Consider the following 144,179-nt stretch of genomic DNA (forward strand, 5'->3'; position numbering starts at 1 on the left):
GTGGTTCTATTTTTGTATAAAAATCAATCTCGTTACCTCGTAGTTAGGAACTCCCAGGAGGAGGAAGGGGCCACAGGCAGTATGGTCCCAGCCCCTAGTCTGTGGCCAACCACACGGAGGACCAGTTTAGTGCCCGTTTAGTAGTAGGCCAGCCATAGATGCTAGTGCCTGGATTTAAATCTCAAGTCTGTCCCACCCCTCGCTGGGACGTAGGGCCGATCATTTAGCCTCTCTGCCTCAGTGTCCTCAGCTTTAGAATGATAATGATAACCATTATGACTTCCTTGTAACCACTGCAGAAGGTAGTTGTGAAAATTAAATCAGTTAGGACATTGTAAGGCTTTGAGAACAGTGCCGGGCCTGCAGTCAGGCTCAGAAAGTGAATGAATGATTTCCAGTGACATGGTGAGTTCTTCAGGAGCAGGGGCCAGGCATGCTCTTTTGGTTCTCACAGTTCCTAGCATGAAGCTATCAACATGGTACTTGCTCAATAAAAACTTATTCCAGAATAAAACAGAGCCCCCTTCGCTTCAACAGCCACCAGTCCCTTGCCCACTCCCTTCCTCTTGGGTGTTTTCACGATGATAATGTCTCCCCTTCTGCCTTGGTTCCCAGTGGTATTCAGGGCTCTGCTCTTTGGCAGATGCACAGCAGTGGGGTCTGGGAAGCAGGGTGAGTCAGGAATGGGGTGAGGGCAGGGAACAGAGGGCCCTCTATTTTAAGCACTTGCCTCAGCTATTCCATGGGGACCATCCTATCACAATTTAAAACAGAGCCCTCCTGGAGGCCAGAGCAGACTAGCAAGACCCATTGGGGCCCCAACTGACCCAACGTGGCAGTGGGGCTGAACCCTGCAGCCTGCTGGCCTGGCTGGCTGCTACAGAGAAGAGTGGCTTTGTTTTGGGGTCAAGTGGTAGCTACCTGACTCGGTGGGAGCTGCCAAGGGCGGTGCTGAAAAGGAGGCTGTGGTTCCCAGAGGGTTGCAAGGCCTCAGGGGCCTCTCCATCACCCGGGAGGGCCTCCGGATCCCTAACCAGCTGGCTTCTTGCTAGCTTGGTTCTATTTTTAGATACCTGTGTGGTAGGTTGGATTACCTCCACTCCTGAACATGCTCCCAAGCCATCAGCAGCATTTTCAGTGACTCAGGCTATGCCTATCCCTTCCCCAGAACTGACCAGAAAGCAGAAAACATAAAGAACACAGTGAAGGGTGGAAGGTCAAATGTCCAGCTGCCTCTCAGAGGGGTTAAGTCTTGAGCTGAGGTGACACCTGCTCACCTTGATCTGGTCCAAACAGTTCCAGGCCCAGCTGGACCTAAACAGAGAGGTGCTCAGTCGCTAAGCCTCCATCCCTTACAGGCCTGTCTCGAGGCCCTGCCATAGACCTGGGGGGCCTGAGAGCAGCTGCATCCCTTCCCTTCCCCAGACTGCCTCACTTCCCACTCCTCCTTCAGCAGGTCTCAAAACACAGGTGGCTTGTTAAAAATCACCTGGATGGCTTATTAAAAATACAGATGCCTGGGCCCCACTTTAAACCCATTAACTCAGAGTCTATGTGGTGGAGCCGGGCGTCTGGATTTTGGAAACAAGGTTCCAGGTGATTCTGATTCACTCCAAGCTCAGAGTCAATGCTCTCATCTGTCAGGTTCTCTTTGATCCTCACTTCCTTGTTTGGTTGAAACGAGAAGCCCCTGAGGCTCCGAGGGGTGCCTTACATAATTTCTGCCTCTCTAAAGAGTAAAGTGTCTGTTGAAATTATGCAGATACCAGATCTCTAAAATGAAAACTTCCTATTTGCCTAGGATTGGTGTTTCTGGCCTATTAGACTCTGCTTTTTAAATATAAAATGTGAGGATTATAAGCAAAAGTAACAAGGTCAGGAGAGGTGGCCTAGTATAGTTCACTTCGGCAAGAAGTATTTCTTGAGCAGTTAGTCTAAACCAGACACGATTTGAGGTACTAGAGATACTCGACAGACCAGAGTGGGTCCCAACCCTTACGAAGCTGACATTTTGGTGAGAGAGATAGTCAATAAATGAGCAAATAAGTAAATAAGTTCATTTCAGACAGTAATTGAATCAGGATGTTCTCCAACACAAGTAACAGAAGATCTCAAATGCACTGGCCTAAATGATAAGGTATTTCTTACTCCACTCTTGTGGAATGAATTGTCCTTTCCACCCAAATTTATATGTTGAAGTCCTAACCCCCGGAACCTCAGAATATGACTGTATTTGAGATAGTGCTTTAAAGAGATGATTAGGTTGAAATGAGATCATTAAGGTGACTCAATATGACTGGTGTCCTTATCAGAAGAGGAGATTAGGATACAGACAGGTATAGAGGGAAGACCATGTGAAGACAAAGGGAGGAGATGCCATCTGTGAGCTAAGGAGAGAGGCTTCAGAAGAAACCAACCCTGCTGAGACATTGACCTTGGACTTCCAGCCTCCAGAACTGCGAGAAAATAAATTTCTCTTATTTAAGCCACCCCGTCTGATACTGTGTTCTCAGACCTAGCAAACAAATGCAGCGATGGACCATGGAACCTAAGTGGGTAAGAGGCACATAAGGACATTAAGATTGTGACACTGTAGTGTTGCTCTGATGAGGTTGAAGAATCAATGGAGTGGCAGGTCCCCAAGTAAGTGAACTGGGGAAATAGGAAGTGGTGGTCAGAGTGAAGGATTCTCAGATCCTCAATGTGTCAGCCCGTCCCTCGGCTGGCTTCTTAGATGACCTCTGTGATGGTTGACCCAGTTCCAGAGTCACAGGCAGACTCAGCAACATCTAACAAAACTGGAGGCACTGTTTCTTCCAGTGCATTTTTAAAGCAAAGAACTGTTTCCCGCAGGCCTGCAGTTGTCTTTCCTTCATGTCTCAGAGGTCAGAAATTGCATCACCTTTTCATTCTTAAACAAATCGTTAGCATGGGAAAAAGATGATGATAGCTTAGTTAAGCTCAGATCTGTGTGAATGAAGATGGATTTCCCAAACAACATTGGAGGTGTTCTTGCTAAAAGGAAAGGGAGACTCTGCTCAGTACTTTCTATTACCAAGGAGTGGCAGCTGTCAGAGACTGATGGCTTATGCTTTGAGATTGGGTGTTCTGAGGAAGGTGGGAGGAGAAGTGGTTCTGGAGAGATCCTGAAGTTATCTGACCTACCTCCGGACTCTGTGGGATATGTGTCGAACTTCTTTTCTCCTTCCTCCCTCCCTGCACTCCAGTCACATGGCCTCACCAAGCGTTCATCTAACATGTTGTGCTGTGCTCTGTCTAAGCACACCATTGTTTCCCCTTCTGCCCTTTAATTGTGATTTTTCTTCTCTAAATAACTCTTCTCCCGACCCCAGGTCCTGCGCTACCTAGCCTGGCTCACTTAGATGTTCTTAGATCTCAGCTATAGGGTCACCTCCTCCAGGGAGTCTTCCCTGAATTCCTCACTTTGGTGTAGGTGAGCATCCCACACGCGTAGCACCTACGAACAGTTCAACAACAATTAGGACGCTAAATGTGTTAATGTTTAAAAGATGCTCTTGGCATTAATTAGAATCACCTCGAGCCCACCCACTCAGATTGGAGAGAAGTCTGATAGCAATTGTTCCAGAGATGGGGTACATGGGATTAGCACTGGAGTGTAGAAGGGGGTCCCCCATACTTCCAGTTCTCCAGCAGAAAGAGGCCCTGGTTGGCTCTGTGAGCCAGAATTGCTGCTACAGGCCCTGTTCCCAACCCCCTCTGCCATTGCTGTCCCATGGGATTCTGCAGCCTCCTGGCCCAGCTTCCTGCTCAGAACGTGAGCCTCTCCACCCCTCCCCTAAGCCCCAAGGCCTCTACCAGCCTCTTCCTCCCCATCCTTGGGCTATCCTGGGGTCTGGCTGTCGTCCTTTTCCAACCCTCTGAACCACCTTTCTTAGACAATAAAATCTAATCTCACTGATAGGAGATTACACTAATGACCCTCACCATCTCCTATTATCACCTCCTGGAGGTAAAGACTTCCCAGAAATAGGAATAGAGGCCTGTTTACATCTTTCATTCCCTCCTCAGGCATCCAGGCTCACAAAAACAAACACAAGTTGGGGCCTGCCCGGTGGCTCAGGTGGTTGGAATGCACTGCTCTTAACGCTGAGGTCACCGGTTCGATTCCCACACGGGCCAGTGAGCTGTGCCTTCTACAGCTAAGATTGTGAACAACAGCTCTCCCTGGAGCTGGGCTGCCTGCCGTGAGCAGCTGGAGGTTGGTGTGAGCTGCCGTGGGCTGCCATGAGCGGCCAGTGAACACCGACTGACGACTGGTGACATGGGGGGGGGGGGGGAGTGCAAGGCTCATAATACCAGCATGGGCCAGGGAGCTGTGACCTACACAACTAGACTGAGAAACAGCGGCTTGAACCGGAGTGGGGGCAGGGGACGCGGAAGAAAGGGAAAAAACAAAACAAAACAAAAACATAATTTGATTCTCAAAAAAACCCACAAGTTGATTCTCAATAGTAATCTATACGTATCATGCTACATATATCCTGCATATTTATATATAATCCTAACCAAAAAAAGAACAAGTTCACCTGTACTGTAATTGTGCATGTCATGGTCTCTTTGATAGCCTTAGAAATATCTTGAGGACAGATCTCCTATATTACAAATCTTGTATTACCAAGATAAGTGCATAATAAATGTTGGATGAATGAAGAAATTGCCTGTGGAATTCAGAACTCTCAGTACAATATTGTACTTACTGGCCATGTTACAAGGCTTAAATACCAAGGCCTCTGTTTGGCATTCTCTTTTACCAACAGAGAGCTCCTGATTTTCAGAGTGTGATAGGAGCTTGTCATCCCAGACTGGGGACAAGTTTCTGTAAGGCGGAATGTTTGTACTAGAATTTTCTATCACATTTGGCCAAATCTTAGCCAGCTTATAAAGACCAGTTCCCTAGTCAATCAATAGACTTGACCTTCCTGATTCCAGCAGTTAATAATCAAAGTGTTAATAATTTAACAAATACAGACTTATTGGAGAAAATTTTCACCCAAGAAAAATATTGGAAGACCATTTGTGTGGATGGGCAGGGTGTGTGTTTGTTTGCTTACGTGGGGGGGGGGTAGTGTTTTGTTTTGTTATGTTTTGTGTTTACACATCAAAACCTTGGCTTCAAGGTGTTCATAAAACTGACCAAATAATAAACAGCTGAGTCAACACTGCCCAGAAACTGAGGTACCAGGGGATAAAATGTTTCCACCTATGCTGAAAATGAACATTAGCACAACTGACCACTGCAAGTAGGGTTATTTCACTCCGGAAGGCAGGTGGCAAAAGGCGGGCTCCTTGGGACCATCTTCTTAGCACTACTTTTTTTTTTTTTTTTTTTTAGAGGAGCAAAGATTTTTATTAAAGCCAAAGTACAACTCTCTTACGAGAGGGGGTACCCGAAACTGGGATGCCCCTTCTTAGCACTTCTGCCTCAGGACCTCCTTCCCCTCTTCTAGAAACAGATAAAGGGCTTGGAAATACACTCAGTTATCTCAGTAGCAAATTCATTGTTAGCCGTCAGTGAGAGAAATTTAATTCCAGTGATCTGTGCGCGGGGGCTCAAGGGACACCAATCAAAACTCAGCAGGGTTTGAGGGGAAAATATCTAATAACCAACAAACACTTAATTTTCCAAAACAAGTTGTACCAAACACATTTATAGTTTTCCTTTTCTGGTCCCTGACTTAATTACTGATCTATAGTAGATACCTGGAATGGAGTGAGAGGCAAACCTCAGACTGTAATTAGAAATATTCTCTCCTGGATGTTAACACAGCCACCTTACCCATGAGGGTTCCCTAGCTGGGTGACTGGGGGCAAGATGACACCAGCAGGGGCTGGGAGCAGAGGCCTCCTCACAGAAGGGGGGCATTCATGGTGGGAACATTGTGTATCTGACGGGTGAGGGAACAGGGCAGGAAAGGGACATGGAAGGCAGATGGGAACTAATATAGGTGGATAGATGCCTCTGCACCACAGGAATTCTCAGGGGCCTCCTTAGATGGCAAGGAAGGTCGGGAGAAAATTCTCCACAGAAACCTGGCCGTGGCCACCTGAGATAGAATTCTCGAAAGGTACCTAGTGAAATGAAAAAGGAGGTGAGGGATTCCATCTGAGCGTTGATGAACAAATCATTGTTGAGTACTTGATTATATTTACCAGTAGCTCTGCTGGGCACCAGGAATATATAGTAAGAGAGATCTTTTGCCTGCATGGAGCTTCTGGTACTCGGAGGAAGATGGCCAGCGATCAATTCATTCCACAAAAACAATCATGACCTTGACATTCCACAATATTCTAGTCTTCTGCTACTGGCAAAGGCCTTGCCTGGGTCACACTGTGTGTGGTCCAGCTACACAAAGACAGATTCAGCACAAGTGACACAGAAGACGTCTCCTTTTCTTCCTCAACATCGCAAAAAGGCAAACTGTTGTGAATGAAGGAGGTTAAGTGCATTGGGGGGGAGGAGGAGGGAAGAGGGTGTAGATGATTTATTTAACTATTACTGTTGGAGGCTGTGCGAACTTTCTGAAAATCAAGAATCTTACGACTCCTGCAAGGGATGGTGGGCTGCGCCTCCTGCAACTAGCAACGGGCAACTGGACCTGGAGGTGAACTGTGCCCTCAACAACTAAGATTGAAAGGACAACAATTTGACTTGGAAAAGTCCTGGAAGTACACACTGTTCCCCAATAAAGTCCTGTTCCCCTTCCCCAATAAAAATCTTAAAAAAAAAAAAAAAGAATCTTACAATGGGGGGCTGGCCCGGTGGCTCAAGCAGTTAGAGCTCCATGTTCCTAACTCCGAAGGCTGCCGGTTCGATTCCCACATGGGCCAGTGGGCTGTCAACCACAAGGTTGCCGATTCAACTCCTCGAGTCCCACAAGGCATGGTGGGCTCGGCCCCCTGCAACTAAGATTGAACACGGCACCTTGAGCTGAGCTGCCTCCCGGATGGCTCAGTTGGTTGGAGCACGTCCTCTCAACCACAAGGTTGCAGGTTCGACTCCCGCAAGGGATGATGGGCTGCGCTCCCTGCAACTAGCAACAGCAACTGGACCTGGAGCTGAGCTGCGCCCTCCACAACTAAGACTGAAAGGACAACAACTTGAAGCTGAATGGCACCCTCCACAACTAAGATTGAAAGGACAACAACTTGACTTGGAAAAAAGGACTGGAAGTACACACTGTTCCCCAATACAGTCCTGTTCCCCTTCCCCAATAAAATCTTAAAGAAAAAAAAAATCTTAGAATGTTCACGCCCTTGGCCAATGAGTCCCACTTTATTTGGAATATATCATAAGAATGTTTTAAAAAGTAGAGGGTTACAGACAAGCGTGTAGTGTTAATTATAACAAAAAAAAGTATGCAACAAGCGTCCATGAATCCCATCAACAGTTAAACACATCCTGGTACATCTACATAATGGAATAGTTCACAGCAGCTAAAAACAATGTTAGGAGTAGGTGCTTATGATTTAGTAAGCAAAAAAAGTTGATACAAATTCCACATACAATATACTTCAACTATGTAAAAAATATGTGAACAGAAGAATGAAGACCTGCCAAATGTTAAGGAATTTTTCTGTGGGACATGGGATTATGGATGACTGTTACTTTCTTTACATGTTCTAAATTTTCCCCACTGAAAAGATAGTACTTTTAAAATCAGTAAGGGGTAATTACCAATGAAAAATAATACTTTCAGGCCGATAAGCCACTGTGGTTGAGTTTTGAATTCTAAATTTTTCTTTGTTTTCCTGTCTGTCTCTCTCTTCTCTTTGTTTCCATGTGAGGAACTAAGGGCACGCAAGATAGGAGTGAGCATTTGGTTCAATAAGCTTTGAGGGGCCTCCTGGCACCCCTAGAAAATATCCACTCACCCCCAACCTTGCAACCTTGGTAGCCATCTGAAGGAGTGGCAGACACACAGACAATTTCAGAGAGCGGCGGGGAGAGAGAGAGAGAGAGAGAGAGAGAGAGAGAGAGAGAGAGAGAGAGAGAGAGAGAGCAGAGGCCGGGCAGAAGGTGTTAGTTTGAGGCCTCAGGAGGAAGAAATAGTTCTGAGAGTAGTGGGGAGTGCGGAGGGCAGCTGAGATAGGAAAATGAGGTATCTGCTGGGAAAGCAGCAAACTAGAGCGTCTGGGGACTTGGCCTGGCACCCTCTCTGTGCTGAAGACAAGCATCCCAAAGAGCTATTGCACCCCCTTTCCTCCTTCTCAAGGTTGGGGAGGAATATTTGAGAATTTGGGGTAACCTAGAAGAGCTTAACAAGGGAAATCTCAGGAATGAGAGACGAGCTCTGGCCTGGTTCTGGGCTGGGCTGACTATGGTACCCACCAGATAATCATCGGTAACTGGTAAGCAGCCTTATGGGGAGGAAGAGGCCAGGCCTGTGGTTCTGAGACCCTTGATGTGTTTCAGAAGTCCCTGCGTAAAGGATGTGGGAGGTTTAGCCCCTGTTTATACACTGGTCAAAAATCCTGGGCAAGGAAGTCATTTCGACGATGGAGCACATGCTTGCATGGAATGTTTCCTGGTTTTAGTCTGTGCCAGTGAATACCACAAGGTGTTTGCTTCTCAAGACTTCCAAACGCTAGCCGCTCAGAGGTGAGCAGAGCTGCAAACAAAGGCACTGTTACCTGCGTGCCTGGCACAGCCCACAGCTGAGGCGGGGGAGGACTGAGGGCCTCCAGGGGAACCGAGGATAATCTGGTTAGAGGTGAGAGGAGAAGGGAACTGGCCTCAGGGGACAAGAAAGTCTACCATTAACTTCCAGTGGGGGAGAGCCAGAGCCTACGTGTTACAAGAGACAACAAATGAAGCAAAGAAGGAAAGACCTCTTAGACGCTGGAGGGGAAAGACCTGAGGGGACGACTTGGGACACTCTGTTGGCCCTCCTCAAGTATGTTCTTTCATTCTTCCTGGTTGCCCTGTTCCAAATGGTCTGGCAGCTAAATAGGGTTTATTGCCCACCTATTTCCCATAAGGGGCCACAGGGGGACACAGGTTGTTTCCATTTTGTTTCATATCATTCAACAAATATTCCTCTGACCTTTTTACATCAATAATTCTCAAACATTTTCAATTAGCAGGCCCACTTCGGGGGAGGCAAAATATCCCTTATGAAAAGCATGATTTATCTCAGTGCTTCCCAGATGTTTTTGCATCATGGCCCACGTCAGGGTAAACCGTACTATATATGCGACACAAAGGATAAACTGACTATGTAAAGCGGTAAGCAATCACCAGGTGCCAGCTGCTCCAGGGCCGTGTTGTTCATCACTCCTTCACACACCTGTAACCCACATTTTGGCACACCTTTGGGAATTCCCAATCTGACCCTTGGAGCCTGGCCACTGGGGAAAAAAAAAAAAAATCCCTATAATTTTTTAGCCATTGGGCAGGGTGGGGGTGGGGGCGAATCCCTAGATGACAATTTTATTAAATGTCATCTTTCAATAAAAAAATTAACACATTCTTTAATGAAAGAAGGCATGTCTGTCATTGATACAATGAGGACCTAAACTATATGTCTTAAATATTGTGAACACATTTTAAATTTATGTCCAAAACAAAATGAGGACATGTTTTGATGGACATAATATGCTGTCATGCCTGTTACCAGTGTTGTTCCTATGAAGTCGCTGCCTGCCTGCTCTGCCTGGACTACACTGAGAGAGCCATTGGCTGGCAAGATGCAGCCTGCTCTGGGCCAAAGAAGATTCGATGGTCTCTAGATATTTATTCTAGCCTGTGGGGACCATGAGGGCTCATTATCATTATTCTAATATTCATAAAATCCTCCCCAACTACCACAGATTCTGAACTGAATGAAAACAGGGCTTAGGAATCAGATAAATTGAGATGACAATATAGCTTCATTACTTATAAAGCTGGAACGGAAAAAAATGTGCCTGTTACCTGCATCCAAACAGGCTTCCTATTTTTTTCCTCCCAGATTTAAACTTTGACACGGTCTTTGGCAAAGCTGCTGAATAACTGCAGGGCAAACACCCCCATCCTTCCTGCCAAGAACTGGGGGCTCCCCCCATGGAGTGCAGAAGGTCAGGAGAAGGATTAAAACTATTTTTCCAGTACCATTCCCTCCCAGAGAAGTGAGCAGAAGTTTCTATTTAATGGGGCAAGGTAGGAATGCAGGGTGATGAAAATAGCCCCAAGAGCCTTTGAGGGTTTATAAACCCTTTATCCTCAAGTAAATGCATAGTTTGTCTGTCTGGGCTTCCTAGAAAACACAGCTTGAAGCAAAGCTTAAGGGTTAATGTTTCACAGGGGTAGTTGCAAGCCCAGGGCAGTAAGGGTGATGGAAAGAGTGAGACAGGGAAGGAAGGAAAGCAAATACAAGCTAGCAAAGGCCTCACAAGGAAATTCACGTGGTTGTAGCTCAATCACTTGGGATGTCTCCAAGGACTGGAAGAGTTAGTTGGGGAGAGAGAAGTCCGGTGATCAATTGGCAGCTCCTCCCAGGCCCCTCTGCCTTTTTGGTCAACGTTTACCCCGTGGGTGTTTCCTCCTTTGTCTGCGTTGTGTGGACCCTTCTTCGCAACTGCTGGGAAGCCAGAGGCTCCTGGAATTCAGTTGGTGCTGGAGCTTCTGGGCCCTCGCTCCCCAGGGGAGGTAGAGACAACACCTGAGCAAGTTAGAGCAACAGCCTCTGTGACTGCAGGGCCACAGAAGGAAGCTAGGGCTGCAGGGCAAGATGTAGCAAGATCAAGAGCGCTTGGGGAGGGGTGGGGCATGGCTAATCCAGGAAGGTATACAAACTGGGTCCAGAACACTAAGAAAAAAACTGTCTAGATTCTGAACTTGCTCAGGACCCTGATGATTTGGGCAGTCAGATGTTTGTGACTATAACTTTGGTAAGCACTGGTTAACAAATAGGATGTGAATTGAGAGATTGCATGTGTTCTCGCCTCATGATGCAATGATGTAACTGCAAGGGCCCAGAGGCCCTACAAGTTTGCGCTGGGCCTGCAGCTGTGCAGAGGCCTGGCTCATTGGCCCAACCACTGACAAGGTAGCCACAAATATGACATTGGAAGAGCGTCATCATTTTTATTTATTGTTAATTTTTTTCAAGCTGGATTTGGTATCATTATTATTTATGGAGTTATAATTCACATACCCTAAAATTCAACCTTTACAAGTATACAATTCAGTGGTTTTAGTATATTTGCAAGGTTGTACAACCAGCAGCACAATTAATTTTAGAACACTTTACCCCCAAAAGAAATCCCATACGCCTTAGCAGTCATTTCCCATTTCCTACTTCCCTAACCCAGGAAACCACTAATCTACTTTCTGTCTCCATGAATTTGCCTACTCTGGACGTTTCATGTAAGTGGAATCATACAATATGTGCCTGTCGTGACTTGCTTCTTTCACTTGGCTTGTTTTCAAGGTTCATCTGTGCAGCATGTATCAGAACTTCATTCCTTTGCATGGCTGATTAATATTCCATTGTATGGATATATCACATCTGTTTTTCCATTCATCAATTAATGAACATTTGGGTTGTTTCAACTTTTTGGCTGTTATGAATAACGCGTCTATGAATGTGTATAAGTTTTGTGTTTTCATTTCTCTTCAGTCCGTACTACCTAGGAATGGAATTGCTGGATCATGGGTTAACTCTATGTCTAACTTTTTGAAGAGCTGCCAGACTGTTTTCCAAAGTGGCTACACCATTTGATGTTCCCACGAGCAATCTATGAGCATTCTAATTTCTATACATCTTCACCAATATTTATTGTCTGTTTATTATTATTATTATTATTATTATTATTATTGGGGAAGGGGAATAGGACTTTGTTGGGGAACAGTGTGTACTTCCAGGCCTTTTTTCCAAGTCAAGTTGTTGTCCTTTCAATCTTAGTTGTGGAGGGTGCCATTCAGCTTCAAGTTGTTGTCCTTTCAATCTTAGTTGTGGAGGGCGCAGCTCAGCTCCAGGTCCAGTTGCCGTTTCTAGTTGCAGAGGACACAGCCCACCATCCCTTGCGGGACTCGAGGAATTGAACTGGCAACCTTGTGGTTGAGAGCCCACTGGCCCATGTGGGAATCGAACTGGCAGCCTTCGGAGTTAGGAGCACGGAGCTCTAACCGCCTGAGCCACCGGGCCGGCCCCTATTGTCTGTCTTTTTTATTATAGCCATCTTAGTGGGTGAGAAGTGGTACCTCATTGTGATTTTGCTTCGCATTTCCATAAAGACAAATAATGCTGAACATCTTTTCATGTGCCTGTTGGCCCTGGAGAAATGTCTAATCAAATCCTTTACCCATTTTTTAATTGAGGTTTTTGTCCTTTAAATGTTGAATTGTGAGTATTCTTTATGTATTCTGCACAGGAGAACCTTGTCAGATATATGTTTGCAAATAGTTTTTCCACTCTGTGGGTTGTCTTTTCACTTTCTTCATGTATCTTTTGAAGTACAAAACTTTTTAATTTTTAAAAATATGTTAATGCATGTCTTTTTTTTAAATAAATTTTTGTTGATTTTAATCTTTTTTTTTTAATTGGGGAATATTGGGGAACAGTGTGTTTCTCCAGGGCCCATCAGCTCCAAGTCGTTGTCCTTCAATCTAGTTGTGGAGGGTGCAGCTCAGCTCCAAGTCCAGTTGCTGTTTTCAATCTTTAGTTGCAGAGGGTGCAGCCCACCATCCCATGCGGGAATTGAACCGGCAACCTTATTGTTGAGAGCTCGCGCTGTAACCAACTGAGCCATCCGGCCACCCCAAAACTTTTTAATTTTTAAAAACATGTTGATGCATGTGTTTTTATTGCTTTATGTATGCATATATCAGTGCATTTTTTATTGAGATATAATTAACATATAACATTATACGTTTCAGATGTATGACATAGTGATATGATATATGTCATAGTGATTTGCAAAATGATCATTTTTAACCAAGAAGAAGATGATTGGATCAAACCAATCACCACAGAGTTTAATAACAATCCTCTTCCTCCCTCTGCCTGCCACCACAAGCCAGTCAGCTGAGGGCACATTTCCTGCCTTTGCCATGTGACCCCTAGAGTAAGGCCGAGGCAGCCAGTGTGTCCTGGGCACAACCAAACTGTGTCTGGAGACTTTGGGAGAAAGTCAGAGGAGAAACACTTAGGAAGGAAAAGGAACCAGGAGTCCGGTTTTCTCACTTTAGCTTTTTTTCCCTTTGGTCAACTAAGTAAGTTCATACATTTTTACTTTCCCCTAATGCAACTTCATCGCTCCTCCAGCAAAATTAGCAGAAGAGAACTGGCTGGCATTGAGAGGAATCAGAAAAATTTGGTTAAGTCTTTTCAGACTTAATAGAAAATGTTTAAAGTTCCTGATTCAATGTAAACTATTATAAGTGTAACCATCCTGGTATTGGCCGGTTCCCCGCTCCCCCCGCCACAGACAATCTATCAGAGGAGAGCAGATGAAGTCCCCAGGTACCCTGTGACAGCTGGGATTGGAATTCATTCAGGACCCCAGATTTTGAAGTCGCAGGGCCAGAACCTTCCTCTTCCTTCCCAGAGAACCAGATTGGAGTGCTGGGTGGGAAAGCCCTGAGTCCACACATTCTGCCTTTTAAGTGCAAATGTCTGTTTTAGATACAGAAAATACAAAGATGAATAAGACAATTCCTACTCAGTGTAGTAGGGAAGCTGGATTAGAAACAAGTAGCCACTCTAACCACGCAACACCCACAAAATACAAGTGGTGTGTACACGTGGAACCTGGCAAGTCTGCCCTGGACTCTAGTAGATGGTCTGAGGTGGACATCTGTGTTTGCCCTTGTGGGGGACCTTGACCTGCAACAGCCCCACAGGCTGGGGGAAAGGGCTAAGCTCACATTTGGTGGGACCAAAGGGGACTCTGCCCCAGAGAGGGCAAAGTAGTATGTTTAGTGGAAAGAAAAGTTGTGGTTTTTCTCAGTCAGCAGACTGGAAGATAAAGGGCCTTTCCACTAAAGCAGGTAAAGCTTCCTTCTCTCCACGCCTCAGCACCTCTGCTGTGTTCAAAGGGGAGGAGAGGACAGAGATGGGGAGAAGATGGGAGAGGAGGGAGGACGATATTTGGTCAACATTTGTTCCTGCTGTGATCTGGAGCAAGAAGGAAGAGCAGGACTTTTTTCCCCCCCTAATAATACCTTTATTGAGCTATAATTCACATACCACACAATTCACTCAAAGTGTACAATTCAGTGATTTTTAGTATATTCACAGAGTTGTGCCACTACCACCACAATCAATTTTAGAACATTTTCATCACCTTTAAAAGAAACCCTACATCCCTTAGTGGTCACCCCCCCATTTTTCCCATTCCTCTCAGCTAGAGGACACTACCGATCTACCTTCTGTCTCTATAAATAGGCCTGTTCTGGAGATAAAACGATCACACAACATGTGTTTGATATAGAGGAAACATACAATATGTATTTATTTTGTGACTGTCTTATTTCTCTTTGCATAATTATTTTCAAGGCTCACCCTTGGTGCAGCATGTATGAGTACTTCATTTCTTTGTATTGCTGAATAATATTCCATTATTTGGATACACTACTTCTTATTTATCCATCCATCAGTTGATGGACATTTGGGTTCTTTCCACTTCTTGGTATTACGAATAATGCTTCTTATAAAAATCTGTGAACAAGTTTTTGTGTGGAGGAGGAGGACTTTTCAGTTAATCATTACCAATCATTTATTAAATAATTATTTGTTGTGTACATAGCACAGAGAAGGGAGCGAGGGTGGGGGGGATGTGGGAGGGCAGAGACCCAAAAGAGCTAGGAATGCAAAATGTAATTTCCCAATTGTCTTCTGACTACAGAGATATAAAATCAAAATACATTAGGGGGGAGGGGTTGGTAGATGAAGGTAAACGGGATCAAAAAAATGGTGATGAAAGGAGAACTGACTCTGGATGGTGAACACACAATGTGATGTATAGAGGATGTATTACAGAATTGTACACTTGAAACCTATATAACTTTACTATCCATTGTCACCCCAATAAACTTTAATTTAAAAAAATCAAAATGCATTATGTGAATCCTCAATGGATTTTGGGGAAAAAAAAAGCCATGGAGGGGGCAGTTAAGAACATCTAATTATGGACTTTAAATTAGATGATATTAGGGAATCATTGCTCTTTTTCTAATGTATGCTAATGATATGCATATAAAGGAAAATATCCTTATTTGTAGGATATGCATGCTGAAGATTGTTGGGCTGAAGTGTCATGGTGTCTGAAGGTTATTTTCAAAAGGTTTAGGGGAAAAAAAGTACACACACCCACACACACACACACACACGCCTACATGCAGGTAAAACAAAAATGGTAAAATGTTAACAGTTATTAAATCTGCATGGTGGTCATTGTACTCTATGCCCTCACATTTTCATCATATTTAAACATTTCCAATAGTAAAATTAAAACCAAAGGTAAAATAAAAATCTAAAAAAAATTACCAAAAACTACAGCAAGGTAAGGAAATGAAAGTAAGGGTCTACCTTTTAAAACAGGGTGGTCAGGGAAGGCCTCTTTGAAGACAGAACATTTGAATAAAGGTCGGAGTATAGAAAGCAGGGAGTTGACTGTGAGAACTTAGGGGAAGGGCGTTCCAGGAAGAGGGAACAGCCAGCTCAGAGGCCCTGACGTGGAAACGAGCTTGGGGTGTCCAGGGACATGAGCACCGAGAATGGCTGAGGGGATGTGAGGGAGGCAGGAAGTGAGGTTGAAAGAGTAGCCTAAGCCCAAATCATACAGCATCGCAGAGGCCACAGAATTGAGATCTCATTCTGAGTTTAAGGATGACCCACTGAAGACTGTCAAGTGGGGAGTGACTTGGGCTGGATTATATTGTAAGACGTCTCTTTGGCTCCTGGGTGGAGAATAGACTGTGAGGTGAGGGTGAGGGTGTGATGGCAGACAAGAGTGGAAGCAGAGAGGCCAATAGAAGGACTTACTGCAGAAAGGATGGTGTCTCAGATTCCGTGATAGACACAGGGAGAAGAGCTCAGGTTTGTCAAATAAGTTGAAGGGAGTTCTCATGGAGTTTGCTGACGGACTGGGTGTGAAGGTGAGGGAGAAAACCATAGTCAAGCGAGGCTGCAAGGATAGGCTGAGCAACTGGCCAAATGGGGCTGCCGTTCGCTGAGATGGGGAACACTGGAGAGGAGGCACAGACTTTTCCCTTTCATAGCAACGTGAGTTTGGTTTAGAATAGCCTGGAAGTCTTCATGGTCATAAAGAAGGTGGAATTTAGGTTGGGCCTTCAAAATAATGAGTTCATCAATGTCAACAAATTAAGCTTTTCATGTGAGTTAACAAACAGAGTGTCACAGCAGAGTGTAAGTCGCATGGGCTTTGAAGTTGGGGACCTGGATTTGAATTCTATGCTACCATTTACTGGTTATATGACCTTGGGCAAATTACGTAACTTCTTTGAACTTGAGGTTCTTCATCCATAAAGTAGGCAAAATAACATCTATCCTGCCAAGTTGTTTGGTTGTAAGCAACCTACGTTGGCACAGTACCTGGCACAGAGTAGGTGCTCAATATACAAGGATTCCTTTCCTGCCACTCCAAAGAGGCCGTTAGGAAGAACTAACTTTGTGAGTTTCCAAGGGACTGCTTTAAGCTGTTCATCTTTTGTTGCCTTTTTAGCTAGATTCTTCCTTTCTTCCTTGTATTCATTCAATATTTGAGCCCTTGCTGTGCCCCAGGTAGTGTTTTAGGCATTGGCTATATAGCAGTAAATGAAACAGACAAAATTCCTATTTTCCTGGAGCTTACATCCTGGTGGAGAGAAAAGGCAAACCGACAGCTAAGCAAAATACAGTATATAATATGTAAAATGGTGGTAACTCCTAGGGAGAAAAGCTAAACAGGGAAGGGAAGGGAAGGTGCTGGGGTGAAGTTGGGACTGCAGTTTGAGATAGGGTGCTCAGGGAAGTCTCTGTGGAGGTGACATTTCTGCAGACCTAAAGAAGATGAGGGAGTAAGTGGTGCTTTTATCTAATTGAAGAATGTGTCAGACTGAGGACAGCAAACGCGAAGCCCTAGGGCCGGAGCCGACGTGGTATATTTGAAGAGCAGTGAGGCCAGTGTGTCTAGAAAGCGGGGAGGGAAGTGGGTAGAGGCAGCTCCTCTAGGGGCTGGGAAGCCTGTGATGGCTTTGGCTCTGACACAAGAGTGAAATGGGAAGACTTTGGAAGGCTTTGAACAGTGCGGAGACAAGATCTGATTTATGGTTTAAAAGGCTCACTGGCATCTAGCTGAGTGAATTCAAGAATTGAAGGGAGGAGGCTGGTTGGGAAGTAATTGTAGTAATGACGGTAGCTTGGTAGAGGGGAAGGGAGAAGGATTCTAGATATGTTTGATAGTAGAGCCAACAGGATGGCATGCAGGGTGCTGGAGAAAGAAAGTGGTCATGGGCCATCGTCCCAGGCCTTTGGCCTGAGCAGCTAGAAAGATGTACTGGGTTGAACCAAATGAAGTTGCTGTATTGGACTGTTTTTACTTTTTGATAATGGCAATTTCATATATTTCAACTTAATAGTTGTCATTTACTGAGATGGGTAAAATTATGTGAGGAAGAGGTGGGGAGGGTGTCAGAACTTTATTTTGGGATATGAAGGGATATGAAATAAGCAGCTGTATGTATATGTCTGGAGCAGCGCAGCGGGCAAGGCCCCCATCAGAAGGGTAGATTAGGGAGTCAGAGTATAGATGGCAGTTGAGGCTCAGAGACTGGATGAGCTCACCTAGGAATTAAACGTAGATGAAAAACAGAGGCCTGAAAACGGAGCCTGGGGCTTCCAGCATTTCCAGAACAGGGAGACGAGGAAGCTGCAAAAGAAACACAGGTGGCCTCAACTGGCAAAACAAAGGCTCCAAACAGGGGAGTTGGCCCAGGTGAGGGTTCCTGGATGTAGGTGTAAATAATTTCCAACCTTGTTCCCGCCTTGAGCCTTGGCATTAGTAAGTGTGTGTGTGTGTGTGTGTGTGTGTGTGTGTGTGTGTAGAGGGGATGTGATCCTATCTTATATAAGACTGGCACTTTGGAGGTTGCAACATTTCCTCTATTTGATCTAGGTAAGTGTAGTGCAGCTGCTATTATCCTATCTTACAGATGAGTAAACCGAGGCACAAAGGTTAGATTATTTGCCCAAATTCCAGGCATACCTCATTTTATTGCACTGTGCTTTATTGTGCTTCACAGTATGTTGTGTTTTTTACAAATTAAAGGCAAGATCCTCCACCAGCAAAAAGAGTACAACTTGCTTTATTGCAATAGTCATTTTATTGCAGTGATCTGGACCGAAACCCATGATATCTCTGAGGTATGCCTATGCATCAATAACAGGTAACAGACCTGGGTTACCTGTTATTACAACAGAAAGGGTTGTCTGTCTCTAAGTTCTATGCTCTACTGAATCATGCTGCTTTTGGGGGGGGTTGGTGTTTGCCCAAAGAGCCTGTTACAGAGATACTGTGGAAATGACAACAATGTAGGAGGTGAAATCTTTCCGTCCTTGCTACTGTGTGGCCTGCATTTTCCTGCGCTCACACTGACTGCTTCTGTGGGGACAAATTGTAACAAGGTTATGTGGAAATGACTTGAAATGAATTTTAAGCTTTTTATTTCTATAGCAGCAAGGAGAATGCTAATATTATTGCCCTTAGAGAGGCTGGGACCCAAGATCTCAGGTGCCAAGAATGCCAGCTCACATGAACCTATTTCCTGCTAGAAATGGTCAAACGGAATCAGAAGGCCTTTTGGGGAGGACTTTCACATTGGGTGGGGTCAGTGATAAATGCACTTGGTTTCAATGCCATTGGGTCAACAGGTACCTTCAGACATAGAGCAACTTCTGGGCTCTTCCACTCCCTCCACCAAATGATAGGTTTCATCTTACTCCCTCTTGGTGCCTTGCTCAAAGCATTACATTCTCTCCAAACTTACATTCTCGCCTTGGAGAAGCTGCTCCTGAGATCAGAGGTTCCCCTGGTCAAGCTTGGCCCTGCCCTGGGGTGAGATAAACAGGCCCAAATACATTTCCCAGATTGCAACACTGGTGAGTCAGGCAGGGTCGGACAGCTGTTCCCTCACAGCGTCCCTGGTCGTTCCTGATAAGGAAGAACATGGCTCATGCCAGCGTGCGGCCGTGTGTGTGCACATATAAACAGAAACTCCCAGGCCCCAGTGTTGTCTTAGAGTAAATTATTGACCTTCTGAACGGCTGAACATTGGGGAAAAGAGGTGAGCGCAAACTTACTCTGCGCCAGAGGAGCTCTAGGTTTCACAAGCCAAAAATAAGTAAAACCAGGGCTGTCATTTGACACCACTTGGGAGCCACCTTTTGAACCTACCTAGTCAAGGGCAGGTTCAGGAGTCCTCTGAAGCTTTGGGAAGAGGAGGGGGAGGGTTGCAATCGAGGGCGGGGGAGGAAGCGGGGAGCAAGGAGATGGATTTATGAAGGAGCAAATGGCAGAATGCCCAGAGAGAAAAGGCGTGTTGTAGAAATGCGAACATACCTTCACCACAAAGAGAAGGAATTGACGCTATGACATCTTTTAAAAAACACCAAGAAGAGCGAATTCTCTTTTCCTTAAGTGACATACAGTGTATAAGGAGTGGGGCCAATGGGGGGGGTTGATATTAATAATACAATAATACTGCCACCAATATCATATTACACCTTGTAATGAACACTTCATGTTACCTTTATGAAAAGCAATTTATAGTTTACAAGGGGTTTTCCCATTCATCTTTTTCATTGACTCCATCAGCCTACTGAAGTTATGAGCCCATTTTACAGATGAGAAAATTGAGGCTCCAGGAGGATATATGCAATTAACTGAGGCATAATTAAGAGCTGGAGAGGGGCAGGTTTGTCCTAAGTAACCCAGAGCTAAGGTACTTACTAGACACACTAGGAAGGGTAATTCCTTTCCTATTTCCCCCCCCTTTCTTTCGCCTCCCCTCCCACTCCAGGTTCAAGCTGTTGTTTCTCAGTCTAGTTTTGTAGGACACAGCTCCCTGGCCCATGCTGGTATTAGGAGCCTTGCGTTCCCTCAGGCTGAGGCAGTTGGTCGCCAGTCATCAGTCGGTGGCCACCAGCCACTCATGGCAGTACATGGTAGCCCAGGAGAGTCCACAGCAGCACACGGCAGCACACAGTAGCCCAGCTCCAAGGAGAGTCGTTGTTCACAATATTAGCTATAGAGGGTGCAACTTAGTGGCCCATATGGGAATCGAACCAGCGACCTCGGCCTTAGGATCATGGCGCTCCAATTATCTGAGCCACTGGGTCGGCCCCAATAACTTCTTTTCAATGACTGCTCAGAGGGCTAAATCTCCCTTGCATTTCTAGGTAGAACATCCCTACCTCCTCCAGTGTTGTCCAGAACAAGTTTCTCCAATTAAACACTCCTCTAATTAGTTTTGCTTAGTACCTAGATCACAGTAGCATAGCATCTGTAAGGATTAAAGCATCAGGAAAATTTCTAGATCCACCTCATGCCCTTCTTTCTTCTGTGTCCCATCCTTGACTCTAACTGTTCTGGAAGCAACACCTTTGGATCCTGTAAGCTTGCCACCTTGCTGTCAGGTGGGCAGGAAACATCCTTATTTGCACAGGACACTATGGAAGCACAGGACCCAATTTGAGGGGTCAGGATGGTGTTTTGAAAGTGCCCATACCTACTGGAATCATCAAACAGTGGTTGTCAAACTTTGGCCTGCATCAGAATCATCAGGGGAGCTTGTTAAAGACATGGACGCCCAAGTCCCACCCAGACCTTCTGAATCAGAATCCCCATGGGTGGGGCCTGGAAACTTGTGAAATAAACAAGCTCCCCTGGTGATTCTGAAGTATACCAAAGCTTGCGAAGCACTGTCTGAGCATGGAAGCGGGAGTTACTCAGATGAAGGAGAGGGGGAAGCCACACTGGGTGACGAGGTAGCAGCAACAGAAGCCCAAAGAGCCTAGAGGAGACTCAGGAACAATTTTCTGCTCCATTCTTATTTTCCTTTAGCAAAGTGGTCACATAAAGGGAGTTAGAAATTCCTTCATTCAAGCATGTCCTCTTCTGACAGAATTGCTATGTGCAGTCGGATAAAACCATGCACCACCTTCAGAAGCAGTTAAAATAGCCTATCTTTTTCAGAAAGTAGAATAAAGGTTACCAGGGGCTGGGGTGAGTGAGGAAGGAACGAGGAGTTACTGTTTAATGGGTACAGAGTTTCTGTTTGGGGATGATGAAAAGTTCTGGAAATGGACAGTAGTGATGGTTGCACAACATTGTGAATGTATTTAATACCAGTGAACTGTACACTTCACAGTGGTTAAAATGGCAAATTTTATGTTACGTACATTTAGCTCACACACAAACTAGCCGGTCATTTTGAGGGATGGAATGATGGTAGCAAACACCATTCAACTTTAGCTGATTGCTGTGTGTGTGTGTGTGTGTGTGTGTGTGTGTGTGTGTGTGTGTGTGGTTACATAAGGAGACTGACAAAGTACTAGTGGATGCATACATAAGGTTTTTGAAAATGGATGGCAATGAAAATGTGATATAAATATAGAGATGCCTAAAACACTCTTGGCTGCCCCTTTTGCCTGGCTGGCTCCTGGGTTCCACATCCCTTTTTTTGGAGCGCCTTGTAGAGCAGGGTCTCTCAAACTTTACTGCTCATAGACGTCACCTGGGTACTTCGTTAAACTGCAAATTCTAATTCAGCAAGTCTGAGGTGAAGCCCAAGCCTGCATTTCTAACAGGTTCCCAGGTGATGCTGACACTCTAAATCCACAGACCACATGGGAGGGCGGTGCCAATTTAGAGTCATTCTTAATTCACCATGAGATCTGTATGTCCAGCAGAGTGGTCAGTACACAGCAGGTGTTCAATAAATATTTACTGAATGAATGAGTGAGTACATAGGGTTGGTATAGGAATTTGGAGGACAATCTTTGTCCTCAACTACAGCATATGTAAGGTTGTTTCTGCTTCTATCAGTCATTCATTTTGTGAAATTACCTCATACTCTGTAGAGTAAGGATGTGAGCACTAAATTATGTCTGGCCTTGCCACCTTGCTGCCTCAACGCCAATCCTTGAAATAGTGGTCCTATCTCTATACATGGAGAATAATGATTCCTGGTTTGCAAGCTCTGAGGAAGCCTTGCTATAGTCTAAAATTGCTGCAAACAAATTCTCTCCATCTAAGGAGGTTAGATTGTAGGGAACCTGCTGGAGCCGGAAATTTCCAGATTTTGGTGCCTGACTAATAGCCTCTTTGGCCTCCTCAAATCAAATAAACAGCCTTTTTAACTGTGTGAGAAGGAGGTTCATTACACTAAAACACATGAAAGCAATAATATTGCCATTATTTACTATTATCGTTTATGATTGTCGTGCGGGGAGGCCTGCGGGGTCTCTGGTCCCACTCCCCACACAAGAACGCAGGACATGGTGAGGCTAAAGAGGAACACCCATAGAGCCATAGGTAGGGGAGTCATACCACTATAGTCTCGGGGGCGGCATCCTCCTCTCTGCAATCCGCTCCTGCCAGCTCAGCCACCATCTTCTGCTAGCGTAGCCACGGCAGTTATATTAGTGGCCAATGGCTCACTGGTTACAGCTGATGGCCATCCAATCACAGTTGATGGCCATTTACTACCTGAGCCAGCACCTTTCTATGTGAGGCCAAGAGCCTGCAAACTGCACTCCTGGCTCTGTCCCCACACTCCACGCCCACAGGCTCTCGCCTCACAATCCATGAGACAAGCGTCCTCCGCGAGGGGCCCTGTGCGAGGAGCCCGGAGGTGAATGCAATATCCTGGACACAGCCAGGCTCTCTGGGCACAACCAGGGTTTCTCAGGGCATCACCAGTCCTTCTGGGCACAGCTAGACTTCCTGGGCTTCTTAGGGTACCACCTGTCTTCCCGGACACAGCCAGGGTTTCTCAGGGCACCACCAGTACTTCTGGGAACAGCCAGACTTCCTGGGCTTCTTAGGGTACCACCTGTCTTCCCGGACACAGCCAGGGTTTCTCAGGGCACCACCAGTACTTCTGGGCACGGCCAGACTTCCTGGGCTTCTTAGGGTACCACCAGTCTTCCCGGACACAGCCAGAATTCCTCAGGGCACCACCAGTCTCTCTGGACACGGCCAGACTTCCTGGGCTCAGCCAGGGCTCTCAGGGCACTGCCACTCTCTCTGGGCACAGCCAGACTTCCTGGACTCAGCCAGGGCTCTCAGGGCACTGCCACTCTCTCTGGGCACAGCCAGACTTCCTGGACTCAGCCAGGGCTCTCAGCACTGCCACTCTCTCTGGGTCTCTCAGGGTACCGTGCTGGAACAACAGCGGCTCACAGTCAAGGTGCTTACATATTCTCGATGGCGGCTGGTCAAGACACAAAAGCAAACATCCACCAGTTCCACTACATGGTGGTACGTTCCCAAACAGTCAAGCGGTCCATTAAATTAGGGATAGAAGGCAATTCCCCATAGTCCATAGTTATTCGCCAGGGCTGTCCTGGGGTGAGGGACGACCTTGACCTCACCCTCATCTCCCATGGAGGACTCAGCAAGTGTATCCTCCTGGGACTACAAGTCCTGCATCCGGGCTGCCTCAGCAAGAACTTCCCAGCTCAAGGGCCGCAATGACCTTCGCTTTCTCTGGCCTATGATGGTTGGGGAACCCGTCCACATCTTCCCACCCCTCCATGGGGGTCCAGCTCTCCGGCAGCTCTCCTCCTGATCTTCCAGGGACTGAATCATACACACAAACTGCTTCACCACCCTTCGGCACCGTACCCTGCTCTCTGCGCCATTTGTCGTGCGGGGAGGCCTGCGGGGTCTCTGGTCCCGCTCCCCACACAAGATCGCAGGACATGGTGAAGCCAAACAGGAACACCCATGGAGCCATAGACAGGGGAGTCATACCACTATAGTCTCACTGGCGGCATCCGCCTCTCTGCAATCCGCTCCTGCCAGCTCAGCCACCCATCTTCTTGCTAGCCCCCATCTTCTGCAGCAAAGCCATGGCAGTTATATTAGTGGCCAATGGCTCACTGGTTACAGTTGACGGCCAACTAGCCACAACTGATGGCCATCCAATCACAGTTGATGGCCATTTACTACCTGAGCCAGCACCTTTCTACGTGAGGCCGAGAGCCTGCAAATTGCACTCCTGGCTCTGTCCCCACAATGATGATGATAAGGACACTGGCAGTTGAGTGATTGAGTGGGAGAGTATGGGGAGGTAGCAGAGGCTGTGAAAAAGGAACTACATCTCCCAGAATCCCCGACGAAAGTCCACGCCGCGGCGCCCCACCCCTTTCGCCCACTGGACCCGCCCTGCCGATGACGTCACAGAGGTGACGTCACGGCGCCCAGAGCGAGGCTAGGGTAGAGAGGCCGACTGAGCTGGAGTCGTCCGCTGGTCGTGGAGGCTGCTAGGGAGCCAAGAGAGGGTGATCGGGCGAGCAGACGAGAGAGCTAGAGCAGGCAGGAGGGAGCGTCGCGCGGCGCAGAGTAGCGCCGGGGCTGGGCCGCAGCGGAACCCACAGCCGGAGAGGGGCAGCCCGAGCCGGGCGCCGCGGGGTCCCCACCCCCACTCGGCCGGACAGTGCCGGGTGTTCCCCGTGCGGGGGGCGGCGGCTGACTGGACCGAACAGGACCTAGAGGGTGTTGCCACCTCTACCGAGGAGCCGGCGCGTCCGCGGGCTCCGAGGAGCCGGGGCCCGGGGCCCGTGACAGACCAGCGGAGGAAGGGAGAAAGGCAGCGGCGGCGGCGCAGGCGACGGGGAAGCAGCGGCGACACCATGTCATCCCCCAGTCCGGGCAAGAGGCGGATGGACACAGACGTGGTCAAGCTGTATCCTTCGTGGAGGGGGGATTCAGGCTGTACGTGGGGGGCGGTGTGGGGATGCCCAGGGCACCCCCTGAAACCCAAGCGAGGGCCCTGGGGCACTACAGGGCACTGTCCGAGGCTCCCTCCCTCCTTCCAGTGCCTACGGCGGCTCCTTGGCACCTCCCATGACCGAGAGCCTTTTCAGCTCCCCTTTATCTGCAGCACCCCGAAACGTGCGTTTTTCCTCGCTCTTCCTGCACCCCCAGTGCTCATGACTTTCCACCACGACGTTTGGACTCCCTAAACAGCCCCCCCTTTTTCCTTTTTTCCAGTACCAGCCACCTCTCTTCACCTACGAGCCCACCTTCAGGGTCTCTCTTTCCTGTTTGCTCTTTTGACTTTAGGGACTCGAGATAGAAATTCCGGAGAGTGAAGCCTTTTCTCCTTTTCTTGAGATGCCTCCCTTCCCTCCACTCACAGTGCTTCTTGAACTGGGGTAACTCAAGTGACCTCCTTTATCCCTAATTCCTTTCTATATTAGGAAGAGAGTAGTTTGCTCAGTGCCCCCTCTTGTAAGTGATAAAGAGCTCTGAATGTTTTAAATCAGAGACCCCTGTTAAGCTTTCTGGTCCCTAGTAGAACCTCACTGTTTTTCTTTCCACCGACAAAGCCTGTCCCACCCATAGTTATATGTGGTGAGGACCCCCAGGCCCTCTCGCAAGACACCTCCATATTGTGCATATGACAGCTGGGGGAGGGAGGGAAAGGATTTCCTTAACAAAATAGCCCCTGTACTAGCCACTTACGCAAACACCCTTTATGAGGATAAGGTTCTTGGGGAATAATTGCCATGATCTTGCCAAATGACACCCTTTATTTTCCTACCCCCCTCCCCCAACTTTATGTACTCTGGAGGTAGCAGTGGGAAAGCTGTAACTGATAAGAGTCCTTCAGGCAGTGGTTTTGGTTGGAGTCCAGACTGATTATTTCATTACCAGCTAGAGAAATTCGCGAAGGTTCCTGTGACAAATCGAGAAATTTTTTAAGGAGTAATTTAGAGGGTGGGGGGGAGGAAATGAGCCCAGTGTTCTGGACAACTAGTCACTGGGGAGAGGGGTAAACGTGTAGGGAGTGGTAGTGTGTGAAAAGCAGTTAAAAAGTCCTGTCTCTTGCTTCTCTCTCCCTCACCCCCATCCCCCCACCATTTCCCCCTGTTGCAGGGTTTTGTTTATATAACTCAAGTTGTTTGGCTAGATTCTTCAGGTGAATTCCTTCTTTCTTCCTTTTATTTGTTACTGTTTTGATTGGACATTTTACCTCTGTGTAGAGATCGATGATTGTTGTTAAAGACTCAGTAATGGAATTTGCTAAAGTTTTAAACAAGTAGTTTTTGCATTTGGTTTGCAAGTGGGGGATGGGAGGGAAGTTGACTGGGCAAGAGATTTTCTTTTTATAATCTTTTCAGGAATAAGAAGGTGTTTTTCTCCTCACTCAGGAAACTTGGCTGGAAATTAGGAACAGTAGATAAACTTCTAAGTTTAGGGCTTGAAGTTTAGAATTTGGGGGAGGTAGAAGTGAGGATTAGAGAGAGGAGCAAGTAATAAAGTATATATTACGTACCAAACATATATCCAGGCACAAGTGAAATGGACTCTTTATGAACTGTTTGTGGCTCTGATTGAGTTTTGTAAACGTGTGAATGATACCAGTAATGTTGGCTTTTCATAAGGTTGCAGGAAAACTTGTAACTATGGCTGTGTGTACATTTCACACAAAGCAGTTTCGGGTTTTATTTTTGTTTAGAAACTAGGAAATGACATGGTGGCAGAATCTGAGTTATTTTTATCTTGAATTGAGAGTTACTGTCACACCTAATGCAAATTTCTACCTAATGTTTAATTAGGATGGGGGTGGGCAAGAGAATGCCAGCTGTTTTTGATCAATGTCAGATTCTCAAATTATATACATACATATTTTTAGAAGATTGAGGATAAAGGGTGAGGCCTAACTTGACCTGATGCCTTTTCCATACAGTGCCTTTTGTTCATTTAGTAGTTGTGGCATCTAGAATGATTACCGCATTTAGGAGTCGGGTGTGGGGGGTGGAGAGGGAGAGGAAAACAGACAAAGAACAGCAGGGTGTCTTTCTTTTTTTCTTCCCCTAAGTGGCTTATTTCATAGCTTATTTTTAGTAGAAGATGAAGAAAGGCAAAGATGCTTTGGCCTTCTGTTCTTTCCCCACCTTCCTCCTTTCTGACAAAAGAAAGCAGAGGCTTTTTAAAAATCATAGATCTCTGAGATATGAGATAGGAGGACACCAGTCTCACGATTTAACAGGCACAGGTTATCTTTGTTTCGTGTTTGTTATTTTCTGGGCTAACGTAGTTTGGAAGTTAACATTTTCGTATTTCCTTTTGTGTGTGCATGTGTGTTGTGTGGGTAAGAGATTTTTGTGGCCTCCTTTCTCTGTTGAATTCACACTGGTAGGCCCAAATGGAGCCAACAATTTTTAAGCAAGGTATATTTAGCAAAACATTTAAGTAAAAATTTCTCAACCCACCACTAAAATGAGTACAATTGTGTGAGAGGGCTGGGGGTTGAAAATGAAAGATGGTGGAGAGGAAGTAGAAAAGGTCTGAAGGAATGTACTTGCTTTTTGCCCCTCGGTGCCCCTTGATGATTTGTTTGGTGTGGAGGCCGATAGCTAGTTTCATTGCAATCTCCTGTTTCAGCCCATTTTTGGATGTCTCCTGAGCATAATTATGCCACCACGATTTACAGCCTGGTAGGGAACCTATATAGCAGGAAAGTAGCGGTGTGGGGGTAGGGAGAGAAGAGGATGAGTAACTAATGGGCCACTGCCTTCTACCACCTTGATAGGTTCCCTGGGTGTTGTTTGGAGTCAGTGATATTTCTTTTGTGGCAGGTTGGTAGGAGGAGAGCTGACTCCCAAGTTATGCAGGGAATGAGTGTTTTGCACCAATGCACTTAATAATCTGCTGGGCGATTATGTTCTGAAACTCTGACTCATTCATTGTTTCTCTTCTGATCCTTTTGCTGAGGGTTGTGCAAACCTCTCCAGGAGCCCAGAAACTGATGTACATGACTTTTGGGCCCTGTAGGAATGTGTCCCAATCAGGAAGCTTGCAGTTAGCCCAAATCCCATGGAATGGTCGTGAATAGTGTGGCCGTTTGTCTGTCGAGTCAGGTCGCTGGCTGACACTGTGCTGTTTCCAGCCTGGCAGCCTTTGAGGTTTCCATCTCAAACCGGGCTTATTATTTAGATTGTCTGAGAACTGGGACTCTGCTGACCTTAAAGCGTGATTTGCCCTAAAGGAATATCGGTTTAAGTCCTCCCTGGTGGAGGAACAAACAGCTCAGATTACACGGGTTTCCTTGTTGGTGGGGGTTACTCGTCTCACCCTGTTGCACAGCCTGGTGATCCTTTTATCTGTGAACCAGTGGCCCCTGCTGAAGGCTGGAGCTGCTTGTTTTGGAAAAGCGTATGCAGGCAAAAGGCCTCAGGCACAGCTCCTCACAACTCATTGGCTGCTCTGTTACTACCCGGAAAAGGAGGAGGGGCGGAGCTACCGAACAGCTGATGGAGTGTGTGGCCAGAGCGTGTTTATATACAAAAGAAGTAGGGGCTGGGGAGGCTTTGTGAGTGGTGTTATAGGATCAAGTGTGTTTTCACGGGGTAAAAGGAGGACAGGAAAACCTGACCAGTTAGAGTGCAAGAAATGTTAGGTTAAATCATAAAAGTGGATCTGATAAGTAATGGGGACTTTGCATACTCTCTGTGTCAGTGGTGTGAGATTTTGAAACTTACTTTATCGTACTAAGAGTTTTCAAAGATTCCCTTTTTCAGAGGCCGTGTCATAACTTAAAACAGGATATGTTGCGACTTTAAGTGTACTTAACTGACTCAGGCAGGGATTCAGAAGTATGGTAGCAATGTAAGCTTCCTCCACAAAAGCTTTAAGAGTGGTAGGAAAGGCCAGTGACTTACACCTTTTCATTAACAGCCTTAGTGAATCTTACAGAATCCTGGGTATCTGCCTGAGGGTTTCAGAAGCTTTCAATAACAGTTCATCCCCTCAAACGTTTGATTTTGTGCCAGGCTTGGTGTTAGGTGCTGGGGGTTTTGTAGTGAAAACTGTAGTGAGTGTAGTCATGATGCTTATATAACTAGTCAAACAGTTTTTCTTAAAAATCAAACTACGGGCTGTTGATAGCAGGTCAGCACTGTATCACCTTTTGTAATAACTTTTTAATCATTTTTTGTAATAACTTTGTAATTGTATTTTTGGAATTGACTTTTCAAGGAATAGGGAGGTTAAAATGTGAATTTTATGTGATGGTATGTGTGGGTATCTGTGTTCCTGTTATTTAAAAGATGTTAAAAAATGGAAATAAAAATTAAAATGTGTAGCCATTTGTCTTTGACACCAACTTTAGTATTTTGCTATTAATCAGTAGTCATTCTATCCCTAAGTTATTAATCTTTGTTACTCTGATTTGTGCTCGAAGTGTAGACAATTATGTAATGTTTTAACCAGCTCCGGTGTCAGTTGGGAACCTGTATTTTGCCTTTTATTTCCTGTGGCCTCTGTTTTAGGAGCTGATGAGGTGGAAGGTGGAACAGTTTAATGGTCTTCAAGCTAAAAGTTACAGCTTTGGCAACTCCCAGTGTTCTGAATTTATCTTCTCTGCCTAGATTTTGGTGACAAATATAACATACTAGTACTTATTTTGGTTAAGCAGGAACCTACATGAGTAAGCATTCACAGCTTCAGGACATCTGATTCCTGCAGTGCAGTTCTAGTAAATTATACGCAAGCCTAAAAATTCAGCTTAGCACAATTTCCCCGGCACCTTGATCTGCATTTATGTATAGTGTATATAATTTAGTATCTTGTTCAGTCTTAACAGATTTAATGGTTCCAAGAATCATTGGATTTTTAGGCATGCAATTCAGACCTGCAGAAATACTTTAGATTGCAGTAGCTTTTCAACTGTAGACCCACAGTGTACATTTTAGTAAAATAATGAGAAAACGTAGTTGGATTATACAAATACTAAGATAATTGAGGGAAATGAAGGTTACAGAAAGAGAAAGAAAACAGTCACCCATAATCCTATCCTTTAAACAGTAATTCTCAAATTTTAGGGTCATCTTAATTATCTGGAGGGTTTGCTAAAACAGGTTGCTGGGTCCCACCTCTGGAGTTGTCCATTCAATAGGTCTAGAGTGGGGCCTGAGAACTTGCATTTGTGACAAGTTCCCACATGATGATGGTGCTTTGGCCCAAAGACCGCAGTTTAATAACCATTGTCCTGGAAGGTTAACATTCTGGTGTTTTTTCTTATCAGTCCTTTTTTCCTCCCAGGATATATTATTTTCAACCTGTTGCTTATACTCTATGTGCCTTGTTTTTGCTTAGTATTTTTGCAACCACCTTTCACAGTTAAAAATACCAGACATAATGCTAGATGTAATATGCCATTCCATGCCCTGCTATCGGTTTCATTCTTTGCCATTTTTCTGTGATAAGAGTGAAGTCAACCTCTTAGGCATAAGACTTTCCCTGTATTTGGATTATTTCTATTTTCTGAAAATAGGATGCTAGATCTAAGATAGTAAACATTTGAATTAAAATATTTAATTAAAAACCTTGGGGCCAGCACTCATTGGGCTTTCATTTTGTTCTGTTGTGTTTTTCTTGGTGTCATTTCAGCGCTGAAGCCAGTCAGCCGGGCATAGTGATAAAAGATGCATTCTGATCTCTTTGTTTAAACTATGTTTTTTGTGATAATGGTAATCCTCAAATTAGGGATACTTTTGTACTTCCTAAAGTGCCTACTGTGAGGTGGTAGGTTAAATGTATTACATTCATGAGCAGATAGATATGGCTGGCAAGAGCGGTAGAATTAGTTATGGTATCTTGAATTTTTTTCCTTTTTCTTTTTTTATTGAGGTATAATTGGTATAAATAACTGCATATTTAAATTTGATAAGTTTTGCTCGTATTACCCATGAAGCCTATCACCACAGTCAAGATAGCGAACGTATTCATCTTCCATAAAAGTTTCTTGTGCCCCTAGATAGTCTTTCTCTCCCTGCCCCCAACCAGTGATCTGATTTCTGTCACTATAATGATTTTGTATTTTCTAGAATTTTCTGTAAATTGAATCATATAGTATGTATTCTATTTGTGTGGATTGTTTCACTGTAGTTTGAGATTCACCCATGTGGTTACTATGTAGTTATTTCCTTTTTACTGCTGAGTAAGTGTTCCATTGTATGGCTGTCCTACAATTTGTTTATGCATTCACCTCTTTATGGACGTTTGGGTTGTTTCCACTTTGGGGCTATTACAAATAAAGCTGTATGGACACACGCTTCTCTGGGGTAAGTATAGAGTAGAATAGCTGAATCATTTGGTAGGTATAGATTTAACTTTTTAACAGCTTGAATTTAGTTTTTGCTGATTGGTAGTCATTTCATACACAGATTGCGACATTAAACTGTTTCAGTTGTGTATTTTGAAGGAATCCCATTAAATAGCATGCTCCTAAAGCACTGATTTCTAACCTCTCTCTGTCAAAGTGAGTTTTGTAGCTGGTCTTCCCTCTTCCCTATTCAAAATTAGTGAATTAAATTTTCATTGTGAAATATTTTTGTTTTGTGGGCCTTTAGAGTGGGATTTTACAATTATGGTCACAAATAACTTATGTTTTTGCATTTGCTAGTAAGACTATACTTTTTTGAAAAGGTGAGCACACTTTTTGTGGATGGTACCCTTTTCTTGCGTTTTGTAAAGTACTGATGAAAGTTTTTTTTTAAACATTAATTTTACTTAGCATTTCCAGCTACCTTTACAGCAGTTGGCAAATATTTAAACATAGAACTCTGTTAAGGTCTGAATAGGTCTGAATAGTATCTTCAGAATTCATGTGAACTAAACTCAGAGAAAAGCAATAGCAGCTCAGTGGCAGAACAGGAAACAGATTCTCAGAGTTAGGTATCCCTTAGTATGTTTTCCTGGAATCTGTTTTAAAGGTAATTTTTAACAAAATGGTGGGGGTTTTTGTTTTGTTACTTTTTGGCATCCTACGTGAGTTATTTGATAGGCTAATTAATAGGCATGCCATAATAAAAAAAATTATACATTGCTTTGTAATAGTTGGCATTATATTTTTGAAAAAATTACAAATATTAAAATTTATGTGTAGGTGTTTACATGCATGTTGCTTAAAAAATTAACATCTTATTACTGATACCTGGAACATTTAGCTTCGCTAACAAGAAACAAGACAACCTGGTTTATGCAATGATAATTATTCAGTGGGAGACTTTGGTTCAGTCATCAGACGAGGGCTGTGCTCATGTGTATCAGTGTATTATTTTCAGATTGCCAAAATGTAATTCAGGTGCAATGTAGAAACCTTTGAAAACACAGGAAAGTCAGCGTGTACTTTTAGAGGCTGTTGTTTGTTACATTAGTGATTCTCAAGTGGGATATTGGGTTTGAGAAAACTTGTTATATTTTTCTGGGCAGGTACTTTGGTTATTGTAGTTGCTTCTCTGTACTTTGCCACTTGCTTGGGAAAGGTGGCTGGTTGTTTGCAGGCTGATGCTTATGGCGGTACCTGCCGTGGCTGGCAGGACTCAAATCTTCAAGAGCCAGGTGGTGGAAATCCCTATATGCACACGTGAGGGATGAAGGATCCTGTTTGTCTTCCTCTGTTTCTAGGTGTCTAGGGCAGTAGGTAGGCAGTTTGAATAGGTACTACTGAGCTTTTGACCGGCCTTGCAAAGAAGTCAGGGAGGTGTAAGAAACCCATGTGAAGGGGAGAGGCTTGGCTGGATTTTGTCATCTTTAGGAAGAGAGGCATGGCTGGGTCAGCAGCCTTCGGGCTCACGAAACGTGCCTAGGCTATAGCACTTGTAGGAACCGTATTTGGGGATTTAGAATATTCTTTATTGGTTGGGAATGGAATCTTTATGTCTTTTGTTCAACTTCCTGATTTCTAACTTTAAACCACTTTTTTGGGGGGGCATTATGTATACAACAAGTAAGAGACATTCCTACATTTGAAATTGTTATTGATGTTGCAAATTATGCAGTTTCTTTTCAGTGATAGGCAAAATGTTTCTTTTTCCATGTATCATGTTTTTATCATGTATACTTTTCAAGGTTCCTTGGATTATAAAATTTTAGTTGAGGCAATGTAAATAGAAAATTAGATAAAGAGTGTGGTGGTTCTGTTACCTCAGAAGCAATTGGGTTACTACTCAGTATAGTGAAAATAAATTTAGTTGTTTTGTCCAAATGATTTCAGTATAATTTTGGTTATCTGGACATTGCTCTCAATCAGTTGACTTTATATTGCATAGACAGTTTCTGAAAGGTTGATGAATTTGAAAATTCAAAAGTTCAGGGTAAACATTTCCATTGTAGTGTCTATCTGTAGAAGGTTGATTTGGTTAGAATCTTGTCCATAAGAGACTACCAGGTGGTTGGATATATTGTTTTATGGTCTTATAGACTACTGAATGTTTAGGACCTTTTTGCTAATTGTTTATCTAACTCGGTTACTAAATTAGTAAATCTTTTTGGCAACAAAGCTTGAAACTACATGACCCTTTTTGTTTCAATCCAAAGGAAAGAAACTGGATTTTTTTTTTTTTTTTTTTTTTTTCATTAACAAATGGTTTGTTGGCTTTTAGGGTCCCACAACTGTGAACTGGTTCAGAGTCCCACCTTATCCACCAGGTATGCGTTCTAAGACTCCCACTGGATGCCTGGAACCATGGATACTATCAAACCCTACATATCCTATGATTTTGCCTGCACATACATACACTTTCCCATCCGAATTGCCAGCATCACTCCTCTAGTGCTTTGGGGCTATTATTAAGTAAAATAAGGGTGACTTGAACACAATCACTGCCATACCTCGACAGTCAACCTGATAACCAAGATGGCTACTAAGTGACTAAAGGGCAGGTTGTGTAGACAGCGTGGATACACTGGACAGAGGCATGATTCACATCCAGGGCGGGATGGAGCCAGACTGCGTGAAATGTCTTCACGCTGCTCGGAATGCCATGTGACTTAAAATGTATGAAGTGTTTATTTCTGGAATTTTCCATTGACTATATTTGGACTGTGAGTAACTGAAACCACAGAAAGGGAAACCGTGGATAAGGGGGGACTACTGTACTTGGTCAGATCACTAACCCGAACTAAGGCTCCTATAGTGGAATCGGCCCCTGACGTAAATCTTGGGCGTTTTGGATTTTTATTACAAATTGTATTCAAATGGATGAACATAGAAAGGAAATGCATTTTAAATGCTTGCAGCATTTTCTGACAAAAGGAGTTTTAGCTCTTAATTGGTGGCTGATCTCAGTGTTGCTTTAGAATGTATTTAAATAAGTATATTAAATGTAGAACATAATACATGTTTGATAACAGAATCATCAATCTTGGCAACACAATTTGACATTATTAGCATCTGCTAATTTTACTGACTAATTCATCCAATTCATCATAGCCACCATATTGATAATGAATAAAGGAAAATCTATATTTTGTTTCTCTATTCATTTGTATCCTTAGAGATTAAAAACAAAAATCTATTCAGATTTGTTTTATGGGGGTAAGAAGGAGAGGAAGTGGACGTTTGCGTGTGTTTTTTAGTCTAATTATCTGGATTGCTGCCCATTTCTCCGAGCAGTAAAGAAAGACAGTTCTTGAATGCTGCCTTTGATTATCAAATAACATATATTGGCGTATACCTGGATTGAGTCATTCATGCTCTCGTGAACACAGTTGCTTTTATCTTTTCTTTCTATAGGCTTTTAGGTTAGACTAGTTAGGTACCAGATTCTTTCTGTCTTTGATTAATTAGTGTGGCTTTTCCTTTGTTTGAGATTTAGCTAAGAGTTGTAGAGCATGTAAACCATAATGCATCTGGAAGACTACTGGTGGCTCATAAAGACTATAATACCATTTCATGTAGTTCAACCTATATGTCTGTTTTCTGTTAGTGTTCCTGGCTTATATTTTGACTAATTTGTAGGAGTTGAGCAAGACAGTTAAATTCACTGGCAGGAAAGTACATAAATATACCCTTAAAAGAGAAGGTATTTCCAGATCCTTTACAGTATCTTCCATTCATGCTTAATTAAAAGTAGTAGTGAAGCCAGATCCTTTTATCTAGAAGTTTGAAAATCAGAGCATACTTGGCCTATTTCTCTGTGTGCACCGTGGCAGTTATTTATCAAACTCGAACTTACTTCTGCTAGAAATGTATAGTTACTACTTTGCTATGTATCCTCTGAATGTAAACATAGGCTATGCCTTAGATTAGCTGTAACTTTGTTCAGTGAAGTCAGGCACAGTGGGAATTGGGCACCTGAATTTTGTGTTCCTACACTTTCAAGGTTCTGGTCTCTCCTTGCCTCCAAAGAATTTGCTTTTTCTAAGCTACTATTATTCAATCTGGTGAGTGTTTCTGAGACTCAGAAGCTGCTAACTAACTGTATTTTCTTTAAGTCCTCAAGGTAGGAAGTCAAGAGGCCTCTATCACCCAGCATCCTCCTGTGCTATTCAGACAAGGTAAATGAGAGTAGTTCCCTGTCCCTAGGGGATCATGTTCCCAGGATTAAGGTTTGGCCCCTTTGCATCCTGTAATTCAAAGAATGACTAACGAAATACCATGTCTACCTGTGCTTATTCTCCATTTTTTGTGTTGACCTGGAAAAAAAATGAGTATATATATATATATATATATATATATATATATATATATATAGTATATAGTAAATATATAAATATGTGTAATATATAGATACTCATGCCTTTGAAAAGGATTATCTTAACTGACAAAGATACATATCTTTCTATTTAATGGGAAATAGAATTAGAAATTCTTTTTCTTTTTTAGGGGAACAGGACTTTATTGGGGAACAGTGTGTACTTCCAGAACTTTTTTCCAAGTCAAGTTGTTATCCTTTCAATCTTAGTGGTGGAAGGTGCTGTTCAGCTTCAAGTTGTTGGCCTTTCAGTCTGAGTTGTGGAGGGCGCAGCTCAGCTCCAGGTCCAGTTGCCGTTGCTAGTTTCAGGGGCACAACCCACCTTCCCTTGTGAGAGTCGAACTGGCAACTTTGTGGTTGAGAGGATGCGCTCCAACCAACTGAGCCATCTGGGAGCTCAGCGGCAGCTCAGCTCAAGATGCCGTGTTCAATTTTAGTTGCAGGGGGCGCTGCCCACCATCCCTTGCGGGACTCAAGGAATTGAACTGGCAACCTTGTGGTTGAGAGCCCACTGGCCCATGTGGGAATCGAACCGGCAGCCTTCGGAGTTAGGAGCACGGAGCTCCAACTGCATGAGCCACTGGGCCGTCCAAAATTCTTTATTTAAAAAAAAAATTTCCCCCCTTTCTTGTTGCCTCCCCCCCCAACTCCGGTTCAAGCCATTGTTTTTCAGTCTAGTTGTGTAGGACACTGCTCCCTGGTCCATGTGGGAGTCGAACCGGTGACGTTGGCGTTAGGAGCACGGCGCTTCAACCACCTGAGCCACTGGGACGGCCCTTCAAACTTTTTTATTTATTTTCAGTGTTTTTTTCCAGGACCCATCAACTCCAAGTCAAGTTGTTTCAGTCTAGTTGTGGAGGGTGCAGCTCACAGAGGCCCATGTGGGGACTGAACCGGCGACCTTGTTGTTAAGATCACCGCACTCTAACCAACTGAGCTAATGGGCCTCCCCAGAAATTCTTTATTTTGTGGAATAAGAAAATAGTGTATGACTTGTGTGCTTTTAAATTGGGGCTTATTACTCATTTCAATGAATTGGATAAAACGTAATGAGTCTAGTAGTCTGTTTTCTCAAGTGTCGTGTTTTCGTTTTGTCAGTTCTGATGAAATCCTGATGACATTTTATTATTTAAAGTTAAATTTTGGGAGGTATTACACTTACATATATTTTAGTGTGTTTCTCTACTTGGAGAAAACCTGGAATGCCAATAATAATATAAAGCAGCGGTTGCTTTCTGAATACAGAGGCTGTTTGAGTTGAAATTAATTGTATTCTTTCTGGGCAATATGGTTTGTGGCCTTAAGTAACAGTTTGAGGAACACAGATGCTTCACTGTACTGCTTCAGATTAGGAGAGTAAACTCTGGTATTTTGTTTTTATTATCGATGGAAAAAATACAAGCCAAAGTTGAAAGAAGGAATCTGCTTTTCATCTGTGACTTACGAAATCAGTTTTACTACTTAGTAATCACATTTGTTACGTGAAAAATTAAAACAGTATAGCCTAATGCCTCAGTTAATCCTGTTTATGAATGTAAGAGGCAAAGGGAAAAACGAAAATGACTTAGTAGGTTTTAATGTAAATGTCCTGGTATCTTTTTACAACAATAGGTTAGATGACATTGCATTTTGTATTTTTGGGGTGTCTGAACTGTATGCACCCTGTCAATTTAAAAACTGAAATACGGCCTGTAAGAGTGCCTAATTGAGAGAAGCTTTTATCAGGCTAAAATGGCAGCATGCTGTTCCTTTCAAAAATTTATGTGTTTAATTACCTAAATTATATTTTGTTTTTTAAAAGGTAAATTACAGAATAGAAGTAGAAGTATAATTGAGTAAAAGAATAGGCCCAGAGCCAGGATAGGATCCCATCAGTCTGAAACAGTTAAGTATTTAAGCATTTAAATATTTTACCTTTATGTCTTTTAATACTCTCCAGATACTTTAAATACATATTTTGCCAAAAATTTGGGTGCCAACATTTTTATTGATAAAGTTCTAAGTACCTATAGTGGATCAATTTTGCTTCATGTTATAGTAACTTTAATTATTAGTCTCTACACAGCTAAGCATTTATAAAAACTAGATGCTTAAATTTTTAAAAGTTGGCATGAAAAATCTTGGGATCCTTCTCATTTTCTACTGTTTTTACCTTTAATGTTTTTCGAGCTTTTGACTTTTTAGATAAACTTCTTATTTTAGATACACAGAAAAGTTACAAAGATAGTACAGAGATGACCTCTGTGTTACCATTTTATATTACCATGGGACATTTGTCAAAACTAAGAAACCAACGTTGGTACACTGTTGTAACCTAAACTTCCAGGCTTTGTTCAGATTTCACCAGTTTTTCCATGAGCGTTCTTTTTTGCTCCAGGATTCAATCCAGGATAACATAATACGTGTAGTGGTCATCTCTCCTTAGCATTCCCTAGTCTGTGACCGTTTCTCACTCCTTGTACATGACGTTGGCAGTTTTGGAGTACTGGAGTACAGTTTTGGAGTATTTTTTGGAGTGGTCCTCAATTTCAGTTCATGTGACTTTCCCTCTCACGATTAGCTCTTAAAATTGTGAGGTATTAAAAGTTGGCAAAATTCATTGTGGGTTTTTGGAAAGAATACCACAGAAGCCCTCATGACATCACGGTTATGTTAACCTTGATCCACGTGGCTACGGTAGTGCTTGCTACGTTTCTCCACTGTAAAGCTACTGTTTTTCCGTCTGTATTCTATTCTTTGGTAGCTTGTCAGTAAGTGTAGCTAGCATTCAAAGGGACCAGAGGAATTAGGCTCCACTTCCTGGAGGGAATAATTGTTCTTAACCATTGATTGTAAGGTTATCATCAGTGCATTAATCTTACTTATTAGTGGCTTTTGTACAGAAGTTACATTTGATTTTGAATTAAGTGTAAATTGGTACTGTCTCTTTGGAAATAAAATGGGATGTAAATATCTGAGGATGTGGTCTAATAACACACGGATTTGGTGGATTTGTTTAGCAATTTCCATGGCAAATTTTATTTTTCTACATTTGGCGGTTTTCAGATCTATAATATTTATATGTGGAAATGAATATAAGCATGATGAATGGCAAAGCTGTTAGGTAAGAGCTTCGTAACTCGTGCAGGCCCGGTGGCTCAGGTGGTTGGAGTGCCATGCTCCTAATGCTGAGGTCGCTGGTTCGAATTTCACGTGGGCCAGTGAACTGCGCCCTCTACAGCTAAGATTGTGAACAACAGCTCTCCCTGGAGCTGGGCTGCGGTGGGCTACTATGTGCTGCTATGAGTGGCGGGCAGCCTGCCGTGAGGCTGGCAGGGAGCGAGAGCTGTTGTGAGTGGCCTACAGACTAGACTGCCTCCGCCGAGGGGAGCGCAAGGCTCATAATACCAGCATGGGCCAGGGAGCTGTGTCCTACACAACGAGACTGAGAAACAACGGCTTGAACTGGAGGGCGGGGAGGGAGGTGGAAGAAGGGATGGGGGAAAGAGCCTAACTGAAGGAATTCTATAATCTTAAAGAGTTTTAAACCAGAATGAGATAGAGAACTTGGTAAGGTAGTGCTAATGCTATTACATTTTCTTCTTGTTATTAACTACAGAAAGTCCTCGAATAATATTTTGTTATAGTATTGAGGAGACACGATGAGAACTAAACTCATTGATAACAGTCTGTGGTAGGTAAAATGTGTCATTTTGCTCAAAGTCACAGAACTATCTACTGTGTGAAGTGAATACTTAGACTGTAGTTACAAAATTAACTGGTAAGAGAAGAATATATCCGCATCAGCTGCTAATTCTAGCAAAGGACCATTAATTTGGCCCATAGAAACATTTTATTCTATCCTAAAGCAATGTATTTTTCACCATTGGATACATTTTTTTTTTTAAGCAGTTCTATTTGTAATTTCAATGAAAATCTTGATATAATTGTAGTTGGCAGTTTTAACCAGAAATTCAATTATTATAGGAAGGATTAACTGTAGAACGTCACTTTTTCTTGACTTAAGAATTTTCTAAGCAATTGAAACTTATTCCTTGAAATGAGAAAATTTGTTTACTTTGACAGTTTTGGTGTATTTTTATTTTGTCTGGTGTTTCTGCCATTTTCTCCTTCCTACCATAACACTGATTTTCATATGCTGAAAGTCTTAAAAGTATAAACAATACATTGTTTTCTTGAGCAGAGTATATTTATAGCTGAGGCTGTTTGGTAAGTGACCTCTGGAAAAGTAACAGTGAGATATTAAAATTGAGCCTAACCCATTTGGTCCAGGTTAAAAAGTTAAGCCAACGTTTTGATCTCTCAGGGGCTTCCTTGAAAATAGTGAGGAAGAAAGGTAGATATTGAATATTAACGGGGAATATCTCACTAGTTATAAATATAGTGGTAATAAATTCTCTAAGGTAGTAGAGGACAGTTCAGAATTTAGATATCAACTCAAGGGGAGACCTGTGTTTTCGTGTGGCATATAAGTCAGAAGTGTTTGTAACCAGCTGTTTATTGGTTTAGTAACGCTGGTGGTGCATTTTTAGACCTTTGGCCTTTGCCAGCATCTGGACGTCATGTAAGTGCTAAGAGTCAGTAGTGTGACAGGGTCATCTTACTGGCTTGATGACTCTTGGCAGGTGTTCAGCTAGTTCTTTGGTAACCTCTATTTCCTTTGCTCACTTTTTAAAGTTTGAGTGCCCTAGTGGGCCTTTTTAATCTTTTTTTAATCAAGATTATTTTTATAGAGCCGTTTTAGCTTCACAGCAAAATTGAGGGGAAGGTACCGAGATTTCCCATATCCTTCTGCCCCACAACTCATGAACAGCCTCCCCCATTATCACATCCCCCACCAGAGTGACGCATTTGTTGGTGAACTTCCATTGACACGTCATTGTCACCCAAAGTAGTTTACATTAGTGTTCACTCTTGTTGTATATCCTATGAGCTTGGACCTGTGTATAATGACATGTATCCATCACTGTGGTGTCATACAGAGTACTTAACACTGCCCTGAAAATCCTCTGTGCTTTGCCTATTTGTTCCCCCCACCCCATCCCCTGGCAAGCACTGGTCTTTTTACTGTCTCCATAGTAGTTTTGCCCTGTCCAGAATGTCATATAGTTGGAATCATACCATATATAGTCTTTTCAGATTGGCTTTGTTCACTTAGTATTATTCATTTAAATTTCCTTCATGTCTTTTCATGGCTTGATAACTCATTTCTTTTTAGCACCGAATAATATTCCATTGTCTGGATATACCAGTTTATTTATCTTTTTTTTTTTTTCCTTCCGCCTCTCCCCCACGACCTCCGGCTGCTCATGGCAGCCCAGCTCCAGTTAGTGCCTTTGTTCACAATCTTAGCTTAGAGGGCGCAGCTCACTGGCCCATGTGGGAATCGAACTGGTGACCTCCGCATTAGGAGCACAGCGCTCCCACCACCTGAACCACCGGGCCAGCCCCAGTTTATTTATCCATTCGCCTCAGTGGACCACTTTTAGCAACTAGAGTTAATAACTCTTTTTTTTTTTTTTAATATATATTTTTTCAGTTACAGTTATTTTATATTAGTTTTATTTTATATTAGTATTATTTTGTATTAGTTTCAGGTGTATAGTATAGTGGTTAGACATTTATATAATTTATGTAGTGATCCCCCCAATTAATCTAGTACCTACCTGGCACAGTATATGGTTGTTGCAACATTAATGACTATATTCCCAATGCTGTACTTTACATCCATGTGACTATTTTATAACTACCAATTTGTAGAGCTAATACTCTTAATGGTTTCTAATTTTTTCAGAGTCACTTTTGTATATTCTTCAAAAAATCTTTTAATAGCAGGTAACTAAATTCTATCCTGCTGGTCCATTTTGTCCTCAATTCTACCTTTTTTATCCCCTGATACTCGTTCTGTAATGTGCTACTTCTCGTTCTAACATATTTCACATTTATTCTTATAGCATCTTGCTTTGAGATGTTATGGCCCACTTTTTCTGGATTAAAAACCTGAGCTACATAGACTGGTCGAAAGTACTGAGATGATAGAGTAAATCCTTCTAGTGATGGGTCTGGCGCCAACTAGGCTTTCTCATGCCTTTGTCCTTATAACACACATTTGACTTTGCACATGAAGTAGGTGCTCAGGAAGCACCTGTTGAATGAATTATGATAAATAATATACGACAGGGTTTTCACCAAGTCCAGTTTTAGACTAGACTTTGGCACCTGTACAGAAACAATATGGAAATCATGCTAGAGAGAGGCAGATCTTCCTCAAATGATGGGGACTTCAGTTCTTTTATGTGCAGGTGTCATTTCATGTACACTGTTCAGTTTTCCACATGTAATGTTTATTTGTGTTCTGAAATTGTCCTTAATGTTGATACAATAGTTTATTAAGTGCCATTTTCAGGTGATTTGTGTTTTAAAATTATTTGATTCCTGGTTTTATTTAAAATCAAAGGAAATCACTAAGATTGTGGATTGGGGGAAGAAACAGCTGACACTTCTGTACCCTCACTTATATTATAAAAAACTGTGTTTCACCGAAAATAAGACCTAACCGGAAAAATAAGCTCTGGCATGATTTTTCAGGATGACATCCCCTGAACATAAACCCTAATGCGTCTTTTGGAGCAAAACTTTATATGAGACCTGGTCTTATTTTCAGGGAAATACGGTAGAATAGCTTAAAGCTTGTTAATACTCTTGTGAAGTGTCTCAAGTTCCTTTTACAAATTACTGGTTCTAAAGGTGGCTTTTACTATAGCTTCAGATTTGATACTGGTCAGCTCCTTGGTCTGTTCAGAACTTCATTGAGGATCTTATTTTGTGTGTATTTTTACCTTTTACCCGTACTCTGTGGAAAGTAGTTTGTATGTAAGAAATGCTTGTACAGCTCACACCTATAAAAAAAAATATATGTGGCCTGTTTTTAGTTACTTGGACTAATGGTGAAAATAACCAGATATTTGAACTCTCATTATATGCATTATATGCAAAACTCAAGGTTTAGTGATATATTTAGGCTGCATGTACACATAAGTGTAGCTTTTTTCTGTGTGTGTGCATGCATGGACTGTTAGAGAGGAACAAATTTTTCTCCTTAGATTATTGGTAAGTTCTTTAATCGTTTGAACCCTCTTAACACAGAAGTTCGACAGTGTTACCTGCAGACCCCTGAGAATCTCTGAGACACTTTGAAGGGAGACTATAAGGTCAAAACTTGTTTCCTAGTTACATTCTTTTTTTCGGTCTTTTTTGCTGTATTAACATTTGTACTAATGGTGGAAAACCAATGGTGGAAAACCCTACTGATGCCTTAGCATACCAAAACTGTGTTAGTAGTCATCGTATTCCTCACCACCACACACCTACAGTTTAAAAAAAGGCAGTTTCACTTGAGCATACCCTTGATAAGGAGTAAAGATGATAAATTTTGACTCTTGTGGACGTGTTTCTTTAATACTTTGTGTGATGAAATGGGAAGCACCTTTCCTGTATATTAAAGTATGGTGGTGGTTTCGAGAAAAAGCACTTAATGTAATTTTGAGTTGCCAGCTGAACTAGCTGCTTTTTTATGCAATACCATTTGTACTTGAAGTATGTCTGACAAACTATAGTTACAGGCTTGGATGTTTGGCAGACATTTTCTCAAAACGAACATAGTGAGTCCATCACTTCAAGGAAAACTGATAGTATATGCTGCCAATGAAAATAACAAAGCAAAAATTAGAATTTTGGAAAATTTGTATCTGTTATTATGTGCTTGACAGTTGCGTAATACAGACATTTCTGATGAGATCAATGGTGCTACTGAAGAACAATTTTTCAATATTGTGCGATGGAATGGGTGAACATTTGGAAGATCTATATGTGCTCACTTCTATTAAGCTAGATATTAAAGAGCTTTGCTAAATTGTTTTTGTTTCAGAGATTAGTTATTTTTCCAACAATATTTGTTAACATGTACAAGATTTATTACTTTTCAATGAATTAATGTTTTTAATTCCTAAAATGGTATATATCAAAAGATATTACCACATAAAAAAGCTTTTTAGGGTTAACCATTTTTAAGTATAAAGGGTCCTGAGGCCACAAAGTGTGAGAAGTTACTCTAACAAATTTACAGTAGCCCCCCCCCCATCCATGGTTTCACTTTCCTTGGTTTCAGTCAACCATGGTCCAAAAATATTAAATGGAAAATTCCAGAGATAAACAATTCACAAGTTTTAAATTGCATGCCGTTCTGAGCATAATGAAATCTTGTGTAGTCTCCCACTGTCCTGCCTCAAATCATCCCTTTGTCCAGCATATCCATGCTGTATATGTTACCTGCCCATTAGTCACTTAGCCATCTCTGTTACCAGATACACTGTTGTGGTATCACAGTGCTTGTGTTCAAGTAGCACTTATTTTACTTAACGTTCCCAACATGCAAGACTAGTGATGGCTGGCAATTCAGATACGCCAAAGAGAAGCCGTAAGGTGCTTCCTTTAAGTGAAAACGTATGTATAGGAAAAAACATAGTACATACCGTGTTTCCCCGAAAATAAGACCTAGCCTAACCATCAATTCTAATGCATCTTTTGGAGCAAAAATTAATATAAGACCGGGTCTTATGTAAGACCCGGTCTTATATTAAAATAAAACCCAGTCTTATTTTAAATTTTGCTCCAAAAGACGCATTAGAGCTGATGGTCCGGCTAGGTCTTATTTTTGGGGAAACATGGTATATATAGCGTTTGGTACTATCTGTGGTTTCAGGCATCCACTGGGGGGGGGCACCTTTGGAACATATCCCCCAAGGATAAGGGGGGACTACTATATATTGGAAGAGAAGTCACGTTGTTATAAAGTCTAGGCTGTGCTTCATTTGTACCTAGCATAGTGTTGGCATAATAAGTAGTAGGTTCCTTAATAAAATATTTGGATCAGGTTGAATTGACTTATACAATAAACCATGTAAATACACATTTAGCCAAGAAGGAAAACTGGTGTTGTGTGAAGATGGTGTTTTTAATATTAGTAAAGAATATCAGGTTTGCACTATATTGTATAGATGCTAAGACATTTTTCCTGCATCTTAACATCTTTGAAATTGAGATGTCTTACAGTTGGTGGTCACATTTTAATTGTCAGTTTTTTTCTTTCATGTCATGTTATATTGTAAAACAGTGTATCATTGATGTGCTGAAATAAAGTAGCTCTTCTTTTTGTATGGAGACTAGGAGGAAGCATATTTGGATAGCAGTTTACTTCTTGGGCTGCAGGATATGCTGCATTAATTGTTATTTTATCTGTCACTGAGTTGACTCTGGGCAGTTGACAATGGGGACCCATTGTTAGAATATTTCATTCAAGCAGTTATCTTTATTCCAAGTTAGAAGACTAGACTTCAGTGGCTTTTAAAATAAAATGTAAAACTGATACAAATTTTTTTTAATATGCAAAGCATTTTATTTTTCCGTTTAATTGTATTGTTGATGGGAACATAATGGTAAGTATTAAGTTATTCCCACTTCTGTATACAGCAGGCTTTGGGAGATTTTACAGTATAGCTCTTGGAAGAGAAAGAAGAATAGCCAAATTAAAACTTAAAAAAATTTTTTCTTTTAATTAAAAAAAATTAAATTTATTAATATTTCACTGAAGCTTGGAATTAAATCACAAGTTTACTTTTGGCTTCTGTTATTCTGAATCTGCTGTTAATATTATTTTACATGGTTTTATGAGGACCTAGGAGGTACAGATGCTCATTTCTTCATCTTAGAGCTTTTTCTGTTCTCTTGAGTAGGTCTATTTAAAGATAAGTTGTTGGATTCTTTTATTAACTCTGTGCTTCTGTTTAACTCCATATAAAAACGAGTAGGACCCCAACATGGCGCTACAGTGGACCCTTGAACCACATGGGTTTGAACTGCGCGGGTCCACTTATATGTGGAGTTTTTTAATAAATATGTACAGTAGTATAAATGTATTTTTTCTCTAGCTTTATACATATAACACAAAACATGTATTAATCTACTGTTTATGTCATCAGTCAGGCTGTCAGTCAACAGTAGGTATTAGTAATGAAATGTGAGGGGGGAATCAAAAGTTATATGTGGGTTTTTGACTGTTCTGGGAGTCTGCACCCCAACTCCTTTACTGTTCAAGGGTCAACTGTACAAAGATACTAGACAAATGTATTACATAAGTACCCTTAAAAATACGTTTAAAAAGAGTAGGATCTTGGAAAAATATGGAGTTGAGTCTATCAAACCTTGAGAAGGCTTCCTGGAGGAAGTGGAATGTCACAGAGGCAGGAAGTAAATACGCAAGAGGGTACCCGTGGGGATGGGAGGTGTCTGTCTGGTGGCTTAGCTTGATTTAAGGATCAGAGGTTATAATTTAGTCACTGTTAAGTATGTACATACTAGAATGCAATGTGACCTAGATTTGTGGGTTTCTGTAAAGTGAATAGGCTGAGCTTTTTGCTTTTTATGATCTAATGGACACTCTGGAACCAGTAGTGCACACCTGATACCTTGCTGGAGGTATGATTGCTCATCTGTCAACAACAGGAGGACTCCCGGTAAAGAATTTACCCACAGAGGTTATTGAAATCTGATTATGGGTTTGCAGAGTTTTAATGGTGTTTATAGAAGGGAATGCATAGGTTTGTGGCACATTATACAAGAAATGATTGAGATAATATTTTGAAATGCATATCCTTTTCCAGATATGTACTACATTTGAAAAGCAAAATGTAATAGATTGACCATAGGCTTTAATTACATATTTAGATTTGCGTCTGCATTTGGTTTCCTCGTGCAAAAGGTGAAAATACCACATTATAGGATTGCTTGAAGGATCTATGAAATAATGTCTGTGAATGCAGTTAGTGTATAACTGCTTAGTGAATAACTCAGGAATTTTAATTGGCTGCTAGTAACAGATCTGAAATAGTGTAGCTGTAACGTGGAGTTAGCAGGTAGGCACAGAAGGGCAAGGCCGATGTGATCAGGACCCCAGTTTCCTTCTCTGGCTTTTCACCCAAGCATTTTTAGTGTGTGCATAGCTTACTTTCTAAAGGCGTCACTCCTATCATGTCAGAGTTTCATGCAAGAGGAGGAAGAAGAGGGTGAGTAGGGCAAAGGTACAGGAACTAGCTAAGACTGCCCCCACCCCAACTTTTCTCAGTGTCCCCCCCTACAAATTGCACTTACATCCTGGGCAAGAAATGTCAACTGACTAACTCCAGCTGCAAGAGAGGCTGAGAAGCATTGCTTTGTGACCGCCCTTAATAAAATCACAGTTCTATTGGTAAGAAAGAGGGGAGACTAGATACTGGGTTTGTTAATCAGCAGTGTCTGTCACAGTGAATATTAAGTTTTATTTTTCTTGTATTTACATATGTGGCAGCGTTATCATTTAGGCCTGGTTTCCCATGAAATGTCCCATGCCCTGAATTTCAGTTCATAAAATTTATTTCTTACCTTTATCCCATGTCTTTTAGGTTATGGCTCTGCTGGGGGACTGGGCTTCTACAATAAAATTATTTGCCTTGGGCATTAAGAGAAATGAAAAAATGTTAACTTGGTTCTTTGCTTTATAGTTTAGCTAGTATCTTCACACTTTAACTCAGACGGCTTGATTTGGGAGTTTGGTGTTAGTATGAAAATTGCTGGCGGGCCCAGTGGTTCAGGTGGCTGGAGCGCTGTGCTCTTAACGCCAAGGTCGCCAGTTCGAGTCCCACACACGGGCCAGTGAGCTGCTTCCTCTACAGCTAAGATTGTGAACAATAGCTCTCCCTGGAGCTGGGCTCCTGTGAGCGATCCACTGACTGCCTCAAGGCTCATAATACCAGCATGGGCCAGGGAGCTGTGTCCTACACAACTAGACTGAGAAGCAACGGCTTGAACCACAGTGGGGGCGGGGGAGGCAGAAGAGAGGGGGAAAAAAAAAAAGAAAATTGCCCGGAAGACTGCATAGGGTTGTTGCCCTTGGCTCTGCTGTTCTGCCTGTGACCGTGTGCCTTTACTTCCTCCTTGGGTATCTGGTTCCTTATTCATGGAATAAGGAGTTGTCTGAGGTTGTTCTGAGATGATTCTAAGTCTTTGCAACTGGAATATTCTGATTTTATGTGTAGACAGTTTGCATATAGTGTGTGTGTGTATAAGTGTATAAAATGTAGAAGACTTTCACAGTCATACATGTTTTGCCTTCTAGGGAATAGAGAATTGAAAATAGCTTTATAACAAATTTAAAATCTTATTTTGAATCTTATTATTTTGCAGGTAGATATAGATAGTAAAAATAAATAAGTTCTATAGTTTACTACTTTCTTGGTATGAATATTTACTAGGGCTTTTTCGAAGTATGAAATAGAAAACCTTGACATCTTCATTTCTGACTTTGAAATATGGTAGTGCAAGTGTTGCTTCATATTTAGAAAACTGCCTTAATGTTAAATTTGAGTAGGAAAACGCTCTATCTTATGCCAGTAACAGTTGTTGCCCTTTCATTTCTGGAAATAGATTACTGGAATTAATTGAAATATTATGAAATTATTAAAGTGTTTTCCAGTGTTAACTCACCACCTGCTGACCTGAGAATTCAGATGCTTCGTTTACCATGTTTAAGTCAAACTTTGACCAACGCTATGAAAGAAGCAGTTGTTGCCATTATTACAGATGGTGGAATTGAGGCAAGAATGTTATGGTCCTTGTCTGGTAATGAGGAGCAGCCAACCTAAGAATGCCTTCTGATTTTGTTCTTTGGGGCGAGCGTAGCTGTTCACTATATGTTTCAGGAAAGGGAAACTTTTGGTTCCCTCATGTCTGATTTCAGTATTGTTCTTCATATAGAGTACATCTTGAGAGGCAGCATGGTTTAGTAGATGGGACAAGGCCCTTGTTCAAATTCTTTCAAACAATTAATGTAATCTTAAGCTAGTAAATTTCTCATTTATTTTAGTTCCCAGATCCTTGCTATTATGAACAGTAGATTTTAGAATGCTTCCATGTTTTAGAACCAATCCTATCTAATATCAGTCACCTTAGATGTTTGTAATTGGTCATTGGGGTATTTTAGCTAATTATCAGATAAGAACAAGGGATTAAATCATAAATCCTTTTGCCAAAATTTGTCTTATCAGTTGGACATGTTGTGATTGAGCAAATTGGTAATCAATTTTACAAGTTTTCTAAATTACTATGTAACTTCTAATCACATAAAAAATGTCTAAGCTTGTTCAGTAGCAAGAGAGTACTTTAAATTATGATTAATAATATTGCAGAACCAATTCTAGGTTGGCAGTAATACTTACTGGTTAAAATACAGTGGCAGGCCTTTAAGTTGGCTTGTTGTTGATCTTTTTTATTCAACTGCCCCATTTTTATGAGTAAAACTACAAATGCAGGTAAACTTCATTTCATTCTGGAAGTTAGTTGGTCAAGGTAATTCAGAGAAAATTGCATGATGGCAATATTGTTTTGCCAAACAGATATTGACTGTAAAATTTTCTTTGTAGTTTACTATGAAAAATCTTAGATACATAAAAGTGGAAATAATAATATAAGTGAATACCTGTATATCGTGCAGCTAGGTGGGCTCAGTAATAAACATTTTGCCATATTTGCTTTATCATACGTATATATTTTTATTTGAACCATTTGCGAGTAGCAAATATCTTGACATTTCAGCCTAAATACTTGAACATACATCTTCAAAAAGTCAGGATTCTTCCTATGTAACCACAGTACAATTATCACACCAAAGAATATTAATAATTCCATTTATATCATGTAATTTCCATAGGGGAAATGTCTAAGTGATGAGATTATTAGTTTATCCATTTACAAAGGAAGAAAGAATAAGTGTATATATACTGGGGGTGCCAAAAAAATGCATACACATGACTTGTATTCATCTTTTGTTATTGGTATGTATTGAGTATTACCATTTTAATAGTTTTTTTCTTGTCTTAAAATGTGTATACATTTTTTTGGCACCCTCTGTATATTCTTACTCTTCAAACAACTTAATGTGGTATTAAACAAAATAACACAGTAATTTAACACAAGTTAGTCCCAAAAAGATTGCTTTAAAGTCTATCCTAGTGGGGAAAGTATGTTTCACACATTCTAATAATTTATATACTCAGCTTTTAGACTTTAGCTGTTATGGCTGCACATTTTTAAAAAATTAGCAATTAATGCAGAGTGTACTTGAAGTGGACCCATATTCACGATTGATTTTTTTAAAAACAAAGTGACCAAATGGAGCTTTGATTGGCATTCATTGTATGTGTATTTTACACAAACTGCAGAGATAGACTATATTTTAGTAAAATTTCAGTTGTATGTAATTCTTGGAATAGAGTCTTTGGGTTAACTGAGAGTTAAGCAGAAGAACCTTTTTGGTTTAAATCCATATTAAAATCTTTAAAAAATAGATTAATCCATTTTTCATCTTTAAAAACGTGGAATGGTGAATACAATTGGATCTTCAAGATTAAAGACAGTGACTGATGCAATCAGCCTAATAGAAAAGTAATGGTACCTGCCACAGGAGGCTCTTGCACCAGTTAAGTGAGATTGTGTACCTAGCTTAGCACAGTATCTGACACACAAGCATTCAAATATATGTTGATTTGGAGCTATGGACACCAGTACATTTTCAAGATTGCTTTTTGTTATGTGTTCTAACTGCTCATTTAAAAATGTTTTTTAAATGATGAAATATTTTGAACACCACAAGAAATCTGAGGAATAAAGTAAAGCTAATAGAACAGGATCCATTACCCAGTTTTTTCAGATCGTACTATTTTGCCTTATTTTCTTCAGAAATTGTTTTTTAAAAGGAAATACGACTTGAAGTTAAATTGAAGCCCCGTGTGAAATCCTCCAGTCACCTTTTAACTTTCTTACATTTGTATGTATCCATAAGTAATATGTAGCATTGTTTTGCATGTTTAAATAAATGGTGTCATACATTTTATTTTAGTTCAGTATTTTTTTTTTTTTTTCACATTTCTCAGTATTACTTTTGAGGTTCTTTGATGTTAACAGAAGTAGCTCTGTTTTTAACTCATTTATAGTAAATTACATGCATGCATCTTATTTTACATATCCATTTTATTAATGTACATTTAGGTTATTTCCAGCTTTTCACCATTATATATAGTGCTATAATGAACATTTCTGAATGTCTTTTTAACATGAGTGTTTCTCTAGGGCTGTGTTTTTCAGGCTTTTTTGTTCATTTAGACACAATAAGAAATGTACTTTACGTTGATACCCAGCATATATGTGCTTTTATATGCATACTGGAAACTAGTTTTTTTATTTTTTGGAAACTGTAGGTTTATAAAATAATCCTTAAAAAAGTATTTACCCATGCAATATGTGAGATGCATACTTGAGATATACCTATAATATACATTATATATATTACTAAATATATATATTACTATATATATATATACACATTATATATGGGTGTATATATATATATATATATATATATATATATATATATATATATTATATATATATGTGTGTGTATATATATATGTGTATATATATCCCCTCATTTAAAAAGCTAATCAAGACCTGCCTTTGAGAAATAGTGGCTAATGTACGTAACCCGAAGCAGAATTGCTGGCCTTAGTAGTGCTCCTCTTACTTCAAAGTGGTTGTACCAAACTTTGCATTTCCATCAACAGCATTTGAGACTTCCTGTTTTTTGGTCTCCATGCCAACACTTGTCTAGCTTTCTAATATTTGCTAGTCTGTGGGATGTGAAATGGTATCCATGTTTTCTCAGTGTTTTCCAATCAAGTACTTTGAATGCCTTTTCTCTGTCAGACCCTTTGCAAAGCAGTAAAGATGTTCCCCCAGAGAATTGAGACGTGGCTTCTCTATTCTAGGGGAGAGAGGTGAATTTTGTCACTCTGTGAGTGGCAAAGGGACACAGAGGAGGGAGTAATGTGCAGCCTACTTGCAAATGCGGCTGTTGGGAGACATGAAGCTTGACCTTCGTCTTGAAACATGAGTAGACGTTTTCAGACAGAGTTGAAGGACATTCCGGATGGAGAGGCCGGGGCTCAGGGCTCAGCAAAGGCATAGAGCTGTAAAACCACATCACTCAAAGAATTTACTGAGTGTTAATGAGTGCGTGGAGTCCCAGGATTGGGAGGCCCAGGAAGAGGCAGACGCGTGGGCCGGCAGGAGGGCCGCACTGCAGGCACCGAGAGTCACTGGGGAAGGTTTTAAGCAGGATATTAACAGATTTTGTTCTTTTTAAAGTCTAGAAGTGGATTTTGGTATTTTAAAGATTCCGGTCAATCAAGCTTTTGTTTTCAGTTCCAAACTCATTACCTTGGCTCTTATTTATTGTTGCCCTTTTGAAACATAGAGTAGAAATTGATATTTTCCCTTTGAACTGGAGTTGGTCATTTGCTTTCCAAAATAGAAATAATTATAGCCCAGCACGTGATACATTTGTGCTTATCCTTGCTCCTTGGTTTTAAGTGGGACAACAGATGGTCTTCATGGTTTTTTTCTTTCTGTGTCACATAGGAATGGGTGTAGGTTTGCGCAAGGTTGATGATTTTAAGAACTTGTATTTTTTTGGACAGTGTCATTCATGAGGATGTTTTCAATCTTCATCTTTCAGTTTTGTTACATCATAACAAGTATGAATATAATTAAAAGAACTTCCTTTAGAAAGTTTGAGTGCCTCTTCAACTGTGTGTGTGTGTGTGTGTGTGTGTGTGTGTGTGTGTGTGTGTGTGTGCAGGAGAGAGATCTTTGGGGTCCATGCCACTTTTGACATTCCTCAGCTGCCAGTCCTTTTTAAAAGCATTTGTCTTGCTTGAAGGCATGAACATTGAGGCCTGCCAGCACCTCATTTGAATAAAAGCAGTTTTAGAGACCAAGTTGGAGAGAGTTGCAGTATTTTGAAATTCTCAGTGCCTTAAAAGAATGAATGTTAAACATATAGCACAGAACAGAAAACACTTGGTGTGTGCATGTGTATTAGCTCTTGGTAATCTCACACTTGTGTTGGTTTTAAGGAGTGTATTTGAAGATAAACTCACTGCGATGTGGGGCAACACTAAGTACTGCACAGACGTTATTTTTAATTTAGGAAAATCATATGCAAGTCGCTTTTTTAAAGGACTTTTCCAAACGTTACGGTTCAGAGTTTTAGTTGTTTTTCCTAGCTACTTGATACTTTAAAAATACACACTTCCCTCCCTAATATCTCTAAAATAAAGGCTCTTTATTAGTTGAGGTCTTAAATCAGGGCGGGTGCTTACTGAGAGAACCGTACCTGGCAGTCAAACCTCGGGACAGGTTTGTGTCACCCAGTATTCCTACCTTTAGCCTTTCCTTTCAGAAACCCAGGGTGTTGCTTCTCTGAGCCTGTCATCTCCTGTCACCCAGCCAGCCTCTGACACATGCAGACTCACACGTGCACACACAGTTTGACAGGTGGGGAAGGAGTAGGGACGTAAGGGTCTGTCCTTGGGTACTGTATGACTGGAACTGTTGGCTTTATTTCCTGCCGGTAGCAAATATAATACATGTTAACATGTTGGCAGCAGACGTGGGCTGGATCAGTTGCATATAAGGTGACTGTTCTAAAATAAACAAAATGAAACAGCATAAACTTGAAATTGTGGGCAACATCTGAGACTGAGCAAATGAGGCTTTTGCAGGTGGCTTGGCCCCTAGCTGCGAGTGCGCTAGCCGTGGACAGGATGTTCTCTGTGTGTACTGTGTAACCTTGAGGGCTCGCATCTATTTCCATTTCCCCAGGAATGAAATCTACAGCAGAAAAGCTGCTTTTCTTCCCATTGGCTTTCAAAACAAAAGTGAGGTTTGTGAATCTGAACTAGATTGTTCCATCGTGTTGGAGAGAATGGCTGTAGTCCTGGATTGGATTTTTGGTGAGGATTATAACTAAAAAAAAAAAAAAAATCGGTTAGCATTTGAGCATTGATAAATTATTTTTAAAAAGTGAGATGAAAGCACAAGGACATTAACCACTGTTATGCATGTTCTACAGCAAGTGGCTGGAAAATTTAAAGCAAATCTGTTAAGGTCTGTATATGCTGAGCATGTAGATTTCTGGGGTGGATAAAGCTGGCACTCCATCTGAAGTTTATTTTCCTATTTTTCTTAGATTTCCCCTCGAAGTGGATATGTTTAATGGCAGAGGACTTCTATGTTAAGCCGGTTATAGTGCCCATTAAAACTTTGTGCTTAAGGTATTAAAGTCCTGGATTACGTAAATGTGGTTATCTGCCTATAAACAATAGCTGAAGTTACTTGAAGAAAAATTAACAGGTGCAGGAATATAAGCCATTTGAAAACTTGAAGTGCATCTGAGAAAGCCCTCCAAGGGGGGGGGGGCTTATGGATCGGGGGATTTTATGGATCTCTTCTGTCTTCTCGTTAATAATTGAACTTGGTGTGAAAAGCATGTTTTAGCTGGATGGATTTACAAGACTGCTAAAGGACAGAATTTCTTTTACTATAGATTGTCTTTACATTGCCTTTGATCTGTTTCTATATCCTGAACTAATGATTGACAGAAAAATCTGGAAAGTAGTATCTTCTTTTGAAATGGGGATGGGGCTCACAGGTGACTGCATGTTGGGGGCGGGGGGGCAGTTCTGTTGAAAGACACGCAGATTTGGGTCTTGGGCCATTTGGCCAAGCCTGTTTGCTTCTGCTTTGGCCACAGGTGCAAGTGGACTGTTTTACAAAGAGTTAAAAGTTCTGCTTCCAAACAGATGCCTTTCCAGGGTTTCTTCCTGGTGCCCTGAAAACCATATGTGTGTGTGTGTGTGGGGGGGGAATAGCCTTCTCTTTAGAGGTTAAGGGCGTTGCCTGCCTGAATGCACCAGTAGTATTATTTAATATTTATTTTACGGTTTGAGGCAACAGATGAAGAAAACTTCCCGCCATTTAACAAAGTGGAGCCAAGCCACCAGTTTTTCTTGGGAAATGTGTTTCTACCACACCTTTAAAGCTGTAAAAGTTAATTTCATAGCCTCAGAGAAAGATATTGCTTTCCCTCATAACGATCCTTTCTAGGAGGGTTGGAAATTGAGTTGTTGTTTGGTCTGTAACTTACACTGAAAGAAAGCCTCTTTGTGCCAGGCACTGGGCTTTTAGCACCTTAGATATCTTATTCAATCCTCAAAATAACCCCGAACGGTAAATCCTCCTGTCATTTTTCCTCTTTTAAAGATGAGAAACCTGAGGCTTAAGCCCTAATGTCATGCCAAGGAAGTTGCAGAGCTGGGTGATGAACTTAGGCCGTCTGACTCTGAAGCACTGAACTCTCCATTCCAGTACTGCTGTTTCTCTGGACCATGTGGCAAGCAGGGTGGTCTTACTTCCCCGAGGCAGCGAGCATAGAGAAGATGAGTAGTTTACTGTCGTGTGGCCAGTGTTGAAACCAAAATTCAAACCTGGGTCAGTTCAAAGTGAAAGCCTGTGTTCTTCCCACTGAATGTATCACGTTATCTCTTAGACTCCATTACTGATTTACTGATACCTGATTTACTAAGTCCTTTTATTTTGTGTGTGTTGGCTGCCATCAGTTTATAGAGGGACTTCTTTAAAAAGTCCACTTGTGAGGTGGTGGTTTGGAGCTCAGATACTGTCAGCTGGCAGTGGGTGCTGCACCTGCTTGTGGTTCCAAGGCCAGAGACCATCGCAACAGTCGGTAGGCTTCACCTTCTTATACCTGTACACCAACCTGGGTTCTGAGACCTGCTTGGAGTTCCAAAGGAGGAAGAGAAGCAGATGCGTGCTCCTCGTTGTTTCCAGATGCCATCTGTCCCTGTACACGTGTTATCTCCCTTGTGTAGGTAACAAACTATGAAGTTTGGGGTTGACGGTGAGTACAGAGCCTCCTAGGTCAGACCTGATTCTTGGTGTGGTTATACCGGTGCCTCAGGTTCTCCTACCCACTCTATACTGGGTGACCTTGGATGAGGCTCTTAACCTTTCTAAGACTCAGTTTCCTCATCTAAAATGGATGGATGCCCTCCTGGGGTATTGTAGGGCTTGAATGACACAGACAGGCATTAGGTGCTCAGCGTGGTATCTGGACATGGTAAATGTTCAGAAAATGATGGTGGAGATGGTGATTTATTCTACTTTGTGGTCCGTTTCTTCCTTTCCCAAGATTTTTGTAGAGGCGAATGCTTTTTGGAGTAGACTGGGATAACATTCCGAATTGGATGTAAGGTACAAAGTTTGGGATTCCGTTTATTTTGTAGTCACGTGTAAACCAGTAATTGCTTTGTAATTTAAGGAGTGTATCCTCAAATTATATGGTGTAAATTTTTATATACTTTAAAATCTTAACTTTAATATACTTATTTTGAAAGTTTTTTAATGGTTGAGCATAAATTTTGATGAATGGTTTTGATATTAAGTGAACAAGTTTCATGAGCCTTTTAAGTTCTTGTTGCATTTAAAGATAGTGTACTTTTTGTTTTTTAGATGGAAAAACTAAGGTAGGAAGTAGGGATGGGCCAAATAGTAAAATTTGGGGCTTTGTGGGCCATATGATCTTTTATAACTACTCAGTGCTGCTTTTGCAGCACAGAAGCAGCCATTAGCAATACATTAGTGGGTGGGCTTGGCATGGTACAATAAAACTTTATTTACAAAACAGACCAGGGGCTGTACTTTGTGGACCCCTAGACTAAAGGAGTATACTTAATTCTGCCTCATCAAAAAACCCTACTTAGCCCTATATCTCTGTAGTTTGACGTAGATTTATTAAAGGTTGGTTTTCCCTTGGGCTTCATCCTCAATTTTCTTTTCACATAACACGTCCTTTACTATCAAATGATTTATATATATACAGCTTCAGTTATTTCCTAAATCTAGATTAGTATACCTGCCTGCCTCCCAAGCTTCCCTCCAAGAATATCCCAACAACAGTCGCCTAAAACTTGAATGTGTCTGATACTGATTTCATTACTGTATCCTCCAAAATCAGTTATAGTTTCTGTGTGTGTGTGTGTGTGTGTGTGTGTGTGTGTGTGTGTGTGTTCACTCATCTGTTACTCAGGTAGGAAATCTGGATGTCCCCTGAACTCCCCCATCATCGTTTATTCTGCCCCTTGAGATTGTTACTGTCCCCCTTCTCTCTGTCCCCGCCATCACTGCTTTATTCAGGCCCTTGTGATCTACCTGGACTGTTGCAAATCACCTTACAACTTGAGGGCTCCTTGTACCTCGTCTGTGTCTTTGCTGCTAGAGGGATCCTGTTTTCACTTCATGCCACTTCCTGCTTGAAACCCCTCAGTTGTTCTTAAGTAAGTGCCTGTGGTTTAAAGCCAAACCTTGGTGTACGAGTCATTTCGATAGAGAAGGTGGAGTGCCTTTCCACCGTGGAGGGCTGAGCCGTGGTGCTGCAGCCAGCCCTGCAGTAACCAGCCCTCTCAGTGGACAGCTCCTAACTGTTCTACACAGTCCCTTTCTCTTCTGCTGGCTGACTTGCATGTATTCTCAGTCTTCATCTCCAGCTTTGCATCTTCTTCAAAGCCTTCCTTGTACTTGTCCCCACATCTCCACATTTGCCTTAGATGCTTCTCCTGTCTTCTGCGTGCTTTAATAGCACCCTTTGTTTTTCCCTCAGATAAGCAGTTACCACTCTATAATTAGCTGTGTGCTTGTGGTCCAACTCCCGCCTCTTACAAGCTGCTCCTTGGAGAAAAGGTCCTGTAGCTTTTATACCTTTGTCCCCACCTCCTAGAATGGTACATTGTGCTTTTGAAGAATGGGAAATATTTATTAATAAAGAGATGGGGCCACAGGTACATTTTTCTTTCTTTCTTTCTTTCTTTCTTTCTTTCTTTCTTTCTTTTCCTTTCTTTTCTTTTCTTTTCTTTTCTTTTCTTTTCTTTTCTTTTCTTTTCTTTTCTTTTCTTTTCTTTTCTTTTCTTTTCTTTTCTTTTCTTTTCTTTTCTTTTCTTTTCTTTTCTTTTCTTTTCTTTTCTTTTCTTTTCTTTTCTTTTCTTTTCTTTTCTTTTCTTTTCTTTTCTTTTCTTTTCTTTTCTTTTCTTTTCTTTTCTTTTCTTTTCTTTTCTTTTCTTTTCTTTTCTTTTCTTTTCTTTTCTTTTCTTTTCTTTTCTTTTCTTTTCTTTTCTTTTCTTTTCTTTTCTTTTCTTTTCTTTTCTTTTCTTTTCTTTTCTTTTCTTTTCTTTTCTTTTCTTTTCTTTTCTTTTCTTTTCTTTTCTTTTCTTTTCTTTTCTTTTCTTTTCTTTTCTTTTCTTTTCTTTTCTTTTCTTTTCTTTTCTTTTCTTTTCTTTTCTTTTCTTTTCTTTTCTTTTCTTTTCTTTTCTTTTCTTTTCTTTTCTTTTCTTTTCTTTTCTTTTCTTTTCTTTTCTTTTCTTTTCTTTTCTTTTCTTTTCTTTTCTTTTCTTTTCTTTTCTTTTCTTTTCTTTTCTTTTCTTTTCTTTTCTTTTCTTTTCTTTTCTTTTCTTTTCTTTTCTTTTCTTTTCTTTTCTTTTCTTTTCTTTTCTTTTCTTTTCTTTTCTTTTCTTTTCTTTTCTTTTCTTTTTTGGAGGGGGGTGGTGGTTCTTATTTCTACTCTTCCAGGGGAATGAAAAGCCTACGGAAAGTGCCAAAAAAGAAAAGGCCCGTGGGCTAGGGTCCGTGGTACAAAGAAGGCCTGGGGCTCAGAACTGTCCCCTTGGATGCTCTTTGTGGCCTGGCAGCTCACTCCCTAGAGCAGTAGTTCTTAATTTAGAGTGTAGATCAGAAACTCACGGGCTGCTTCATCAAAGTGTATGTGTCTGATAAATACCTACCAACCCTTCTCCCCACCTAGTTATCGTCGGGGCAGGGGATACCAGTACCCTGGTGATTCTTACGCATGTGTTTTTTCTCCCTATTTCCAGTCATTTCTCCCACCTGATATTTTCTCTCTGCTTCTTACATGTCACAGTTCTTCATGATCATTCTTCTTACGTCGTCTTGTTGCCCTTCCTCTGAGAGAAGGGCTCTAGGTGCAACACAGTCCAAATGGTGAAGACGCCAGCATCTCGCCGTAGAACTCCACATGCAGTTACATTTTCTAGTAGAAACTTTGGTATAGATGAGGATTAACATCCCAAAGATCCAAGAGAGTTACATTTAAGGCTTTTTATTTGTGAGAAATTCCATTCTGAGTTCTTAAGTAATGGACTTAAGAACTTTTGAAACAAAACTGTCAGTCTGTTAGTTAGGGAGCTGCTGTAGGAAATATCATCCTATCCGTCCCCCATACCCTGGTTTTTTACTTTTACAGATAAAGGCAGCCTTTCTTGGGAGGAATCCCAGGTTGGCCCCTGGAAGGGGTTGGAAAACATGCCTATTTCTCTGGTTCACATTTCAAGGAGGCACACGTGTCTGCAGCTAAATCAGAAGGGTTCAAAGAATTATTTGCCGTCATATTTAGAAGTACGCTTAGCTGGTTTTGAGATTGAGACTCGGCAGATAGTTAGCTGGAGCCTCTAAAGAAGAAACCTCTTTATTCTTAAGTGATTGCTTAGTAATCTACATAACAAATGAGCCATTTTGCTTCAGATGATGTGAAATAGGCGGCTATAAATGAATAGTTTTTGAAACTAAAGATGTTAAGACAAAGTTCATCTTTTCACAGTAGGGTTTCTCCAAGAAAACCCTCTTTACTCTATTGAAATGCAGCTCTTTCGAACCAGGAAAGCATATTCCAATAATAGGCCCATGCAATTAGCCTTTATTATAATGGAGTGAATGCTGGAATTTTCTGTGCATTATCATCAATTGGTGTTAGTCCCAGGGGAACCACATAATAGCTAGAAAACCTTGATTGAGAGACACAAACAAAAGTTTCTGTCTTATTCATAGGCATCCTTTAGTTCTTGAAACTAATAAAATGTTAGGCTTTTAAATCTTACACTTTTTTGGTAACCATCTGCTGATGGTAAGATTAAGAAATGGCATTTCAGAACTGTTATTCTGAATTAGACAAAAATATTGAGGAGCGTTGCATGTAATGCCATATTCTTACTAGACCTTGTATAGAAATGACGCAGTGGTGTGCTGGGAATGTGCAACAACTGCCCTGGGGCAGGGAGGGGGCATAAAGCCCTGATTCAGTAACTTTTGCTGAAACTTGTGCTGAATTCGGAGGTGTAAATACCCTCCCATGGCTGGTTTCATTACCAGTGTGATGTCACTGAACTTGCAGTTGGGAAGAGGTGTTTCTGCACACTGCTGAATTAGCCTCAGCTATCAGATGTTCACAATTTTACAGCCTGTATTTTCTTTTTACAGCCTGTATTTTTAATACTTATCTTATTCCTGTCTCACCTTTGCCCTTTGTTTTCCTTTTAATTGGCCTTACTGACGTATAATTTACATACAATATTTAGGGTGTAATTTGCTGAGTTTTAACAATTGTATGCTCCATCACAATAACGATATCTTATTTACCCCCTTTTAAACAGTTACTAGATTCATTTTTCTAAACTCTTGCTTTGCATCCACCACCCACCTGTATAAAACCATCACTGGCCACATAGTCCATAGGATAAAAATACGAAATTCTGTGGACCGGCCCTCTGCTTTCTTGCCTGTTGTCTGCTTCTCTGGCCTTATTGACTCCTGACTGCCTACATAAATCTCCTATTCCAAAAAACGTGATGAGCGCTGGTTCCTAGCACAGTTGCTGCATCTGTGTTTTTGTTTATTTCTGTGCTCCTGTCACCTCACCTGTCCTCGCTATCCTGCCATTCCTTCAAAGTCGGGCTCAAATCCCATTTTCTTTTTATACAATCCAGTCTTTAGTGATTACTTCCTCATCTGACCTATCCTAGCACTCTTTGGCACTTAACTTTGCAACTTGTATTAAATTCCCACGGTTTGTTTGTTTGTTTGTTTGTTTGTTTTATGGAATCGTTGGGTCTCTTCGAACAAAGTTGTAAACGATGGTAGGAAATACATATTGTATAACTCACCTTTTAGCACTTGGCTTTGCAAAAAACAGTAGCAAAACTTTAAACTTTTCAGTGGCTCTTCCAATAAGTGAGTCACAAGCTCAGTGATACTTTGAGGGGACTGTCATGTCGTGGTCCTCTTAGAGGGTGAAGGTTTGGTTTGCCACAGAGTATAGATATGTCCTAATGTCTCTCCAAACCATGTTAGTCATTGAAATACACATTAGAGCTTTTATCTTTGCCTTTAAAATTCATCCAGAGGTAGTTAGCATTGTGGACTTTGAACTTTTGGCAAGATTTAGACATTCAAAGTTGATCCCAAATGAAAATTCTTTGTTCCTTTCAGCCAGCTTTATTTCACTTTTTGAAGTACTGGTAAGATGTCAGTAGGGTGTATCTCATTGACTTCCTTCCTGTCCCAGGAAGCCATATTATGGTATTCTAAAAGAACTTTGTGTCTTTTTCAGTAACATAACTATAAGCAAATTATTTTAAAACTTGTACTGCCTCTGTAAAAAAAAAAAAAGGCAAAAAAAAAAAAAAGAAGCACATGTACTTGTTGAAACCTCACATTGAATGATAACCTAATAGGTTTTTAGAATAATTCTAGATGCCTATCTTCATTTCACAGCCTCCCTTGCAAGGTTCCTCTCTTCTGTCCTTTAAATAATGGGTTGACTCAGGTTCCACAGTTGGTCCTCATCCCTTGTTAGTTGACACATTTTTCTTGCATAATTTCATCTGTTATTGCCTGAACATAAGTGTCTCCAAAATTAAAATTTTGTATCTCTTGCGTTTTAGGCTTAGACGGCCCAATGCCTCCTGGACATCCCCACTTAGCTGCCCTTCAGAGAATGCAGATTTCAGCATGTCCTAAATGGGGCATCTCTATAAATCCTATCCCTCCTCTTACTGTATTGTTCTCTCGCTGAATGACATTACGATCCCCAAATAACTCGAGCCTAAAACCTTGGAATCATCTTTGGCTTCTCCTTCTTCCTTCACCACCTCTGTCGGTCAGATCCACCTCAAACATTTTTCTTAAATCCTTTTCCTTCTCTCTGTTTGAAGTCAGGCTAACCTCATCCTCTGTTGGGAGGGGGACTCCCCAACCCCAAAATATTTAATTGGTGAACTAAGAGCAGATCTACTTCACTAGCCTCAGATTAACCAAGTTTATGAGTCTGAACGGTAAAATTGGAAAGCCAGTGCATAATTCAGTGTGTGCCAGTATGGTCTCTCCTAGACATAGCTAGGAGCCCATACCGTAACTAGAAAGTTATTTGGGAAGGAATCAGAACAAAAGCAATGGGTTGAATCAAGTGTTTAATGGCCTGTCATAATCGGATGATGCTACCATCTCATCATAGGGAGACCCCTTGTGATCAGAAAACTCTTGTCAATGAGCAAATGCTCCTTCTCCCCTGCCCAGTTGCTTCCGTGGCCTCTGCCAGCCTTTCTTTTCTTGATTCTTAATCAGTGCTTGCAGGGCGGACCCTTGCTGTCGGATGGCTTGTTTCTGTACATGTATGAGTACATTCATTCTGGCTCTCCTTGAATCTTGCTATGTGAGAAACCAAGCGTTCTCTGTCAGATGGCTCGCACCCTTCTCTCTTTCAATCATTACGCATTGATCTCAAGTTGAACTTCGAGGGCCATCTTATTTCATGTGTTTGGAGAAAACTTCATTGTAACTCTATCCATGTAAAAAGGCTAACCTCCTCTTGGGTTCAGCTGGCATTGCTAGCTCCTGAAAACAACCTTTCCCTCCCCCACTCTCCTGGATTTGGAGCACCCTTGGCATGCCCCTTTTGCACCCTTTGGGCGACCCTTATAATGCTCATTTATTTCACTGTTTGCTAATTGTTTGCTTGTTTATTTCCCCACGAAAACTTGCACTGTCTGAGGGCAGGCACTCCTACGTATTTCCAGAACTCACTCGTAGCACAGTGCCTGGCACCCATTTGCTTTATTCACTGAAACAGTATTTGTTGAGCACCCACTATATGCCAGGCAAAGAACAATTCAGATAAGGTCCCCCGTCCCTTTGGAACTTGCATTTTGTTGGAGGTAAAGAGGATCTGAAGAGACAAAATAGTACTTATGGTAAGATCTACAAGGAAATGGATAATAGGCCTTTGAATATTTGGGGGTCTGTTGGGGTGTGTGCTTCAGGTGACCAGAAAGATCTCTGAGGAAGTGGCATTTAAGACACACCATAAAGAAGAAGCAGCAGCTATCTGTAGGAAGAGGGAAGTGACGGCTAACCTGAGGTGGCCATTGCAGAGGCCCCCAGGAGGCCAAGAGCTTGTTGTCTTTCAGGAAATGAAAGACCAGTGTGGCTGGAAAGGCAGAGAGGAAGAATGCGGCATGAATATGCTGTGTTGGATGGAGTTAGGCAACTATTGGTACAGTGATTCATGCAGGTTAAGATTGGTTTGGAACTAGGACTTGGTTATCTGTTAGAACTTGTGATTCTAAATGTTCATTTTGCATATGCCTTTCTGGAAACTTAATTTGTATAAATAATGATTGAAAGAAAACCTAGAATTTCAGTCTTATGTGTTATACATATGTCCTATAATTGACCAGATACTTAGGAAGTTCCTTTCCATGCCTGAATTTCCATCCCTAGGGAACCTGTAATACAGACAGATAAGCCTTCTGTATCATATTGAGAATTTTCACTTAATCTTATTGACCATTGTTATTTTTTTTCTGGTTGATCTTCTAGCTGTCTTTTAGCATAACTGTTGAGATAAATACTATTAATGTAATATCCTCATCTGAAAACCAAGATGAGCATAGCTGAGTCATTTAAATTTCTGTGAATACCATTTTTGAATTACGTTGATTGATGTGTTAACTTATTTAAAACTGTTGTTTGAATTTTCTGTAAGTGTAAGACTTGTCTCCTTCCCTCCTCATAAACCTGTTTTGTGCCTCCCACCGCACCAGGTTGCATAGTATTATTGGGCTTAATGGGAAACAGAGTATTGAGAGACAGTGAGCCGTAGCTCTGCTATCCCCCAATAATCTTACCTGGGGAAGTGTCACACCTGGTCATCTTTGTAGTGGAAAGGAGGCTTGCATAGTAGGGTTGTTGGAAGGACTAAATGAAGTAACATATGTAAGACTCTAATATCTCTTGGTAGAGGCTTGGTAAATATTTGGCATTTGTTAATCTTCAGCTACCCTGTGGGGTAAATATGATTATCTCCACTTTTGTAATGGCGGGGGTGGGGAGCAAGACTTAGAGAACATTTCACTTGCTCTAGGTTGCTGCTTCTCAAACTGTAAGGTGCATGCTAATCACTGGGGGATCTTATTAGTCTGGAATGGGGGGCCTTGCTCACCACTTTGAGTAGCTGAGTCCTAGGAAGTGGTGGAACTTGTCCTCAAACCCAGGTTTGCTGTACTCCAAAGCCGTCCACCATTCTCTAGAGCTTCCATAACTCTCACCAGTGGAACAAGGGTTTTATTGAGGGACCTGTTCGTTGATTATTTAATAATTCCTTAGACTGGTAAGAATCTGAAGTTGTAGTTCATTCATTCATTCATTCATTCATTCATTCATTCATTCATTCACTTAGAACCTTTTATATGAACCGTCCCCTTTGTAACGATCTTACTTTCAAAGCAGCATAGGGCTAGATAAAAAGTGGGGGATTAATGCTTAATGTTGTCTCATCACCTGACACTTAAATGTCCCATACTGCTCTTATCTACCCATCCCAACCTACTCCTACTTCCTGTCTTCCCTTTTATTTTTGTTGGAACGGTGTCATCTACCTCATCTACCAGGTCGGAAACATTGGATATTCTTGAGTTCTTTCTCCCTCACATACAATTAGTCTTTCAGTTCTTAGAATTTTATCTCATTGCATCATGGCTTCCTCTCCAGCCCTCTGCTGCCTTTTAGCTTTTACCTGTCCTTGCTCTTCAGACCCAAACTGGCCTTTCTCCCATTATTGTCTCCTTTCCAGTTTCACTGGAGTTAATCTTCAGGACGAGTCTGAGTAGGCTCCACCCCTCTCCAAAAAGCTCTGTGATCCATAGAGAGAGACGATGTAGCATGGCTAGCACCGTAAGAGCACAGACTTGAACTAGACTGCCTGGGTTCCAACCCCAGCTCTACAATGTACTGGCCGGGTGAGCCCAAGTGGTTTACTTAACCTGTCTTTGTAATGACTTGTCTCCGCAGGCTGTTGTGGGGGTTAGGAGTCAGTAGAAAAGGCTTAGAGTGGCACTCAGCACATCGTAAATGCTAAAAGGGCTAGCCGTTGATGTTTGTCACTACAAAGTTGAAGTAGTGATTTAAAAAATTGGGAATGGACCTTACCAGCATAGAAGCCGGGACAGATGCCATCTTTTGAACAAGTTATAGGTTAATAATCCCCTCATTAGCAATTGCTAACATCAATACAGTAAGGACCTAAACACAGTAAAGGTAAAAAAATCACTTAGGTACTTAACTCTTCTCGAGATTGGGGAGATGTAATTTCAGCTTTGTAGGTTAGTAACTAAGGTAGATTAGACTAATGCATGCTGTTAAATATGAGGATACTGTTTTTGGAGTATTAATAATAGCAAATACTGAGCCTTTCCTCAATCCTGTGATGTATTTACTATTACTCCCTTTTTACATTGAGGAAAACTAAGGCACACAGAGATTAAGTGACCTGCCCAAAACCATTATGACAAGCAACTGATCAAGCTGAGATTCAAATGAATAAACCCACTCAAACCCTAGAATTCTGGACTGATTTCATTGTGAAATCTCGATTAAGTAAGAGCTCTCTTTCTTCGGCGTAGGGGAGTTCTGAAGCCAGGTGATTTTGTGAAGCCTAGTGGCAGAGAGGTTAGTTGGCTGTTAGGACTTCTTTGCTGTTTTCTGTCAGTCTCTAACACGGGACTCTTCAGTCCTGGGTTTTACTATCTAGAGAATGCCGATGTTGTATATTTGTTTTAAAATGATGTTAATGGTTCCTTTTTAACAGAAAAATTCTGAATTACTCCTTGGCAGATTGCAGTCAGGTATTGAGCTCTGTCTGGCTTCTTTCTGTCAACTAGCATATGCCTGAGTCACTGTCCTTTGCCATCCAGCCAGCATATGCTTAGGGAGTGCATGCTGCCTGATCAAGCCCAAGAGACGGGTACGTTTGCAAGAGAAAACATTCAAATGGAAGTATTCATTGTGATGTGTTTCAACATGTTGAGACAGTTTTGTCAGTAGAGAGGCCGATTAATGATAGACACATTGGTTTCCTGTTTGCTTAGTTTTTTAAGGCAGTGATTATTTCCTTAAGGGAAAAATACTGTAAAGAAAAAACTTAGGAAATCATACAATATTATATGGTTCAGCAGTAAATAACATTTATGTGATCATTAATAACGTAGTCTCTGAATATCAGTTTGACCAACAGTAGTGATATAACTATAGTCTGTGGGTAGGGAGATGGAATGTGGGGGTAAGGTGAAAATCCTGATATTCCATAATGAGAAAGTCATTTGGTAATATTTGTAACTAGGAAATCGAATAATATGTAGGAATGTTATTTAGATATATGGAAGGTAAATACCACGTCATATGTTTGAATTCTTTTTTATAACAGCTCTCATTTGAAGTAGTCAAGGGTAAACTATAACTTTTATTAAATTGGAGATTAACATTTCTTAAAATGTTGTATATCTGTTGTTGAGAGATTCAAGTCTATGTAATTCTTTTGTGAGAATTTATATTGTATGCTGTAATAACAAACGTAGTTTGGTATAAGGAGCTATTTAAAATATCAGATCTACCCAAGAAATAAGAAATTAACCTCACATCCTATTTGGGGCATAGATCTAGAAGTACAGATGCCTTAAATATTTAGAGAAGTGGGTAAGATGCTATTCCTGTTATTTAATTAAGTGATGTCATGTCAGACTAAACTCCTTGCTTTCACCTTTTTCTGCCCAGGTTTTGGAGTTAACCTAGCATACGGATTGAGATTTAATTGGCTAATCTTGTCTTTGAGATAGGTAATGGAAGATGCTTCATATCTAGTGCGTTTTTGTTCATGAATCCTGAGGGGCCACCTTCCCATGTTGTATTAGAAAAGCAAGAAGGAAAGTTAGCAGAGTGGATCCTTTTCCCTTGGGGGACTCAGCCAGGACTGCAGTTGAATTGGTGAACAGCCTGAGAGAACAAGAGCCCTGGGCAGGTTGAGGTGCAGGTGGCAATTGGGGTAGTGTTTAAAGATGAACATCATTTCACTTGAAAAGCCTTATTACCAGTATTGATGAGAGTGTGAGGAAAACGGGTTGGCCCGTCTGATGGTATTTAGAAAATAACTGGATGCAACTATTTTGAAGGACATTTAGGCAGTTATTTATCAAAATTAGGTGTACAGGGTGTGATCAAACAATATGGCGAATGTTTAAATAAAAAAAAATTTATTACAGTAAAAGACACATTGCCATTAATCCCCCCTCAAAATACTCCCCCTTGCTTCAAACACACCTATCCCACCGTTCTTGCCACTTTCCGAAGCAGTTCTGGAAGTCCTTTTGTGAGTGTCTTTAGTTGTGCTGTTGTGGCTGCCTCGATGTCCTGAGTCATTTTGACTTTGGGGAAGAGCCAGAAGTCACATGGAGCCAGATCTGGTGAATAAGGTGGATGAGGACACACTTTAATGTTTTTATTTGACAGAAATTGCCGTGTGCCAGAAGTGATGTGAGACAAGGAGCGTTGTCATAATAGAAGATGATGTACGGCACACTTTAAAACACAGCTTCTCTCAACCATAGCTCACACCCAACTGACTGCGCTGAACAAGTTGGAACTTGTCGCACACTGTTACTAAGGTTTGACGCACCACTTCTTGTATTGAAGATCCCTGCCTTTCCATTGGATGGCACTTGGCAGCAGCATTCACTGTATTTTGTGATCACAACGGAAAGGCTCCGTGTCACACATCGCTTCTGGTACAGCAATTTCTATCAAAAACATTACAGTGTGTCCTCACCCACCTTATTCACTGGATCTGGCACCACGCGACTCTGGCTCTTCCCCAAAGTCAAAATGACCATGAAAGGTAAACACTTTGAATTGATTCAGGACATCGAGGCAGCCATGACAGTGTAAGTAAAGACACTCACAAAAGAGGACGTCAAAGTGTTCGAAGTGAGGGGGAATATTTTGAAGGGGATTAATGGCAGTGTCTTTTACTGTAATTTTCTTTTTATTTAAACATTCACTGGGTTTTTCGATCACACCTTGTATATCTCTTTGATTCAGTTCTACTTCTCCTAGAAATTGCAAACCAAAACATGAAAAAGTATAGCAAGAGACATGTACTGGAGTGTTCATTATAACATTGTAGTGACAAAAACTGACATCAACCTACCTGTTCACCAATGGATGCTTAGTTAAATTACGGTACATCGATATTGTGCTGGCATTAAAAAAAGGGGAGGGGAGTTAGCTCTATAAATATTGATAAAGATGTCCTCCACATATTACATGGAGAAAGGTGTTTAGAGAACATTTTACACCTGTGTTTCTGTGGTGATGTGCATGTGTGTATGTATAAACATTTTTCTATAAAATACATGAACAGTGGTTATATCTGGAAAACATTGTAGTATCTGGGCAGTGGACTAGAGGGTTAGGAGATGGGAAAGCTGCTTTGGCCCTCACATTTTAAAATTGAAAAAAAAAAAAGCCTAAAACTCAGTACTTCACCAGATAAGATTATTTAGTTGTATTGAAAGGTGTTCTCAGAACTATACTCTGCCCTCTGATTGTGGCACCAGAGAACTGTTTGCCTCACTTAGTGGCATCTGAGCCTATCAGAGCTAATTGTACCCATGGTACAAACATGAGAGGGGGAAACCTAATAGTTTTGTCAATGCCAAATTTTCGTACCATATATACACCCACTTTTGTATGTGTCTAGATTTGTTTTCTCTCGTTTTGCTAAATAACTGATTTTTTTTCACATTGTTTAATTATTCAGTAAGCACTCCTTGTGAGGAACTTGATTTTTAATTTCCTTCTTGTACCTCATAACAATACAATCTTTATTCTCTTACTGCTTATGCATATTTAAATCCCAGACTTCTGTTTAAATTATTAGGCTAGCTTCCATATTATTTTTTTTGTCACTTTCATATCTTTTAACTGTACCTGACAACCCATTTCTTACTAGATGTTAATCATTTTTGTTGATCTTGAACTAGCAGTCTTAACTAGCATGGCAAGAACGCTTCCTCTCAGCTCTGTCATCTGTTACTTGTATGATACTTAAAATAGCTCCAGCCACTCGCTCTTGTATCTCATTGCACACCTACTTTACAGTCCACTTTCACCTCACATCTCTTGACTTTCCAGGGTTTTCTGCTTTTTAAATCATTGGGGTTATTTTCTTATGGTCGGGTGTTTTTTGGGGGATGGGGTTCTCTAAAAGCAACTCTTTTCCATTTTAAAACTTTAATTTTCACGTATTCTCACTATGGACTTCTTTTAAAAAGCAACATTCCAATTTGAAAGTTTTCATCCCAGTTCTTTCATCCTAATTATTCATAAAGAGGATAAAGGTAGTTTATAATAGCTACTTGAACATGTCAAATAAGACATTTACCTACTAACTACCTTTTTGTACAATTTTGAAAAATACATAATTTTATTAATTTTTTTATTAGAGTGTAGTTGGCTCAGGTAGTTTTTAAGCATAATTTCAATCAAGAAGACACTGCTGTTTTCCACATCACTTTGGATTACTCTTTAATCCTTTTTTACCCAGTTTATCCAGGCCTTTATTAAACTTGGAGCAGATAATTGCTACTGCCTCTTCCACATGGGTAATAGAAATTAGGCTCAATTAAATGAAGGCATATTCATTTGTTTCGTAATGCAGAGTTCTCTTTGTCGTGGATTGTACTTTAATTTAGTGTTCTATCTAAAGTATTTGTCTGTAGTTCTGCTTTTTCAGTATAAAACATTGACAATCATCTTAAACTTGTCCCTTATTCTTTTGCACATGTATTGCTTTAAAAAGCCTGAGTCTGTTCTGCTCTCTTCCCCCTCATAATTTTGATGAAATCAGGGTTAAGTTGTTATTAATATTTGACACCTGCTATGCCTAATGAACGTGGAGTAGTAAACGGAACAGCAGGCGCCAGTCTTTCATGTTTTGGAAAAGATCTAGGGAGTGAGGAGCAGTGTGACCAGCGTTTCAGAGCAATGATTTCTACGGGCAAAGGAACTGCTTATAAGTGCACGTGTGCTATCTTTCCCCCTTTCCTCTGAGTTTATAGGCAGTATATTTGAATTTTAAAGAGCTTGCTGTAAGAAATTCTCTTGGAGGTTATTGAAGTCACAAAATTATGACGGAATCATTGGTGTCTAGAGACACAAACTTGTAATTAGCCAGTACAGAGACGGAAAGGAAGAAGAGCCATATGGCACTTGTGTTGTGGACATTTTTGTCAGTACCTCTACGACTTCGGGATATGTTGACTTCTATGAAAAGAAGATAAATAAACACGTATCTAAGATCTCCTCCTGCTCATTTGCTGTGGTCCATTGTTTTTCACTCTTCTATAATCTTCATCTGCTAAATGGGTACCACTGCTTGGTATTTATTAATTTTTAGGCATCACTTTGCCTTAGTAATATACTATATGTCATTTGAAGAGGGACAAAGAAAATATTTCCTTCAGAATGTCACCGATTACTGGGAATGATTCATATATGCCTTGATTAGAACGTCTGTGGGTAGGGATTATTAAACACTTGCTTAGTTTAATTCTATTTTCGGTGAGTGACATTGCAGTCAACATGTCAGATGTTAGGGTCAAAACGGTCTACGAATAAGGAAGTAAAGTTCTCAGATTTTCAGAGAAGAACATTGGAAACATGAATACCAAATATACCGCGTGGATATTTCATAAAGCCCTGTTAGATTTTGCTTAGTAATACCGAGAAGCCACTTCATGACCTGACCTAGGTAGGCATTGTGGACGGTGCAGCAAAGAAGTATACAGCCCAGAAGGGGAGGTAGGATGTATTTTTAATAATTTAATAGACTATTTCCATTAGGATTTTGCAAAGGGCCATCTGATTATTTGCATGTTTCTGTATCACGTAAGGGGAAATTATATGTTGCCCATGACTTCAGAATTTTCAAGTTCAAATGCTGTTATCTTCCTTAAGGTTGTGTTTTCTTTGCTTTTCTTTCCAGTCTACTGTGATTAGGTAGTCTGCCTTTGGAATGACAGGGTTCCTTCTGTTCACTTCTCTGACAAGTGGACAGTGGTTTCATCTACCTCCGTACTGAGGACAGAAAAACCAGAAGTTGTGATTAAGTACCAGTATCTTTTAATGTGTCCTCCTTCTAAAACTGTTCCAAAAAAAATTTTTTTTAAACAGTTTTTCTTTCTATTTTTTTAAACAGTTTTTCTAGATCATTTATTTGGATTTTGATTGTGGACTTGCTGTCTCGGGTTGTCTTGTGTTATGAGAATCTTGCAAGAAGTCTTTATTTTTCCCCCACAGTTCAGAGTTGTATCCAGGTTCGCAGATTTTAAACTGGATGTTTGACTAGCTGATAGTTCTTTGACAGTGAGTGTCACCTTTCCATAGAAGTAAAGTCAGATATACACCTAAAATCTTCTGAAATGATAGGTATTGGAAATTAAATAAAAGTAAATAATTTATTATGAAAATTTTCCATTGTGCACAAAATTAAAGATTAGTTTAATGAATCCCCATCACCCAAACTAAGATTTTGCAGTTACCATTATTTTCTCACACATCTGTTTCTCTTCTTTCTTAAATATTTTAGGACATTTAACCCCTGAATGTTGTCATTTAATGCCTACATATTTCAGTGGTCCCCTCTTAAAAACATGTACATTTTCTTAAATAATCATAATGCCACTATCACACTTGAGAAAATAAGCAGTTCTTTGGGAAGATGATTTAGTTTTAACATTCTGTAGGTTTTACCTTTGAATCGAGCTGTAACAAGGAAACCAAATTGTGAAAGTTAAGTTTCTTATTAACCTTTTATGAGTTATTTAAGACTAATGTATTGTTTAATTAGCTAATATACTGTTAATTTATGTACATGAACTTGTAAACTTTCAGTTAAAAGTAAACAAGATTATACATTCATTATCTGAGCAGTCTGTTACTACATGTAATGGATTTTATTTCCAGTCATCCATATTTAATAGCAGTAAAGAATTCACAAATGGTAAAACAAGATTCAGTGTTGCCATAAAATAGCAAAGCAGTAAAGTTTGTTTACTAAAGAACAGTTTCTATTTTATTGATAACCTTCTGACTACTAAATATTTAGAATTCAAACTTTTTAGAAAATATAAATCTTATTTTAGTTTTGACCGTATTTTCTTAATCTCAAGATGGCATCCCTTTGGTTTTCTCTCTCTCACTTTTTCTGCAACTGGGTCATCTGACTATTTGACTTTGTTGTCTACTTTATAAAACATTTTGTTGGGCGTAGGGGGGCTTAGGTTTTTATCTATCTTACTTCCTTTTTCTAAAACCTGTTTGAAAAAAATTATTTTCCTTACGACTTAATTTAAAAAAAAAAAAATTTACTTTATTATTGGGAATCTGGTTGTAGAATGATGCATCCAAGGAAGAGCTATAGTGATGATTCTCCCATTAAAAAAACAACAACACTTAGTTGGACCTTTGCCAGTATTTTTTTACTTTGGTTTCTGACATGGAAGCTTTAAATGAAAGAATAACACTTGAAGGAAAAAATAAATCTCTTCTAAGGCTAGTGTGATTTATAGTCTCCCAGATGGTAAGAAACATGCTTGCTATTTAAATATATTTTGTGACTATCTGTATAAAAATTTTAAAAGATACACTACTTTTTACCTCTTAGATAATGACTGTTTAACTGTTCAGTATATCATAGTAAATTGTCCACGCTTTTTGCTTTACTTCTAAATAGTACATACTTATTTTGAAATGGCGATTTTTTGTGTGGGAGCTTCAGCCAACTAACTTAGTTGTAAACCTGCAAACAAACAGCTAAAAGTTATATCTTTTGTTTATTGGAGAATGTCTTTCTTAGAATGTATTTATCCTCGTGTTTTAAAGTAGAATTTCATGAACTTTGGTTATCTGATTTTTATAACCCACCATACATACATTTTAAGGGATGGTAGCCCAGTGACAGCTCTCAAACTTAAAGACGAAAGAGAAACTAGGAAAAGAACCTACCAATGTCTTCAGCATAACAGAATTGGAAACTTTCTGTAGCAGGAAAAAGTTTGTACTTTATTAGTTCCTAAGGGCATCATTGTGTTTTGTAGTACCCAAGAGCAGTTATTATTCATACTGATAACTCAGCATCAAGAAAGGCTGTTTTCCTACTATCTACTTAAGAATTCTGAAAAAAATAGTGTTTTCGATGTTATAAAAAATTTGAGTGTTGCTTAGGAAGTTTTAACCATGTGGGAATTAATTTACTCAGTTTTGTGCATTTATTTTACATTACAAAAATTGAATTCCTACTGTGTCAGATACTGGGTCAGCTACCTTTGTAGATAGTTGAATGAAGTTGATCCCTTCCTAGCTCCACCCCCACCCTTTTTTTAGAGAGTAGGAAACAGGCTCAGAGTTAGTGATTTACAAGGTGCCTCCTTTTAAATCACGAGTTTTCCAGCTGCACATAATATATGCCACTTGGTTTATCCACTAATACTTTAAATTTTAATGTGTTCACAACTGAACTTAGCATCTTGTATAAAAAACGAGTTCCTTCTGTCCCGTGTTCCACTTTGCCATTAATAGTGTCACCTCACCTGTCTGCCAAGGCTAAAGCTATACTTAGGTCTCAGACTGGCAGCTTTAGTGGCTGTCTTGCAACTTCATTCATGTGTTCATTTTATAAATACTGATTTGTGTGCCTACTGTGTGCCAGAAATCTTCTAAGCCCTGGGAATGCAGAAGTGAACAAACCAGACAATCCCTGCCCTTATGGAGCTTACAGTGTAGTAGCTGGAGACAGATCAACTAAATAAAAGTATATAGTATCTTATATTAGATGGTGGGAATGTAGCAGTATACAGTTGTAAATAGGGTGGTCCCAGAAGGCTTCACTGAGAGACAGATGTTGGAGCACATGTGCTTGTTTACATTTAGGAATTAGGAGATTGACATAGAACACTAGCTTTTGTTTCCCATGAAAAGGAGACATTCTAGCAGCGCTGGAACTTTGTACTGGCTGTGCCAGGTCTAGTCAGTTGCAGAGCCTGTGAAGTCTCCATTTAATCTCTCCCATCATTCCCATTGCTATTATCTTAGTTGAGGCCTTGAACATTTCTCTTCTGCTCTTTGCTTTAATTCTGTTTATCTCACCTTCAGCCAGGCCCCACCACACCACAGCTTGGTTATCTCTGTGAAACACAGTTATGTGCACTGTGCATAGAAATACCAACTGTCTCCTTGCTCACCAGATAAAATCCATGCTTCTGGGCCCTTTGTAATCTGGTCCTGGCCTACTGTCTAATACTTCCCATGGTCCACTCATCAAAATAAAAGCGCAGTGGTCCCTGTTGTCTGGACCTATCCTATGCTTCTCTGTGTTTGCTTTAAATGCCTTCTCCCCACCTCTATGGGTCCAGATCATACGCTGTTCTAAGGCCAGTGTAAATCTGTGCCTTCCTTGGCAAACCATCCCTACCTCTACCTGCAATCTGGAAGAAATCTCTTCCTACTCTAAACACTAGTAGCATTTGATGCCAACACTTTTTTTGCATTTATTCCTTAATGGACAGATCTTGTTCTCTTGCTAAACTTGAAGCTTCTTGAAGGCAGATGTTTAAGAGGAGTTTTCGTTTGCCTTAAGACACTTTTGTGGGATTTGTGTCTAATATTTAGTAAACCAACTTCTAATAGAAATAAAATCTATAATCTTTTATGAGTTTAACAGATACTGACACTAGATTCTTCTGGCTCAGCGTAACAGGTTCTTATTAATTCATGTGACAAGCTTAAAATATTTTTGGGGGGCGATGCATGGAATAAGCACATTTCTTTACCCCAGTGCCTCATTCACATGGAGACAGCTCAGGGAGGACAGCTTCTTTTATAAACGCCTTCTCATTAAACTTAGGAAACAGTGCTATCTGAATCCTAGGGCCTTGACCTGTTAACATCAGTTCTGTGGCACAGGCTTAGTCCTTGGCTCCCTTTCTGGAAAATTCCAGAACTATATAGAAATCATTTCTAAAATCCTGATTGACACGTTTTGCCAAGAATGTCAGTTATCTCTTGACAGTTTGGCATTAGCCTTTAAATATTAGATTGTGTAATCATAGCGCCGTTCAGGGAAAATAAGGTGGTAGGTGGTTGGCATTTTAAAAAGTAAAATGAACTTGGGTTCCTAGAATATTAATCATTAGTCTGCTGAAAATGCTGATACTACTCCTTAGCAGTGAAATGCTGAGTAACAAATAACTTAGATCAGAGGTGAGTACAGTGTGACTTTAGGGGTTCTAATATATTTTTACCAGAACAATATCTGAATGATATTTTCAAGCTTTGAAACTGAGAAAGTAGTGGAGGAACCTCCTAGTGAGTTCCCGCCAGTCTACTAGCCTGACCAGGCCGTCTCAGAGATGGATCATTATTTTGGTCATGTAACCTGCCTTCTCGTTGCCTTTCTTACCCTTGACTTTGCAGCAGAGAGGAGACAGAAACTCGTGGCCTCTACCATAAATACACATAGTAACAGCAGTCACGTAATTTTATATTTGTTGTGGGCAACTCATTCATTCGTGATGATGGAATGGCTTATTTTTAATGCAATGCTTTTCATTGATCTAAACTTAAATTCTTTTTTCCGTCTGATTTAGTGTCTGTACCCCATTCCAGGGCAGCATAAATTTAGCACAGCTTCTCATTTTACCAAACTGGTGGAAGTTTTAAAGGTTTTTATTCAGTCTACTTTTAACTTTTCATATGTGGTGGACTATAGTAACTCCTTAATTTTCAGTATAATGTGTAATTAAAGACAGAGCCAGTATCTGGCATGTGGGCTGTACCAGGGATTATGGGAAAGAGGAGGTGTGGAGTGAGTGGAAAGGAGAATGTTCTTTGGAAAATAGATACAAGCATGGACTGTGTCCCAAACAGAACACAAAATGGAAGAAACCAGGATTTGCATCCTTGGAAAGGATACAAAAGGTATCTTCAGTTTACTAGAAGACACCCATGTGGATAACTTATAATTTTAAATGCTTGATGAAGAGTAATTGCCATAGATCAGTGTCATTCATAGCAAATTAGTTCTGATTGATGGATTCTGTCTCTACGGATTTTTATATTTTAAAATTAGTTTACAACTTTTGTTAAACTCAATCCTCTGCCATACCCCATTCTTTCATTATCCGTGTATATTTTAGTTTAGTTTTGTTTAATGGTTGGAATATCTGTATCTGTGCTATGATGTTCAGTCAGCTACCTATGGATATCCCAAGGGGAGCAGAAACATCCATCGGAGGAACCCTGCGTGGTGGGGCTAGACAGCAGCAGCAGCCTGTGGTACAAATAGTTTGTAATTCATTTAACCAGTTTTCTATTGATAACTATTTGGATTATTGCCATTTTTAAGTTGCGGATATTTCAGTAAATACATTTGCAGATGTATCAGACACACTGTCTACTTTTAGAACTTTTTATTAAGCAGTGAAATGTGTACAAAAAGTGCACGTTATTTTCATAGCTCAATGATAAATGGAACAATAAAGGCATAATTAGCACCCTGAAAGCGCCCCTCCAAGCCCCTTTACAGTTATTACAGGCCTACTAGGATACCCGCCGTCCTAATTTCCAACACTCGATTCATTTCGCCTGTACCACGTATGCTCATCGGTGTCTGGTTTCTTTCATTCACTGTAATATCTGTGCGACTCATACATTTACGTGTGACAATTTATTTTTCATTGGCGTGTAATATTCTGTTGGGTGACTGTCCCAGAATTGATCCTTTTTATTGTTCATGAACCTTTGGGTTGTAACCTAATTTTTGGATATTACAACTAGTGCTGTGAACATTCTTAGACGTGGGTTTTGGGGAACAGAGCTATACATCTCTATTGGGAGTAGCGCTGACGGGCATAGAGTGTGCATATGTGCCGCTTTACAGTGCCAGCTTTTCAAGTGATTGAAACCGCTTCACACTTCCACCAGCAGTGTCTGGTTATTTTTAAAACATGACTTCATAGGAGTGAAATTCGAATAAAAGAGTAAATTCATTTTAAGTTTTGGAATATAGTGCTAACTTTGTCCTCAGGAATACTAATTTATACTTCACAGAACACTAGGTCTTATCCAGTTCTTTCATCTTGATCAATTTATAGTGAAAACTGTCTCCTTTCTAAATTAATGAGTTGAACTTTTTGTAGCTTAATTTTGCTTATTTGGCTTTTCTTAACTTGGCTGTTCTGGCCTTTTCTTTGTTAGGGTGTTCCTAATCCTGGTTACTGCTGTTGTAATAACCCCTTATTTTTTTTAAATCCACATTTATTTTGGTCATATGCTATAATTTTTTTTTTTCTTAGCTTGTTTTTTGTCTTAACTGTCTTTTACAATATAGAAGTTTTAAATGTGTGCTTGCTTGCATCTGCTATTCTTTCCTCGGTGGTTTCTTCTGGCTTTGGTGTCATCTAAGAAAAGCTTTTTTACACCCAAGATTTTTTTTTAAGTGTTTTCTTCATGGACTTTGTAGCTTGTATTTAATTTTGCTTTTTGTAACTAGATTTTACTTATTTTTCATTAACACAAGGGTGCTTTTCTAAAAGTTTTAAAACAACTTAAACATGTTTTACTTCTATTTATTACATTAGCATTAGCTTTGGGATATTTTGCAGGGTATCAGAGGGTGACTGGTCAGGAAGAATTTAGTGTATATCAAAGCTTGCATGTGTGTGTCATTGGACCATGAGAAATGAAACTGGTTTTCCAGTGTGGATTCTATTTGAATCCTTTCAGTGTGTATGCTAGTAAAGTAGTTAGATCAAATTAGCATAGACCAACTTCTTTTATTTACTATCTTTAGTGGGTATTGTTTAAGATTCTTGAACAAGGACTTTGCCAAAAATACACTTGGCCTTTTTGTCTATTCCCTGGCCTACAGCACAGAGGATTGGAGAACCAAATACTTAATTTCAAACCTTAAAAATATCACTTTTCTCTATTTAAGAGGTCATTTTAAAATTTCATTGGCTTATTCCTCTTTTGTATGATAGTACATGTAATTTGCACTACTGATTGAGAAGACGAGACCACTCTGTCATATATGGTGTTTTGTTTTGTTTTTTAATGTTACAGTGGGATTTGAGAGCTCCCTAAAACCTCCACCACCTAAAATTCTTGTCAGACTTATTGTTGGGTTAGAGTACAGAGCGGAGACATGAAACAGATATTAGAGCAGTAGCCCTCTCTTCTGCTGAGATGGATAGCTTTGGTTTGTGTAATTAAATCTTTGAATCTGAAAGGGGTTAGAGTCTCATGGATAGGTATATTTTTGAGGAAGAGAACACAGAAGTGTCACTCCTCTGTAATTATAGCCCCAGAGCACCCAGTTTAAGGGGGATGGAGGTTCTGGAGGAAGGGAAAGGATAGGTGAAAATAAATGCTTCAGACAAGATTAAAAATATGTATTTATTTTTGCTGGTCTTTTGCATTTGATTTGGCAATGCTACTTGTAGCAAGGTTGTATCTAATTATTTTTGTTATTCTCTAAGCCAAGGAGAAAATTGTGGGGACTTTCCTTAGTAAATCCATAATTTTAGGAGTGTAACATTTCCAGTTTAGGAGAATCAGTGTTTTGCTGAGTATCTGAATGTGACTAAAGGGAATATTGGATTTATGTTACAGGCTCGCTGGGGATCGGCTGGGGAGGAGAGAGTACAGATGAGAGAAAACTAACATTAACTGCCTGTTTTTCATTTATGTACAATATGTGCAAAAAGAAGTCTTGTGCATTTTACATGTTTAATCCTCACAGAAATCCTAAGAAGTGGTGTTTTCCTGATTTGCATGGAGAAAACAAAGGCTCGGGGAGTAAGTTGACATTATTTTGCCTAGGCTCACAAACCCAGTAGATGGCAGTCCTGGGATTTGAACACTGATCTCTGAATCTAAAGCTCTTTCACATTCTTTTCACAAGAGTATCTATTGCCTTCTGAACTATCAGAATTATTATGTGTATTTTATTGTTTCATATCAAATGTTGGAAACACTTTAAATGGCATATCTTGGCGATGTCATCATTAGTTCTCCCAGGTAGGACAAAGCCTGTGTAATTTCCTTTACCATCCACCTTAGCATTGAGAGTAAGCATGAGGTTACGATCCTGGGAGGACTCAATGAATTTGTAGTGAAGTTTTACGGACCACAAGGAAGTAAGTACAAATGTTGGTATGTGTTCTTCTATTACAGTCCTTTATTCTTTAACAGACATTGAAAAATATCAAAGGCAGATGGCGGTATGTGTAGTTTTTGAAAAGTGAATTCAATTGAACTCACGAACCAGCAAGGAAATCTTGCTGTTATCATAGTTTATATGCTTTTCTCTTTTATCTCTATGTGGAGTATTAAACATGAATTGTAAATTCTGGGTTTTGTTTTGGATAGTTACATGGATGGTTTAGGGAATTTTTTGTTTTGTTTTTCTTGACAGGGCAGGGGGTAGACTGAGGTAGGAGGCTGTCACTTACCAAATAATTGATAGTCTTTAACACTTTAAAATAAAAAATCAGGTAAATCTGGGGGAGAAAGGGAATCTTTGCTTATTTTCTAACTCGAGATCTTTTAAAGAAAAGTGTTTTAATCTGAACAGAGTTATAAGAAGTCCCTGACTCTTGAAGGAATTAATTTGCAAGGTTTTCAAAAGAGATTAGGATTTAATGTTTAACATTTTCACTTTGACTTTCCTTTCAGCACCGTATGAAGGAGGAGTATGGAAAGTTAGAGTGGATCTTCCTGATAAATACCCTTTCAAATCTCCATCTATAGGTAGGTAACTACCCAGTTTCTCTCCTTAGAGAGTTGATATCAAAGAGAAAATGAAAAACAACCCTACATTTTGTGGGAGATAATTATTCCAGAAATGGTTCCTTAACTGAATTTTTCCTTTTTGACTTTGGTTAAATTAATCAGTGACTTTGGGGGGGGGGGGGGGGCTTCTATAGTGTGATAGAAGATGTTCAAATACACCCTTTGCATGATTGTAATGACTATAACTCTAGATTTTTCTGTCTTTCAGAATCAGATTAAATAAACAATTGTAAGGCCCGCCGTCCATTCAGGCTATTAGCAGTAGAATGATAAATATATCTTAAATCTCATTTTAAATGCCAGATTGTTGGAATTAATATTATATAGTATCTATTCTAATTCTGTCATTTAAAAATCCTCTCTGTATCCTACTTTGCTTTTCACTCCAGCTCTGGGTACCTACCAATGAAACGACTGTTTTTCATTCTCTTCACGCCCAATCTTTTTAGCCCTCTAAACAGCTGAAGAAATTAGAATAGAAACCTCAGTGAGGTTGTATAAAGAGATACTTTTTCCTCTCCTTCATATTCCTTCTGCCCTAATTGGTGATATTTTTAATGTGTCACTGCCTTTAAGGCATTTAGTGACAATTTAGGTATGTTAGTGTCAGATGTTATAGAGGTATATCTATCTCATTGAGGGTTGACACCTTTAAATATTTTGAGATTAGTTTAGCTAACTTAAGCCAACTTTTAAAAATTTCATTCTGTAGATGATTTTAAAGTATTATAAAATGTTCACCAATTTTAAGAAAGAAGAAGAAAGTAAAATTGGAATACATTGAGCATTCTCTGAAGTAACTCAAAGCCTCAGTGCAGAATTGCCAGAGTCCACACAGTAGCAAGAGGAGACTGTTGTGGGCTTGTCTTTGGAACTAATGCCGGGTGTCCTGGAGATTAGACACACGCTCCTACCCCAACAAAAGGGTTTTTTAAAGTGGTAGATCAAAGACATTCTGAGCTTAATGCTTTGATTCTAGGTCCCCACATTTCTGCCTAGGATCAACAATGCAGAAAAGTTAGGACAGTCACAGACTAATTCCTAATCAAATGCAGCAGCTTCTCCCCCAACATCTAGCTACTTTACATGCTTTAGAGCTTTAATGCTGTAAAAATACTACAGAGCATCTGTAATTCCTTCTCCGGCTAGGAATTGTTAGTGTTCATTTTAGGAATAAACTGGTGATTTCCGCTTATGGTCCCTTAGGTAAGTTTTCTAAACTCAATAATCAAAAAGTACTTTATGGATAACTGAACTGAAAATTTCCTCACTGCTACAAGGGTCTCTGAACTTGAGAGTTGCTAAATAGTGAACTAGGAGGGGAACTCTGAAGTGTTGATTCTTTGAGACAGTCCCCAAGGATACCTGACTTTCTATCTGTGTAGTTGGGGCAGCAGCCCTGTCCCAATGCCATTCTAGGTGGTAGAATGTAGGTTTCACTCAGCTTGGAGGGATCTCCTTTCGTGTTGTGGTTCTCTAGTCCCCATTTATCGTATCTTTAGGGTGTTTCTTTCGAGACAGGCATTTTAAATCTATAAAGACTTAAAATGTAAGTTAAGAGGTATGATCTTTAAACCTGTACAAACAGAATGTCAAACCATATTTCACATGTCAAATATATTTCATAAATACCTATTTACTTAAAAGACTGAAAATTGGCATGCTAAATCTGGTTTTGTTAGCCTAATTCCTAGTCAGAAAGAAAACAATATAGCTTGTTGAAACTAACAGTGAACCTATAGAAATGCAATTACATATCCTGTAGAAATGTAGTTATTTCTCAAACCTTGTCTTAACATATTTTTCCAGGTAGTACAGTTGTTTCATCATAACTTTCAAAGTAAAAATACGTGAACTTTAGACATTATTTATTAACTAATGCACAACAGAAGCCTGTGTACTTTCTGAAATTAATGGTGTAATATGAAATTGGTTGGGACAAATAACTAGGCTAATTTAACGTCATAATTTTTCCTTTGCCTTTCTGTGTGCTTTTAGAACTTAGTAATACCTACACATGTGTACCATCTTCTCTTAAGGAAGTAGTTCTAGTTGAAATATTTGTACAAGCTGTCCTTGTTTCCTCTAAAGGAAGATTGCATAAGAGAGTTTTAATCAGTTGTGTGTGTGGGGTGACCCATTTTCAGGTTGTCAACAATGTAATTACTGTTGGAATGTGCTTTAAACATTTTGAGGGCTAGTGACTCATTTAGAATAAGCAAAGCTTCCTTTCTGAATTGTATAGATAGTTGTAGAATGATACAGAAGGGCAAAGAGATAAGAAAAACCCTTTTTCTGTAGTATCTAGGCAGGCATATCCTTCTTCCTGAGTCAGATTTTGAGCTCTTAAATATTAAGATGTGCAAATTTAGATTAAACATCTTTAATGCTTAGATCTTGGAGTTTAAAAATATATATGTATATATACTTTTTTGTTTGGTGTGTATGTGTAGTAATTGTGTAAATGCTCCCTACCCATAGTAGGAATGTAAGAAAGTACAGGTGAGCAAAAATAAAGAAAAACTAAAATGTCTCATAATCCTACCACTCAATAGAGATCATTATTTACATGCTGATATATGTACTTTAAAACATTTTTCTCTGCATATTTAAGTATATATTCAATATAATTTGACAGGCTCATCTTTGGGATAACCTCCAAATATAGTTTGAGAGTTTGCAGTAGTTAATGATTCCATGAGATATAACTAAAATGTACTTTTAAAAACAACTTACATCTTTAAATAAGTTTTTCTTTTTCCTCAAAATAGTAGTAAAGCTACTTCAAATCCTCTTTGGAAAGAGAAGGACTATAAACAGACACGTTGGGAGGTTACTCTTACAGAGCCATCCATCATTGTTTCATTAAGCACATCTTTTGGAATTTTACATTCTCTTTGAATATCATAAACGATGGCAAATCTTGATGCTTTGAAGCTGAGTATAAATTTTTTAAATGGCTAAAGGTCATTCAATCCCAGAGAATAAAGTGAATGGAAAACTTGCGTAACATCAGTTGGAGTACAAAATGATATGTAATTATGAAATTAATTTACGTTTAAGGATTATGATTTGTAAACTGGCTCTATGAGCACTTTCAAAGAGAAATTAGAGAACTCTTTTAGTCAATTTAACATCATTGAAATATTTTCAGTTTTAAGAGTGACTGCTGTGAAATAAATTATTTGATTCTTTAAGTTCTGATTTATTTGAAAGTTCAGACTTTTATCTTGCTCATTCAGAAACAGTCCCAGAATGCTTAGCAGTGCCGCTGGGTGTCACCACTGTGTAGAGTTAGGAGAGTGTGATTGGTCAGTGGCCTGGTTATCGGGAAAGAGTGGTTCTGGTTTCCCTTAATCTGGTCCTAGTTTCCCTTAATCATGAGAATGATGCTCATCTCAACTGTTGTTTCCTCTTCTAGAAAATGAGATCTTGGAATTAAATGAACTCTGCATGTTTGATATGATATATGGCATTCTACCGGATAATTAGGAAGGTTGTTCAAGGCTTTCACTAGTTAGGAGAGAAGATCAACATAAATAAAATACTGCATATGCTTCAGTCACAGTGTGTCATTGTGTTTTAGAAGAGGTGTCAGTCAGTGCCTCAGCTGAGGGAGAAATGGTATGGAGGAGATAGACTTAGAAGAAAGGTTGTGTTTCGTGTGTTGAGAATATAGTCTTTACAAAGCTTTCGAGATGTGAAGGTGCACATGAGGACTTTAGAAATACTCTTTCAAAACTCCAAGTAATTTTCAGTCCCTGAAGATTTTGTTCTATGCAAAGAAGTTGCTATAGCGACTGCCGTATCCCATACTTCTCCAGATTCAGTTTTTAGCCGTTACACATGTGCTCACCTATTAAGAGAAAGCTTTTGCCAAAGAAAACACATACTTGCAGTTGATGTAGGGGTGAAGTAAAGATGAGTGATCATGTATATAAAGAGGGTAAGACAGAGCAATTATTTATAAAAATAAAAAATAACCAATAGGCACAGGTTACAAAATGGCTTTATGTCTAATCCAAAGAATTAAAAAATGAGAATATATGACTTATCAAATTGGCAGGTTAGACATTGTTGGCAAAGGTATTATGATGTAGCCAACCTAGTAGGATATATTGATCGATAAAGATTTTATATCTTTTGAGTGATTTTACTTAAAAATTAAATTATCTTAAGGAAATCAGATACGTGCACTAAGATTAATGTACAAAGTATGTAAATTGAAGTGTTATTTTTAAAACTTTAAAGTTGGAAGCAACCTAAATGAGCCAGTTGATAATAAAGTATTTAAATTCTGATGCATCTTAATGAACAAAATGTTTTACAGCCTTTATTCGTGCTTTAACACCATCTTTAAAGGAACACACAGAAAATGTATAACTTTATACAGTGTAACTTTTTTTCCATGCAAATTCTGAGTATGAATGCCAAAATATTGAGTATAGTTATCCTTGGCTAGGGGATTAAAGACATTTTCCTGTAATTTCCAAATATTCTACAATAAGTCCCCTTTTATTATAAAAGTGAATATTTTTAAACATATGGCAATTGCATGTCTTTTGAATGTCCTGTTTACATCCTCATAGAAGTCTACACTTTTCCTGTCTTTTGTTCTAGAAAACCATCAAGCTATCCTCAGCCAGAATTCCCACCTGGTAGCTTGCTAAGGGCCTGCTGGCCCCATGTTTCCCACCAGCGTCCTTTCTTTTTTCCTCTCATTGTTAAGTATGCGTGTGTGTAAGTGTACATACTGTTCTCTTTCCTTTGTCTTCCTGCTTACAGTAGAATTTACTCTATCTTGGGTTCTATCGTTACACCTTTACACATAACTGTTCTTTACTCCTTTTCTGGCTTCCCCTCATTTCCCTTCCTGGGCTGTTACCTCAAGTAATTCTTACCTAGTACTTCTCTTTTCAGTCTGACTCTTCCATTTTTGTTCCCCCCTCACCCCATTTTTTCTCTTCATATGAACCAAAAAAGTCCCCTTGTTCATAGCTAATAATAACAGTAATACTTTCAATAAAGCTAAGCCAAGGGAAATAATTACATCATCTAGTAAAATACGATCATAAAAGATTAGATTTAAGGTTTTCTGTCTCTAAAGGTCTTGAATGTATCTAGATGTAGTAGTCTTCGTCAGGTCATACTTCAAATACTAGCATTTAAGGCCTTTCACCTTATTTTTAAATGATTACTGGTTAGTATATTAATGGAACTGCATTCTACTAATTTCAGATAGATTTGTAGAGTATTTTAGAATCTCTTGTAAATAACCTTAAGACCAGCCTGGGAACTGTCACCTATTACACTTTTCTTTTAAAGTAGAAAACTCTGTTGTAAGATCATCTAACAAGTCTACACACTAACTTTTGAAATACTGCCTAGACATATATCTCCGTTACCAATAAGGAGTTCCCTCTCCTGGGAGCAAGCTTTAGGCACTATTGTGTCTGGATTGCACTTGGGTGACCACGCCAAAACTGAGCGTGTAAGAGGAATGGTTGGTTGAGAACAGGATTCTGGAGGCACTGCTTAATGGTTTGCTGAGTATTGGTAGACTGGCCAGGGAAAATCCAGCTCACTCTGCACTGGCATTTGATGGCAGTGGTATAGAGCAAGAGCTAGCCAAACCTGTGTGAGTGAGTGGAGAGAACCTGAAAAAGTCATGGGCAGAAACCACAGTTAGAATGCTCTATGGCGCTATACTAATGACCTTTACAATTAGGTCAGATTGTCATCTGAATAGGATGGTTTAGGTCTTCTCATCCTATTCCGAGGGAAACTACACTGGCTATGACCTGTCAGAGGCCCTTCTAAATCTCCCAACCTGCCATAGTTTCTTAATTAAAAGATAGTCTCGTAATCAGTGCACCGTATTCTTTTTGTGCCAGCGATTAAGGGAAGTGATTAACCTTTTTCATTGTCAGAATAGCAGACTCACCTGGTAGTTCAAATTTTTTATTTCACTATGGCCAGAAATTACCTCACCTTATTTTTGGAATGGAGGTTTATAATACGGCATGACTAAGCTAACTATAGAGCTTAGAATATTTACCATTTTAATTTGTGTCTTCCTAGAAGGAATCAGTGTGCTCCCTCAGGAACTAGTGTGAAGAACCTAGCTGAGTAGTACGTAGCCAGGGGAGGACCAGGATTTGGAGTAGAGAGGAGTGGGTCATTCATGACAGGTTTGGGGTTAGTCATTTAACAAAGGCCAACTTGGACCACTATTTCCACAGACAGAATGAATTCTTAGACTGAGGAAGCAAAATTCCATTAAGATTACCTGTATACTTCTCTATTTTCATGACCTTGGGTTGGAATTCAGTTCTCGTCTCAAACAGTTAAATAATTGCTACTGTATAGTGATCTATATCTTTTGAATTCCAGAAGAGAGAAACAAATTTCTAGTAGGGAAGTTTTGTAAAAAAGTTTTTTTTAGATAATGCAATGAGAATGTAAGCAATTGTTAAGAGCTCTCTTTTTACTGGTGTTATTCTGAAAATGAAGTTTTTTAGGATGGATTTTTAAGAGTATGTCTGGCAGTTGACGCTGAACCTGCTTTCTCAGAAAACGGATACATCTTGTATTATTTCTTCTAATCAGTTCCACAAATTTATGGGATACCCACTGAGTGCAGGGCATTATTCTAGGTGCTAGAGATACAGAAGTGAACAAATTGCTCTCTTGACCCTTATATTCTTTGGGAGGAGAAGCTAAAGCAAAAGTTAAGGTGTCTGATAGCTTTATGCAGAGAATGGATGTGACAGGATTGATATAATAGCTACCTTAGATTAGGTGTTCAGGAAGGGCCTCTGACAAAGTAAATTCAAGCTGGGGATTAAATGAAAAGGGAAAAGAAGCCCAGCACTGATCCTCCGAGATCAGGGATAACAGCATTCCAGGCCGAAGAAATTGTGAGGCAGGCGGGCGCTTAGTTTGCTCAAAGAAGAAGAAATAAGGCTGGGAAGCTGGGTGAAGAGTGAGACACGAGAGAAGGTCCAAGTGGGAAGCAGGATGACGTGTCATAGGGTTTTGCAGGCCAGCTTAAAGAGTTGACTTTTATTTTTAATGAAATGGAAAAGTCATTGAAAGGTTTCAAGCAGGTTTAATGATCACTCTACTGTTGAAGGGAAGCATCGGTACTAGTGGTTTGGGTCAGGGTTTTGGATCAGACACCAGGATGGAGCAACCCCAGTGAAGACAGACATTGCTTTGAAGAAATTGGCTATATTAAGGACGTCATACCAATGTGGGTGGTACCTATAGGAAGCTATAAGGAAGGTTTTCGTTTCTATTTGTTAAATGGGAGATCTGAAGGGTGTTTGTATGCTCGTTGTAGGGAGTGGTCCAGAAAAGAGGAGGAGGATTGGAGGAGCGACGCCTTTGAGGTGACAGGAAGGGGCAAGGTCAGAACACAAATGGAGTGGTGGTGGAGAAGACCATGAATATTTGAGTGAGCTATAGAGGCAGGAGAAAGAAGATGTGTACAGAGAGGATTTTGTGCGGGAAAATGAGGGATCCTGTCAGTTGGGATTCCATTTTCTCAAAGCAGATGGGCAGAGGGATTAACTCAAAGTGAGAAATGAAGAGAACAAAGGGAATGGGAGATTTGCAGAATAATGGTAAAATGTACAAGTCATTGGATAACGGGGAGCAAACTACGAGAGAAAGGAGAGGGGAAAATTACAGGTGATGTTGAAGCCACAAAAGGTTACTGAGCATACATTTAAAAGTTGGTTACATTTGTTTATGTCTCTCCTTCTTGCCAGCCTAGAAGATATAAACTTCGTGAAGACAGTCTCGGGTCTGTTTCACTAACAGCCCTTCTCCCTACCTCAGTGCCTGGTAAAGTGCCCGCTCTGTAGAAGAATACAGTTGACCCTTGAACAACGCAGGGGTTAGGGGCGCTGTTGGAAATCCTTGTAGTAACTAAAGTCGGCCTTCGGCATCTACGTGTTCCCAACCCAGTTATTGACCCTTAAACAAGTGGGTTTGAACTGTAAGGGTCAGTTGAAAAACTCTGCACATAAGTGGATTTGTGCGTTTCAAACCGGGTTGTTTGAGGGTCAACTGTATTCAGTGAGTGAGTGAGTGAGTGAGTGAGTGAGTGAATGAATGAATGAATGAATGAATGAAAATGGCTGCTTAGTGGTACCCTCAAGCCCAAGTACAGAGAATGTGAATGATTGGTTCCCTCTCATTGTAAATGGGCATTTTGGAAGGCAGAGGGCAAGGAATTTTCAGAGGATTGCTAGAGTGATGATGGTGATGGCTCCTAAATCTTAAATAAGGATGGGGTGAAGATGGTGCTGGTAGGTAGGAAGAAAAAGGAAGGGTCAACGGATTAGAGTTCATAGGTGAAAGAATAGTTCATGGGATGGGAAGCTCTTTGACAAGGATTGGAGGCTGTGCTGGGAGCGGGGATGTCTGAAATTGATTTTGGAGGTGAAGTTTGTAGAGGTGACAAAGTCCAAGGTATGGGAGTGTGAATGAGACGGAACAGAGGAGAAGCTCAGAACTGACTGAGAGGCCAGGGTGTCAGGAGTGGGGTCTCTATAGGTGATAATGTCGTTAAAAATGACAGGAGTTGGGGGCAGGGAGAGAGACTTGGGGGCCAGGTGCTGAAGTTCTCAGTGACAGAAGAAGGCAGTGTTCAAATTGGCCCTAGTAATGAGAAACCTGTTAGCGTCTGTGATGTCTCAGTTCATTCAGCTTCATCTTGCTATTAGCCAGAGTAGAAATAGTAGTTAGCATCAGATGGGTGTCCCTTTCCTTCTTCAAGCTGGATTATGTCAGTTTTAATTCTGCCTTTGGCAATTCATTATTATATACTCTTTCCATTTGCTATATAGAAATTCCATCTAACTTGCTGCTTAGGTAGCTCCTACTTTAACTGTAGTAGGTGACCTCGAGCTTTTGAGCTGGTTATTAATTCTGACATCTTTTTGGCATTAAATCCATTCCTTGCCCGTTAGGATTGGTATCATAATAAAAACATGTATTCTTGGCTTCCTTTTTCTTTAGTTAAAGTGATATTCTTTTAAAAACAAGAGGAATGTCTTAGTCCCCTTTGAAAAGCTTGTTCACACAAGCTTTCGTTCAGGTTCCTGGTGTTGGTGAAAACCATATTGCTGGGAGGAACTTCAGAAATCCCATCCAGTCGCCTCATTTTAAAGATGGTACAAATGAGACTCCGGAAGGTGGAGGCGATATATCCCTACTAACTAGTTACAGACTACCTGCTGGCTTCCAGTCTAGTGTTCTTTTCCCCTAAACCAAATGGTCTTTTTAATCAACATTAGAGTAACTGTATTTTCCATTTCCGGTGTGATGGGCATATAGGAAACCTAATATCCCATAATCAAAGTATCCTCTAATGCTCTTGACAATTCCTAAAGGATTAAGAGGTGGCTCTGCAGGGGTAGATATTTTCATTTTTACGATGAGGAAAGTGATTTGAAATTACTTGATTGAGTTCATTAAGCTAATAGTAACATTGAGTGCTTACCCTGTGCCAGTTACTGGTCAAATGCTATACATACCTTCCTTTAAACGTCATGACAGTCCTGGGGTGTGTAGATACCATTTTTTAACCTAGCTTTATGACTAAGGAAACAGAAGGGAAGAGATTGAGTAACTCTAACTTGCCCAAGGCTCACAGAGTGGAACTTCGGCTGTCTGACTGGAGCCTGACTTTTTTTTTTTTTTTTGTCTTAATTTTTATTGGGGAAGGGGAACAGGACTTTATTGGGGGAACTTCCAGGACTTTTATTTATTTATTGCTTCCAGGACTTTTTTCCAAGTCAAGTTGTTGTCCTTTCAATCTTAGTTGTGGAGGAGGTTCTGTTCAGCTTCAAGTTGTCCTTCCAGTCTTAGTTGTGGAGGGCGCAACTCAGCTCCAGGTCCAGTTGTCGTTGCTAGTTGCAGGGGGCACAGCCCACCATCCCTTGAGGGACTCGAGGAATTGAACTGGCAACCTTGTGGTTGAGAGCCCACTGGCCCATGTGGGAATTGAACTGGCAGCCTTTGGAGTTAGGAGCACGGAGCTCTAACCGCCTGAGCCACCGGGCCAGCCCCCTGGAGCCTGACTTTTTAACCATGACTTTGTTTACTATGAGAACCTTGAAATTGGGTCTCACAATAGGCCATCCAGTGTGTTCATTGCCTCTGACCGTGACAATAAAAACTGCCTGACTGAGACAGTGTGGTTGTATGAATGACCAGGAGAGTGAAAGATAAAGTACGGAAACAGGAAGAGATCACAACCTTCCAAAAGTGAAAGTACAGGCCTCGACTTCGGCTGCAGGTTTGGTGATCTGCTAAGTTGGTAGAAGGGTTATGCTGTGGAAGGATAACGCTTCACCTTGTCTTAGTTATAAATGAACTTTTCTTATCCATCCAGCCCACTCCTCAGACTCCATATTATCAGAGAGAAAGGAAGACACAGAACAGAGGACCCCTTGTTGAGTTTAGATCTCCTGAACACACACAGGATCAGTTCAGAAGTTCCCCTGACACAGGGCATTGAGAGGGAGCTCCTTGCTTGGTTCCTCACCCAAGAAGAGACCGGCCCCGGTGCACCTCTCCCGAGTAGCAAAGGCTCAGCTCTCTGAAGAGACTTCTGCCCGGGTGCAGGCTGCCACGGGCTGGGCCTGGCTGTCTGAGGTAAGATGAAAACCTATCCAAGGGGATGCGCTCACGCACAAAGCTGGCAGAATCCCCACCCCTTTTTTATCTGGAACACCCCAACTCTAATTGCCTCCTGCATGCTAGGAATGGAGATCCGAGTGATTGCCCTTAAAATTTTACAGTCTGAGATACTGCTAGGGGAGATAAGATTCGATCTTTAATAACTATGTTTTAGATCATGATACCTACTTTAAAAAACATAGAATTAATCAGTTTGATTCTGAAGGGTCTACTTAATGTGGGCATTTGTCCTGACGATGGAATATGAGAATAATTTAATGTATTCACTTACTATTTTCTCCTAGGAATTCATAAGCTTATCAATTAAATGGCATCAGCCATCTGCAGTGCAGGCTCATTTCATCGCTGGGCCACAGCTACCGGTCTGTGTCTTTGGCGCCCTTTCACATATTTACCTTAGAGTGGGTTTCCCTGGTTTCATGATTCACTTGTTTCACCTCATTTTTTGAAGATTATTCTCAATGAAATTTCTGGGCAGATGACTGGCCCTAGGTATTTCATTCTATACACAAATTTGATCTTAAAAAAATCTCACAAATAAAAGGAGCAAAGGTGGAAAACAATGAATTTTTGCCTCTCTTAGTTACATATTGACCCCAATATCAGAAGTTATTCGAAAGTGTGCCTAACTTTGTACGATCCCCTCCTGGGATTGGACACAGAAACGGGCTGAAATAAAAACCAGTTTTCAGCATGACTCGGCACGATGTTATTTACCTTCTCTACCTATTAGCCTATCGGTCAAGGTTTGTTATTCTAGACAGTTGAGTATTGGAGTGGAACAAGCCAAAAGCCTGGTGTATTTTTCTATTTTAATAACCTGTGCTTTTATTTTTGAAGATACGTAGTTTTGCATCAACTAAGCACGATTTGGATTCTTCCTCCAGAATTATAAATCGCCTGATTCCCTTTTGCTAAAAGATAAGAGGACAGAGGTGATTGTCCACTGGTTTTTACAAATGCGTGAGCCATGCCAGAGAATAATTGTCCAAAAGATTTAAACAAAGGAGTTCTGAATTTTATCAGGTCAAATCATCAGAATACATCCTTAGCAAATGTCTGGTAGTGCAGAAAATCTTAAATCATGTAGATTAAAAATGACGTGCTGCTTCCACTACCATGTCTGCATGAAAGCAGTTTTCAAAATACGTTCTTTTAAAATATCTTCAAAATAGTTCCTGGTTGAATGGAAACAAGCGTTGGGAAAGTTCTCTTGTTGCAGACATATTCATTAATGTGGCGTTAGCGTTGCCAAAAGGAAGGAGAACATGCCAGGGCAAACATCCTCAGCCCTGAGAACGTCCCTTCTCTGAATTCCTAGCCTGTTCTTTCTCAGTCTCCTCCCCTCCTCTTCCAGAAGTTCCATTGTTGCCATCTTTATCCAGAATGTAAATGGCTTTGCCAGAAATGCTACGTACAGCTTGTCCAAGAACAAATGTGCAGGAGAGCTATATGCTCATTTCCATTTATTTGCTTTGGGTATTTTTCTAACAATTGGAAAAGCCTGGTATAGGAAGAGAGGATTGTAGTCTGGAAATTGTTTTTTTGTTAGGATTGGTCTAGCTGTGCTTGTTCCTCAGAGGCGAGGTTATAAACCCTGTTTCTGCCTACTTTGGAGTAGTCAGCGGATTTTGTGTCTCTTGGTGGTATGTTAGTTAGCATGTTGGTAGCTTTGTATTTCCTCCAGAATATTTCTGTACCTAAAAAATGTGTCTTACAGAATAAATTTCCTTTAAGGACTTAACCTTTGGGCATTTCCCTTGAAGGCTTCTGTTCTCAGAGCATTGGCCATTGTTACTAAATCCTAGATTTTTAGAGCTGATAGTCCCTTTCTAAACTGAGTAAGACTGGAGATTGTGGAGATGATATAGCCCTGCTATTTCTCTTTGCAGGTAGAGAAACAGGCCCACAGAGGGGAAGTGACCCGCCCAAGGCACACAGTTAAAAGCAGAGCTGGGACCAGCCTCAAATCCCTGTTAGGACTTTTCTCTTTCCAGTCGGATTTTGCCCTCTGTCTCAGAGCTCAGATACTGTTTCATACTTAGCACAGGCACTGGGGACTGGGCCCCAACCCATTTATCACTGAAGAATATGTTTGCTAAGTCCTCTTTGGCCCTCTCTATTATGTCCTCTTGGACTCAACCAAGCCAAAATCTAGATTTAATTGGAAACTGCATTGATTCCAAAAGTAATTTCCAGAAAGGAGGCACCTTAACCTTTCAGAGACAGTTTTGATAAACATGTAAATCGCTTTCACTGTAGCTATTTTCTTGACAACACCTTTGAGGTTCCCTGTGACATAAGTTGTTGAAGCTTCATTCTTACTATAGGAGAGACAGCTTATTCCGTTTTGCTTGAGGTTTGCCTTTCCCCGTCATTCTTTGCCCAGTTTTCCCACCTCACTCAGAATGAAAAGCGAGCGTCTTTGAAAGGGCCCGCAAATGCTCGTCACCTCTCCGACCTCACTTCTAGTCTATTCCTTGTTCACTCTGCTTCAGTTTCACTAGTCTCTTTGCTGGTCTTCGAACACGTCAAGCAAACTCTTGGTACGCTTTGCACTTGGCTGTTGGTGCTGTGTAGACACTCTTCCCCTAGACACTGAAGGACTCCTCCTGCACCGCCTTCAAGTTTAGTCACCTCCGTAAGGCCCCCCCGACCATCCTGTTTAAGATTGCTGCCCCCACCCCAGCAGTCCTATTCAGCGACCCCTTCCTTGTGTTTTTCTCCATAGCACTTGGCCCCCTTCTAACAGCACTTCCATTCTTCAAGAACTCTCCAGATGATTCTTACCTGTAGCCAGCATTGGAAACTTCTGCCATACATGCTGCTTCAGTCGATGTTACTTAGGAGAGTTGTAGCAGGATTTTAAGTGTCAAGAATGAATTTTAAGTTCTTAAAATGCAAAGGTATTTCAAGCAAAATACCTTTCCCATAATAGAACAAGTCTCCTGAAATAAGTTTCCATTTATAGTGGTTGGGCATTAAGGTCTGCCACTCACCAGAAGGTGTCTTGGCCGTTACAATAGCAGTATATTCCTATATGCAACTAATCTTGAGGACCGAGTGCCTTAGGGCCTGAGGATCTTCTGATTTTTTTTTGTAATGAATTTGTATTATTTAAATAAGAGTGTTTAAGATATGAGAGTTCAAGCAAAATAATGGATTTTAGCTACCTTTTTCCTTAAAAGGCTTCAGCAGTAGATAACCAGTGTGTAATTAGGTCTACTTTAGGATGTTTGCTGTTTATAATTTTTTCTTTGAAAGTGTTTTTTTCAACTATTAAAATGACACTTTGTAGAAATTTGGGCAAATCGGAAGAGTAGTAGCAATAATGGGGGATTCTCTCAAAGTTGAGTACCATTGACTCTTGTTTCCTTCTAGCCTTTTTAAATTGCTGTGATCCCAATGGGGTGGGTGGGGGGTGATGTGATTTGAAAAGTATAATGGACAAAATATTTCCACCATGAAGAATTAAGCACTGTTAACAGCTGTACATATTTGCTTCCACTTTCCTATCTGTGCAGACTTATTTTAAGAAGGGAGCAAATAATATAGAAGCACGTTGTCTTTCTAAAGGCATACAGTGTTACAGATATACTCGTCTTTAATTACCATTCCCCATTCTGTTCCCTATTCCCACCATTGGCCCTGCACTCTCACTGAAATAATTACTTTTGTAAGTTTGATATGTTGGTCCAGTGCAGTTTCCATACTTGTTACCATAGAGAATATATAGTGTTGCTTTAGTTTAGTTTATCTAATGGTATCATGGTGCAACCTTTTTCCCCTCTGCTTTGGATCTATCCAAGTTGATACTTCATTGGTCTCGTGCATCACCTTGGCTGTATAGAGCTCCCAGTGTCTGGATGCACTAGTTTCTCCAGTCCCTTTTAATAGGGTTGGATTTAAATGCTTCAGCAAATATCCTCATGGGTCTTCTTGAACACCTGTATTAGTGTTTTTCTAGGGTCATGTAGATTTTTATCCTGCTTCTTCTCCTCGTAACATTCAGACATGAGCATTTCCATTGTATAATCTCTTCATAAACATACCTATTAAATCTAGACTTTGGAACAGCTTTCATTTCCTTAATGAAAAATTAATATGAAATTATAATTGAACACAAGGCTTTTCTTTTTGCATCAGAGTAATTAAATACTGCATGGGTTCTCTTACTAGTAGTAGGTAAAACGGTAAGCCATTTCAACACAAAGGATTAAAAAACAAAAATTAGATGCATAATTCGTTCCTTGGAGTGGCTAGAGCAAGCGGGGACCGGCATATCTGGGATTTCGTTTCTTATTCCCTTTCTCTAAGTCTAGAGAAGTTTGTTAGATTTTTTCTGAGATGTCCTCTGTCGCAACTCATCCTTGAGGGTCCTCTTCTGATGCCACTTTTCTTCATCTTTCTGACACCTTCCTCTTCCCTGCACGCTCCCTGGTTGTGTCAGCTTTGAGCACGTTGCCATCACTTCTCCGTGTCTCTCTTGCCACTGCTGCAGTGACCTCCTCGAGAATAGCGTGCTGTCTTATTTGTGTGGTACCCTAAACAAGCACAATGCCTGACGCAGAGGCGTTGACCAAATAGATTTTGAATGAAGGAAATGTGAGGTCGGAGTTCGAGAGAGGGTGGGATGGGCTGTAGTGATTGATGGTCAGTTTAGTAAGGAACTTCGATTTACTGAAAGTATGGAATGGAATAGGAAGTCTTAACAGGAAATGAGGTGATAAGGGTGACAAAATGACAGCTGTGACAGTGGGTTTGCCTTAGAATATTGTCATTTGCATGCACACAGACTGATCAATCACCAGTTTTTAAGTTAGAAAATAAATTCTCCTTGGAATTTAATTATCACTATGTTGAAGTCTGTACTTGTTTTTCTAGGAATAAATCAGAAAACTTGAATCTCTGACAGATATAGCCATCCTACAGTTTTTGTTTGGTTTTCTTTTTTTTAAAGCCTTGCCTCATTTCTCGGTTGCCCCAATTTTAATCAAAACTGAGTTTCCTGGAATGAGTAGACTAAAGTTAAAGGAAATATTTTAGTCACTGTTCTTAACGAAATCTTCTGTGGTTTGGAAGCGGTACTCCTTTAGCGTTTCAACAGTTTCATTCATGTTCCGCACACAATGTCGCCGAGTGATACCAGTAACTGAGCTTCAGAAGGAGAAGTTCAAATGCAGAACCTCCAAATTGAGAGCTTGAACAAGAAAACTTCTGGGAGGGGAGTCAGAGTCGCTCTCTTAGCTTTTATCCTGGCACTAGTTAGAAACCATTTAATACTATAAATTATCTTGGCGAGTACCTTCATAGTTCAGAAAACTATTTCTTTTAATGATTATTTTGTATAAGAAGCTGCATTGCTCTCAAAGTTTGCTCATTTTTAAAAATAGAACTCTAACGTATTTTAAGTAATCGACACTGTCAGGATATACTTATAGTCTTGTCAGTAACCAAAGGTCTAAGATTGAAGGTAATGACTTAGGGTGCCATCACCTTTTTCCAGCACTAAAATTGTTCCTGATACAGAAATACTTTCAAGCTAATTGTTCTCTGGGTACTTTTTGCTGCTAATTAACATCTCTTTTTACAGGATTCATGAATAAAATTTTCCATCCCAACATTGATGAAGCGTAAGTAACTTTTAAAAAATTTTTCAATCTTAGCAGCAACTGCTCTTGATTAGAGTTCTCTCTCTTAATTATACAAAAGCCTCAATTGTCTTTTTGGATTTTATCAGCAGAGGACTGTATAAATGGTCACTTAAACTGTAGAATCCAGGAATATGAAATGCTAAACCACTTAGTTCAAATTCTACTATGTTAGACTGCTTAGATTTTCCATTGTCATGAATGGGTCCTTCATTTCCCTTGGTATCTGCCTAGGATTGTAATATTCCACATTTCCGTTCTCTTTTTATAGACAGAATTCAGAAATCTGTTTTCAGTATGCAGATTTACAATTTTCAGCCCATAAAGTATTTCTCAATTTGTGAGAGTAAAGCAAACATGAGTGACTATAGTTTCATTTTGGTTATTGAATCTTAATTATCCCTTTCTTTCCTTCTAATATTTTATTTAGTGATATTTTTAAATGCAATACCAGTGCCTCCTATTTTGTTACTTCCAGTGCTGTTTTAGAATATGTGATTATTCTCCATTTTTTCCTTGTCACGCACTAAATTTTGATGTTTCGTGCGTATGCACACCATGGACATTGGGGGTATTCTGAACCCTGTGGAGTAGGTTGTATACATACGTCATGCCCAGTTGTCCTTTGATACTTCTGTGAACAAGATGTTCTCTTACGTAATTGCAACAGAGTTATCAGATTCCGGAATTGAATGCTAATACAGTACTTTGTAATCTACTGCCATACTCCAGCAATATACTTTTTAGCACTTTTTTCCCCATTCAGTAAAACATCCAGTCCAGGCTCATGAATTATTTCATTTAGTTGTCAGGTTTCATTAAACTACTTTAGTTCCTTAGCTTTTTATAAAATTGACATTAGTAAAGAATATAGACCAGGTATTTTATAGTAAGACTGTCCCTCAATTTGGGTTTGTCTGATATTTCCTTACCGTTAGACTCAGAGTATGCACTGCAGGCCAGAAAACCCCACAGTGAGATTATGCCCTGCTCTGGGCATCCTGTGAGAGGCACACAGGCCTTTGCCCCTGGTTACCAGTGTTCGGTCTTGTCACATGGTTAAGTTGTTGTGTTGTCTGCTGTCTCCATAGTATAGTTACTGTTTTTCTCTTTCAATCTGTAAGGAGACACATAAGACTTTGTATATATTCTGTTCCTCATCATACTTACCCCAATTGGGGTAAATCTATTAATACTTTTAAATCTTTTAAAGGTATTTTTCTTGATAAATAAAATTAGTTGCCAGATACATGCAACTAACTTTCTAATTTTTTAAAAAATGCCATTCTTTCCATCTGTTTCAGGTCAGGAACTGTGTGTCTAGATGTAATTAATCAAACTTGGACAGCTCTCTATGGTGAGTTTGGCCATGGAATATTTTTCAGAGATTTTGAGACACTGCCATAAAAAAAATGTCGCTTGGCTTTTCTTCTCTGATTTAAGATGTTTTGTTGGGAATGGGAGGGGATTTTGAAGGCCTGGATGGGAAAGTTTGATCAATGAAAAAAAAATTTCTCATGAGTTCAAACTTTAGTTTAGCAGAAATTTAAAATAATCTTGTGAGATTGTGAAATTAAGGTATAGTGATACACATATGCAGACATACGAATACATATGCAAACATTTTTAAATGTGTGTGTGTTCAGAATACATATTTATCTGTAATACCGTTTATTTTTAGGAAAGCTTTTAGGAATGTCCCTAGGAAATGACATGCTGTATTAAGGTGTTTGAGGGATCATGTTTCAAAGGCCTAAACGTCACTGTGAAGCAGAGAATAATTTAGCTTTTCCTTCAGTGCTGAAATCGGCATCTCTTACAGTGAATCAACAGTGAATTGCCTAGCTCTGCAAAATACTCTGCTAAATAGCACTGAGAGATATGGGGAGTATCAGACCTTCTCTCCCTGAGCTTGTAACTTGGCTGGGGAGGCTAAAACTATTTTAAAATATATTAAAGGTAATTAGGGATACAACAAATGAATCTGCTTATTCCCCCACATGTCCACATCGTCACACATCATAGACTGTCCCTGCTCTCGTGCCCCCACCCCACAGAGCTTCCGCTGAAGCTCCAGCTGAAAGTCATCTCTGGCCACTCTTACGGTTTATAGCTCTTTTTGTGGCCTGCATTTACTTTCTAGCTTGTGTTTGTCGCTATGCCTACATGTACTGTGCTACTAGATTATTTCCTGCCTTGAGAGCCAGTGGAGGTTCACGTCTGATTTGTCTTTGAGTCCTGGCCTTCCTAACACAGGGCCTCACACCAGTGTGTCTGAAAGAATGAGTGGTGCAAAGAGACAGTTGTGGAGAGGTCCGAGGAGAGGAGGGAAAGATCACTTTAGGCTGGGGTTAACCGGAGATGGCCTCCTCTTGTTGAGGACTTGTAAGACCTTTTAATGGTTGAAGGTACGTAAGACATCTTATTCCAGCCACAATCTGCGAGTCATCTCGCCAGACATCCTTGTACTAGGACGGTGTGTGAGAGTCCCCGAGGACGGCTGGTCACCCGCAGCACACCGTTAATCCTTGTTTTGTCCTCCTCCTGATTCTGCTGTTGAAAAATTATTTCCTCTGCCTGGACTTCTCTTCCCTAAGCTTCGTGTGGCTGGTCCCGTCTTTGCTCACCTCAAACATTACTTCTCAGAGAAACCTCCTTTCCTAGCCCAGTCCATCTAAAATAATACCCCTCCCATAGCACAGCACCCTGTTTTAAAAATCTGTCTTTAAAACCAGTATTTGTTTAGTGTTTATCTTGTCCTATTAGATTGTAAGCTCCACAAGAGCAGGGATTTTGTCGTGTGTATGTGTGTTGTGTGTGAGTGTACCCACAAACACAACACACACATGCACACAAGTGTCTAAAACAGTGCCTGGTATACAATAAGGGTTCAAATATTTGTTGAATTAATGAGTGAATTCATCATGCCCAGTACTATTTAGCATGAGAGGTTTAGGGAAGAGGCAACTTACAAGGAGATGGGGCAACAAGAAGGAACATATACTCTGAGGTTGATTAAATGAATTCCTTTTAAGATGTGTTTTTTGTGTGTTTTTTTTTGGTAAAAATGTCTCATGGCAGGCTGCCTGGAACATCTGATGTAATGATGTCTTTTCTTAAACTGCATTCACATTTTAGAGATGTACATAACAAAATACGACAAGCTGGTTCCAATTACAATAAAGTACGTTGGACATTAGTTTTACTAATTCTTTTACTATTGACCAGAAAAGCTTTGCTGATTCTCAAGTACCTCACATCTCAGAACAGATTTATTATTATTTTTTTAAATAATAGCTTCACTGAATTATAATTTACATACATAAAATTCACCTATTTAAAGTATGTAATTCAATAGGCTTTGGTATGTGCACAGTTATGTACAACCATTACCACATTCTCATCACCTCAGAAAGAAGCCACGTACCCTTTAGCTACCATACTCTTATCCCCCTAGCCCTAGGCAACAACTAATCTACTTTTTGTCTCAGATTTGCCTATTCTGGGCATTCTTTTTCTATTTCATATAATGTTTTCAAGATTCTTCCATGTTGTAGCATGTATCAGTACTTCGTTCCTTTTTATGGCCAAATAATATTCCATTATACAGATAACACATTTTTATCCATTTGTCAGATGATGGACATTTGGGTTGTTTCCACTTTGGGGCTATTACGAATAATGCCTATAAATATTTGTGCACAAGTTTCTATATAGACATGTTTTTATTTCTAGGGTATTTCCTAGGAGCAGAATTGCTGGGTGGAACTGTGGTAACTGTGTTTAACTGTTTGAGGAACTGACAGACAGTTTTCCAGCGTGGTTGTACCATTTTACATTCCCACCAGCAGGTATAAGATGTTCAGAACAGCCTTTACAGCAGAAGGCCAACAAAACTAAGGTTTCATCACGTCAGTAAGATGTTAGAATATGTTCTCATGTACCTCGCAAAGCATTTAGTAAGTAACGAATTAAACCTGACTGGTCAAAGTGAACTTTGATTTCTGTATTACATGTGTATGAGTTATTGTTAAGTGTTTTATAATACAAGAGCATGGACACACTAACATTACCGGTAAGTACAGGAAACTAGAGAAATATTTTTAGAATATAGTCAGAAGTATACTGTGCATGGGAGAATTGTTTTGACATTTTGCTCAAACCCAAATTTTCTTCATCAAAAAAATGTTAGAATTTTCTTTAAATTTAAAATGTGTGTATAAAAGTCCTGTTAGAAAGGATTGGTTCAAATTAACCGTGTTTCTTTTAGACTTATTTGATCTTGAGATCTAAACTAAATTTTTATTACAAACTGCTAAAGCCTCTGGCACTGAGGGTTCGTAACTTGTGAATTCTGAAATCACTCAAATTTCTTGCTGTGATTCTTGAGAGAATCTTAGTTCAGTGGACAAAAAAAATGTAATTTAATATGAAACAACTAATAGGAGAAAGTTGGCATATTAACACAAATATTCAACTGACACCCAAAATGCAACCAAAACTTGTTTCAACACCTCTACTATATAATAGGGTAAAGAATAGGGAATTACTTGTGAAATTTCCTACAATTAACTATGCCCCAGGGCATGTACTATGCAATGGATATACATATTTATACTGTAACAGCAATTGCAGTTGAAATTTCAGATTTATACTTATATAACCTGATAATAAACAATGCTCATGTTTGTAGTAAATTTAGTCCTCTATTCCACGCCCCACCTGCCAAAAGAAAATTGATTTCTGGTAGCCCATTTGACTTATTGCTTCTGTTTTCATCTTGTTTTTCTTTGCCAAGTATACAGGCAGTGTATTCATTCAGAAGCTCAAAATCCGTGTAATTATAATTTAATCACCCAGTGATTTTTACTTTTATATTATTTAACCTTGCAAGAGAGCTAATTACAGTGGGTAATTCGACTAATTTTGTAAAGATGCTTGTCATCAGTATGAAGTTACCTATTAAGTATGAAGTTTCTATTGTTACTCTCGTGACATTAAGAGGAAAGTAGCAGATGCCATCACAAAATTGATTCATTTTGGCTTCCTGTTTGATAGCATCTTTTTTTACATCCCTTCCTGCTCTTCCAGACAGCAGTGATAAAAGCTCTGGAAAAGTTAAAATGCAGCCAAGAGGATCTGGATTTCAGTTTCAAAAACAACTAATTTTAAAGATTGATGGGAGGAAAGTTCATTAAGCCATAGGTAGCTTTTTAGCTCCCCTTCTGTTTTTCAGTTTTCGTTTTTACTCCAAGATATATTTTATTCATAATTGTCTTTCCAACCGAAACTCCTGGAAGTTCAGGTACCTTCACTGCAATACGGCCTTAATTTCCCTCCCACCTTCTGGGCCATGCATACTTGTCCACCTGCAAGTTGTGTTTCTCTCTCCAACTTTCATTTTACTCATTTCTTAACTGACTTGGTAAATTACTTATTTTGTGGATTGAATTGTGGATGTGTAAGGTGGAAGACAATTTTCTTATAAAATCAGGCGGTTTATCATTTTATTCTCACTCTTAGGGTTGCTAGCCAATCGATTGGACACTCTTATTTTGGTGAGAAAACTCAACATTTGGGAAATTACTTCCCCTAGGTCTCGTGGAGAGTCAATGACAGACAAATGAAGTTGGACTACAGCCAAAGGAATGCTTCAGAGACTTTGAGATTAAAATTAAACAAGGAAAACAAAGTTTCTTTTCCTAGGCATCTAGAAAAGTTTAAACCATACATTTATTTCACAGTACTATGCTGTGGCCTATGAATTTAAGCTGCTAAATGGATGTAAACTTTCCCATGTTGGAAATACTTATTCCATCCAGTGAATCTTTCCAAACAATTCAAATTTTGGCTGAAGGTAACTGTATCTTAAAATTATGCTTTCTGTTGAATTCGTGTTTGCTAACTGTGTTTCTAGACATTTTAGTGTAGTTACACAGACACCAGGTATGTCTATCTGTCTGCCTGGATGATTGGCCAACAACTACTGTTTGAACAGGCTTGAGAGTGCAGTATTATTGATCCATCTAGGTGGGAATCACAAACATAATCCTGCCTTTGGAACAGCTGGATGTCATTATGAGTCTCCTAGAAAGGCCAGGTAGAGCAATTTCTTTCAGGCACTATAGGAGAAATGTCAACTGTAGTAAAGAAGAAATATGCTGAGTTTTGGATTTGATGGCTTCAACAGGACTTAGCTTCACGATCCATCCGTGTTATGTGTCTGCTTGGAGGTACTCAGCCGTGGGGTGGGTATGAGGCCCAAGAGTTTAATTAGCTATACACTTTAAAACAGGGTCCTTTGGGATTGAACGACTTAGTAGAAATTCTTTTAAAACACCACATTCACATTCACTGGTGGTCAACACTAGAACACTGGAGTGGTCCAGGCTTTGGATCATGGGACATGAACCAGACTGAGAAAGACAGCCACAACTCCATTCTACTTCCTTTGGGGCTGTAGTTTTAGGGCTCAGTCGTGATTATATGGATTTGTTTTCTCTCCATTTGTATGTGATCGCTTTGTATAGGTAGTCTTTCCCCATGCATGGCCACTTATCTTGTAATTGCGTGAAGTTGTTCTTTTTTGATGCTAAGGACAAACTAAATTATTGTCTAGTAATTAAAAACTTTAATAATGAGTTTTAGTATGACTAAGAATACCCAACTAGCTAGTTATATATTAACTGCCCTCATTTCTGGCAAGTTAATAACAAATCCTATTACCATGGTTTAGCTTTCAGTCTTTTAAGGTAAGCAGGGTTATACCAGGTTTGGACTAGGGTGACCTCTAAAGAACACCAAAGTAAGGTGGGAAGTGTTCTGAGATTGACGTGCCAACAAGGGGATTGTTTTTAATGAACAAGAACCTGTTTTCTTCATTCTAATACAAATAGTAGCATTCATTTTCTTCTGCAGTTCTGTACAGTTTAAATACATTGGGCGGGTTGGGGGGGAGCTGCAGTTAGGCAGTGGATGGGAGATGGTGTTCTAAGTTGGTGGAATGCTTTAAACTGTTCCACGTTATGTAACTCCACGCCTCTGGCTGTTGATCTGGCGTTTAGTAGAATATAGCCGGTCGTCGTCCAGGGTTTAGTACTCGACACCTTTGACATTGCTCTTTCCCACATAGAACAGAAATACCTGTTTCTAGGTTGGAATACTTAAAAACTGTAATGCTACCACTAGCAAGATGCAGTATATCATGCATATTGCAAAAATCCTTCAAAGGTCTAACTACTAATTTCTGTTAATTCCTACTAATTGCCCTTTGTTTTGAGAGGTGTGAGGAGGGAGGCTTTGTTTTTTGCCTGCATGACCCTCTTCATGAGACCTCATTCTGTCTTTAAAAGATTGCCGTGGACTAACATAAGAACATACATACATCTGATGAGTTCAGACTTCGTGTATATTTTATCCATAGAAGACTTTCTCAGTTTAGTAACTGGATACATTCTTGAATTTATAGTCTAGCAGATTGGTGGCTGGATCTATTACTCCATTAGCAGCGTGTTAGCATTCAGTAAACCAAATATAGCATGGCAAGCCGTGCGGCCAACTGGTTCTGTGCCCTGGTACCACAGAGTCTTAGTGGTGGCCTGCTCCAGCTCGCCACACACGTATGCCCTCAGAACAGCCAGAGAAGCAGGCTTTTCCTCATTAAAGCCGGGTTAAATCCGTTCTCGTGGAGAACGTTATTTTTAATCCTAACGCCGTTTCTTTGAAGCCCTCCTGTCTGTCTGAGGGCATTGGCTGTACTGACGGTCTCAAGGGCAAGTCTGTCTTCTTTTAGGGCCCAGGGCTTAGCATGTCTTTTTCACACATCACTGCTTGTCAGATGCAGTGCTGCCCGTCTGGCTCATGAGGTGCATAGGTTTCTGACTCCTCCTTGTGGGACATAGAATTTTACTGTTTCTTAGTGTTCACAAGACTGAGCAGGAGAAAGTAAAAACACTCAAATCCATTAAGATCGCAACTTCTTAGAGGCTGATAAACGAGTAGAAAAGTGAAGATCTAGTAGTTAACCTAAAATTATTAAATAACTGAAGGAAATCTGGAAATTTCATTTCCCTGTTTCAATCTCATTTTAAAAATCGGCTACATGTATATTTGTGTATGTTTCATATATATATATATATATAGTAGATAGTAGATAACACACACACACATACACACACAATACTTGTTGAATACATGAAATGGAATTTTATGGTTGGGTTTTATTTTGAACACATAAATTCATGACTTGCTTAGCAGTTCATGATGAATTAATTACAATTCCCTGTAAGATGAGCAAAAGTCAACCAATGCTGATTTTCTGTAGTAAATCAAGGATGTGAATAATGTGGTTGAAATTCCAGGTGATCCCAATTTATTTAGCCATTAGTTGTAACTATAATGGCCAAAAGCCCAGGGCAAGAGATCCGTGTAAGTCAGAGCAAATCATCAGTTCTGGATGCCCAGATGTTGGTCCACCTTTTTACCTCGATAATTGTGAGCTTTTTCTTCCCCTCCTTTCAGCCCTGCTCCCTATTGAATTACAGAACAGTTAAGTACCTGTGGCTAGCTCAGGGATTCTCAGCTTGGGAAACCAGGGGTCTTCCTCCGGGGGAGGGGCCCAGTGAAATACAAGTTTGTTTGGATAACATGCTTCTGGAATATGAGGAGTTGGGAAGGCAAACAAGAGGAACTTGCTCTTGAAGAGAATGACCTGAGTGATTGTTTTAAGGAAGCTGATTACAAAGACAAGAGTTTATAGCCTGGAAGGCCCATTAGGAGATGGTTGCCCTGATCCAGGCCGGGAATGGTATGCTGGCCTTGATGTAGTCACGTGCCAGGGGAAGCAGAAGAGGAACTAGATGCGTTTTATTAAGACAAGTATCGAGTCTGGGAAACTGATACATGGAAAAAAGGAGGAAAGCCCAACTATGGTCTTTCCAGAAGTTTGGGGCCAAGGAACAAGGCGTTGGAGTCAGCCTAGCTATTAGGAGAAAGGAATAGGGTTTTAGGGAAATAATTTTAGACATGTCAGGTTTGATTAAGACTGGAAATACAAAGGATAGGGCGGCCGGTTGGCTCAGTTGTTAGAGCACAATGTTCGTAACACCAAGGTTGCCTGTTCGATTCCCACATGGGCCAGTGAGCTGCGCCCTCTACAACTAGATTGAAAACATCGACTTGACTTGGAGCTGATGGGTCCTGGAAAAACACATTCCCTAATATTCCCCAATAAAAATTAAAAACAAAAAATACAAAGGATCGATTAGAAAGATTTTGTAGTTATCAGCATAGACTTATTATAAGATGATGAGCTTCCCAGAGTAAGAGTGTATGAGGCTAATTCTTTTTTTCTTTTTTTTAATTAAGTGTGATTTTTCCAGGACCCATCAACTGCGAGTCACGTAGCTGTTTCAATCTAGTTGTGGAGGGCACAGCTCACAGTGGCCCATGTGGGGATCAAACCGGCGACCTTGTCGTTAAGAGCTCGCGCTCTAACCAACTGAGCTAACCGGCCACTCCATGAGGCTGTTTCTTAAAATACAAATACCACAGAATTCACACTACTGTGCAAGTGGCTGATGTCTTTCCAAACAATTTTTTCAGTATGTTATCTGTTTGGCTTTAAAAAGAAGGAACCCAGGGCCCTGGACATCTGGGGGACAAAGAGTAGAATTAGAAAAGGGGGTAGGATAGGTGGCATTTGAGAAGGGAGCAGTGGCAGTGCCTGCACTGTGTGATGGTTGTGTTCCGTGAGTTACAGCTCTTTGCGTGTTACATCAGAAAAACAAATGAAGATTATGCAAGTGAAAGCCTCTGAGAGGACTGCCTGCTTGGTAATAGGGGTTCCTGGTGGGGCAGAGTACGTGAAGCTTTGGGCGGCCCACAGGGTTTTAACCTGAAGATAACAGGCTTTACAGAAGTTGCCATTTTAATTTTCAAAGGAAATAGAGAAAGAAGAAATAACTTATGGTCACTGGTTCATAAACAGCCAAGAATAACACATGAGATGTGTGATTCATTCCCTCTCGTGTTTTCCCCTTTAAACAATGCGCCATGTTTTTGTGAGTCACCTGGTAGAGTGGCTTTACTTGAAGAATTGGTGCTTTTTTTTTTTTTCCAGTGTGACTCATTTTAATTAACATGTATTCCTCGATGAAATTTCTACTCTAAGAAGATGACATATTTGTATTAATATTTTAGTCTAGTCCTTTGATGCAGTTTGAAGTCTGTTTTTTATAGTCATTTTTAGTCATGTGTAATTCTTCCTTGTAAGGAACTGCAGTGTTATACTTCTCTTTTTGCTGATGAAGAAATTGAGATGCAGAGAGAAAGAGACCTGCCCAAGGTCAAAGAGCAAGTCAGTGGAAGGCCTGAGATTAGACTTGTGGTCTCCAGGTTTTTCCTCTTGTTCACCACTAAGGAGCCAGCATCCCTGTTGCTGGGGACAGTTCAGCCTGATGGAATTTGCTCTACCCGATGTCACAGTGTGTTAGGTGTAGCCCTCACCATTTCCTCTACCCTAAAGCAGCCCTTTAGTCCCCCTCTGAAAGGGATCCACTTTGGAATACCTCCCCCTGGAGGAAGTGATGGTTACTTGAAGGGTGTGCAGAAAAGAACCGTGAAAGGGTCAGGGCAGGCCACTCAACTAGAGCCTCTTCAGCTTGGCTGCCAAGACATTTTCTTGAGCCAAAGAACCCACAAGCAAATAGCCCTCTTCCCCTTTGGTCTCTGGGGATAGGGGGTACATAGGGTAGGTAGTGTTTCCTGGCTGTGTATTTACAGACAGACAGACAGACAGACACACACACAGACACACACACACACACACACACACACACCAGCCAATCCTAAATCAGAATCTCTGAGGTGGGTATGAGGCCTCAGCATGCATATTGTGTAACAACTACCAGTAATTCTGGTGGACAAAAAGGCAGGACCAAAATTCTCTCAAAGACCATTGCTTTTGAATGAATGGGGTAAATGATGCTGCCTTTGATAAGAGAGTATGATCTGAATGTTTCAACAATCAAGGATTCTTTTATTTGTTTGAGACGTACCTAGGCAGAGCCCCTTACTGGGGCTTGAAAACCTTCAAAGTAGTGAGGAAGGGTATAAAATATGTTCCTGGAACACGTGAAACTCCTAGTTATGAAAACATGTTGTCTGCAATATTTCTTGAGTCCGGAAGCACTTCTGAACCTTATTTAAAGTGAATACAACCAGGACTTTATTTTTTTAAAGGTTTGATTGCTGCATGGTAGGTAGGAACACTCAGCTGCTCATCTTTCTGAGCAGTACCTGAGAGAGGATGTGGCAAGAGAAGCCCCATTCACTGTGTGCAGGTATCAGAACTTCCTGTGGTTGAGCCACTTGAACACAAGCACACTGGGAAATACCAGACATTTCGACCACAGACGCCTGAAACACTTCGAGACCATCCTGCTGGCCTTGAACTTGTGGCCACCTCTGAGGGTATTTTGATGCCGAGATGTGGGGAGCTTGTGCCCTCACAAAAGTTAAGACAGTATTCACGTTATGCATTATCAGAGGTAGCATAGTGGATAGGCCCAGGTTTGCAACCCAGCCCCTTGAGCAAGTTACTTAACCTCTCTGCCTCTGTTTCCCCATGTGCAAAACAGAGATAGTAATGGCAGCTGCCTCATTGGCTCTAGTGAAATTAAGTGTGTTTGTGAAGTGTCAACATGCCTGGCTTGTAGTCCCTGCTGTGTAAGCGTCTGTTGCTGCTGCCACTACTGTTACTATTACCAGTGTTACTGTAACTCTTACTAACTCTGATCTGGGATCATGTTCAGTTTGTAAACTTCTACACCCCTTGTTTTTTCTTCTTAATTTCCTTACCTTTTGGCATTTTCTACCACTGCCTTAATAACCTGCCTACTCAGGAATAAGAGGAAAAGAAATTTTTCAGACTTGTCATGTGTTACATGTCAAACATATGTAAAAGTGGAAAGGACATGTTTATAGGAAAATGCTATTTTTAAAGGTAAAAAAAGTAAAGTCATTTGCAGTGTGAGAAGTAGAAATTACAAGCCTATTGCCCTGACATAACTTAAATATCATATATATATGTGTATATATATATATATATGTGTGTGTGTGTGTATATACACACACACACACATACACACACACACACACTGTACAGTTTTAATTCTAGAGGACATACCATTTTATGGACTTTCTCCACCCAGCATTAAGGCGGAAATATTCTTCTCTGTCCTTTAGCCTTTACAAATAGTTTAAAAAAAAAAAAAAACAGTTTTCAAATCTTTGTTTTCAGTGGTTTTGTACCGTGAATAATTGTTGGTTTGTTGAGTATGTTTCTTCCTTTTTGAAAAAATTATAAGTACAATAGCAGTGAAAATCTTACTACAGATGGTTGGGGGTTATCTTGGAAGGTCATTTGGTGGTGGAGGGGTTCTTGTTTTGTTTGCTTTTTTGACGAGGAATCTCTGCATTTGTTTCCTGGTACATGGGAATCTCACTGTAATCTGGTTCGTTGGAAAGTTAGCTTTATGAAGGTGAGAGAGCCCCAGTCCATGTAATAACACCAACCTGCCGTGTGTCAGTAACACGTGAGAACAGGACTCGCCGTGTAGGACTCGCCATCACATCACTTCGAGACCTGAACCGTCCAGTACGAGATCTACTGTCCTCATGTCGTTATTTAAATTAATGAGAATTAAATGAAATGAAAGATTCAGCTCCTTACGGGCACACTAGCCATAGTTCATGTGGTCGATAGCCACGTGTTGGGTGGGCAGCTGAAATACAGAACATTTCCATCGTTGCAGAAAGTTCTGTTGAATAGTGCAGCTCTAGCTAATTCTCTCTGACCACTCCGTTCCTTAACCTGACGAGGGAGAGCCACCTCCTGTTTCTAGCGTTTTCTGGAGCAGACGTCGGCAAACTTTGGCTGCCTGTTTTTGTATATAAAGTTTCACTGGAACACAGCCACACCCATTTGCTTACCTATTTATGGCTGCTTTTGTGCTACCACAGCAGAGCTGAGTGGTGAGTAGTTGTGACAGACTAAATGTGGCCCATGAGCCTAAAGCATTCACTGTCCCTATACAAAAAGTTGGCCATCCCCTCTCATCTAGACCAGGGTTTCTCAGCCTCAGCACTATCGACATTTTGGTCCGTGTAATGACTCGTCGTGAAGGGCTGTCCAGCGCATTGAGGGGTGTGGAGCAGCTCCCGGGCTTTGCCCCCAGAGATGCCAAGAGCAGCACCACCTGCCCCCCTCCCCTAACCAGTTGTGACAACCCAACATTTCTCAGACATTGCCAGATGTCCTCTGGGGGGCAAAATCACCCCTGGCTGTGAGACCCATGAATCTAAAGTGATGTGGCTTGACAAAATGTCCATTTATAATACTGTTCATTCTACAAAGAAAAAAATCCATTAAAAGGGCAGAAGAAATTGGTTTTTCTGCTCCTGTACATTAGCATTCCCTCCAGAAACGGAAATGTTTCTTATAACGTGATAGAGTAACGAGAGTAGGGCAGAGAAATGGAAACACAAGGTCCCAAAGTTCACTGTCTGCTAACTGAGGGGCAAATAGGATGGAGGTTACAGCAGCTCTGAAGTTATGGGGACACGTGGTTTTTTCTACAGGTTTTCAGGGCCTACTTGATAAAATATTACGTGACTGCAGGGTTTGAGTTAACTGTGTCTGTAGATGTCATCTGGAAAGAAGGGAGTTAATGTTTATTAAAATGATAATAAATGCAGTAAATTAGGACTTATCTGACTTATTATTTATGATTTTAAGTGGTCCATATTGTTTCCTACCCTCATTACCCAGAATAATTGAAAAACGGGTTACATTTACGTCCATTAGAAGTTACAAGAATTGAATTAAACATCAAGGCCTATAAAATTGTGTTCAGTTCTTTTACAATCTGGTGCTTGAATGCCTTTCAGAGTGGGGCTTTTCAAAGCTATAGAAAAGGGTGATGTTAAGAGAGTACTTATTTTGTAAGAATGTAGAGTGCTGTAGATTATTGGGGTACGAGTTTTAATTAATGTAGTATTTGTAAAGTCTCAGAAAATAGAGTGAATTAGAATTGGGACAATTGCCTTTCAGAGTGACTATCAGGTATATCTTTACCTGGTTCTTCAAATTAAATTAATTTTTTTTTAATTGGTGTTGAAAGGAACATGTAAGGAAGACCCCCATGTAACAGAGCACACTTATAGGAACACCTCCGTGTGTCCAGGAAGGGAAGCGGTTCTGACCCGAGTTAGTGAATTTCAGGTGAACGTGCTTGTTCTGTGCATGATGCATTTCTGCTTGTTTTTTCAGATCTTACCAATATATTTGAGTCCTTCCTGCCCCAGTTGTTGGCCTATCCCAACCCCATAGATCCTCTCAATGGTGACGCTGCAGCCATGTACCTCCACCGACCAGAAGAATACAAGCAGAAAATTAAAGGTGAGAAGGCAGCTAGTTTAACCTGGAGACAGAAGAACTTAAGTCTGTTGGGCTTTGATCATTGAAAGCTCTTCTCAGTTGCTAACAGTGTTTCTTAGGTCTAAAAAGAGACAGCCTCTGTAGTTCCAAGGGTCAGAGACGACCTTTGGAAGGCTGGAGGTACCGGTACAGAAGAAGGGAAGGAGAGAGAGCGAAAGGAAAGATGAGAAAGTGGAAGCCTTCCCTGTTGGGTGGTAGTAGATGTAACCCTGCCAGAAATCTCTGTGGACACCTGTCTACAAGAACCTTTGCTTCCATTTGCTTCCTCTTGTAAAATTAGAAAATTGGACTTGAGAATAAAGTATTAATTGGAAGGTATAATCTCACATTTGTTTATAGACAGTATCATCCTGGCCCTTGAGGAAAGCAGTTAATTTTGGGAGTTGGGAAAGAATAGCCAAATTCATCATTAGACTTTCTAAAAAATTAAAAAAATATATATTTTTTATAATTTTACCTACTGATTTAAAAAAACAAACAAAAAATCCAGCTGGCTTCTTTTCTTGGTCCCATACTAATTTACTATTACTTTGGGAAGTTTATTTCTAGGCTCATTTCTCCTCTACAGCAGATACCTGGCCCCAGTTCCCTGGTGCAGGGTTTTTCTGTTAACACTTGGAATGTGCTATCAAAGTTAGAAATGTTAGTGATGGTAACACAGTTTCCTCATCCTTTAGGATTTAGACTCCTATGTTCCCATTCTTAAGCAGTTTACATGCTAATGGAGCATGAATTTCATGAAAAGGAAAATAGGCTGCAAAAGAATACCTCACGCTTCATACAGATTTACCGGAGTTCATCGTGCTCTTTTTAGCTCTGTGCGATTGAGAATTTCAGAGTGAAAAGTCTAGATACATAAAGTGCCACCAAAAAGGTAAAGAATTCAGAGCCCATGAAAATCGGCCTGTTCTCCTTAACGTGTGGCAGGCACTGGTATCCACCCCGTTTTAGCACCACTTGCCCATCTGCAGAGCAGTTCAGAACAGCAAAGTGTGTGGCCCCTCAGGTACATCTGCCAGCGATGGCAGTAGAAATGATTTATGGGAGCTCGAGTATTCAGGCCTTTACTCTTCACTCTGAGGTGTGAGACAAATGGGAGCCTTTGGGGCTACTGGCTGAACATGGTTTTCCTCCTGTGTGTTTTCTCACTCTTCCCTGGTCTCTATAGGGTATTGTCTGGTACTTTTGTTGAGATAAAGTAGAAATAAGTCAACTCTAGTTAATGTACTTAGGTTTCAGGTACCTTGCAAATTACTGTCTAATTTATGCAGCAGAATATCTACATAGTCAAACAAATATATACTTCAGGAAAAAGGCAGTCAGTTTCAACCAGATAAAAATCTCTGTTATGAGACTGTATTAAAAATTTGACAAAGGAATCATTTAACAGTATCTGCAATCCACTGATACCGTGGTGCAGACGGAGCATATTTCTGTAGTTCTTCTATTCATTGTGGCCCAGCAGTTTAACACTATTCCTGTTTTAGTATATATCTGCTGTAATCCATTTGTATCTTAGAATGGCTAGCTCTAGCTTAGGGAGCGCTAGCTTTCTGAAATGTTAATGTTGGCTATCATTTTGTCTTCCTTAGTAACCTGAGAAAATCATGGCTGTCAGACCTGAGCTCACCCCAACTTCCTACTGTACCTTTGTGTTTGTGTGTGTGTGTGTCCATCTCCATCTTTTTTTTGTTCCCTCCTACAGGAGATGAGAGATGCCCTGTCTTATTCCTCAGACTCACTCCCCCACAACCTGACCGTATTCTCCCATTTATCCCCTTCCTTCTGGTTCCTCCTCTACCCCCAGACTATCAGAGGTACCCCCATTTTAGAAGCCTTTTCCTGCTCCTGTAGACTCCTTTAGGAGTCTTGTTATTTATTTCCTTTCATTTTCAAACTTCTTGCTTTCTTGCCGTAAACTCCTAAGGTCTAGTTTCTTTCCCCTCCTTTGCTGAATCTGTGATCTAATTTCTTCCTAATCTTTGGATCTTTATCAAGACCTGTTTTCCTGAATCTCTCTGTAGCTTTGATATTTTACCTCCTACTTTTCTGAAAACTTTTTCATTGCATTCGTAAACGTGTTCATTCTCTTTAAGATTCGGGCCTTCAGCCCCCGTTTTCCTCCCCCACCCCTTGAGAAGCCTCTTCACCCCTCACAGCTTTAGATGATTCTCTCCACGTAGATGATCCTCCAAAATGTGTGTCTAGGCGTAACCTCTCTCCCAGGCTGCCCACCGGACATTTCCAGGCCTGACGTCACATGTCAATGTATGCATCCCTCTTTACCGTGCTCATTAATCAGCATTCATATTGAGTTGATGCTGTTTTGTCTTGTGAATATTGGACTGTCTGTAGGATGGGGCATCATTGGAGCTGTCTGAAGATACGTCATTTTCCTGAGTGGCATCTTAGCTTGCCACGCCAGGCTCTCTGCTCCATCTGCCTTTACTCCTCTGAATGCATCAGTATGTGACAAGCAGATTGGATATGTTGCAGATACCAATATATTCACTTCCTTAGGGAAAGTTTCAGCCCTACAGAAAAACAGAATAGCTTGACCATGTACCCACTACCCAACTATAGCTAAATCTGTACGTTTTGCCTTATTTGCTTCAGATTTTTTTTAAAGAAAGGAAACAAATGTAGATCTCTCTTAATGTGTTTTAACATCCCAGCCACTTCCTTCCCTCTCTGTGCTTTTGGCCGTTTCCCCTGGGATGGCGTCTGACAGAGCTCCTGCAAGGGCAGTGGAGATGTGACTCCTTCCTGGCTCTCGGGCTGGAGTCTCTCCCTTTACGCTTCCCTCTGATGGCACTTAGAGCTAACTGCCTTCTCTCTGTGTCCTGCTTGCTAGACCATGCTCTTCGTTTTCCTCTCCTGAAAGGCTTTGTCCCAGTCATCACTTAATACATATCTAAATGTTTCCTTGCATTTACTTAAGGCCAATAGTACCAAGTTACAGTGTCAGGGAACAATGACAAAGTGCAGCCACTAATTTCTACAAAGGAACAAAGTAGCCAGCCCACGAGAAAATTTCTAAGGCTTCGATAAACATTTCTCTTCATTCTAAAAGGTAAACTAAGGTCAGTTCCTACCTACTCAGAGGCTTTTTTTCATCTCATCATCTGTGTAAAATTGTATTATGAATTTGTAGTACTCTAAGTCGGAGGCCTGCTAACTTTGCTTGTACAATGCCAGATTTGACCACATACAGTCTCTCACCTACTCTTCTCTTTCATTTTTTCTTTTTCTTTTTTTTTTAACAACTCTTTAAAAATGTAAAAAAATATTCTTAGCTAGGTCCCTGCACTAAGTTATTGCAATTTGGTAGGCCTGTGTGGCTATTTACCTTATCTTCCTCTTGCATTTAGTCCCTGTAACTCCATGGGAAGAAAAACAAAGCTTAAGGACGTGAAGATATGTTTTTCTCTTGCCAGCATTATGAACAGGATTCTGAGTGTCTTGTCACTTCATATTGTGTATAGGCTATTTACTTGAGAACAGTATGCCCTTAGAGATTTTAGGAAGTTTAGTTGTTTATTCAGCAGTTCTTAAATTTTGTTGTTGGGTGTTTTTTTTCAACCAGCAGATTCAGCCTAGGCTATAGCAGCATAAATCTTCAGGTAAATAATACATGGTAAAGTCACTGAGGCTAGCTGTGTCTCCAGATAGCAGCTCATTCCTGAGCAGATTGAGAGACTGTTTTTACCAGCTGCTTCAAAAACCTGACAAGTGGATCTGTTTAGACTAAAATCTATTCCTAAAATAATAGATTTGGGCTGACTATAATTATATAATTGCAAATCTAAAAATGATGGGGGATTTCCTTATAAATTACTATGGAATCATAATTAGTCTGGTGCTATTTGGGAGGTGAATAGTTTTATTAACTTAGAAAGTAAAAAGAAAGTGCAGGGTTCACATTTCCGCAATCCATCACGTCGGGAGCTGGGCGCCATATTGGTAAGCCAGCAAGGAAGGAGTCAGGGCAGCCTGGCTGAGAACTGGAGGCGCTGTAACATCGTCCTGGGTGTCTGCCGGCCTTCCTGTGCTTTCAGCCGAGGCCCGGCTTGGTCAGCTGCCTTGTACATGTCCACTCGGGGTGTTCATCCACCTGGTGGAGGGGATGGCCCAAGGAGTTCTAGGACGGCCATGCAGTTTATTTATTCCCCTGCAAATCGTGTGTTCTGCTTTGCCTCTCTTACTAAGGGGGCAAGATGCATAAACTCCCACATCTTCCTGTGGGATGTGCCCCTTAGCTTTCATGACCATGTAACTGTCGTCTTTGTTACACCAGCATATAAGGAAAGCTTGCACCTCCCTGGGACTTGCCGGCTTTGGGGTCACTGAAGCACATGCCTGCCTGTTCACTGCCCTTGTGTTTTCTTTACCCCCGCCCCATGCAGAGTACATCCAGAAATACGCCACGGAGGAGGCACTGAAAGAACAGGAAGAGGGCACCGGTGACAGCTCGTCGGAGAGTTCTATGTCTGACTTTTCGGAAGATGAGGCCCAGGATATGGAGTTGTAGTAGAAAAAGCACCTGCTTTTCAGAAAGACTATTATTTCCTAACCATGAGAAGCAGACTATAATATTCATATTTAAACAAAGCAATTTTTTTTATTACTAAACCAGGTTTTTATGAATAATAGCATTGATATATATATATTATATATCACCCTTTAGATCTCGATTTCTTGGTCATTTCTCAACCTGAGGTGCATAGCGACCCCCACATTCCATGTAGGCAGCCGTCTGCGGCCCGAGTGCATGCGTTCCTAGGTCCATTTGGCCAAGGCAGCCTCCGTGCTACTGAACTGTCAAAAGAAATAGCCGCTCTCATAGATAGACTGAGTGACAATAACAGGAAAAAGTTGCTTCTTTTGTTGATGGTTCCAAAGAAACAAACCAAACCAACCAGCTCTTGGATGTGAAGATAGAATAGTGCTTTTTCCAAATGGAAAGGGAAAAAACGGGGGAGGAGAAGGCCTGCTCTGGGAGCTTTTAGAGCCAGCCACGTGAGAAGCAGAGCTGCTCCTGCCTGAGAGCCCTGCCTAGGTGGCCCCATTTCTGTGGAGTAACAGTATAAAACAGGGAGCTAATTGGAGTAGTGAAACGTAAAACCATTTTTTGGCTCGGATTTTCAGTACATTTTTATATGTAGATTCCTGCCCTTCTCGCTGCCTGGCCCTGCAGCCACGAGTGTTTTGCTTTGGAGAACCTTGGGGAAGTGTTTTCTGAACCTGATTCTTTTTCATGGGGTAGAGCTTGTAACCCAGACCTTTTTGGAGGGGACAGGACAGGAAGAGAAACGGGACTGGAAAGATGTTTCCTCTGATCCAGCACGTACGGAGTCACATCCTCAGCCTTCTGGTGGCCATTTTGAGACCGCTACCCTGGACTAAGCTTTAAATTTGAAGGTGATTGTGGGTTATTTTTGTTTTGGGGATTTGGTGGGGTTTTCTGTTTGTTTTTGGTGTGTGTGTGAATTGTGCTTAGACAGGTTGCAGATTTAATCTTCACCTACCAAGAGATGGCCTCCTCCTTGGACAGCCGCTCAGTGGACCATTAGATTCGGGAAGAAGGACCCGTCTGGTGGCTGGGACTCCTGGGGACTCGCATTCACGTTTCAGTTGTGTTTTTCCTTCTGCTGCTGCTCTTGGCAGCCGCCTGGTCATCATCTGCTTGTGGGAGTGGGAAGTGGATATTTTAGACCCAACACACATTCTAAATTTCAAATGAGTAATAATTGGAACAAATAAAGGTTCTTGTACCCAAAGTGACTCTACATGGGGAAAACAAACACAGCTTTTTTCAGAGTGACTGAAGAGGAGGAAAGGATTCAGATATACGATGTAGTAGTAAGACAGGTTTTGAAGGAAGAAAATCTCCTGTGTATGTTAAGAGGAAATCAGACCGTTTAAAATGCCTGCTAATCAAATGTTTACTCAGCTAACCATATGTCCAGGTGCTGGCAGAGTTCCCTTCAAATCTGCGTGTTGCCTGCTGAATTTGGAGAGCTCTCGACAGCACCTCTGCTCTTTTTGTGCCGCAACCAATTTGACAAGAGCATAATTAGCCAATCCTAAAACCTAAAGACAATTTTTGAACGTCCCACTGGGATGGATAATTTTTCTTTCTGATGTGTGTTTTTAGTTTAGAAGTGCTATATTCCACAAGATTTGAGTCGGTGAGGTTGGAAGATACTTTTTTTTTTTTAATTCAAAAAGCACAATCAGTCTTTTCTTTGAAAATCTATATAAAGTACAACTTGCTTTTAGCATGATTATTTTCCTAAATAAAAAAAAAAGCAAAGAATTTACTTATTTTATGTTAATGACGGGCATGAAGCAAAAGGTTTTCTTTAATAAAAACAATGTAAGGTGCAGTTCTGTAGGGCTTTGGTTAACTGTACTGAGTTGTCTGTCTAGCATCTGTGGCCTGTGGGAAGGGTAGTATTAACTATTTAACATGTAATGGTGTACTTTCACTCTTATCTAGCACGTTGTCTTCTCAGTACTGTGGGGGAGGGAGGGTCTCTGCTGGCTTACCTGCTGAATTAGCAGTTTGCTTGTGCTGTAACCGTTACTGTAGGTGCGACTTAGGGTAGGCTTAAAGTGCTGGGTGGTGATTTGAGTTCAAACAATAAAAAATTGTATTTTTTCAATATGGTATAAACAGTAGTGTTCTAAATACCTTTAAAAAAAAAAAAAAAGTCATGTCCAGATAATAATTGCTTTAAATCTTGTCCGAAAAACTAGTAGAACCAAGTTTAGGGAAGGTATGTGAGCAGTGCCACAGCTCTGCTCCCCAACTAAATTCATGTTTCTCTAATGAAAAGACATCAGCTTGCCTGCGATTGAGAGCTCCAGCACTAGAAATCTGGTGGTGCAGAATTCCCAAATAAAGGCTTGTGGGGGGAGGTTGCAGGGGTTAAGAAATAGATCTGAGTATGGCTGGTGTGTGTGTGTATGTGTGTCCACCATCCAAGTCTGTGATGAAGGTCATTAGGCTTCTCTGTTAGAACTGGAAGCTTCTGGAATTGCTACCCAAATCACACTGTACTCTCTCATTCTGTGCAAATCTGTCCCATCGGGCACTAACCTTGGTCTCATGCATGTCTTTGGCTCTATGTGGGTCTTTTCCTCTCCACTGCGAAACTGACTTTTGATGAGTTGAAGAGAATCCCTTCTTAGGCTAACTTTTGGTCCCTTCCCTGTCCTGGGAGAGGAAGGAGGTAGAAGACCATACTTACAGGTGCAGAGAGAATGGAATAAGGCCTGGCTATGAATCCGAGGACTCTGAGCCCCCAATAATTGATGATAGAGTAAGGCTGGGGCCAGGGGCGTTACCATACCAAAGCTTTTCCAGATTGTCCCATCACAACACTCAGACAAGCCCCTCAGAAAGGCTGAACATTACTGCTTGAAGGTGTGGTGGTAAGTCAGAGTTGTTTCTGGCAGTCTCCCTTTCTTAGTTCCTCCAGTTTGGAAATCCTTCCTTGCAGTTTACCAGCGCAGGCCATTCTTTGTCCCTGTTAAGTGACTGAGCTCCGACTCCCGCCAAACCCCAGTAAGCAGGATGGCTGCAGCATTGAGGCCGCTGCTCTGCAGCCCCAACACGGGGCCTTGTGGGCTGCGATGGTGGCAGCCAGCCAAAACGCTGGCCTTGTCACTCTTCCAGTCTTCGGTCTCATTGCCCTCCTTGAGGTTACTGTGCAGTTTCAACCAGCATTTTATACTCCTGAGATAATTGTCAGAAGTTGCCATGCATCTCTCCAGTACCTAACATTTTTCTTCCACTTCAAAAGCTGTTCTAATTGCCAACTGGCTGATCTAAGCTCCTGGAGAGTGTCTCCCCTCAAAGGAATGTTTTTCCCTCCAGTCTCCCTGAAGCCCTCTTGGCCTTGGCCTGACACTTGCTTTTCATTAGGCCTCTTATTGGGATGGCTGAGAATCATGAAAGACAGATTCTCTACTAGCCTCCATGGGTCAGTTTCTAGACACCAAGTTTCTGGGAACTAACGTTTGATTTTAAATGGCATGTGACCCCTCTGGGTTCTAGGGACTCAGTGAGAAAAGCGAAAGTCTAACAAAAGTTAGCAAAGAGTTTTATTCCATCACTTCCTAACTGAGTTCACAGCCTTGTTGACTGAAATCAAATCATTTCTGATTGGGCACAAAGACTTGCGTTTCTTTGGACTTCTGAATCCATTTTTATATGTTCTGGCCGCTGAACACCTTGGCGATTCCATTAGGGACTGGCTGGAGTGGAGGCCCCTTGGGGCAGGGGGAGCTACCAGCCCTCCACTCACCTGAGAAAGGGCCAGGACTCTTAATTCAGCAACTAGTCGTCTTGGCTGTGGGCTTGGGAAGAGATGGCCATTATTTACTGATTGTATTTGGTACATATTGTGTGATACTTGAAGAGCTAAAAGGGACTTACCAGCCCTTCTTTGAAATCTAAGCTTTTGATCACTTATTTTTTCCTCGCCCTGTCTCCCTCCCTCCCACCTGTTTCCTTGCATTGTGATGATCTAGTGGGCACTTCTGTCAACAGGACAAATGCCTCCTCTGACTATAACCTCTTAATAGTTGTGTATAATGAAAACTGTAAACTTTTTTAAATAAAATGTGTATATACCTTGGCAAATGGCTGGACCTTGATGAATGAGATAATAGCCCCCATGGTTACTCAGACTGTGTTAAATGTCCTTCCTGTTCATCTGACTCCACTGAGCAGCAGAGTGCATTTTGTTTTTTGTTTTTTGGACGAGGACGCTCTTACAAGGCAGGTGACTGGGTTAGGTGGGAAAGGCTGTCACGTAGGCAGTAATAACCAAGAGCCCTGCCTACAGAGGCCTGTCCTGGCGCAGCAGGTGACTGCTGGCTGTAAACGGGGCTGGCTGATGGGCTTCACCAGAGCTCTAAAACGCCACCTCTTCTGTGACTTCCTGTAGCCTGACAGTCCCAGGAGGACCAGCAAGCATGGCTCCCATGTTGCTGTTAGCCCAACCCTTCTAGATCCTGTCAGCTGATGCTAAGCAAAGGGTACCCACTTGGCCTGGAGGTCATACTCAGTGCACCTTCCTGCCTGGGGCAGTCTGCCTCAACAGGTGTGCCACCCCCCCAACCCCAAGCACCAGCCTCCACCGTTTTGGAGGGGGACGTGGATATTGAATCAGTAGCTGATGGCTGGATTAGCCCCGCATTTCAATTCCTTCTATAAAACACATGCCCTCTATGGCCACCAGGTGGCGATGTTGCCTAGTTTGTTAGAGAATCTACCACTGGGGGGGGGGTCCTGTCAGAAGGCCCTTAAGACAAAAGGAAGTTTTCCTTTGTCACATGTTACCCCCCAACTCTCCTCCACTGTTTTCTTATTTTCCCCACACGGTTCTTTTCCCTCGCTGCATTCAGTGGGCCCAGCTTTGTATCTACTGGGGAGAAGGAAGGTAAGGCCGCTTGGGAACCGTGCTCAGGTGTGAATAACACAAGCACTCCAACTAAACCCTCAAGCTACCCTGGCTGCCATCAGTGCCCAAAAGCAAAACATTCAACAGGCTCGTTGCTGGTGGGTGGCACTGGCCCCTTAGCCAGGCGTGTGGTGGATCAAAGGACTGAACCAGTGCTGGGAGTTCTAATCCCATTAACCAGCTGTGCAGCATCGAGCTGTAGCCTCAGGTTCACCTGTAAAATAAAGTTCCCTAAACTGGTAGGTTCTGACTGACACTGTGACTCAGAACGTCATCCAGGCCCTGAAACAATACCCTATCGCAGGATACAGTATCCTGAGAAGAGATGATATCAACCTGAAAAATACCAAGGTTTCAGGATTGGAGGTTGTGGAGTTTTTGGACCCAAAGAGCTTTGAGAGTTTCAAGCATCCATTTTCCAGCTGAAAGGAGAACTACAATCTGTGTTTCATGTGAACAGTCATGCTATTGATCTCACACAAGGAAGCTGCTTTACAAACTGCTCCCTGAGGAGCCCCAGTGCATGCAGTGGGGCTTGGGTCCCCTCACCCACCAGTAATCTCACTAAAGAGCATCACGTTAGCTCTCCGCCTCCATCCAGCTGCTTCCCAAGTGGCGGGGTGGCTCTCCACTGCCTGCCTGAGGCATTACCCCTTTGCTGAGAAGGAAGACTGGGTTTTCTGAGACATATTGTCCTGGAAAAAGTTGTGGCCTCAGCGCCCCAGAACATTTAGTCACCTTAAATTCTCTTGCCATCCCTGCAGGCTGCTCTCCACGCTGGCAATGAGTTTCCGTTACACTGAGCCTGTGTTTCCTGCTCCCCACCAAGAACCAGGGTAAAGAGTTGTCTGGCTCTCACAACCCTGGTGCCTGCAGGGGCTCTGGAGCCACCTGACAGACTGAGCAGCCTCGCTTATGAGAAAAGCCCACCGGCTTCTCGGGGGCTCAGATCCCCGGATGAGCCCAGGACAATCCAGCTTGGGCCCACCCTGCTCTCTCGTGCCTCATGTCACAGGGTTTGTGCACCCAGAACTTGGAACTGAAGTTACCCCGACGGGGTCTAATGTTAGAAGGGAAAATACACAGGAGCACTTCCCCTCTTGCTCTGTGAGGTGTTTGTGTGTGCGTGCGTGCGCACGCGTGTGTGTATGTGTGCATCTATAATGGAGAATGTTTATTTTTTAAAAAGGGCTGGCACTTCGGGACTCAAGCTTTGCTCCTAGGACCTGGTGTCAAGTGGTCAGGGTGGCAGGAACAGATGGGCTCCCTAAGAGGAAAACTCAACCTTCTGGCTGCCCAGTCATTTCCAATTCCCCGGGGAAGGGTTGCTGGACAGCCGTGGGGTTTGGCCTTCGGGCCTGTCTGTCTCCCTTCTGCGGCCCCTGCCAGCTCAGAGCCAGCTCCCTTGGAGAAGCTTCAGCCCGGATCCCTTCTCTCAGTTCTATAAACAATGAATCAGGTGCCTGCTACAGTCCACTGACGTGCATTTAAAAGTGTGGAACAAAGTTTTTGAAAGATGCACTTGGACAGATTTCAAAAGAATTATGTGCTGGTAACAAATCAGCATTCCAGAAACGTCCAAGTTTTCCGTAATGCCCTCCTCCAGAGAGAGCCACCATCAGCAGTGGCTGAAGAGGGCTTCCCCCTATGATGTCACATTGGCCCTGGGAGCCCCTGGACAGGGCCCCATTTCACATTCACTGCTTGTGAGGCACCAAGAGACAGGCACACACACAGTAAGGGGCACAGCCAATGCTGGAACCCAGGTCTTCAGGCCACAGATGAGTGTTCTTTGCATGAGTTCATGTGCCAAGCCCGGTGCCCACCTAACGTGGGGGCTGTGTGCCTGCCAGCTGGGGCTGCTATGACATGCCTTCTGGGTTGACTGTGAGCCTGGCCGACAACCTACCTAGGAGTCCCATGCTCTTGGTCCCTGACTGTCAGGCCCTTTCCCCACAGTGGAGTCAGAAAATAAAACAGCACATCTCACTCCCTAGAGCAGAAATACAGGAATAGAATGCCATCTACATAAGTAACTACAAACTTTGTAGTAGCCAGCCATAATTTTTTAAACAAGGTAAAATTAATGTTTATTTAACTCAGTATATCCAAATGTTTCAGTGTGTAATTATTTAAAAATGAGTATTTTACATTCTTGTACTACCGCTTTGAAATCTGATGTGTACTTTACACAGCACGTCTCAATTTGGACGCTACATTTTAACATTTAAAGTCACACGTAGTCCTACCAAAACCCATTTTGTTACAGGAAAATTTACACTGCTTGTTTTTAAGTTTAAATAAAATTAAATAAGATGAAAAATTCGGTTCCTCAGTCACCACCCTTCAAGTGCTCAACAGCCACATGCAGTCGTGGCCACCAGCTGGATAGCGCAGCCCTGGAAGCCTCCAGGTAGGGCAGGAATTTTTAGAAGCAAATAAATCACAAAAGCAACTTTCATCTGGGATTTGGAAAACTCAGAACTTCACACTCCGCAGAGAATGTTCTCAGTACGGCTATCCCCACACCCAGTCCAGAGCCTGGAGGAGGGGGAGGGGATAACACACTCAATTTTGTCCCTGTGTGTGAACCCCAGGGGTGACAGGAGGCCCCTCGGGCCGGCCTGGACATGACTTCAGGACGCGAGGGTGCCCCGGGCCGTGCGCCCGCCGCGCGCTGCATCCCGGAGGCTCCCCGTTGTCCCCTACAGAGACGGAAGTGGCCCATCCACAAGTCAGGGGACACTTCCCGGAGCCGGTCAAGCACAGGGGCGAGGCCACCCCCGGCCATCTTGGTGCTACCGGGAGATTGGGCTCGTCCCTGCCTCGGGCACCAGGGGGCGCCCCGGTCTCGCTCTGCGCCCGGGATCCCGGGCCCGCCCTTCGCCCCAGCGCAGGCTGAGCCCACAGTGTTGTGCAGAGAGGCCCCGGGGCATCGCGCCCGCCGGACACCCTTCAGCCTCGCCTGGGGTGCCCGGCACTTAGCAGAAGGAAAACCACCGAGGCCACCAAAGCACCGAGCCCAGGAAACCAGCCCCACCCAGAGTCCCCCATAGGGCCGCAGGAGCCGTCCCCACCCCCTGCTGCCCCCGGCCTTGACCTTCCTTTTCCATCTCGGGAGACAACACCTCTCAGCCTGACTGTCCCTCCGCTGGGGCTCCTGGTGGCCAGCACAGGAGTTGCTGTTTAAGCAACCAGGGGCTTGCGTGATGGAAGGTCAAGGTGGGGCCAAGGGATTCTGGAGACGCGGCCTCAGGAGCCACGGGGCCAGATCAAGGCCCCCCCAGCAGGCTGCCCCCTCCACCAGCAAGAATCTAACCATCCCTTCCTCTCGGCATCACACGCATAAGGTGGAGAGCCAGGCCCCTGTCGCAGGGGTGCAGACCAGGCAGGAGGGATGCAGACCCTCCAACATCATCGTTCTAGGGGAAGAGCCCCCAGAGCAGAAAGGCAGTTCAGCACCCAGACGCCGAAGCCCACATGCTTATCCCTGCCACAGTGCCGGCCGCTCTAGCGAGCCCTCTGCCGCCATCCCACTTCATCCCATCTCCCCAGCAGACCTTTTAGTCAAAGGTGGAATAAAGATCATGAAAGCACCAGAAACCACAAGGAAGAGGCTTCTTGGAGGAGGAGGCTCAATCAGGGCCTGGCTAGATGGGAAGAAAGCAGATAAGGGAGAAGAGGACCGGCGGTCCCAGGAAGGGGAGTGGCCAGCGGTGTGCAGGGAGGTGGCAGTGGACCTTGAAAAGGTGGAGCAGGGGTGGGTCTCCGAGTTCTGGGTGGCCTGGAGGTCAGGAATGGAAAGGAGCTGCATGGTGCCTTGGACCAAATCAGGCATTAGAGGCACAAAGAGAGGAGAAAGAGGACAGAGAAGTGGGCAGGGACCTGAAGTGTTCTCCAGAATCAAGAGGGCTGGGTGAGGACGGACAATGGGACATGCTGCGCGGCAGGGTGGGGCAGGGGCGAAGGCATGAGCATGGGGGACTGCATCACAAGGGCAGGAAGGACAAGAGAGGCCTAGGGGGCGTTCACTTCTGAGACTGAGTGGAAGAGCAGCTTCCACCTCAAATGGGCCCTCTCTGCTCCTTCTTTCCATCTTGGATATCTTGCTTTGATATGCTCTATGGAGCGATCAAGAAAGCTGGGAATTGAAGCCAGAAACCTGTGGCTCCTCTGGACCCAGTCAAGGTAGGAATGACTGCAGCCCAGGTCTCATGAATCCTAGATTCCTGACCCTCAGATGTTGAAACAGGTAAGCCATTGTGGTTTTAAGCTTCTAGCTGTATCGCCATAGATATCTAATACTCTGTGACTTTGTGGAACCTCTGTATTAGCCCTGGGTTGCTTACCTCTATGCTTATTTTATGTGAGAGACAAAAACGTAATTCCTATCTTGCTTAAGCCACGACTCTAAAATTTTTATTTTGTTTTCTATTAAAACTGAACTTAATCTTAAATGATTTGATAATAAAGGCTGGAAATAGCAGTAGAGTCGACAGAAATCAGGTTCCTACTTTCTTTCTGTCTGCCATCCTACCTTGGCTTTCACTTGCAAGATCACCTCATGGCTCAAGATAGCTGCTAGAGCTCCAGAAATCACATCTCAAGTTCCAGGCATCAGGAAGAAGGAAGGAGGGAAAAACAAAAGGTGCTCATCTCCCAGCACGGAGCACCTTTTGGATGCATCCTCCACACTTCCACTTCTACCTCCTTGGCCAAACTGAGACACAGGGAAGTGGGAAAATGCACTTCTTCAGCTGAGCACCTTGCCCCATTGAATAAAATCGGGGTTCTGCTAATGTAGTATGTGGGTGTTGTGTTTTTGGAACCTGTTGGAACAAGTCAGCTCTTTAAAACCACTGGGGGGGCCGGCCCGGTGGCTCAGGCGGTTAGAGCTCCATGCTCCTAATTCCAAAGGCTGCCAGTTCGATTCCCACATGGGCCAGTGGGCTCTCAACCACAAGGTTGCCAGTTCAATTCCTCAAGTCCCGCAAGGGATGGTGGGCAGCACCCCCTGCAACTAAGATTGAACACGGCACCTTGAGCTGAGCTGCCGCTGAGCTCCCAGATGGCTCAGTTGGTTGGAGTGCGTCCTCTCAACAACAAGGTTGCCGGTTGGACTCCCGCAAGGGATGGTGGGCTGCGCCCCCTACAACCAGCAGCAGGCAACTGGACCTGGAGCTGAACTGCGCCCTCCACAACTAAGACTGAAAGGACAACTTGAAGCTGAACGGCACCCTCCACAACTAAGATTGAAAGGACAACTTCACTTGGAAAAAAGGCCTGGAAGTACACACTGTTCCCCCAATAAAGTCCTGTTCCCCTTTCCCAATAAAAAAAAAAAAAGAAAAGAAAAAAAACAACACTGGGGAAATTTGAACAAGTGGCTCTGTGATGTGATAAGAAATTATCATTGTTTTTTATAGGTGATAAAGGTATTACGTTTTGTATTATACAAACACACACACACACATACACACACATTCAAAGATGACCTTTTAGACATACTGAGTTGATGGATGAAATGATAATGATATTTGGATTTGTTTCAAAATACCCCAACGGTGGGAGGGAATGTAATCAATGAAACAAGATTAGCCAGGTGTTAACATTGCTGAAGCTGAATGATGGGTACATGGGAATTCATTATACCATTCTCTCTGCTAGTGAATAGATTATACAATTTTCATAATAAAAGTTTCTTTCAAGGTCTGCTATTAAGTCAAGTATTGAGATTTGTGTTTGTTAAATTGGGGTTCTAAAACTTTGGCGTTCAGTTAGTAAGAAATAGGGAGGTTGGCTCTGGGCACACACAGAGTGGTCTCTGCCAGTTACGAGCAGCTGAGCTCCATCCCTCACTGGCAGAGATGGCCCCAACATCCCATCGTCTGATGTCCTCCAATAGGCCTGGGCCCTGCCCTCCAGGCCAGGGCACCAGCTACACACCTCAGTTGCCTGGTACTTACTGGCTACTCAGATTTGCATTACGAGCCTGGGAGGAAAGGAAGGCGAGAATAACGGAGTGTAACTGAAGGCATAGGGCACCCAGGCCCTGCGCCCAAGACGTTCATAATGTATCTGAACAGACAGTGCCAATGTAAGGACACCCACACTCAACATAATCACTCCAAAATAGGTGACAAATAAGTGGCAAATTATTCCACATGTGTTCTTTCAGCAAGAAGGATAAGCTGAGGAATGTGAAAGGCTGCATGGAGGAGGAGGCAGGGATACACTGGGCCTTGGCTTGATGTGATAAGGAGAGGGACACCCACCTGGGGACGGGGGCATGCGCTCAGCAGCCCTCACTGAGCCTGGCTGCCAACTTCATGTCTCAGAGGGCAGAGGAGAGTGGAAGCTCTGTGCCTCTGCGTCCCTGGCAAAGGAATTAGTTCTGAAGGATAAGAAGGCCAGCCACAGAGTCACGCTGTTAATAAGGACAACAATCACAACAGCTAACGTTTTAAGGTCCCAGGCATTGAGATAAAGGTTTAATTTACATCAAGGCTAGGAGGCTGGTGGGATTCCCCTGCAGTGGACACCTGTTACTTTTGCCTGCCCAGCACCTGTCCCTTCTTCTTCTGGTATCAGTATTGCTATGCTGTATAGGGCAACTGCCCCTCCTCTCTCACTCTGGTCCACGTGGTTTGTAGAAGCTAACTCCCTCTTCCCCTTCCTCCAAGGGAAGCCCCCTTTGACCCTACCAGCTAATCAAGTGCCCTGCTCTGAGTTCAGAAAGAAGCCACTGCTGGGACTTCTGTTGCTGCCATTGGGAAAGAGAAGATCCTTTTCCCTTTGAAGTTGCTACGCTGGCAAGAGGTGAGCCTGGAGCAGGGCTGGGAGGACCTGCCTGAGAACCTCCTCCCCAGACATTTCCTCTAGATGAGAATGTCAAGCCCCTTTTTGTTGAAGCGTGTTGCCCTGGCTTTCTGTCATTTGCGATCCAGAATCCTGACTAATATGCACCTTCAAAGTTTCAGATGAGGAAACTAGAAGGTACAGCTACAAGCCCAAAATTACCATGTCTGTGTAGAATCTGTAATAGCCATACCCTGGGCCTTAGAAAACAGACTTCCAAAAGTGCAGATGAAAGGACAGGTTTAAGCCAAAGCCTTAAATAGAAGATGATGGCCTCCAGTTAAGACGACCCATTGACTGTACAGGGAAACTCACTCCTTACCAAAACCTCACTAAATGACTGTAAAGGGATACAAAAGGGGCAGGAGGTATAACTATAGGGACAAAAGAAAGGAAAAGCCCACAACAGCAAACAACAATATTGTTGGAAACTGGAAAATAGGTGTATATGTAGTTACTAACACGGTGGATTAAAATCAAAATAGGCAAAAAGCTCTTCTCATCAAAACCCTACTAAAACAAACAAACAAACAAAAATAAAAACTTATCCTAAGCCAGAAGGGAGGGAAATGAAGAAGCAACCCAATTTTCACTGTAGAAAACCCCCAAAGGTTGGCGGCTCCAGGTTCCGTTTATCCTGGGGATGAAGGAAGGGTTATAACAGGAGCAGTTGAAAGCTTAGGAAGTGCTGGCCACCTAGATCTGTTCCCAATTCTGTGAACCAGGCCACTGACCCTCTCCTGATGGAGCAGACCGGAGGATTTTGCTAGGGAAACAGCAAACCAGGGCCATCCAGCTTCGGGCTATCTCTGCCAGTTAGGAATAGAGCTGCTAGTAACTGACAGAGAATGTGCTGTGTGTGCCCAGAACCAACCTCCCTATTTCTTACTTGGCTAAGGGGAAATTACCACACAGAAAACAGGGCTTAAAGTGAAAGTTAACAAAGCAAAGAACAGTATGACTTCAACCTCCTTCTTCCACTTGGCTCCCAGAAGCCTGGCAACCAGGCTTATTCCACCCAGACAGGAAACAGGAGGATTCTTCTATGAGCACTCTGACCAATTCAAGAGGAAGGACTCAAAGACCAACCCTGAGAGTGTCTTACCCACAAAGTAAAGCTCAGGCCCAATCAGCTCCACTTGTGACTCCTACCAAACAATTAAAGAAAAATTAATACCAATTTTAAAAACTTGTACCAAAAAATAGTAAAGAAGGGAGCACTTCCCAACTCATTCTATGAGGCCAATATTATCATGATACCAAAACCAAAGACGTCACAAGAAAACAACTTACACAAATGTATATGTCAATTATATATCAATAAAAACAATTTTAAGATGAAAAGACAACCCATAAAATGAGAGAAAATATTTGCAAATCATAGCTAATAGGGGTCTAGTGTCCAGAATATGTGCAGAGCTATTATAACTCAACAATAAAGGACAAATAACCCAACTTTGAATGGGCAAATGATTTTAATAGATATTTCTCCAAAGAAAATAGAAATGGCCAATAAGCACATGAAAAGATGTTCAATGCCATTAGTCATCAAGGAAATGCAAATCAAAACCATAATGAAATGCCACTTCATACCTATGAGAATTGCTACAATAAAAAAGACGAGGAGATCCAAGATGGCGGAGTAGATAACCACTGTGCCTGCATCCTTCCACGAACGCATTCAAATTGCAGCTAAATTATAGACCAACCAACCTGGAGAACCATCTGAAATCTAGCTGAACAGAAGATTTATAACTAAGGATATAAAGAAGCCACACTGAGACCGGTAGGAGGGGCGGAGATGCGGAACAGGCCCTACACCTCTGTGGTGGTTGAGAATCAGGAGGGATATCTCAGCCACAGAGGCTTCCCTCAGAGGAGGGAGGGATTCTAGCCCCATGCCAGACTCCCGAGCCTGGAGTACGGGTGCCAGGAAGAGACACCACAACATCTGGCTTTGAAAAACGGGGATTCTGACCATCCGGGTAGGACAGAAGGCTGCGGGAAAATCAAAGTCCTCTTAAAAGGGCCACGCACAGACTCACTCGCTCGCAACCACTCACCTTGAGCTCCAGCGGAGGGGCGGTGACCCGGGGGGCGTCAGAGGCATGCAGAGGGCAGACTGAGGTGTGTGGCTTTGAGGTGAGAGGGCTGGAGGACAGTCAGCATTTTCCCTGTGTGGAATACTCCTTCTGTGCAGCTGGCAGACAGCCGCCATCTTTCTTGTGTTGAGCCCGCCCCCTACGCTTACGTCCAAATCTGAATCTGATTGGTCTGGTGAGCTCTGGAGCTCCACCCTGCTGACTCAGCTGGGACCTTGCCCCACCCAACTCACACACTTTCTCAAGAGCATCCAGCCCTGCCTGCATTGTACTCTTTCTTGGAAAACTATCAAGAGTCTGCGGGCCCCAGGCAGACAGCAGCTGGACTCATTGTGCTCTGAGACTTCCTGAGTAGCTCCAGTCTTAGCACTGGCACCAAACCAGAGTCTTCATTAACCTGGTGACCACAACTCGTCCCACTCTAGTGACTCCCTGCGACCCTGCCTCACCCAACTCACATACCCAATGAGGTTTTTTCAGTGGCTGAACCTTAAGGGAGCCAACAGGTGGCAGCAGGCCTTGCCATTTTGTGGAACTGTCCCAGGTCCAGTACCGGTGGCAGACATCCTCGGTTCACAGCGTGGTCTCTCCCACGTGCCTCCAACACCACAGATGGCTTTGTAGCTCTTACCAGGTAGCCCCCAGCCACTCACAGGCAGTGGGTGACTTGGGCCTGCACTAGAACCCCTCCCAAGAGGCTCCAGGAACAACATACTCAGAGGTTGGCTCAGACCACAGCAGAGCCCTGCCCAGTTAGCCTCACAAGCGGCACACACAAAGGGAGGTCTTAACAGGCACCAGAGCCTAATAGGTTGAATCCCACTCAGTGGTAAGACCCCCGCTGAGCAGACTGTAAGCTATGGATGTGGCCAAACCCCACAGCCTCTCAGCATGGAGGTCAGTCCCACCCACTCACATGCCAATAGCAATCAAGGCTCAAATGTAACAGAAGGGCACGTACAACCCACACCAGGGACACTCCTGGAGCATCCAGCACAGGTGACCAGGGAGACTGTGCCAGGGTCCCACAGGGCACCTACTACATAAGGCCACTGGCCAAGACTGGGAGACATAGCAGCTCTACCTAATACATAGAAACAAACACAGAGAAGCAGCCAAAATGAGGAAACAGAGAAATGTGTCCTAAATGAAAGAACAGGAGAAAACTCCAGAAAAAGAACTAAATGAAATGGAGGCAAGCAATCTACCAGAGAGTTCAAAACAGTGGTTATAAGGATGCTCAAGGAACTTAGTGAGAATGTCAACAGAGAGATAGCAAGCATTAAAAAGGGACATAGAAACCATTAAAAAAATAACCAGTCAGAAGCAAAGAATACAATAACTGAAATGAAGAATGTACTAGAAGGAATCACTAGCAGACTAGATGAAACAGGGCATCAAATCAGCGATTTGGAAGACAAGGTAGCAGAAAATACCCAAACTGAACAGCAAAAAGAAAAATAATCCAAAAAAAAAAAAAAAAATGAGGCTAGTTTAAGAGATCTGTGGGACAACATCAAGCCTAACAACATTCAAATAATAGGGGTACCAGAAGGAGAAGAGAGAGAGCATGGGATTGAGAACCTATTTGAAGAAATAATGACTGAAAACTTTCCTAACCTGGTGAAGGAAATAGACATACAAGTCCAGGAAATGCAGAGTCCTAAACAAGATGAACCCAAACAGGCCCACACCAAGACGCATTATAATTAGAATGACAAAGGTTAAAGACAAAGAGAATCCTAAAGGCAGCAAGAAAAAGGCAACTAGTAACTTATAACAAAGCTCAATGTGATGAAAACAACCTACAACCAAGACTACCCAGCAAGGCTATCATTTAAAATTGAAGGACAGATAAAGAAAAAGCTAAAGGGACTCATCACCATGAAAACAGTATTATAAGGAATGTTAGAGGGACTTCTTGAAGACGGAAAGAAAAAATTATGAATAATAAAATGTCAGTAGCTACATATCTATCAACAATTACTTTCAATGTAAATGAATAAGAAAACAAAACCCTTACATATGCTGCCTACAAGAGACTCACTTCAGGTTGAAAGACACACACAGACAGAAAATAAAGGGATAGAAAAAGTTATTTCATGAAAATGGAAACAAACAAATAAACAAAAACTGGGGTAGCAGTACTTATACCAGACAAAATCGACTTAAAAAGAAAGGCTATAACAAGAAACAAAGTAGGACCCAGTAATCTCACTTCAGGGTATTTATCTGAAGAAACCCAAACACTACTTGGAGGGGACCTATGCATCCATATGTTCATTGTAGCATTGTTTACAATGGCCAAGATGTAGAGACAGCCTGGTGTCTGTCAATGGAAGAATGGATAAAGAGGAGGTGGTACATATATACAATGGAATATTGCTCAGCCAGGGAAAAGAATGAGTTCTTGCCATCTGTGGCAGCCTGGATGGACCTGGGGCATATGTGCTGAATGGAGTGTCAGACAGAGAAAGACAGATGCAATGTGATTTCGCTTATATGTAAAATCTAAAGAATAAAATAAACAAATAAACAAAACAGAAACAAACTCATAGATATAGAGAACATTTTGATGGTTGCCAGATGGGAGGGGGGTTGGGTGGTGGGTGAAAAGGGGGAATGGATTCATAAGTACAAATCGGTTGTTCCAAAGTAGTCATGGGGATGTAAAGTACAGCATAGGTAATATAATCAATAATATTGTAATAACTATGCATAGTGCCAGGTTGGTACTAGAGTAGTCAGGGGCATCACTTCTTAACTTATATAAATGTGTAACCACTATGCTGTACACCTGATGTAATGTACAGCATGGCAAACATAGTCAACAATATTGTGATAGCACGATATAGTGTCAGATGGTTGCTGGACTTATCATGGTGATCATTTCATTAGGTATATAAATGTTGAACAACTGTGGTGTACCCCTGAAACTAATATAGTATTGTATGTTAGCTATACTTTAATAAATTTTTTTTTTAAAAAGATATCTGCACTCTCATGTTCATTACAGCATTATTTATAATAGCCAAGATATGGAAACAACCTAAGTGTTCATCAATGGATGAATGGATAAAGAAAATGCAGTATATGTATACAATGGAATATTATTGAACCATATAAAGAAGGAAGGCCTGGCCTGCAGGGGGCGGGAGGGGGGGGAAGGAAATCCTGCCATTTGCAACAATATGAATAGATCTTGAGGGCATTATGCTGCTAAGTGAAATATGTCAGAGAAAGACAAATGCTGCATGATCTCACTTATATGTGTAAGCTAAAAACTTTGAACTCAAAGAAGCAGAGAGTAGAATGGTGGTTGCCAGGGGCTGTGGGCTGAGGGAGATGGGGAGATGTTGGTCAAAGGGGACAAACTTCCCGTTATAAAATGAATCAGTTCTGGGGATCTAAGGTGCAGCATGGTGACCCTAGTAACAATACTGTATTGTATATATTCAAGTTGCTATGAGAGTAGATTTTAAAAGTTTTCACCACCAATGAAAGATGGTAATTCTGTGGGGTGAACAATGTGGTAGCTGACCTTACTGTGGAAAACATTTCACAAAATACATATGTACCAAATCATCGCGTTGTACACCTTAAACTTACACAATTCTATATGTCAATCATATCTCAATAAAGCTAGAAAATTTAAAAAATAGATGAACAGTAAGGGTGTTAACGAGGATATAGTTAGATGGGAAGCCTCACACATTGCTGGTGGCAGTGTAAAATGTTGTAACCACTTTGGAAAACAGTTTAGCAATTCTTCAAAAAGTTAAACGTGGAATAACCAGTATGTGCCAACAACTCTACTCCTAGCTATATACCCAGGAGAATTTAAAACCTGTGTTCACATAACTTGTGCACCAATGTTGATAGCAGTATTATTTATAATACCTCATGAGCAGGAACAGCTCAAATGTCCATCATCTGATGAAAGGATGAACAAAGTGAGGTATATACATGCAATGGAATAGCATTCAGTCTTAAAAAGGAAGGAAATTCTGACCTCTGTGTGCTATAACATACAGATGAACCAAAAACACATTATACTAAGTGAAAGAAGCCAGATACAGAAGGCCACATATTGTAATGAAATGTCCAGAATAAGCAAATCCATAGAGACAGAGAGTAGATTAGTGGTTGCCAGGGACAGGGGTGGGGGCGTGGGGGGAGGTGGGAAATGACTACCAATGGGTAACAGGTTTCTTTTTGGGGTGATGAAAATGTTCTAAGATTAGATAGTAGTCATAGTTGCATGACTTTGTAAATATAGTAAAAATCACTGAATTATTTGCTTTGAAAGGGTGAATTTTATGGGTTGTAAGTTGTATCTCAAAAGAGCTGTTATAAAATGTTATTAGAAATATCTCTCTTAATGAGACAAATGGGCTATTTCTGTGTGTTTTGCAATTATTAGTTTTTTTATATCCATGGTTTTTGGATATTTAGGAATAGTTTTTCATTTTTAGAAATGTGAGCACTAAGAAACCTTGTGCATGTAAATAAGGAGATGGGAATGGCAACAATTTAATCAATTCTTTGAATTCTTTCTGAATTATAGCCAACACCACAGAGTAATCCATCATCACAAATTATTTTTAATGATCTCCCTGCTGACAAATCTATTCAGTTCTCCTCTAATTTGCTGAAAGCAAAGAATTGGAAGTCATATGACTTGCAAACCATTTATTTATTTATTTATTTATTTATTTATTTATTTATTTATTTATTTATTTATTTTTTTACTCATTCACTAAAGTAATTCTGTTTGTCGGTTCTGGCAAGTATAGCAAGAACGTTTTACCAAGTTTTATCAAATAAGTTAACTATCAAATATAGCAAAGACTTATCAAATATATTAATGATAGCTGTTATTTCTTTCACTTACAGGAAGCTTGCTTAACCTAACATAATTGGAAGGTTTGGGAAACTAAAAACATTGTTAATTTTAATATGACTTTATCAACATAATTATTTATAAAATGCCTTTATCACACATTTTATATGTACACATACATGAGTAACATACATGCACACATACATAATTTTTTGTCAGAACCTTGAAACAGCAGATTTGACTATTTAATTTGTGGAAAATATTTGCTATATAACCCTGATTCAGTCCTCGGTATTATATCAACCAACTAAATCAGACTTAATTTCTGAAAAAGCCTGACATCACTCTACGATTCAAACAAATGCTTTAATATATATTTGGGGGAATAATAAAAACAACACTGAGAAATATATTATGAAAAAATCATACAAACTAATATAATTAATTAATATTTTTTAAATGCTTTAAAATCAAAATAAAAAATCAATATGCTGTCTCATATCAAAATATCATTTTTTTAAAGTTAAAAACATGACTCTTATACAAACACAAAGTGATCATGTATTAAAATTAATTGATGAGGGAATAAAAAGGATGATAAATGGTTCAAATGAGAATTTGAGGAATGGAGATTTACATAGTCAATCAGTCAAAAGAACCCTGAAGATTGTTTGCTAAGAACAAAACTGGTTAATATCTGCCAGGGCATTAAAACTGTAATCTTTGAGGTTATCTTTTTCTACCAGACAGAAATAATTGTCGTCACTTCTGAGTAAAAATCTGCTAGTTAACAAGTACCTATGCAAGTCTGGCCCCTAATCAACAGGAAGTCAGTCAAACACAGATACGTTCTCCCGGGGAAATGAACAATCTTTGGTTGGTCCTGTTACACAATGTTCCAATATGACATTGAAATGACACACAGCCATCCTTTCACCTTATTTTCATGTTTTGAATAATTTATCCTTACACTCATTATTTAATTTGTATCAGTACAATTTAATGTGTTACTAAAATGATGTTATTTATGATTTGAAGAATATGATAAAAAGGCATAGTATCAGGAAACATGGGCTCATGTGTGTTTCAAACTCTAATGTTTAGCTTGAGGGAATAAGTAAAAAGAATCCTGTATTAGAAAATCAGAAATGATGCCATTATTTTTGTGAGACATCAAGATCAAACTTTTCCAATAATTTGAATGAAAGAGAAAAGCATAAGAACTAATCAATCTGTCGCTGTCATGTAATTTTAGTTTTGTTTAAAGGGAGAGAAAATAGGAAACATTTTATCAGATTAAAATGAGGATTCATTGTAATGGACCATTCTTTTCAAGTAACATTTTATGACATGACTTGATAAGGTCGGTGTTTTTTTCAGACCTTATTGAATAAAGCACACTTTAACTTGAAAAAAAATTATGTACAATTTTTAAAAATGCATTTTGGCCAGTCTGTCTTGAAAAACATATGGTAGTTCCCTGCCCCCGCCCCCAACCCTGTCTTTACATTTAGAAGAACTGGTGTCACTAACTTATGCTGCTTCATTTTTTAAAGGACATGTTCTTCTCAGACAATGGTTTATGCTGACAATGGACAGAGACTAACCCACTAATTCCTCACACTTAAGTGTGGTGTGTCGAGGGAGGCCGGTTTCTGTATTCCTATTTGTTACTAATGCTGGCTTTGCCCTTGGCCCTCACAGGAGTTTTCCTCAAAGGCAATAACACCCATTAGAGTATGAAAGAGGCAAAATGTCATCACACACAGCATGTTGTTCCGCCCGAGGGTGTGAAAGGCTTGGGGGCAGAGGGACAGGCAGGGACAGGGACTTGATCCTGAGACATGGTCACCATGGTGAATGGGGCTGAAGGAGGGGATACGTCCTGTGCAGAGCAAATGGGGGCTATTCTACAGGCAGGGGGCCCAGCCAGGAGCTGTCCCATCATCCAGGAGAGGGTGGTGTTGGCTTGCATGGTGGAGAAGGCGGGGCAGATGGAAAGGGGAAATTGGAAAGACTTGGTGATATCGGAAGGGGAGAGAGATGGCTCTGGCAGGGTCACTGCTGTGGGAAAGCAGGGGGTGGGGGCAAGCTTGGACCTGGTGAGGGAGCCTGTGAAGCCCTCTGGGGTATGAGAGACTCTGGGGGAGGCTGGGGGTCAGCTCTGCCATCCAGGTGGAGGGCTTCAGGGCCAGCAGTTGGCCTCCCACAGGGAGTCAAGATACCCAGCGCTGCTGAATTATTCAGCCGCTGCCTCTTGGTTGTGACTGCATTGGCTGGGCCTTGGCAGGTGCTAAAAAGTCAGGCTGCTCTACTGGCTGCCCGGGAAGCAGGGGATGGGGAGCCCTAAGCCTCCAGGGAGGGAGCCCACCCTTCCCTTGCTGCCAGGCCTCTGAACTGGGCTGGGATGGGGCATACTCTCCCTGACACCCTCTCTCCCACCCACGTCCAGGAGGCCTGACGCCTGGCCCACTGACTGCTTGGCAGGGCCAGGCACCCTGGGTGTACCCATGAGAATGAAACTCTGAGGTCAGTTGTATCCTCACCCTGGGCCAGGGTCTCACCATCTGTCTGCTTGTCACTCTGGAGCCCAGTTCTACCACCAGCATCACCAGGCCCAGGGTGGTGGAGCTGGGCAGTGCCAGCGCTGGGTAAGATGGGCACTGGGGGCAAAGCCAGCCAGGTGCAGCAGCCTCTGGTCCTGACGCCTGGGGCCTGGCATTGGGCAGCCAATTGAAACTCTGGGCCCTTGTGGAAGCGTCAGCCAGAGAAGACCATTCTGGTCATCCAGCCCCAGGGACCCCTGTCTCGGCCCCCCAGCCTACGCCCACCGTGAGCCCAGAAGTCGGCCTCCACAGGCCTCAGCAGCTCTGTTCCGAGCAATCTTGGGGCACACTCACCGCCATGGGTGGGCGAGCAGGGAGTGGGCTGAGCTGTCCTCCTGCCTGAGGGTCATGATTTCTCTGAGGAAACACAGCAGGTCACCACTGTGCCTGAGCTGACCACCCCCTCCCGTAAGGTGAGCTGCACACTTCCCTTTAGTACCACACGTTCTCAGTGGCCTCAGGCTGCCCCAAACCCGACTTGCTCCACCTAGGAGATGCTCCCCACCCCGGAATTTCCCTTCCTACACAGACATGCCTAGCCTCCCCTCATGGACGGTCTAATTCCCGGAGGTGTGTTTTTCTCCAGTGTGATACGCGTTTAGGTAACAAAGCCTTCTCTCTCCTGGGAGGATTTCAGGGATCCTAGGAGAGACATTTTGGGGTGGCCAAAGCCTTCCCACCCAAGGGACAGGTCCCTAGTGCTGCTGTGGCAGTGACGGGACAGTCGGGTGGTGCAGGGGGCGAGGCGGGACCTGAACCTCTTCTCCTGGGAAGGAAAGACTGACGACCTGCAGCGCAGGCTGAGATGAGCTGCCCACAGCCTCCTCCCTCCCTCCACTGGGGCCTGAGGAGAAAGCTTGGGTATAAGCAGTGTTCCATGCACCACAGCCTGTCCCCTGCCTGCAGTTCCCGCCAACCCCCCACCCTGCTTCCCAAATCTTACAATCCTCCAGACCTACTTTGTCTAGGACACCTCTTCAGGACACCCCACAGCCTGGCCTCTGCTGCTGTTTGGCACACACAGTCTAGCCTGCTGGGTCTGACTGCGGCCTTGCTGTGCCATCCACCACCTGCTGTAAGCCCCCACTTAGGGCAGAGACCTTGTCGCAGGGCCCCGGGACACCAGGGCCAGAGGTAGCCTCTGAACAGACCGCTCACTGCAGTGAGGAACCTGAGGCTCAGAGCAGGAAGGCCTTACCCCTGCACAGGTCCTAAGCGTCATCCCAGGTCATTTCCTAACACTTCCATGTTGGCAAAACCTCTGAAAGAAGTGACAACGTGAACAATACATGCTCAGAATGTCAGAGGAGAAATAACTTGTTTGCATTTGCTCTTCATTTTGACACAGGGACCGAGGACCAGGAAAAGAGATGGTGTCTGATGGCTCCACTGTAGGGTGGAGTCGAGAGGGCAGGGGGCACCCAGGCTCGGGTTACTGCCCCACTCTGGAAACAGGGCGCAGGGCCAGCAGGATCGGTGGCCATTATTAATGCATGTGCTGGCTGTGGCCAAGCGGCCATCTCAGCCTCCCCAGCTGGGTCCCAATGATGTGGGGGGGGTGGGGGGGCTTGGAGTCCATGTTCACACAGCCCTGGCCCCAGCTCCAGCCCTGCGGAAATGCTAAGACTGGCCAGAGGGGACAAGCAAGCCCCACAGCCTGGGAGCTCAGATCAGCATAAATGGTCAGGCAGAATCCTGGTCTAGCACTCCTAAGTGGCGTGATTCCTTCAGAGCCTCCCCGGCTGCAGCCCACGGCACGGGTACCTCCTCAGATTTGAATTTCATTTTTGCAAGGGAAATGGCCTGTGTTCTTGCCAGGGCCTCCACCCTGGACAGCTTCGTCCAGCTGCCCAGCACCCGGAGGGCCACTCTGCTCCATGAAACACCCCCAGACAGGCAGCTTGCTCCCCCTAGAGCCAGAATCAAGACACTCCCGGGACCCTCAGGCACATGGCTTTCCTGGGCTGGGCCTCAGGGTCCTCACCTGGATGCCTACACCTTCGGTTTTGTTGATAGGTCTGTCTGTCGTTCTATGCAGGAATCTTGGTTGCAGAAAGGAAGGCTCCTGTAAGATACAGAAAGCGGATTACTGCCCTGTGTGACATGTCACAGGTGCTTTGGCACACAGTTTAAGTGACTTGCTCAAGGCCAAACAGAACTCACCCAAGGTCACACACCGACCTCCTTATCACCAGCAGAGGGTTCTTTCCACCAGACTCCTATAGGTCCCCATGAATAATTTGTGCCTGGCGGGCAGGGCAGTCATCATGCACATCCCTCTTCTCACTTTTCTGGAACATGAACACCAGCCGCTCTGCTCTCCTCTGGCAGCTCTCCCACCCACTCCTGTGAGCTGCACGACCTGGATATTCAAAATTCTAAGCCAATTCTTTCCCGTCCTGGAAGGAAGACACCCAAAAATGTCTCTCTCCTCAGGTGGACCTCTCATCCCCCTCAAACTGCCTTGTGTCATACTGATGACCGTCTCATTCATAAAATCACTCATTGGGGTCTGGCCCAAATGCAAATATGAGACATTTGTGTCCCCTCACTCTCTCTCTCTCTTTCATTTACATTGCAAGAGCACTTATAATTAAAGATCTTTAATTCATAACTGGACATTTGCAATAACAAGAATAGAAGGAAATATACTTTTGCATCCCACATGCAAAAAAAAAAAAAAAAACAGCTGAAAAAATAAACAGCATGATAAAAAAAAGACAGCTAATATCCTATGAGAACCATATTCACAGGGGTTCTTCAAGGTTGCCTTCTAGAAGTTACGGTAGGGAGAACTGATGACAGGAACTTGTCTCCTCAGCTGAAACCTGGGTCCTGAGACTCCTCTTATGGAACAGATCTCAGGACCACTTGGGTACAGCCAGAGTACTTGGGACCTTCCTATATGCTAAAGAAACTAATTAATACTTGCTCAAACAGAGGTTCTGATTGGATCTTTTGTCACCTTCCAATATGAAGGGCTCCAATTGGACAGTTTGTCTCCAAACCTCCTCAAATGCTGTTGGCTTCCCTGAGGTCAGGTCTGTGGTTTCATCCATGTCTGGCTCACACATTGATCTTTGGCACAGTTGATCATGGGCAGGCATTTCTCTGAAATCCACGGCATGTTATAAAAGGAGCACCCAGTGGCTTATACAGAACAGGGCTATGGGTCCAGAACCTCTAAAATACCAGACTTGATTGTTTCCTGGTGCTTCAGAAATATACCCGACAACCATTAGTAATAGCAAAACATTAGGAACAACCCAAACGGCCCCCATAAGGGAGCAATTAAATAAACTGTGACATATTTACATAACGCAACACAATGCAACTGTTAAAAATGAAAAGAAATAAGAATTTCTCTATTTACTTCTATGGAGTGACCTCCCAGATACAGTAAATAAAAATTTAAAAGAATTGTAAAGGTAGAGTGGAGGGGACAGGGATGGATGCTGGATTATTTGATATACTTTGTTTTGTAGATTTACTTATAGGACAGTGTAAGTATTTTACAAAAGTATAAAACAAAATTAAGTGCAAACCATTTGTAATAGCAAAATATATGGAACAACCAAAATGTCAATCAATACAATCAATAGTGGACCTGTTAAATAACTTTTGCTATGTTCATAAAATGAATTCTATGCAACTGTAAAAAAGAATGAGGATGGCTTTTAGGTAATTTTATGAAGTAATACTGTACTAAACAACACATAGAGTAAACTATAGTACACTTGTGTAATACCATGTTTCCCCGAAAATAAGACCTAGCTGGACCATCAGCTCCAATGCGTCTTTTGGAGCAAAAATTAATATAAGACCCAGTCTTATGTTACTATAAGACTGGGTATAATATAATATATTATAATATAATATAATACCTGGTCTTATTTTACCATAAGACCGGCTATAATATAATATAATAAATATAATACTGGGTCTTATATTAATTTTTGCTCCAAAAGACACATTAGAGCTTATGTTCCAGTGATGTCACCCTGAAAAATCATACTAGGGCTTATTTTCCATTTAGGTCTTATTTTCGGGGAAACACGGTAATGTATATTTGTATTTCCCTGCTTTTTAAAAAAAAACAACTCTTGAAGGATACAGAAGATACTGAAAAAAGTAGTTAGAAAGGGGAAAATGGAGAAGCTAGAGCAGAGGTGGGAAGAGTTTTTATTGCATATCTTTTAAATGTTGTCTCAGGTTTTGACCATGTAAATGTATTACCTCTTCAAAAATAAGAATTAAAACATTTAAAAATTATATATAAAAAGAAATCCCTAAAAATCAAAAGTGGAATAAAACAGAAGAAGTTTTGTAGCTAGTTAAAAGAGAGAAACTATAGTAAGTGACTCTAAAACACAGTAATTAGACTCTATTCCTTGTGGAACGTACTCTACAGACAAACGAACTAAAAACACTTAAATTGTTTTTAGTGATCACACAGTTGGTGGTGGGGTTGGTTCGGCTATTCTGAGTCTGTTGTGCATGGATTGTGGAATAAATCAAGTGAGCAATGCCGGTGGTGCCATTGAGAACTGACAACTGAGAACTGTACCATTGCCACGAACTAGAACATGTCTCCCAAGAGCCAAGTGGGGAGCCTGGAGGAACCCCATCTCTCTAGCAGATACCCTCTGGGATCTTGCTGAAAATGTAACCTTTGCACTGGACACAATACCTTGGATGAGAAAGGAGTATCTGTGTGTCATTTTCACCCATCCTCAGTCTTTTGGGGCTAATTTGAACGGAGAGGTCAGCTAGACAGTTCCTGGAGGGCGCAATCTTGGAGATGGAAGGAAGTGGAAGGACTGGGCAATATTGAGGTGACTAAATGTGGGGCCAGGGTGGCACTGCAGGTCACAGTGAGTTGTACCGTTCACGGAAGGGGGAGCATGGGAGAAGGAGCAGGTTATGGGTAACATGTTGGCTTTGAGGATCCTGTGAGACGGGAAGGGGAAGGTGTCCATGACGCTACTGGCCACAGAGAGCTGAAACTCAGGGTGGAGATCTCCCTGGAGAGGCAGATTTAGCCCTGGACAGCTTGTGGGTGGTAGTGGAAGTCGGGGCGGTGGGTGACACCCCAGAACACCAACTGGATTCGTTTCGTGAGGCTGATGTAACAAATGCCCACAAGGGGATGGCTTAGAACAACAGAAATGTATTCTCTCAGTCCTGGAGCCGGAAGTCCCAAGTCAAGCAGGCAGGGCCGCTCCCTCCTGAGATTCTGGGAGAGACTATTCCATGCCTTTCCATAGCTTGTGGTGGCTGCCGGCAACCTGGCATTCCTTGGCTTATACACGGTCGCTCTAGTCTCTGCCTGTCATCACGCTGCCTCCTCCTCTGCTGTGTCTGCCCCCTCTGTGTGTCTCTTGTAAGGACACTTGTCACTGGATTTAGGGCCGACCCAGATAACCCAGGATGCTCTCCTTGTCTCAAATCCTTAACTTGATTACAGCTGCAAAGAAACTGCTTCCAAATCAGGAAACATTCACAGGTCCTGGGGATTAGGGTGTGGAAATATATTTTCGGGGGGGCTACCATGCAACCCCCTACATCATCCCTTAAGGAAAAGGCAATAACCCTGAGAGCAGGAGCCAGCCCGTGGGGCTGGACAGCTGATGCCACAGGAGTGCAGTGACTCACCTGGGAAGAAAGAAGGTGGGAGTAGATTTTTCTCCTTGGTTTTGATGCTACTTCTACTCCTCAGGTTTACTCCTTTGGGGTTTAGCAAAGTCTGGATTGAAAGATCTAGTCAGTCTTGGCTGTGCTGCGAAGAACCTGGTTCTTGGGCTAGAGTGGCACAGGGGGCTCAGCTCACCTGGGGCCGAGGCCGGGTCAGCAGCCATCAGAATGAGAGACTAGGGGGAGAGGGGAAACCAGGGGCACAGTCAGGGCTGTGCGCCAGCCTAGCTATTAGCTCTCCTAGAAGCCTGCTCTTGGAGAGTCAGGGTTCTGTTCTGTCAAGGAAGGTGCTTTCTTTTACACAAGGCTTCAAGTCTGGGAAGCCTCTGGGAAGCCACAGAAATAAGGAAGGCAGGGAAGAGGTGGGGGAGGAGCAGGGGGAGGAGGGGAGGGGCAGGGTGGTAAGGGGATGCAGAGAAGGGGAGGGCAGAGAAATGGAATCAGGCCCTGAAATTCCTGGGTGCCCTCCTTGCCCAGGAAAGCCTTCTAGACCTTCTTAGACCGTGAGCCCCATGAAGGCTTGGAGCAGCCCCCGCCCTACCTCCACAGCCCTGGGTACTCATCCACACAGGGCGCTGGGCAAATGAACTGGTCCAGGGTGGTGCTGAGGGAGAAGGCAGCCAGGGACAGCTGGATCAAGGTTTTCTCCTAGCTGGAGGCTGGAGCTAGGGAAGGGACCTGCTGGGGAGGAGCGATCCTAGAGAACCTGGACAGAGACCTTCCAGAATGGCCCCTGGAGTCTCAGTTTCCTCATAAAAGAAGATGGTAATAGTGCCTGCCTGGATGGCAGTTGTTTGGGGATAAAATGGGCTATTGCCATGAGCTTTTAGCACACATACACTAAGTGGTCGCTGAGGGCAGGAACTGTAAGCACCGCTGGGAGAAGGAAGGAGACAGCGGCCAGCAGGGAAAGCCCAGCACTCTGCGGGCCAGGCACCCCATGGCCTCGGGTGAGAGGAGCAAGGTTTGGGGATGGCTCTGGGAAGCACTAGGAAAGAGGGAGTTCCAGTCCTGAAAGCAGAGAAGCCCCTTGAAGGAGGAGTATCTTGGTGAATCTCACTACTCAGGGCATGGGGGGGCATGATGCAGTTTTGTGGGTGCCCTAGGCAGGAAGTCTCCCTTGTTCTATTCTGACTCCCCAGGCCTGGGCTTGCTTTTCCACACAACTGTAAGAAGGAGATCCCACATCCTTCCTCACATCCAAGATGCCTGTCATCAGAAAGTTCTGCTTGGTATCTCTCCTGATGCCCTCACGCTGCAGCCCTGGCACATAGGGCCCGGTGTTGGGCTGGTAGACGTAGGCAGAGGGTCTTTGGGAAAAAGAAACACACATCAAGATTGGAGGCCCCTGTCCAGCTCCATGGTGAGAACTGCATGCACCCTTGGCTTTGGAGGGCAGGTGGGTGGGGAAGGGCCCAGCTGACACCTGGAGGAGACAAAGCCAATCTTAGATCTCCATTCTCATCCTCTGCAACTTCAAAAACAATTTCCTTTATTGCTGGCATCATTGGTTGGAACCGTGGATGAGTGAATTAATGTTGGAAGCAGGTGGGCACAGTTAATACACACACGGCTTTATGTTGTCTCAGCGGTAAACAAAGCCTGAACTCCAAACAGTCAGTTGTAGGCTGCCCATGCTGCCTCCTCACCGACATCTCTTCTCACTCGATAGGTGATGGGCTTGTTTGTTCGAAAGACCCCAGGGGCTTTCCTTGACTCTGTGGATTCAGGGCCATGCGGAATCCCAGGATTCCTGGATAAAGGGGCCACACTCACGCTGCTCCGAGGAAGGCAGCCATTCCAGGATTCTTCCTGCCACTCTCCCAGCTCTCCCCTGCTCCAGCCTCTGCCTGCCTCACAGACAGGAAGTCCTGCAGTACTGCAATTGCTGTCATTATCTTGTGGCACCT

At 41.7% G+C, this 144,179-nt stretch overlaps 1 protein-coding gene across 3 annotated transcripts; it reads left to right on the forward strand.

Annotated features, from left to right (window-relative positions):
* Nucleotides 1-24,434: 24,434 nt before the first annotated feature.
* Nucleotides 24,435-119,343, forward strand: UBE2H (ubiquitin conjugating enzyme E2 H). Of its 3 annotated transcripts, XM_019751331.3 has the most exons (7): nucleotides 24,437-24,937; nucleotides 79,092-79,168; nucleotides 79,707-79,781; nucleotides 96,133-96,172; nucleotides 97,495-97,547; nucleotides 110,523-110,651; nucleotides 115,097-119,343. In XM_019751331.3, exons 1-7 carry the CDS (start codon nucleotides 24,885-24,887, stop codon nucleotides 115,219-115,221), a joined length of 552 nt encoding a protein of 183 aa, XP_019606890.1. In that variant the 5' UTR covers nucleotides 24,437-24,884; the 3' UTR covers nucleotides 115,222-119,343. The 3 variants fall into 3 exon arrangements, with proteins under 3 accessions (XP_074171712.1, XP_019606890.1, XP_019606895.1); XM_019751336.3 differs by lacking the exons at nucleotides 24,437-24,937; nucleotides 79,092-79,168 and adding an exon at nucleotides 90,232-90,494 and having other exon boundaries at nucleotides 79,714-79,781; XM_074315611.2 differs by lacking the exons at nucleotides 96,133-96,172; nucleotides 97,495-97,547 and having other exon boundaries at nucleotides 24,435-24,937.
* Nucleotides 119,344-144,179: the final 24,836 nt, after the last annotated feature.

This window comes from Rhinolophus sinicus, chromosome 8, assembly GCF_057876585.1.
Source record: "Rhinolophus sinicus isolate RSI-liver-muscle chromosome 8, RSI-T2T, whole genome shotgun sequence".
NCBI lineage: Eukaryota > Metazoa > Chordata > Mammalia > Chiroptera > Rhinolophidae > Rhinolophus > Rhinolophus sinicus.

Bases quoted from the DNA above. Each gene is read 5' to 3' on its own strand.
- UBE2H (XM_019751331.3), top strand. From the start codon at position 24,885: ATGTCATCCCCCAGTCCGGGCAAGAGGCGGATGGACACAGACGTGGTC. The intron at 24,938-79,091 runs GTATCCTTCGTG...CATCCACCTTAG, and splicing joins GACACAGACGTGGTCAAGCT to CATTGAGAGTAAGCATGAGG. The intron at 96,173-97,494 runs GTAAGTAACTTT...CATCTGTTTCAG, and splicing joins CATCCCAACATTGATGAAGC to GTCAGGAACTGTGTGTCTAG.